We start from the raw sequence: 144,179 nt of genomic DNA, 5'->3' as shown, positions 1-144,179 counted from the left end.
AAATCAATTACGATCATCAGCAGAAGAGCTTCAGGTTAAATCCTTCATGACGGACACTTTAAAGAACGCTTAACAACTCTATTGTTCATCATTTAAGATATTATAATCTTCTAAATAATCAGATGTGAAATATATGCATCACACCACTTTTGTATTCACGATGATTATTTTGCACGTTTGTATTTCAGAGTACGCCACAGCTCCTGCATACAAATCTGTGGAACAGCCAATCAGAGCAGAGCTCAACTTTATTATTCATGACCCTTCCAAATAAGGAAATAACAGCCCATTTCATGCAGGGACAAATCCTAGAGTTATAAATGAACATGTAAAACATGTAAAAGCTCATCTGGGGGATCTTTGCCTTTACTTAAGCCACACACCTTCATGTATCTATCAGAGGACAATTAAAATATTCCATCAATGCATTCTATGGCGCCATTAACACAACATCATCTAACATTCGGAATGCATATTTTGTAATGGTTTGTAAATCTTTAACAGAAATGGCCATTTCTTGTGTGGAGACAGTTCCTTTACTTTATATTTACTACTACATAAAGTGTTAATAACTAGAGTCAGACTCAGATCAGTGGAGCATCAGTGCCAGAGCTGCAGGAATGTTTCGCCTGGGCCATTGATGAGGCCTTGGAGAACTGCCCTGTAGACAGTGTTACAACGTGATGGGAGTACATCCGTGACACCGTATACAAAGTCGCCTCAGACACCTTTGGGAAAAAGGTGAAGATTGGTTTATGGCAGGGATCGAGGTGCTGGAGCCTGTCATTACTGCAAATCGTACCATTCTCCTCGAGCACAAGAGACAGCCTTCTGCAACAACGTTGGCTGCCCTCAGAGAGGCTCGTATTAACACAAAGAGGAATGTGCGAACGACTACTGGCTGAAGTTGTGTCGCGATATCCATACTTCGGCAGACTGCGGTAATATCCGAGCCATGTATGAAGGCATGAAGAAAGTGTTTGGTCCCAATGCCATCAAGACTGCTCCCCTAAAATCTAATTCCGGCGAGATCATCACAGATCGCCGAAAGCAGTTGGAGAGATGAGTTGAGCACTACCAGGAACTGTACTCAAGAGAGAACATTGTTGCTGACACAGCTATTCGAAATGCCATGCCTCTGCCCATCATTGGAGGAGCTTGACTCGCCACCCACCATCGAGGAACTTGGGAAGGCCATCGATTCACTGGCCTGTGGGAAAGCACCAGGCAGTGATGGAATTCCACCAGAGATTATCAAGGCAGAGAAGGGGAGCTCTCTTCTTGGCCATCTTCACAACCTCCTGCTTAAATGCTGGGAAGAAGGGCATCATACCCCAAGACATGCGAGACGCTAAGATCCTGACGCTTTATAAGAACAAGGGCGATTGCAGTGACTGCAATAACTATCGTGGGATCTCCCTCCTCAGTGTTGTGGGGAAAGCCTTTGCACGTGTCATCCTTAACCGCCTACAACTGCTCGCCGATCGTGTGTACCCGGAGTCGCAATGCGGGTTCTGAGCAAATCGGTCAACAATTGACATGGTGTTCACCCTTAGGCAGCTACAGGAGAAGTGCCGTGAGCAGAATCGTCCTCTGTTCCATGCCTTCATAGACCTGACCAAGGCGTTCTTCATGGTCAGTCGGGCTGGCCTCTCCACTCTCCTACACAGGATTGGATGCCCCCCCCCTCCAAGCTCTTGAAATTGATTATATAATTTCATGAGAATATGATGGGCACAGTCCAGTATGGCGAGTCATCCTCAGACCCTTTTCTAATCAAGTGCAGTGTGAAGCTGGGGTGTGTTCAACCCTTTTTTGGCGTGTTCTTCTCCCGGCTCCTGCACTATGCCTTCTACAAATCTGAAGAGGGGATCTTCCTCCATACTAGGAGTGACGGGAACCTTTTCAACCTTGCCCGCCTCAGAGTAAAGACTAAGGTCCGCAGGGTACTCTTACGGGAGATGCTGTTTGCAGATGATGTTGCTCTTGCTGCACACACTGAGGGTGCCCTCCAGAGACTTATCACCCGTTTTGCAGACGCATTCACAGAGTTTGGCCTTGCCATCAGTATCAAGAAAAACAAAATAATGGTGCAAGATGTCAACACCACTCCTGAAATCACTATCAGCGACCACACCCTGGAGGTAGTGGAGAATTTCACATACCTTGGCTCCACCATCTGCAGTAATCTATCCGTGGATAGTTAGCTCAATATAAGGATAGAGCAGCCACCGCCATGGCGCGACTAGCAAAGAGGGCTTGGGATAACACTCTATTGACACTCAAAACAAAACTGAAGGTGTACCAAGCATGCGTCTTGAGCACCCTACTCTATGGCAGTGAAGCTTGAACTCTATATTCTCGCCAAGAGCAAAGACTGAATGCCTTCCATATGCGCTGCCTCAGACGTCTCCTGAGCATCACCTGGCAGGATCGTATCACAAACATAGCCATCCTGGCCCAGGCAGGTATGCCAAGTATGTTCACCATCCTTACACAGAGGCGACTGCGCTGGCTTGGTCACCTGTGCAGGATGGATGACGGTCGTATCCCAAAGGACGTTCTGTACGGGGAGCTTGCCAAAGGAATACGACCATCTGGACAGCAAATCCTGTGCTATAAGGACGCCTGCAAGCGAGACTTGAAAACGTTCAGCATCTGTCCGAGAAGCAGTGACATTGGGCCGTGAAAATTGGCGACCCACCATTAAGACTGGTGTCCTTTTATCCGAAGAAAAAAGAGCAATGCAGTGGGAGGAGAAGAGGACTCGCCGGCAGCAAAGCGTTCAGCCTGTTCCCATTGACATCACCACTGCTTATACCTGTAGCAAGTGTCAGCAGTGCTGTCGCTCCCGTATCGGACTCTACAGTCATAGTAGAGTCTGCAACTAAACCACAGACTGACCTGGGTGCAGATTCTAAACCATTGTCTCTCAAAGACAGAAGGATGCCAACAACCAACTAGAAATACATTTCTACTCGGCTTGACTTGGAATGAAACTGCAAATAAAGATGTAGCGAGTTTGTTTTCAGTAGAAAAACTTGCTATAATATTTTGTCTTTATTTTACCCTTAAAACATAATCATAATATGATAAACTTACAGTATGACAACATTTTAATATTGTTTTACACTGTATTAATGGCTATTTACATTCTCCTCTGTATAACACTTGTGCTTTTGTTAATGGTTGTATATTGTGTAGTGTGGTTTGCTGATTGCTGATGCGGTTGTGTGTGCATTAACTGTAAATGATGTTTAATGCATCTTTTTTTGGTGTTTCTGGAGTTAATAAAAGAAGCAGAGCAGCTCATAAACACCATCATCTCCTGACGAGCAGCGTCTTCAGTCTTCAGTCTGATTCCCGGTAAGATCATGTCGTCTCATGTGGGAATTATTGTGTTCTTGTGTTTCTGCCTTTACTCAAACGTTAGCACATGTTGTTCAGCTTGTTGACTCGCTAGTGTGCTTGATTATGTGGAGAAGAAACTAAAGAAATAAGGTGGAATTGTTTAATGCAGGTTTGGAAGTTTTCTTTAAGGTTCTGCCGGATCCAGTTTCCATTTCAGGTTCTTGATATTCATTTGATGATGATTGTAAACTTCATCATCTGTCTTCCCAGATGTCTTTTCTGGACATACTTAATATATTTAAATGATACTGTACTGAGTGTGTATTAAATGTATTATTTTGAAACAACTTTTACAATTGTAAGCTATTTGCAATATATTTTATTTAATATATTAAATTGTGCTAAAATGGAACCACTTCTAGTACATTTAGTGTATTTAAGTGTATTTATTTACAGTTCACTTAAAATGTACTTTCATATTTCAGCTCATTAGATTTTTTTTTATTATAAAGCTGTTTTATTCAGTTTTCAAAATAGTATATTAAAAGTGCAAAAATAATTAAATATAAATGTTAAGACACACTCTGAAATCAAGAACACTTTAATATACTATCTGTGTACACTGCAAAATAAATACAAAGTAAATTAAAAAGTACAGCAGGATATATAATCTCTTGAACATAAAATATTATAATAAAGATCAGTGAAATGCTATAACAGAGCTATATTTATTAAATAATTGTAGAATATTTCAGTTACACCTGTATTAGTAAAAAGTGCACTATGAATATTACATCACTTAATAAATAAGCATCACAATGATTTAGTGCTAAACTAGATATAAGTTAGGGGTCGCAGGAATGTGTGTTTCATGACAGTGTGTCAGTCATCATGTGATACTGTAAATAACCTTCATCCCGAGGGCCGTCCAGCTTATGAACTTGAACTTTAATAGGAGTTAATGATTTCTTCAGGTTTTAGTTTTTTAATGATATGTGCTGTGTAGTGTTGGTTGTGCAATGTGCTTATGTAAGCTACTGTAATGTGCCTTCAAATTTCCCCCTGGGGACAAATAAAGTTGAATGAATGAATGAATGAATATGACTAGCCTAGACTACTTGTTCTGAGCAGGTGTTGTCAGTGAACAGGCTGTAAAACTGTTGGCTAATTTACACACACTCGTGATAAACTGATGATAATTATCTGGGAATCATTCTCTAACCGCAGTCAAGTTGTGATTGTTTGTGTCAGTCAAGTTGTGAGTTAGTTGTAAGATTAAAACAGGAGATGATGAGAGACTCAGGACATGCTTTATTTTCATTGGTTGTTGCGTTAAATCTTACCCAGATACAATAGTGCTGTTTTCTGATTGGCTGTTTTGCAGCCCTTTCTTTCTTTGATTGGCTGATCGGGTTCGAGTAAGAACTCCAGGGGAGACGCGCTTGATATGAGATTAAAACTGAGATATTTTAATGAAACGAGAGATTTATTTCCCTCCGATGAACGATTCACCAAATCTGTTCACGTTTCAAAAGGTTAATGTTGATTATGAAACTAGTTTCCTTTAATGAACATTGTGTGTGATTTCAGTCAGTCAGCAACACAGATTTACATTTCTGACAGAAAACAGGCTTGCAGAGCAGCAGAAGAACCAATATTTTAGAGAGATCAGAGTATTTGTGCTTTCTCTCGCCATCATTCATGGGTTTCTTCTTTTCCTGAGGATATGAATAAACGCTAGTGAACTTTAAGAGTGAAAGCGTCAGATATAAAGCATTTTCACATTACTTCAGTCGTCGTAGTTGAGCCCAACCATTAGTGAAAGTTAGACTGGTTTTTCACTCTATCATTGTTGGTTCATCGTGTGTTTAAGGTCATTCCAGTTTCACACGTTGGGTCAAATAGTGTGTGTGTAATCTCAGGCATTTCCTCCGTTAGATCAACAAGCTTTAAGATGTGTGTTTCTCCAGTGTGTGCAGTGAATGAAGAGCTCTTATTTGGTAACACTTACAATGGGGTTGTATTAGTAAACATTAGCAAATTCATTAAATAACGTGAATTATATGTTATTTATGTATATGTTACATATATATATAATTTTTCAACATTTATTAATGTTTAAGTATTATTTATTAATATTTAATGTACTCTTATCAATTAAATCATAAATATTTAATCAATTAAATATTTGTTACCAAATATGAGAAAACGTTACAGTTATTTCTGTGTTATTACAAATAAGAACTATAATATATATATATATATATATATATATATATATATAAAGAAAATAATTAAAAAAGCACAACACCAACAATAACAATTGAACAGAGTCTGTTTAATAATATTTAATTACAACCAAAAAATCACTATTTTATTAAAGGACAAAATTACTTCAAAAATTAAAGTTTAAACTGTTTACACAGTTTACACTTATAAAAGAATCAACATTTTTAATTATATAAAAGTTTAATAACATCCAACATTACAAAAATAACTGAACACAAAATGACCACTCTCTCTTTTTTAGTTGTCTTTAAAATCATATATATATATACTTTTTTAATATCATGAATTAAGCGACCAATGGGTCCATGTCTGTGGTTCTTACCAAGCCAGTAGTTCCACTCAATTAAACAAAGATTTGTTTTCAGTGACTGTTTGGTGAGGTTTCCCCTGAATCTGTATATGTTCTCTTTATATGTGCGCCATGCACGTTCCATGTGCTGGGTGTGGGCACCTGACTGTGGATGGATGAAGTATCGTTGGTGGTTAACCTGATAATGAATGTATCCATGCTGTGGCAAGCTGTTGTATGCCCTCCAGCAATCACTCAGAATTTTACTCCCAGGTACTACATACTTTCATATGATGGGTAGCAGATTATTTGTTCAGCGATGTTTGACCAACTTCAGTACTGGTTTTCTAGATGTTCCTTGCACCTCCAGCATTCCAAAGACCCAGGAATGTTTCCTTCGCCATGTTCTTCCGAAGCGTCCACGGTTGTACTACACATAGTAAAATAAAAATAATACAGCGATATTACATATATAATTATATTATTTTTACTTGAATATCTTAACATATTTTCAACCTTGATAGTAATCTCAACAGCATCTGCCATTCAATGTTGTACCTTTCTTTTGTGGCGGAATTTACTTTCGTCAATGACAACAAAGGCATGTGTTCCACCAATTCTCATCTTCTTTCTTCTCTGAAGTCTTTTAATTGCAGTGACACAGCATTGGCGAAGAGTTTTATACACTCTTGTGATTGATGTACTACTTCTAGCAGTCCCTTCCTCAATCAAGTCAACATGTCTTTTCCTGAGACCTTGAGAGAAAGTGAAAATTAAAAAAAGAGTGTTAAAATTCATTAACAAAACAGATCTCATTTCATGTTGATTCACATAGTATTTGTTTTACCTACTATTTCTGTAAATGTGGGATTGGATCTGTTTGGTTACTGAAAATACTCCAAATAATGTCATCTTTGTGTTCAGCAGAAGAAAGAAATTTATACAGGTTTGAAACAAGGTGAGTAAATAATGACAGAATTTTCTTTTTGGGGTGTAATTTACGTTTGACTTCATGAAAATTAATGAAACACAAATAAAATGATGCTACATTACACAATATATCCATTGATTGTAGTTGCATGTTTGTTTATTTTTAATGTTATCCCAACATCTATGGCTCATGCAGAATGCATGGCGAGAACCGGTTAAACCATACACAAGTAATCCACACAAGTTGATTGATACAAATGTTGCGTGAGGGGAAATTTGGTATCTCTACTTTACCCAACCTGCATTTTTTTTTCCTGTGTGAGAAAACCAGAGTAAACCCTGACACAGGGAGAACATGCAAACTTCATACAGAAAGTTAATCCGACCTATAGGCATCTTATTGATCTGAGGAAACAGTGCTACCCACTGAGCCACCCCTAGTTGTGTGTCTTATGTTTCTGGGATACAATAACTGAAATGAACTTAAATTAAAATGAGAAACCAATGACAAATAATACACTCAATATTTTCACATTTGCACACAATATATAATTATTTATACAAACAAACAAACTTACTTTAGCATTATCTTCAGCCATTCTGAAATTTCCATGTGCGATCCCTCAAAGATGGAACCTGTCCTAATAGATTTGGAAATTTCCTTATGGCATCTTCTTCTACATCTCCTGTGGAAAGTTTAAACAAATTGTCAACTAAACCATGAAATTTCTTAATGATTAAAAGGAACAAAAATAGAAATGACACACTAATTGCAATAAAGTATGTTTATTTGAGATATCATTTGCATATAATCCTTTTAAATTATGTGCATGTCATCCAGTACTATGTAGTATGTAACTATAATCTACATCTTCTCTGTGAAGTCTGTTAAAAAAAATTAAACTGGAAATGCATTCTGTTCCTTTATATATAAATAACTGCACAGCACATTCCTTTGTGAATGTCACAAAGAAATTTCCCCAAGTTGGCGTGCTTGTAGTGTTGTGGGAATTTTTGTTTCTACATGTGTTTCTAATGGGACCTCTCTCTCTCTCTCTCTCTCTCTCTCTCTCTCTCTCTCTCTCTCTCTCTCTCTCTCTCTCTCTCTCTCTCTCTATATATATATATATATATATATATATACTGTATATATAATTTTTTCTTTCAATAGAATGGTGAAGGAATGTCATTTGGTTTTGTCATCTGTGAAGGAATAAGAAAGAGGAGACTTGTCTTTCTTTCATGCATGCCTAGGAAGGTATGGAGCGAAGCACCAGAAGACTGACCAGGTCAGAGGTCATCTAGGCAAGAGGGGCTAAAGGGGTTAGTTAGGGATAAATCTAAACTAGTATTTGTCTCATTTTGTTTGTGGAAAATTACTAAGAGGCAAGGCCTATAGAAAATAGCTTTGGAAAGAACAGTATAAAGATTGCACTGGTATGTATGTCTTCTGTGTGTCACTCATTTGCAAGGATAACTCTGTGTACTGGATTGAACCCTTTATTCTTGCATCATTAAATACTTCTATTTTTACTGATTTGACACCGAGTATCTCTTGCGCAGTGATGGTTAAAATGAATATTTGCCACAAGAGTAGCTAAGGAAGTATAAAAGATATCTCAAAGTGATTTTAATTTCATATCCTTAGCAAACGTAGCAATCATGCATAGTTGATAGTTTACGCTAGTTAATTGTAAACCCAGGGGTCCCGAGTTATCTTATTTTATGCTTCACACTGCTCATTTTTTAACCAGTGTAACCAATTCGTCCTTGTTATGTCTGATCTGTATACTTTACAAAAACACTGGGTTACTATTATGATTTGCTTATTTTGGCTTTCATCTTAATTCAGACTTGCCACAAAATGACCCATTCAAAAACAAACACGAAAAATGACTAAAAATAAACTTGCAAATTATTTACAGATACATTTACACTTACCACCTATAACGAATTTTTGTAGAGCCTGTTTTTGACATTTTCATATGGGTCCTACAAACAGGGCACTTCATCTTTGGTGCAAGCAGCCTATGTTTCTGCAAGCACTTGATCAACTTTCTTCCCCCTTTCCATGTCATATATTGTAGTTCTCTCATGAATTTGCCCATGACTGTGGAAGATAAAGAGAAAACAAAGATAACTTCATTTTTATAATAAAACACCACAACCCATTATTTTAGATAAAACTAGAAATAATTGGACTGCGCGTTGTCTGCTGGACCATAGTAGTGGAAACTTCTCCATTACTCTCATAGCAACTGGAGGTAAAAATGTGTCCGTCGTGTGCGGGATACAATTTAAAACCATCAAGCCAAAAATGTATTTCACTTCATTTACACTAACCTATATTACATTATGGAGGCCTCCGCTAGCCAAATTAATAGACATGACAAGTGTATACAATCATAATTCCTTATACAAATACTATTTTTCGTATTAAAGGTACAGATTCAAAGCAATTGTAAGAAAATCTAAGACATTTATATACTCCACACAGATAGAAACTGTTAGAATCGGTGGAGAGATGTAACATAAGAGTTAAAATAAGTTGCAGCTTTCCCATTTACTCTCATTTCTGTGCAGGCTAACGTTACTATTTCCACAGCTAATATGGCGGCAACAGCTGACCCAATACGCGGTCAAGTTATTTCGTATTCACATGACATTTTCTTCTTTGTAAATTCAATATATCTTTACATTAAGGTCTGTGAAGACCTTATAGCTATATCCCTGCTATAAAAAATGAATAGACTAGCAGAATTACCATGCTGGTCTATTTTGCTGTTTTTTCCAGCAGGGTAGTACACCACACAACTAAAAGCATTACAAAAAACTATTGATTTCTTACTCCAAATGTATATTTTTAGGAATAATTATAAAAACATAAAAACTAATTTAGTGATGAAACATGAATCGAAAGGACAACAATCGAAAGGCGAATGAAACTTACCTAATAATTGTATCCACGAGTGTAATACAGTAAATTACGAAGATTGCGTAACTTACACTGTACTGGGCCTAAAATCCAAAAATGAAAGATACGAAAGTTAATACAATTAAAACGTTAGTAGAATTAGACAGTAGGTCACCATTAATGGGCTTTATGCCCAGCTACTTCCTGAACTTCAGCCAGCTCCTTGTTTCCTGTCTGCCATTATTGGCCAAATTGATTAATTCAGGTGTACCTGACCTCAGTAGTCATGGCAACAATAATCAGACACACCTGAATTAATCAATTTGGCCAATAATGGCAGACAGGAAACAAGAGCCGTTTCTCAATATGCGTACTTGTCTGTACTTGTGTTCTTGTGGACTTGTGAAACGTCATCAGTCGCTGCCGAAGTACTGTTCCAATTCAAAGTTCGCATCTAGCCAAGTTCACTTCAAATCCCCGGATGTGTTCTTGATCCGCCCCGTTTACCGAGGATGCATCGAGAGGTGACTTGTGTGGACTTGAGATAGCCAGGTAACCCAGAATGCACCTCGCACCAACCAGCAAGCGTAAATGGGAGAGGAGAAAATCCGCGAAATATCAAAATACTACTGTTATTGCGTCATGAAATGTAATTTTAAGAGTGTTTCAGGCGAGAATGTGGTTGTTTAAATCTCAAATCTGTAGTTTATTTATAAAGATAGCGCTTATATTGTAAAATGCATCTGACGTTTTCGGAGTTCTGACATCCAAGCCTTCAGCGGACACTCAGCGAGATCAACCCCGACTGAAACAGCTTATCCTCGGCTAGTGCTTCTGACGTTTGCCGCCGGCTCTGATCTGTCTAGTCTAGTCTCAAGGTTTCATGGCTATTTTTTTTATATTGTCTTCACTATATGAACAATAAAATAAAATGACATAACCCTGTCTCTGTTTGATAAATGTCAATAAAATTCCAATGTTTCATATTTTTAAAATGAAAACAAAAAGATCATGTTCATTTTGTTAAAATGCAGTGAAGAGAATCGCGTTGCCTGAACCACATGGCCATTAGGCTATTAGGCTATGTTGTTTTTTGTTAATGAAGAGTCAGAGGGGTGTTTTATAACATATTTCGTCTTATTGTTGACGAAAAGATGCAGAGTTGTAGCAAATTTCGTTTTATTGTTGCCTAAAATATAGAGTAGAGCGTGCTGAGTGACGCGATCAAGTACGCTCTGTTCCATTTGCAGAAGAACCGGACTTGCGTCCTCGCATCCTCGGGAGTTCGTTCTCCGGAGTCGAACTTGCAAGTCTGAACTACCAAGGACGCAAGTCCGAAGTCTGCGTACTTGGTATTGAGAAACGGCCAAGGAGCTGGCTGAAGTTCAGGAAGTAGTGCAGCTGGGCATAAAGCCAATTAAACATTTGCGACTATGAGTTTGCTGTGATTCGGACATAGAAAAAAAATTTATATTGTTTACATGTTTAATCATTACATTTCTTTAAAGATAAAAAATATATAAGTTAAATGTTAAAATCAACTTCGATCTTTAGATAGGCTTTTTGATTTCTGAATCGGAGAATGTTCGAGTGTAGAGTGTCGAAGTTATGATGTCACTTTGTAGTACAACTCGGATGTTAGCGGCACATGGGTTCCCTCGTTCGAAAAGCTATGAGTGTTTTTTTAATGTTGAATCTTCAGTGATGCTGAACTTGCTCAGCCAGCTACCCATTGAGTTGAGTGTTATCATCTTACCCACACATTGGAGTGTCAACTAGGGCAGAGGGCATCTAGGTGAAGAAACAATAGTGTAACGATTCAGTTCTCCCAAAAAAAGATTATGCTCCTCCTACTGGCCAATAGGAACGTGGCCCCGCCCATGCCATGACACAACTTTCACAGCTAAAGCAAAATCCTGACACTAGAGCAAGAATAGAGCAAATAAAAGCGTTTTGCGAGAAAAAATTTTTTAAGAGAGAAATTTTTTCACAATGATATCAAAAATATATATATATATTTGAGTTTTTCTTTTTCAAAGTACTTTTTCGAAATAATTTCTTCAAATTTAAAAAAATTCAAATTTATATATTTTATTTTATATGAGAAAATACTTTTTATAAAAATATTATTAAATATTAAAATATTATTCTTTTTTGATATTGGTATGATTTTTTTCTCTCATTTTTTTTTTTGCTATGTGATAACTTTTTCTCTCAAACTTTTTTCTCTCATATTATTTATTTTCTCGCATGTCATAAAGACACAATTCTTGCTAACGTTACTAACCCTATATGCTCGGCCATTATGGAGGCACTCGGATGTAAACAACATCATGGATTGCACTGTTTTTGTTAACGTTACTTAACAGATTGTTACACTAATAGCAGCTAAACCACATAGAAAACACATGGAAGCTGCGAAATCATATAACGTTAGAGAAGGACTTAGTAAGCAGGAAAGGGCGTGAAATTTTGGCAAACTAAAGTTAATATATGTGGTAAAGATCCGAAAGAGCTAGCTTCTCTAGCCCCTACTTTGATTCGTCCTTCTATTTATTATCCCGACATAGGCTAACGTTAATTTCAGTTAACAAACACGGAAATCAAAATGGACGAACGGCTAGTACTGTGTGTGTCGGAATTTCCCCAGCTTTATGATACAAGTTTGAGGTCGTATAGGGACATCACCAGAAAAGCTGTGTCATGGAGAAATATCTCCATTCAAGTTGGCATGTCAGGTGTGTTTAAAATATATTTATATATATAATTTGTTCCTTTGTGTCAGCTTTAGTGTTCGAAAAAATGTTTTATTCTAAAAAGAACTGAGCTCATGATTTGTCATTGTGTGTTGATTTCGATGTTTATATATATATATATATATATATATAATATATATAATATTCATATCAAGTCAGATCAAGTCATGCTCAAATCACGTTGTATCTGAAGGGCAACGCTGAACAGAGCGGCAAGCGCAGCGCATTCCGCGTCCTGTGTGAAAGGCCCTTAACACTTCAAACTGTCACTAGTTGGGCTCCGCCCACAAAACGTCATCTCTGTATGCAAACATGCAGAAGGCATATAAGCCTTTTTATTTTTGGACTCGATCCCCAGAAAGCCAGGTAGGATATATATAATAGAATAACTTCTTTTATTTATTAAATTAATTTATTTACCTTTTATAAGTACGCGAAGCCATGAGGTTGCATTTTACGGTACAGTAGGTGGCGGTATGCACCTGATGCGATCCACCAAATACCAAGAGAGTGAGAGATAGTGAGTTCGTTGAGTGTCCGTCCTTCAGTTTATATCTGATGTTCCTTTTTCGTCTTTAATCAAAGATGAACCGACCCAAAAGAAAGATTATGAAACCATCGAAGTACAGGACGGTGGGTGAAAACACCACATCCACTGAAGTCGCGTGTGGGAGCAGCATGACCACCACTGTGTCGGGAAAACATGACGAAGTATTTAAGTGTAAGATTGGGGAGTAACGTTACCTTTCACAATAGCTGCATCACAGTCTTTACAAATTGAATATTTTCACCACATATTCTAAACTAGTTACCTGCAATGGCTAACTTGTAGATCTCTTTCAGTTCTTTAGTGAAACTATCAACCTTATTTTTGACGTAAATGTCTAACTGCTGGTTTGTTAGGTTATTTTATTTATTTTTTTATTTACTGAACAAAAAATACAGGGGATACATCAAGCACAATAAAATAAAATACAAATAACAGTAAACTGAAAGTAATAAAAGCAGTAGATTAGGTGTAGTCTAATAAAATCAATTCACAAAACAAACTACAAATACACAACATGAATAGAAGTAATTATTAATAAATAACTGGAAATACGTAAATAAATAATAATGTTCAGACAATCAGGAGGTAATTTACAATGAAACTATAATTTCTTTTGAGTAACAAAGTAGTTTTAGCAGCTTTCTTATTGGGAGATAAACCAAGAGAGTCATACATTAATTTTAAATCAACACAAAAAGTCTAAAATTGGGCTTATAATCAGTTACTTTACATTTATAATATATAATTTCATTAATAATATAATTTCATTAAAAATGTCAGATGACATCAATAAAGTTAAATGTACGTCGCATTATTTCATAACATTGGCTGTTATGGTTTCATTTGACATAATGAAACGCGGTCCGATTCTCTTTTCCTTTTTCTGGACATTTCTGAGTCTGACCGAGTTTTCGTGGATGCGTGCAAGTGGCTTCATATGTTGTTGTTGATGTGTGTGACGTTGTTACCGTAAAGCATTTTGTGATTCTCGCGAGATTTGTCAGGGGCGCCGCTCTCAAACTTTTTTTTGCGGCGCTGTCCCAACCAAGCTTTACTACCAGGATGATTCGCACAATTATGACTTTGTTTACCACTGAAACAACTTTGAAGCTGTTATATTATGGTACAAATCTTGCATGGTGTGCCTTTAAGGCTTCCGGTGAGCCACTAAAGCGGATGGTAGTTGAATTTCTTTTACCGTCTATGGTTGTATTGCGAGGGACGAGTGTGCTGGTTTGACTGGCTTTTTAATGTTTATCATGAAATCCAGGAAGACCGGCATAATTTGTGCAGTAAGGGGTTGCCATAACGCATTAAATCTTTACAAAACATTTACTGTAACCATAATACACCCACACGAGCTAAATGTGTATGTGGCGCACTTGCACCGATGATCTGTATCCACACATCCATCCAGTAAAACCTTTCATACACTGCTAGTAAACAAATTGTCACAGTCTGCGTCTGGACCATCCTGTCTGCGTCTCCTGCACTATGTCACGGGTGACAAAATCGCTCAGTAAACGGAACCTTCTTGATAGTCCTGAGTTTCCTAAGGGAACATATTGGGTGCAACACTCCACTACGGTTCCGGGTGTGATGGAAACATGCCCGTACTGATTAGCGCTAATGCATTGCAGGTGTGAGAGAGAGAGGAGCGGCACTCACACAGACTCCCTGTTTCATAAGCCACAATATAAAAGGAGCATTTAGAGAGTGTTTGGAGCGCGGTTGGTGGGTGTACAGTGTGTCAAGATTCCAAAGGGTTGACTCTGGGCAGTGCTGGATACAGGCTTCCTTGGAAAAATCGTTGGAGTGTGGAGATCGCCCATTCGAGTTTGCTGGGTCAGATTGATCGTTTGTGGGAAGACTGCTGGACCGAGCTAGGGCTGGATCTGTGCTGTGGAAGGAGAGAGGAAAGATAAGTGAATTGTTTTCATCTTATGAACATTTGAACCACTTGAAGAGGATACAGTGAATGTGGATCTGACTGTTGGAGGAGCTATGTGTTTCAGAGTGTGATGAGGAGGAATTAAAAGTGAAAACCCTGTAAACGAGCGCAACGGCCGGAGTGGGGCCTCTGTCCAACCCTATCGTGTGAGTGAATTGCAGTGCTTTTGCCTTATTGATACACATTGATTTATTGCTGTGGAATTGAAGTGAACACAAGTGTGCTGTGTCTTTGTTGAGAAGTGGCCCCCATCCATGCTTACACGTTCGTGGAAGGTTATTATATCTGCCCCCGTCAGAAGCCCAGAGTGATACAGTGAACTGAAGAGAGAGTACTTTGTACTGTGAAGATCCCCACCTGTTCTACTTGCTGTTTGAGCCTAGAAGTATACAGCACCACTGGTAAAGTAACCTTATGACTCACTGTCTCCCCATTGTGAACTGAAGAGAGAGTACTGTGTACTGTGACTATCCTCACCTGTTCTACTTGCTGTTTGAGCCCAGAAGTATACAGCAACGCTGATAAAGTAATCGTTTAACCCACTGTCGCCCTACTGTGAACTGAGGAGAGAATACTTTGTACTGTGAAGATCTCCACCTGTTCTACTTGCTGTTTGAGCCCAGAAGCATACAGCACCACTGGTAAAGTAACTTTATGACTCACTGTCCCCCTATTGTGAACTGAAGAGAGAGTACTGTGTACTGTGACTATCCTCACCTGTTCTACTTACTGTTTGAGCCCAGAAGTATACAGCAACGCTGATAAAGTAATCGTTTAACCCACTGTCGCCCTACTGTGAACTGAGGAGAGAGTACTTTGTACTGTGAAGATCCACACCTGTTCTACTTGCTGTTTGAGCCCAGAAGCATACAGCACCACTGGTAAAGTAACCTTATGACTCACTGTCTCCCTATTGTGAACTGAAGAGAGAGTACTGTGTACTGTGAATATCCTCACCTGTTCTACTTACTGTTTGAGCCCAGAAGTATACAGCAACGCTGATAAAGTAATCGTTTAACCCACTGTTGCCCTACTGTGAACTGAGGAGAGAGTACTTTGTACTGTGAAGATCCACACCTGTTCTACTTGCTGTTTGAGCCCAGAAGCATACAGCACCACTGGTAAAGTAACTTTATGACTCACTGTCCCCCTATTGTGAACTGAAGAGAGAGTACTGTGAATATCCTCACCTGTTCTACTTACTGTTTGAGCCCAGAAGTATACAGCAACGCTGATAAAGTAATCGTTTAATCCACTGCTTCATTACCGTGCACCCACGAGAGTACCCTGTACTGTGAAGAATCCTTACCTGCCATACTTACCGTCTGAGTCTGGAAGTCTGCAGCACCGCTGGGGAAAAAGTAAGCTTTTAATCCACTGCTTTATTATCGTGCACCAACGAGAGTACTCTGTACTGTGAAGAATCCTTACCCGCCATACTTACTGTCTGAGTCTGGAAGTCTGCAGCACCGCTGGGGGAAAAGGAAGCTTTTAATCCACTGTTTTATTATCGTGCACCAACGAGAGTACTCTGTACTGTGAAGAATCCTTACCCGCCATACTTACTGTCCGAGTCTGGAAGTCTGCAGCACCGCTGGGGGAAAAGTAAGCTTTTAATCCACTGCTTTATTATCGTGCACCAACGAGAGTACTCTGTACTGTGAAGAATCCTTACCTGCCATACTTACTGTCTGAGTCTGGAAGTCTGCAGCACCGCTGGGGGAAAAGTAAGCTTTTAATCCACTGCTTTATTATCGTGCACCAACGAGAGTACTCTGTACTGTGAAGAATCCTTACCCGCCATACTTACTGTCTGAGTCTGGAAGTCTGCAGCACCGCTGGGGAAGAGTAAGCTTCTAATCCACTGCTTCATTACTGTGCACCAACGAGAGTACTTTGTACCGTGAAGAATCCTTACCCGACATACTTTCTCTTGGGTCTGGAAGTCTGCAGCACCGCTGGGGAGAAGTAAGCTTCAACCCCCCTGCTCCATCATCATACATCGACGAGAGTCTCTTGAACTGTGAGAAACCTTTGGCTTAATAAAGATTGTTACTCCTTTGAAATTTATCTCTGTCTCCGGGTCCTCTGTTGTGTGCCTGTGGTGTCGGCTCCTCACGGTGGTGACTCAGTTAGAGGGGGGGTGGTTGGTCACCCGAGCGTTCCTCCCCTCGACCTGTGACATCAAAAGTGGCGTAGTCGGCAGGGTACACACCGTGAGTTGTAGCGGCCACAGGTACGCGATGGCGGACGAAGAGGCACCTGCGGCTCGTCCTCAAGTCATGCCGATCTTCATGGGAGCTCCCTGGGCGCAGCGCTATGGAGGACCGGGATCGGAGTTAAGCTTACAGGATTGGAAGGCGCAGACGGAGTATCTGGCTGGACTACAGGGACTGAGTGCAGCACAGAGAGTCCAGTTTGTGTTGGGGTCGCTGGAAGGAGAAGCCAAAAGGGAAGTTCTGGCCGCATCGGAAGCCACACGTGCTACCGCAAAAACTATCTTCGATTTCTTGTTCGGATTATATGGAGACTCCACCCCAGTGGCCACTCTTCGTGCCCAGTTCTTTAACTATAAACAGGGGCCTACGCAGACACTGCGAGCATATTCCTTGAAGTTGCGGGAGCAGTTTGGCTGGCTGAAGGGGCGACCGGATCATGGACTGGGTGAAGGGGATGACTTGTTACGAGATCAATTCGTCTTGGGGCTGCGTGAAGGGCCAGTACGTCAGGGCATACGACTCCAGCTTCGACGAGACCCCACTATGACCTTTGAGGCTCTGCGACAAGAGGCCTTGGCGTTAGAACTGGACCAGGGAGAGGTAACTCGCACACCAGTCTGTGTGGCAGCAAGTAGTTCCAGTGGACCTGCGCCTGTCGAACCGAGCGATTGGAAGCAGAAACTGAGGGCCGAACTGTTGGAGGATGTCAAGGGACAGATGGCGGAATTATCCCGGAACTTGCTGGGTGAGCTTCGTCGAGGACGAGTTGAAGGCGGAGCAGTGGGGCGAGAGAGGTCGTATTCAGAGGAAGGGCGAGGTCCTCTGCGCCGCCCCCTACGTCCTGTGGGCCCCCGGTTCCAGTGGGACGACCAAGGAAGGCCCATTTGTATAAATTGTGGAGATCCTGGACATATCAGTCGCCAGTGTGGGCTTCGTCGGGGTTCTCAAGGGGGTTTTTAGTCCCACCGGCCACTGTGGGTCAAGTGGCCGGGACCCCTTTGTGTGACCCTCTTTCTGTTCCTGTTGCACGAGATGACTGGGTGGGTCATTGCCCTACCGTGGAGGTTCAAGCTAATGGAGTCACGATAGACTGTTTGGTTGACACAGGGTCTCAAGTTACGCTATTCTCGGAGAGCCTGGCCCAGGAGTTGTTCGCAGATCATCGGCTCCAAGCAACTGAAGCTTCCAGGCTGACCCTACGGGGGGCCAATGGTTTGGACATCCCCTACACAGGGTACATCGTGGTAGACTTTCTTGTCCAAGGGGTCCCCGTCCAACAAAAAGGGGTAGTTATTGTCCGAGATCATTGCTTGGGAAATCATCGAGCACTTTTAGGGATGAACGTTATACTGGATTGCTGGGAAGAATTGTTTCGGGGGCCGCCGGCTCGGATGTCTCCGTCACCGGCAAAACAGGAATGGGACCGAATTCTGGCCGATTGTAAAAGAGTGCACGCAGCTAATCGCATAGAAGAGAGGGAAGACATCGGTCGAGTTGCCTGTAGGTATGCTCTGTCCATCCCAGCTCAGAGTGAGACCGTTCTTTGGGTCCGAGTACCCGCAAGACCCCGTGGGTCAGGCACCTGTGTCCTGGTAGAGCCTCACGAAGATTGTCAGCCAGTTGAGGTGGCTCACGGACTGGCGGTTGTCCATCGGGGGCGAGTCTCAGTAAAAGTACGGAACACAAATCCTTACCCAGTGCTCCTTCGTCGACACCAACGTCTGGCCCGAGTTTCCTCGGTACGTCCTGCCCAGGTGCACGAGCACCAAGCTGTCTGCTTCAGACAGGTGAGCCCTGCGGTGGTGGAAGTTGCCGTCCGCCCTGTCGAGGTAGAACTGGGTTCGGTTGGAGGAGGGATGCCGACCCATCTGATGGGAGAGTCCCTGAAGGGTGAGAATCTGGAAGAGGAGCAAGTGGTACAGCTTCAGGAGCTTTTGAGGAAGTGGCAACATGTGTTTTCAAAACATGAAGAGGACTATGGCTGCACAGGGGTGGTGAAGCATCAAATACCCACTGGTGAGGCGACGCCTAGTCGAGAGCGGTACCGTCCGGTGCCCCCCACTCTTTATACCGAGGTCCGCACCCTGTTGAAAGGTATGCTGGAGGGAGGGATCATCCGAGAAAGCAGTAGTCCTTGGGCTGCGCCCATCGTTCTGGTGCAGAAGAAGACGGGAGCCTGGAGGTTTTGCGTCGACTATCGCAAACTTAACAGTGTAACGAAGAAAGATGCATTCCCGTTGCCACGGATTGAAGACTCACTCACCAGTCTTACCCAAGCGGCATGGTACTCCACATTGGACCTGGCAAGTGGATACTGGCAGGTGCAGGTGGATGACCGAGATAGGGAGAAGACAGCTTTCACCACCCCGTTTGGGTTATTTGAATGGGACCGTATGCCGTTCGGTCTGTGCAACGCTCCTGCGACTTTCCAACGCCTGATGCAGCGCTGCCTAGGAGGACAATTAGTCGACTCAACGCTGGTCTACCTAGACGATGTGATCGTCTTCTCCCCTGATTTCCACACTCACCTGCATCATCTGGAAGGAGTTTTCAGGGCCATGGAGAAATATGGGCTGAAGCTTAGGCCGGAAAAATGCCAGTTACTGCGGAAAGAGGTGCAGTTCTTGGGACATCGTGTCAGTGCTGTAGGGATCTCCCCGGACCCAGAGAAGGTGGCGGCGGTCCAAGGATGGGAGCCACCCCGGACAGTAAGACAGGTGCGGTCGTTCCTGGGCTTTGTGGGATATTATCGTCGCTTTATAAAGGGATTCTCTGGGCTTGCTAAGCCACTGAACCAACTCTTGGCTGGCACTGGACGTGCCCGTGGTAAAGGCTCCCCCTCAGTACACTGGGATTCCACCTGTGAGACCGCTTTCCAGAACCTTAAACAGGAACTCCTGAAGGCCCCAATCTTAGCCTATGCAGATTTCACCCAGCCGTTTCTCCTGTACACTGACGCCAGCAATGCAGGATTGGGGGCCGTGCTGGCCCAAGAGCATCAAGGAGTGGAGAGAGTGATAGCTTACGCAAGTCGAAGTTTACATCCCGCCGAACGAAACGCTGCAAACTATAGCTCCTTTAAAATCGAACTACTGGCGATGAAGTGGGCCATGACGGAGAAGTTTAAAGACTACTTGTGGGGAGCCAAGGTAACGGTGATTACAGACAACAATCCCTTAGTACACTTGCAATCCGCTAAATTGGGGGCAGTGGAGCAGCGCTGGGTGGCACAGCTAGCAAATTATGATTACCAGCTAAAATATCGTCCCGGCAGAGAGCACGTAAATGCAGATGCCCTGTCCAGACTCCCAGCCACCCAGAGAGACGATCAAGCACCCCTCGGTGCCCTTGGTACCGAAGATGAGTTGCTGGTGGCCGTGGTGGAAGCTCCCGGGGCCCCGGAGTCTGTTCCATCTAGTTGGGGGTGGGACCCCGGACGGTGGAGAGAGCTGCAGCAGAGAGATGCAGATTTGGGTCAGCTCCTGTTGTACCTCCGACAGGGAAACATGCCGAGGGCAGAGGAAAGACGGTCTCAGACGGTGGGGGTACGACAGCTTCTGAGACAGTGGAAGAGGCTGCAACTCCGAGAAGGAGTAATTTGTCGTTCAAGGCGGGATCCCCGCACACAGGAGACTGTACACCAAGTTGTTGTACCAGAGGGCCAAGTTTCGGAGCTGTTGAATGCCTATCACACCCATACTGGCCATCAGGGCCAAGAGAGGACACTGTCCCTGCTGAGGAGGTATTTCCACTGGCCTAGGATGGAAAAGAAAGTTGAGGAATTTGTTCAGAGCTGCCCACGGTGTACATTGTTCAAACGCAGGAAGGAAGTCCGGGCCCCATTGGTCCCCCTGCGACCGAAAGCACCTCTGCATATCGTAGGAATAGATTTCCTGACTCTGGGTCGACCAACAGACCGATTCCAGAATATTTTGGTCATGACCGACCTATTTACTAAATATGCCTGGGCTGTCCCCACCGTCGATCAAACGGCAGTGACCACAGCCAATGCCCTTTGGAGAACAGTGATACAACCTTTTGGCTGCCCAGAAACCCTACACTCGGACCAAGGTTCAAATTTCGAGTCCCGGGTCATCCAAGAGCTGAGCCGCCTCTATGGCTGCCGAAAGACCCATACGACCTCATACCACCCTCAGGGTAACGGAGGGTGCGAAAGATTCAACCAGACCTTGCTGGGGTTGCTGGGGACCCTAGAGAGTGAACAACAGGGCCAATGGGCCGAGAGTCTTCCCTCGCTGTTACAAGCATACAACAACAGTGTGCACAGTGTCACCGGTTATGCTCCTTCCTACCTTATGTTTGGGCGCCATCTCCGCTTGCCTGTGGACTTGCTCATGGGGACCGAGGCTGTGGAAAGAGGGTATAGTACCACTGACTGGGTAAATCGGCACCACCACCAACTGCTCAATGCCTACCGACGAGTCTCAGACCATCTGAGTGCAGCAGCCACCAAGAATAAGAGACTATACGACCGGACTGCCCGAGAGGCCCCTTTGTTACCTGGGGAGCGAGTGCTGGTATGGGACAACCGGCGCCCAGGGAAAGGGAAGCTCAGTGCCCGCTGGGAGTCGACGCCATATGTGGTGGAACAACGACAAGGCCCTGATGCCCCCGTCTACTCTTTACGGCCCGAAGGGAAGCCCGGACCAATACGGGTGCTCCATCGAAACCTGCTCCGTCCCTGTCCGAACTACCCGCAACTAGCGGCTGAGGCCCCAAGCGCACCACCCGCCTTAGATGCACCTATGATAGGGTGGGCTGTGGTCCCGAGGGACCCTGAGGTTGAAGCCAGAGCGGCTCTGCCCTCGCCACCCCGACGATCTCAACGGAACACCCGAGGACAACCACCTGAGAGGTACGGCGAATGGAATTGAGGGACGCCAGTTCCAGGGACTGGAACCGATTGGCAAGGGGGGATGTCACGGGTGACAAAATCGCTCAGTAAACGGAACCTTCTTGATAGTCCTGAGTTTCCTAAGGGAACATATTGGGTGCAACACTCCACTACGGTTCCGGGTGTGATGGAAACATGCCCGTACTGATTAGCGCTAATGCATTGCAGGTGTGAGAGAGAGAGGAGCGGCACTCACACAGACTCCCTGTTTCATAAGCCACAATATAAAAGGAGCATTTAGAGAGTGTTTGGAGCGCGGTTGGTGGGTGTACAGTGTGTCAAGATTCCAAAGGGTTGACTCTGGGCAGTGCTGGATACAGGCTTCCTTGGAAAAATCGTTGGAGTGTGGAGATCGCCCATTCGAGTTTGCTGGGTCAGATTGATCGTTTGTGGGAAGACTGCTGGACCGAGCTAGGGCTGGATCTGTGCTGTGGAAGGAGAGAGGAAAGATAAGTGAATTGTTTTCATCTTATGAACATTTGAACCACTTGAAGAGGATACAGTGAATGTGGATCTGACTGTTGGAGGAGCTATGTGTTTCAGAGTGTGATGAGGAGGAATTAAAAGTGAAAACCCTGTAAACGAGCGCAACGGCCGGAGTGGGGCCTCTGTCCAACCCTATCGTGTGAGTGAATTGCAGTGCTTTTGCCTTATTGATACACATTGATTTATTGCTGTGGAATTGAAGTGAACACAAGTGTGCTGTGTCTTTGTTGAGAAGTGGCCCCCATCCATGCTTACACGTTCGTGGAAGGTTATTATATCTGCCCCCGTCAGAAGCCCAGAGTGATACAGTGAACTGAAGAGAGAGTACTTTGTACTGTGAAGATCCCCACCTGTTCTACTTGCTGTTTGAGCCTAGAAGTATACAGCACCACTGGTAAAGTAACCTTATGACTCACTGTCTCCCCATTGTGAACTGAAGAGAGAGTACTGTGTACTGTGACTATCCTCACCTGTTCTACTTGCTGTTTGAGCCCAGAAGTATACAGCAACGCTGATAAAGTAATCGTTTAACCCACTGTCGCCCTACTGTGAACTGAGGAGAGAATACTTTGTACTGTGAAGATCTCCACCTGTTCTACTTGCTGTTTGAGCCCAGAAGCATACAGCACCACTGGTAAAGTAACTTTATGACTCACTGTCCCCCTATTGTGAACTGAAGAGAGAGTACTGTGTACTGTGACTATCCTCACCTGTTCTACTTACTGTTTGAGCCCAGAAGTATACAGCAACGCTGATAAAGTAATCGTTTAACCCACTGTCGCCCTACTGTGAACTGAGGAGAGAGTACTTTGTACTGTGAAGATCCACACCTGTTCTACTTGCTGTTTGAGCCCAGAAGCATACAGCACCACTGGTAAAGTAACCTTATGACTCACTGTCTCCCTATTGTGAACTGAAGAGAGAGTACTGTGTACTGTGAATATCCTCACCTGTTCTACTTACTGTTTGAGCCCAGAAGTATACAGCAACGCTGATAAAGTAATCGTTTAACCCACTGTTGCCCTACTGTGAACTGAGGAGAGAGTACTTTGTACTGTGAAGATCCACACCTGTTCTACTTGCTGTTTGAGCCCAGAAGCATACAGCACCACTGGTAAAGTAACTTTATGACTCACTGTCCCCCTATTGTGAACTGAAGAGAGAGTACTGTGAATATCCTCACCTGTTCTACTTACTGTTTGAGCCCAGAAGTATACAGCAACGCTGATAAAGTAATCGTTTAATCCACTGCTTCATTACCGTGCACCCACGAGAGTACCCTGTACTGTGAAGAATCCTTACCTGCCATACTTACCGTCTGAGTCTGGAAGTCTGCAGCACCGCTGGGGAAAAAGTAAGCTTTTAATCCACTGCTTTATTATCGTGCACCAACGAGAGTACTCTGTACTGTGAAGAATCCTTACCCGCCATACTTACTGTCTGAGTCTGGAAGTCTGCAGCACCGCTGGGGGAAAAGGAAGCTTTTAATCCACTGTTTTATTATCGTGCACCAACGAGAGTACTCTGTACTGTGAAGAATCCTTACCCGCCATACTTACTGTCCGAGTCTGGAAGTCTGCAGCACCGCTGGGGGAAAAGTAAGCTTTTAATCCACTGCTTTATTATCGTGCACCAACGAGAGTACTCTGTACTGTGAAGAATCCTTACCTGCCATACTTACTGTCTGAGTCTGGAAGTCTGCAGCACCGCTGGGGGAAAAGTAAGCTTTTAATCCACTGCTTTATTATCGTGCACCAACGAGAGTACTCTGTACTGTGAAGAATCCTTACCCGCCATACTTACTGTCTGAGTCTGGAAGTCTGCAGCACCGCTGGGGAAGAGTAAGCTTCTAATCCACTGCTTCATTACTGTGCACCAACGAGAGTACTTTGTACCGTGAAGAATCCTTACCCGACATACTTTCTCTTGGGTCTGGAAGTCTGCAGCACCGCTGGGGAGAAGTAAGCTTCAACCCCCCTGCTCCATCATCATACATCGACGAGAGTCTCTTGAACTGTGAGAAACCTTTGGCTTAATAAAGATTGTTACTCCTTTGAAATTTATCTCTGTCTCCGGGTCCTCTGTTGTGTGCCTGTGGTGTCGGCTCCTCACGGTGGTGACTCAGTTAGAGGGGGGGTGGTTGGTCACCCGAGCGTTCCTCCCCTCGACCTGTGACAACTACACTTCCCATGATCCTCTCGTCTGCACACCTGAACTCACTCCCTCATCAGCCTCCCGTTCAGCGTCCTGTTTCATCTGTTTCACCTGTTTTCACCCCATTAGGTCTGATTCCTCTGTGTATTTAGTTCCCTCAGTTTCATTCTGTCTTTGTCGGTCGTTGTCTATGGATGTTTGTTGTTATGTTGTTTTTATGTGTATGTTTCCCGGTAAAACCCTGTCTTTCTGCCTGTATTTGGAAATAAATCCAATATCTTCGTGTTTATCCAGACTCCTTCTGCCTGCACTCCTGAACTCCTTCACCACACCCCGTGACAGATCGACCGACCACCAAACCATGGATTCCTTCGTGGCGGTTCGACTGCTTTGCCTGGAGCAGGAGGACCGGTCCCTGGAGGACCATTTGACGGATTTCCTCTCCCTCATTCCAGCCACAACCTTCCCGGACGACAGCCTCTGCAGCTTTCTTTATGCTGGCCTCAACACCGCCACCAGAGCGCAGTTGTCCGGGAACGGTCCCCCGGGGAGTTTTGCAGCATATGTGGAGTGGGTGCTGGTGTCCTGCGGATCTCCCTTCACCATCGATGACGGCACCAGCCCCACTCCAACGCTCGAGACTTTCTCTTCGCTGGTTCCGTCCAGCCCTCCCGAGCCCGAGATCTCCTCTCCACTGGTTCCGTCCAGCCCCGCCGAGCCCAAGCTCTCCTCTTCGCTGGTTCCGTCCAGCCCCGTCCAGCCAGCGCCTGAGACCGTCCAGCCAGAGCCCGAGACCGTCCAGCCTGCGCCTGAGACCGTCCAGCCAGAGCCCGAGACCGTCCAGCCTGCGCCCGAGACCGTCCAGCCAGAGCCCTAGACCGTCCAGCCAGCGCCCGAGACCGTCCAGCCTGCGCCCGAGACCGTCCAGCCAGCGCCCGAGACCGTCCAGCCAGAGCCCGAGACCGTCCAGCCAGCGCCCGAGACCGTCCAGCCTGCGCCAGAGACCGTCCAGCCACCGCCCGAGACCGTCCAGCCACCGCCCGAGACCGTCCAGCCTGCGCCCGAGACCGTCCAGCCAGCGCCCGAGACCGTCCAGCCAGCGCCCGAGACCGTCCAGCCAGCGCCCGAGACCGTCCAGCCAGCGCCCGAGACCGTCCAGCCTGCGCCTGAGACCGTCCAGCCTGCGCCCGAGACCGTCCAGCCTGCGCCCGAGACCGTCCAGCCTGCGCCCGAGACCGTCCAGCCTGCGCCAGAGACCGTCCAGCCTGCGCCCGAGACCGTCCAGCCTGCGCCAGAGACCGTCCGGCCAGCGCCAGAGACCGTCCGGCCTGCGCCCGAGACCGTCCGGCCTGCGCCCGAGACCGTCCGGCCAGAGCCCGAGACCGTCCGGCCAGAGCCCGAGACCGTCCGGCCTGCGCCCGAGACCGTCCGGCCTGCGCCAGAGACCGTCCGGCCTGCGCCAGAGACCGTCCGGCCACCGCCCGAGACCGTCCGGCCACCGCCCGAGACCGTCCTGCCAGCGCCCGAGACCGTCCGGCCTGCGCCCGAGACCGTCCGGCCAGCGCCCGAGACCGTCCGGCCAGCGCCCGAGACCGTCCAGCCTGCGCCCGAGACCGTCCAGCCTGCGCCAGAGACCGTCCAGCCTGCGCCAGAGACCGTCCAGCCTGAGCCCGAGACCGTCCAGCCTGCGCCAGAGACCGTCCAGCCTGCGCCAGAGACCGTCCAGCCTGCGCCAGAGACCGTCCAGCCTGAGCCCGAGACCGTCCAGCATGCGCCCGAGACCGTCCAGCCTGCGCCAGAGACCGTCCAGCCAGAGCCCGAGACCAGGATCCCACCCAGCCTCCCTCTCCCACCTCCTCCCGTCACGCAGCCATCAGCCCTTCCGTCTGCCAGCTCCCCTGACCCAGCCTGGTCGTGGGATCCCCGGTTTTCGCCTCCCAACTCCTCCACATGGACACTTCCTCGGCCCCCGGTCCCAGTGGCTCCTCCGTGGCTCATACCTCCCTCAGCTCCTCCATGGTCCCACAGTCCACCAGCTCGGCCAGGCTTCCTCTGTCCTCCGAATTCCCCTCGCTCCCTCGTCATCCTCCCTTCACCTTTGGATTTCCTTCCCTTGGCTCCGCCCCGTCATGTCACTCCTCACTCTCTCCAGTCACCCGTCAGCCCTCACTCCCTCTGGCCTCACCGTGTTCCTCTGTGCCCCTGTCATCACTTTGGTCACCTGAGCCTGTGTTATCACCACGGTCCCTGGGTCCCTCGTCAGCACCTTGTCTCGTCAGTCGCTCTGCTTCACCCTGGTCTCCTCTCGCACTTGCTCCGCACCTGTCAGTCAGCCCCCTGGTGTTGTCAGCCCCGTCTCCTTCGGCTCCACCAGGGGTCCTCCCTCCATCTGCTCCGCCCTGGTCTCGCCCTCAGCCTGCTCCGCCCTGGTCTCGCCCTCAGCCTGCTCCGCCCTGGTCTCGCCATCAGCCTGCTCCACCCTGGTCTCGCCCTCAGCCTGCTCTGCCCTGGTCTCGCCCTCAGCCTGCTCCGCCCTGGTCTCGCCCTCAGCCTGCTCCACCCTGGTCTCGCCATCAGCCTGCTCCACCCTGGTCTCGCCCTCAGCCCGCTCCACCCTGGCCACGCCCTCAGCCCGCTCCGCCCTGGCCACGCCCTCAGCCCGCTCCGCCCTGGCCACGCCCTCAGCCCGCTCCGCCCTGGCCACGCCCTCAGCCTGCTCCGCCCTGGCCACGCCCCGCCCAGCCCTCAGATCGTCCCCCCTCCTTCCTCTGTTCTGCGGCGTGAGGTCACGCCTCCCGGGAGGGGGGAGTTCTGTCACAGTCTGCGTCTGGACCATCCTGTCTGCGTCTCCTGCACTACACTTCCCATGATCCTCTCGTCTGCACACCTGAACTCACTCCCTCATCAGCCTCCCGTTCAGCGTCCTGTTTCATCTGTTTCACCTGTTTTCACCCCATTAGGTCTGATTCCTCTGTGTATTTAGTTCCCTCAGTTTCATTCTGTCTTTGTCGGTCGTTGTCTATGGATGTTTGTTGTTATGTTGTTCTTATGTGTATGTTACCCGGTAAAACCCTGTCTTTCTGCCTGTATTTGGAAATAAATCCAATATCTTCGTGTTTATCCAGACTCCTCCTAGTCCTTCTGCCTGCACTCCTGAACTCCTTCACCACACCCCGTGACACAAATACAATAATTGTTAAAAAAACAACTAAAATGATGCTGATAAAAATATGCTGATATGCCTGGTTTATTTTTTCTACTATATATTATTACAAAAATGTCATTACATTACAGAATATATACAACATAAACTGCTTAGTTAATGTTTATAACTGTTCTTAATGTGTTCACAGTTTATATGTACTTTTGTTATGTTTTAAATAGGGGGAAAAAAAAATATTAAGCAAATAATTTCAATAGCACCTCATTGCAGTACACGAGATCCAGGGGACGGAGTTGGAGCAGAGATAGGTAGGATTAGGGGTGGGGTTAGGGGTCAGGGGGTGGAGATGGGTAGGATTAGGTATAAGTAAGGTTGGAGGAGTTGGATCTGGGTCCAACTCCTCACCCTGGATTTCGTGTTCTGCAGTGAGAACCACCTCAATAATTTCATAAAACAAAAACAATACTGATTATTTTTGTGACATTTCAAACATATGCCTGAAAAGGTAAAAAAAAAGTCTTGTTATATTTAATCTAAAAACACTCAACAGACGTTCTAATAGTAAAGATATTGGTATTCTATTATAATTGCGCATTGAAAACCCATGACCCCCGAGCAACAACGCACAATGATTAAATATATCTTCTTCTTATGATATATCAGGCCACTTGTTAATTTCATCCAACCATTGGTTAACACATGGCAAATTTTTTACCATAACTGTTTAAAACGTGTTTGCATGATCACTTGAATATTGATACGGATGTCAAGGGAAATACATCACATTCACTTACTTCCACGTTAAAAAAATAAGGTGGATAGATGTGCAATATTTATTTTTATGAAGTCTATGATGCTATGTATTTTGTCATTCCAACAATAATTTGAAATCAATATTAATTTGTTTTCTAGGCCGATTCCGATTTTTCATTGATTGACCTGCCGATTCAGACTTTAGCTGATTTTAGCCAATTTACAGCACACACAAATATTTATTATTTTCGAATTTTGATCTTTTCTTTAATAGAACATTTTACAATTTGCATAAAACATAATTTAATTTAACAGATAATCCTATCAAATAAAACTATATAAATTACTCCTGGTGTGGAAAATAAATTCCCACATATCTAAAAAGTGCAGTGTTATGGAAGAACCATTTCCTTTTCACAACCAGTATTCAATATATATTTAGCAAACTAAACGTCTGTATGAAAAAAGGTAATGGCAATAAAATAATATAAATAAAAAATAAGATAAATATAGCAAGCGGTGCATCTCTATTTGTAATGCAATAGGTTTGTTTATAAATTAGTGGTGAATTTTGTTTGGACATTAACAAGTGCATTTTTAATGACAATGTACAGTACCAGTGATGTTTAGTTTTTCAATTTGATGTTTTTAAAAATAGGAAAGTGGTGGAGTAGAGCCCTGGAGTAGAGCAGAGGTAAAATTAAATCATCTAACCTTTCTTTCTTTCTTTCTTTCTTTCTTTCTTTCTTTCTTTTTTCAAAGATAAGATTATCACTCTTAAGGCAGAGATCAACTTGCTCAAAGATGAGTGTGATTTTTTGAAAAAGGAAGTTGAAAAGATGAAGTCTGCTGTCCCATCTGCAATGGCTCAAAGATATTCTGTTGCTATAGTGCCACAGCCCTCAGGTTTGTGTTTCATGCTTTTTAGTTAGTGGTGCTTGCAAACCAACACTATTGTTATTATCCATACTTAGTCCATAATTAGTGTGAATGCTTCAAGCATTCAAAAAAAAAAAAAAAAACCTTTGTGCTGCACTGCAGTCTTTATCACTATAAAATATCACAGCCCCTCCAAATGATCTGCCTCACCAAAATGTGGTTTCTTTAAGTTACTACACTAATAAAAGCAGGCACAAAGTGTTTTAGAGTAAGGATTGTTTGACAAATTAAAATTGAACGTGTAGTTTGCTAAGAGCATGTGTGTGTATATATATGTGTGTGTGTATATATATATATATATATATATAATATTGTATTATATTTCTTTATTTTATTTATTATAAAAATATTATTATTATTATTATTATTATTTTGGTCATATTTTTGCAGTGCACCAAGACCAATGGGACTCCAACTCCTCAACTTCGGAGTCCCCTGTGGAATTTTAGAAAAAGAAGAGCAAGAAAAGGAAGAAGAAGAAAAGCAAGAGAAGCAAATAAGGGGCTGGGTTTGGGGGGGGGGTAATAAATTGTTACTTTGTTGTTTGAGTATACTGTAGAAAAGACAATGTTTTAAGATGAAAAAGTGTTTTGAATTTTTTTTTTTTTACAATAAAAGTCAGAAATTAAATGGGGTCCTTTATTGTATATTCACTCCACTTACCCTGTAACTACACAGAACAAGGGGGTAACAAGCATCACTTTAATTTACAGCCCACAGGAGTTACACTTACCCTGTAACTACGCAGAACAAGGGGGTAACAAACGCTACTTACTATGTAGCAATACGGAACAACACTATTTGCACTGTAATTGCAGAGAACGGTACTGTTATCAAGAAAAGAAAAAAAAAAGTTCATTACACAGTATATTTGCCCTGACATTCAAGTGTCATTGCAATTCAATGGGATATGGTAAGTTTGACTTAACATTAAGTTATCTAGTAAGAAAAGCCAATAAATTTAATTTTCAATACACAGATGTCAAAATTACCCTGTAACATTGCACAAGAACATATTTAGCCAGAAATGTGATAGATTTTATTAACAACACACGTACAATTTTTGCCTGGAATATAATAAAAGAATAGGTACCTGTTATTTTTAATTAATTAAATAATTTGTTGGTATATCTGCTTGTTACCCCCTTATTACCCCAAACTTAACATATTGTTCCCTTATACCTACACGGAAGTACACTATAATTACAGAAACATACATCGTAATTTCAGTGCACTTACGAAGTTATTTGCAGGTTGTATATCTGCTTGTTACCCCCTTTTTACCCCATATTGTTCCCTTATACCTACACGGAAGTACACTATAATTACAGAAACGTACATCGTAATTTCAGTGTCCTTACGAAGTTATTTGCAGGTTGTATATCTGCTTGTTACCCCTTTATTACCCCAAACTTAACATATTGTTCCCTCATAATTACACGGAAGTACACTATAATTACAGAAACGTACACCGTAATTATTGTGTACTTACCCAGTTGTTTGCGGGTCGTAAAATAAAGTGTTACCAAAGGATCTACCACCAGCAGTCGATTTTGATATTCTAGGTATTATCAACTGGCCGTAGTTTTGAGATCGCAAAAGACGTGAAGGACTATAATGCGTTTAGAGCTCGCTCAAGTACTGCGGAGCTAAACCATTCAGTGCTTTATAAGTAATCAGCAATATTTTAAAATTTATATGATGATTAATAGGCAGCCAATGCAGGGTTGACAGAACCAGGCTAATATGGTCATACTTCTTGGTTCTGGTAAGAACTCGAGCGGCTGCGTTTTGGACTAGCTGGAGTTTGTTTATTAAACGTGCAGGGCAACCACCCAGTAGAGCATTACAATAATCTAGCTTTGACGTCATTAACGCATTAACCAATTGTTCCGCATTTGTCAATGAGAGCATATGATGTAATTTAGATATATTTTTAAGATGGAAAAATGGGGTTCTACAGATACTAGACTAGACTTTCAAATGAGAGATTAGTATCAAAGAGCACACCCAGGTTCTTAACCGACGACGAAAACTTAACAGAGCAGCCATCAAGTGTTGGAGAGTATTCTAGGCTCTTACGTGTGGAAGTTTTGTATCCAATAACTAGAATCTCTGTTTTTTCAGAATTTAGTAGTAGGAAATTACTAGTCATCCAATTGTTTATATCAGCATTGCATTCCGTTAATTTTGTTAGTTGGTAAGTTTCGTTAGGTTTTGAAGAAATATACAGCTGGGTATCATCAGCATAACAGTGAAAGCTAAACCAGGTCTGGGTGGGCCAGTATGACGCAACAAAAAGAACCTGCTCCTCGCCCTCCTTGACCTTGCGCAAGGTCTGCACAAGACGGCTCACTGGGAGAAATGCATACTTGCTGTCCCGCAGCCAGCTGTGCGCCAGTGCATCCGTTCCGAGCGTGCCCTCGGTCAGGGAATAATATAGGTCGTAATGGGTCAAGTCGTTAGAGGCAAACAGATCTATCTGTGCGTCCCCGAACTGGTCCCAAATCAGCTGAACCGACTGGGGATGGAGTCGCTATTCTCCAGGGAGGGGCTGAAGCCGTGAGAGCTCGTAGGCTGCACAGTTCAGGGCTCCGGGAATATAAATGGCTCGAAGCAACCTCAGATGCTTCTGACTCCATATGAGGAGGTGGCGAGCGAGTTGCGACATATGGTGAGAGCGTAGACCACCTTGATGGTTGATGTACGCTACAGTGGCGGAATTGTCTGAACGGACTAATACGTGTTGACCCTTGTGCACGGTCCGGAAGCGGCGCAGAGCAAGACGTACAGCCAGCAACTCGAGGCAATTGACGTGCCATAGGCGGCGAGGTCCTGTCCAGGAGCCCGCTGCAGCAAGTGTTGGAGTACACATGGCGCCCCAGCCCATGGTGGAGGCATCTGTCGTTACAACAACATGCCGGGAAGCTTGTTCCAGGGGCACTCCAGCCCGTAGAAAACTGAGGTTCGCCCACGGGGTGAAGGACTGACGGCAGGTCGGACTAACTGCTACTCGGAGCACGCCATGTTCCCATGCCCACCCTGGGACTCGGTCACGAAGCCAAAGCTGAAGCGGTCTCATATGAGCAATCCGAGCGGCGATGTTGCGGCTATGGACGCCCTATGCCCCAGGAGCTTCTGAAAAAACTTCAGTGGAACCGCACTCTTGCGCTTGATAGTCTCAGGCAAGTCAGCAAGTCTGTTGTGACATGTCCTGAGGGCGCCTCTCAGCAGCTGCAGCACTGCTTTGATGCAACTAACTGGGACATCTTTCAACATCAGGACCTGGAGGTGTTCACAGACAGTGTATTATGCTACATTAGGGATTGCATGAACACTGTCACAGTGGACAAACGGATCCGGGTCTATTCCAACCAGAAGCCATCGATGACCCGGGAAGTCCAGCAGCTGGTAAAGGATAGGAACATCGCCTTCAGATCCAGAGACAGGGCTCTCTATAGCACGGCCCGATCTAACCTAAAGAGAGGCATCAGAGAGGCCAAATCAAACTACAGGAAGAGGACTGAGGAACACCTGGGCAGTAACAACAGCAGGCAGGTGTGGCAGGGAGTCCAGCATTTGACCAACTACAGGGCCAAGCTTGGAGCTGCTGAAGGTGACATCCCGTTGGCAGAAGAGTTGAACCTCTTTTTTGCCTGTTTTGAGGTGACATCACCAGAGACAGCCAGACCACAGCTCACAGCAGCTTAAGTTGCACGGTGGAGGAGCATGTGGTGAGGCGCACACTGAGGGCCATCAACCCAAGGAAGGCTGTGCCTGATGGCGTTCCGAGACGAGTGCTGAGGGACTGCGCTGACCAGCTGGCTGGAGTCTTTACCAGGATTTTCAACCAGTCCCTGGCCCAATCCACTGTTCCACCCTGTTTGAAGTCCTCCACCATACTCCCCCTACCCAAGAAACCCCATATTTCCAGTCCCAACGACTATCGGCCAGTTGCACTCACACCTGTGGTGATGAAGTGCTTCGAAAAACTGGTCCGGAGGCACATCACAGCACTCCTGCCCCGAGGCCTTGACCCCAACCAGTTTGGCTACAGAGCGAACAGATCCACAGAGGACGCCGTAACTACAGCCCTCCATACTGCACTGTCCCATCTGAAGCAGCAGGGGAGCTATGTGCGGATGCTCTTTGTGGATTATAGCTCAGCATTTAATACCATCCTCCCACACAAACTAGTGGCCAAATTGAGGGACCTGGGGCTGCCACACAGCACCTGCACATGGATCCACAGCTTCCTCTCTGGGCGTAGACAGAGGGTCAGAGTGGGTAATCACACATCTACGGCCTTAAGCCTCAGCACCTGCTCCCCCCAGGGCTATGTGCTGAGCCCCTTGCTCTATTCCCTATATACATATGACTGTACCCCAACCCACCACAGCAACACCATGGTGAAATTTGCTGATGACACCACAGTGGTGGGGCTCATTTCTGGGGGGAACGAGTCTGCCTACGGGAATGAGGTGGAGCGGCTGACAGTGTGGTGCAGCGATAACAATCTGCTTCTGAACACCGCAAAGACCAAGGAGCTCATTATAGACTACAGGAAAAAGAAAACAACCATTCAAATACTTATTATCAATGGGGACTGTATGGAGCGGGTGGTAGACTTCAGCCTCCTGGGAGTCCACATTGAGGAGGGTTTAACCTGGAGCAAGAATACCTCTCCTCTAAGCTAAAAAAGGCCCAGCAGAGACTTTATTTCCTGAGAGTACTTAGGAGGAACAACATCACAAAGAGGTTGCTGGTGTCCTTCTTTCAAGCCTCTATAGAGAGCTTGTTGACATACTGTATGTGCGTGTGGTACACCGGCTGCACAGTGGCTCACAGGAAAGCGCACCAGAGGGTCATCGACACTGCGCAGAAGATCACTGGCTGCTCTCTTCTCACACTGGCAGAATTATACAGTTCCCGCTGCTTCAAAAAAAATCCAGAACATTTTAAAAGACACCTCTCACCCAGGCTACCCACTGTTTGAACTGTTACCGTCAGGCAGACGGTACAGCTCCATCAGGGCAAAAACTAACAGACTCAAAAACAGTTTTTACCCATCTGCAATAACTGTAATTAACGCTGCTAATGTGAACTGATTTCAGGATTGGTGCAATACGTGTGACTGTGTATGTATATTAGATGCCTGTTCAGGCTGTTTTGCTTTTAGACACTACTTATTTACTATTTGTTTTTTAAATTGTATTAGGAATGATGCACTGGCTGGATAGCACTTTAAAATCTTTTCGTTGTACCCGTGACAATGACAATAAGTCTTCTATCTATTCTATCTATCAATGGCTGAGTGGAGAAGGTGACCAAGTCAATACAGAGGAAAGAGATCTTCTGCACGGGGCAAAATTTACTCTTTTCCCAGTTGACCCGACGGCCCAGATGAGCTAGGTGCCGGAGCACTGGGTCCCTGTATTCGCAAACCTGGTCTTGAGAATGAGCCAGGACATCCAGTCGCTGAGATAGTTCATGATGCAAACCGTGTTCCCATGGAGGAACAAGGGCTGTCTTGACAACCTTTGTGAAGGCGTGAGGAGACAGGGCTAGCCCGAATGGGAGAACAGCGTACTGATGAGTGCCCCCTGACAGCAAACCTTAGGTACGGTCTGAGTCGAAGGAGAGCGGAGACATAAAAGTAGGTGTCCTTCAGGTCGATCACTGCAAACCAATCCTGTGGCCGCACACATTCGGGAATGAATTTGGCCAGGAGCATCTTGAACGGCAGCCTTGAAGGGGGCGGTTCAAATGCGCAGGTCCAGGATTGGCCGTAACCCACCGGATTTCTCCGGGACAATGAGGTAGGGGCTGTAAACCCAGACCTCATTTTGGCTGGAGGGACGGTCTCAATCATACCCTTCACCAGTAGGGTAGCAAACTCCGCTTTGATAGGGGCGTGATAGGGGATAGGGGCGTAGCCACCGACCATAGTGGAGCGGACTCCCCTGAAGCAGGGAGGAGACCATGCGAACTGAATCGCATAGCCGAGCAGATGGTTCGTACGACCCAGTGGAACAGATTGGGAAGCTCTAGCCAGGCTCCTAAGAACTGTGCCAGCGGAGTCAACGAACCGCAGACGTCCCCTCGGTGGTGGCATAGCGGCCCGGTGTGGGGGCACGGTCATAACTGCACCCTGATAGAGGAGGCCAGGGAAGGACCAGCGTTCCGCGACAGAGGGGTATGAGAGCGGTACGGTCCGGGGACCGCACACACTGTCACACTGCTCTGAGACAGAGGGGGATGAGGGGTGCACGGCTCGGGGGCAGCGCACCGTGTTGTCCATGAACTCTGTGGCCTCAGAGATGGAAGAGTCAGTTCTTTCTTAGAATAAGGATTCTTCCCCAGCCCTCCACCGGGAAAGGAGTGGCCCTGCTACCAGCTCCTGGAAAGAACTGAGTCCCATCTCTGAGCAGCCCGTCTCAAGAGTGCCGCTTAACCCGGCGTATAGCGGGGGTGGGGCTGGAGAGCGCTGTGGTGTCCCCCTGTGGCTTCCAGAGGCAGCCCGGGTGTACGGGCGGGGTTGGAACCGTGGGAGGGCGTTTTCGGCGGTGGGCAGACTGAGGGATCTGAGCGGATGGCGGGGCTGTAGGGCAGAATAAACCTCAATCTGCTCATGGGCGGTTGAGAACTGTTGGGCAAAAGCGCTCAACCGCACCATGAAGAGGCCGACCTGGGATATGTGGGTGTCGAGCAGACGGGTTCGCCCGACATCCTGCACATCAGACCGGTCAGCCCCAGAATGGTGAGCATCACCTGACCCAGAGAGCGTACAGCCACTTTCATCGCTCGGAGAGCAAGGTCAGTGGCGGTGTACAGCTCATTGAAGAGCCTTGGGTCAGTCCCGCCCTTGTGCATGTCCGTTAGCATTTGGGTGTGGTAGACCAGCAGAATGGCCATGGCATGCAGTGAGGCGGCTGCCTGTCCTATAGGATTTCGCCACAGTTTAGTGTAGATGAAAAAAAGGCTTCAGACGGGTGCTTAGGATCGAGCCGGGAAGCACTCTGAGGACACAGTAGCATCGCAACAGAGCGTTCAATCGGGGGGACCCCAGTGTACCCATGGGCAGCAGCCCCGTTGAGGGAAGGAAGGGCGGAGAAGATCAACAAGGGATCACTGGAAGACATGGGGGTCTTCAAGGATTTCGAGATCTCCTGATGCACATCCGGGATGGCCCGGGAAAGCATGGCCGTCATCTCAGGATCTGACACGACAAATGCCATATGCACACCCGAAAGTGGCAGCACTGTTGAATCTTCACTTCCCGAAGATTCTAGCCCACCCTGTGATGCTGCGATGGACCACAGATCCGATTCTGGAGCGTCAAGGGAAACCCGCGGGGCATTTGAAAATAGAACCGGGGAATCCCCCGAACACTTGTGGGTTGCGTCACTGAAGAGGGGGGCGTGGTCCACGGACAAACAGTCAGCGGTTTGTTGTGCCCATCAAAGAGAATGTGCCTATCAAAATCGGAAATGAGTCGACCGCAACCAGAAATGCACGGGCGAGCCATCTTTAAAAAGACGTCTCGTGTGTGAGCTCTTTTTTGAGAGCAGAAAAAACTCTGCAATGTTGAAGCGAGCAAGGAGACACACACTCACTGGTAGATCACTGCACAGATCAGCAGGCAATGTGAACTCGCTGCAGATCGCCGTCACACCAACACCGGAGAGAGTGGCTCGTCTCGGAGAGCGAAGTCAGAAATGGCTGTGGAGCGAAAACATATCTGCATGTTGCCGGCGTCCTCCTTTTATACCCACGAGGTAAGGCGGAGATACGCTATGCAAATTCCGCATACCCATGGCATTTCTTTGCCATTGGCTCGTTTTGTATACTCGAAGTCAATAGGGGTTCTAAGCGAAACCCCATTCGTCGTCATCCGATGTAACTTGGAGTGACAACGAAAGGGAACTGCATTTTTTACATTAAACAGGTGATTACAACAGGATCCTGCTTGGAGACAGGTGTTTTATGACCCCATTCCCTGACCCAAACCCCAGACAAGTTACAATGCAGCTCTAGCAGGACAAGGGCACACATTGAAATGAACTTTGGCCAACTAAAGGGAAGATTTCAGTGTCTGAAAAAACGTCTCTGGTTACGTATGTAACCTTAGTTCCCTGAAGGGAACGAGACGCTGCGTGTAATCGCAATGGGAACGCCCCTGCGTGAGTGCGTATGAAGCACGTATGAAATCAGTCCAATGGCGAGAAGGAACGTCATAGACGGGGTGACGTATCGACCAGGAAACTATAAAGCACACCACAAACACAAGCGCGACAGCTTCTGAAAAGACTGAAGCAAGTGCTCACGGGCATGCTGGGAGTATGGCGTGGACACGCAGCGTCTCGTTCCCTTCAGGGAACTAAGGTTACATACGTAACCAGAGACGTTCCCGTTCAGGGAACTTCGAGCTGCGTGTAATCGCAATGGGAACGCTAATACCAACGCCGCCATGCGAGCAGGTGCCCGTAGTGTGAGATCACGAAGCACATACTGAAGAAAGCACCTGAGCTCCCGGGGTGGAGCTAAAATCAAGATGGTAAAATTTCACAAATGTGTGCGGGGAGGACCACCCCGCTGCATCACAAATGTCACCAATAGGAACTCCTGACACAAGTGCCTTAGAGGCAGCCATACCCCGCGTAGAATGGGCACGGACAGCCAAGGGGGAAGGCTGACCTGCCGACTCGTAAGCAAGTGAGATGGCCTCGACCACCCACTTACTCAACCTCTGCTTCGATGCCGGACAACCTCTATTAGGAGGTCCAAAGCAGACGAACAGCTGCTCAGACTTTCTCCACAGGGCAGATCTGTGGACATAGGCATCCAGGGCCCTCACAGGGCAGAGCAGATTTAACCTCTCCTGGTCTGAAGTCTGGAACGGAGGAGGACAGAAGGCCTGCAGGATGACAGGCCTGACAACGTTTGTCGGGACCTTAGGGACGTACCCCGGTTTAGGGAGGAGAAAGGCCTTCGCCATACCGGGAGCAAACTGAAGGCACGAGGGAGAAACCGACAGAGCCTGAATATCTCCTATCCTCTTCAGGGAGGAGATGGCTAGGAGGAAAATGGTCTTTAAGGTGACAAATTTCTCCGGGACATCTTCAATGGGCTCAAACGGTGCCTGGCAGAGCCCCTCCAGAACAACCGCCAGGTCCCATGTCGGTACCCTTGTGCGCACTGCTGGCCTCAGCCTCAAAATACCACGCAGGAAACGGCTTACCAGTGGGTGTCTCCCGAGAGAAACTCCACTCAAAGGGATGTGGTAAGCTGACAACGCCGCCACATACACCTTCAGTGTGGAGTGGGATAACCCTGTGGAGAAACGCTCCTGAAGGAATTCCAGCACCGCCGACACCGGGCCATTAACTGGATCCAACTGGCGCTCTCTACACCAAGAGGTGAACATTTTCCACCTCAAGGCATATAATTTCCTCGTGGACGGAGCTCTGGACTGGAGAATGGTCTCTACGACCTCAGCCGAGAGGCCTGACCCTATGAGCTGGGCCCCCTCAGAGGCCAGGCCCATAGTTTCCAGAGATCTGGGCGGGGGTGCAGTATCGACCCGCATGCCTGGGAGAGAAGGTCCCTCCTGACCGGAATCTCCAGGGGAGACCCGTCCAGGAGAGAGACAAGGTCCGAAAACCACACTCGGGCCGGCCAGTACGGGGCTATTAACAGTAGACTGACCCTGTCCCGGCGAACCCTCTCCAGAACTCCTGGGAGCAGAGCAATCGGGGGAAAAGCGTACAGGGGTGACCTCGGCCACTCCTGCACCATCGCATCCACCCCCAACGGGGCTGGTGGACTTAGAGCGAACCACAGCGGACACTGTGAATTCTCGCTGGAAGCAAAGAGGTCTACCTCGGCACGACCGAAATGATTCCAAAGGAGCTCCACCACCTCGGGGTGGAGTCTCCACTCCCCGGGCCTCGGCCCCTGCCTCGACAGGAAGTCTGCTCCCTGATTCAGATAACCTGGAATATACATAGCTCTTAAAGAGAGAAGTTTCCCCTGGGACCACAAAAGGATCTGGCGAGCCAGTTTGTACAGAGGGCGAGAGCGCAGGCCCCCCTGATGATTTATATAAGAGACCACCGATGTGTTGTCTGACCGGACGAGCACATGGTGGCCCCTTAGGTCTGACAGGAAGTGTTTCAGAGCCTGAAACACTGCCAACATCTCCAAGCAATTTATGTGCAGATGACGAAGATGGTCCTGCCACAGACCCCGGGCTGAGCGACCACTCATGATCGCCCCCCAGCCTGTGAGGGAGGCATCCGTTGTTAAAGTCACACGACGACACGGAGCTCCCAGCACCGGTCCCAGGGATAGGAACCAAGACTCTTTCCACACAGCCAGGGCACGGAGGCAACGTCTCGTGACCCTGATCGTGCGAAACGGGTTTCCCCTCGGGGAAAACCCTTTGGTTCTGAGCCACCACTGTAGCGGTCTCATATGCAGCAGGCCACGGGGAATAACGTTGGACGCTGCCGCTAATAGACCCAGGATTCTCTGATAATCCTTGACCGTAAGTGACTGGCCTAGCTTCGCTTGCCTGACAGCTGCGAGAATCGCTGCTATACGGGCAGAAGACAGATGAGCCTGCATTGTCGTTGAATCCCAAACGACGCCCAAAAAAGTGGTCCTCTGAACCGGAGAAAGCACACTTTTCTTGGCGTTGAGTCTCAACCCCAACCTTCTTATATGGGCGAGGACGACATCTCGATGCCGAATCGCCTGATGCTCCGATTGAGCTAGAATCAACCAATCGTCGATATAATTCAAAATGCGAATGCCCTGGAGCCGCAGCGGAGCCAGAGCCGCGTCCATGCATTTCGTGAAGGTTCGAGGAGACAGAGCTAGGCCGAACGGAAGAACCCGATATTGGTACGCTTCGCCCCCAAAAGCGAACCTCAGGAACTTCCGGTGTTGCGGAAGGATGGAAATATGGAAGTAAGCGTCTTTTAGATCTATCGTGACAAACCAGTCCTCGGATCTGATTTGTGACACGATTTGTTTGAGAGTAAGCATTTTGAACTTGAGCTTCCCCACGGAGCGATTCAACAGGCGCAGATCTAAAATCGGACGTAACCCCCCATCCTTCTTTGGAACGATGAAATATCGGCTGTAATAACCTGACTCTCTGTCGGGAGGAAGAACTCGTTCTATCGCCCCCTTCAGTAATAACGTTTTCACCTCCTGTTCCATAACCAGAGCCTGCTCGGGGACCACCACTGTGGGTAGAACCCCCCGAAAGCGAGGCGGGCGCGACCTGAACTGGATCGCGTACCCTAGCTCGATATTCTGCAGGACCCATTGAGACACATTTGGAAGACTTTTCCATTCCGCCAAAAATTCTACTAAGGGTACCAGTCTCTCGAGACTGGCCTCTGGATGTTGTAAACTGCTCCTCTGTGTCGGCGAGCGTCCCTCTGGAAAACACTCGCCGGGACCGACCACGCCCCCACCCGCGGGCTGGGTTAGTAGACCGGTCCGCTGAGGGCGCCGCGAAAGAGCGGGCACCGTATACAGCGGTGAACACCTCTCTTCCACGGTGGGGACCACCCTCAGCACCCTGACAGCACCCTTGACGTCAGGGCTTCTTCGACGAGGCCTTCCTGGCAACAATAACTGTCCTCAGATCAGTTTTGTCCCGGGAAGACCTCGCCTGAGAGCGCCGCGTCTCAACCCAGTTTTGCTGAGGCGGAGCGCGAGACGCGACGCTCTTCTTTTGTTGCGCTCTATGCGAGGAGCTAGGCGGCGGGCGGGGCTGCTCGCGCCCAGCAGCCCCGGAGACATGCACCCGGAGGGGAATACATTTCTGGAGCGCCGCTACCTGCTTTTTTGCCTCCTGAAACCTTTCGATGACTGAATTTACAGAGTCACCGAAGAGGCCAACAGCAGACAGCGGCGCATCCAGAAGGAAAGCTTTGTCTTTCTCTTTCATATTTGACAAATTGAGCCAAAGATGCCTCTCCGTGGCCACCAAGGCTGCCATAGAGCGGCCGATTGATCTTGCCGTCTCCTTGGTGGCCCGGAGAGAAATATCAGCTGCTTTACGTAGCTCTCCCATGGTTTGCGGGCTAATAACTTCCCCCTCACTAACTTCCTTCAGTAAATCTGCCTGGTAAGCCTGAAGAATAGCCATAGTGTGAAGACATGAGGCTGCCTGTCCCGCCGCCGAATAAGCTTTGCCCACCAGCGCCGAGGTGTTTCGAAGCGGCTTGGTGGGCAACGCCGGCACTTTAAAAGACGATGCCGTATCAGGAGAAAGGTGGCTCGCCAACACTTCCTCCATCCTCGGCACCGTCCCATACCCCTTACTCTTTACCCCAGAGACGTTAGAGTATAATGATGTTTGCTGGGTGAAAATCCTAGCAGAAACAGGTCTATTCCAAGATCTCGACACCTCAGTGTGTAGATCTGGAAAGAACGGTAACTGCCGGCGTGGAAGAACTGAATGAGATGAGAGAAAACGCTCGTCTAATTTACTCTTTACTTTCGATTCACGTTTCTCTGCTGGCCACTCAATGCTTAACTTCTGCACCGCACGAGTTAGAACATCCATAAGCTCCTCATTTGCTGGAGACTGGGATGGCGAGTCCCCTGTCTCCATAGTGTCCACACTCACAACATCCAGCTCCTCGGAGCTGGATAGCTGCAGCGACGGCGCCTCGTCCCGAGCGGGAGAAACCGCAACGCGGACCCCCGCTCGATCCGAGGCGCCGGATCTGTCAGGTAAGGGCAGAGATAGAGTCCCTTCGGAACTCGTCTCCATCCCCGCTGACAGATCCATCTGCGAACCCCACGATGCGAGCCTTCGCTGTGCCTCGGCAGCAGCGGGACCCGAACCGCGGAGAGCGCGAACCGAGCCACTCTCCTCAAAGAGAGCCCGGCGGGAGCGGAGCGTCCTCATGGGCAGACGCTCGCAATGCTCACAGCCAGCCCCCTCGAGAGCTGACTGGGCATGATGCACTCCCAGACAAGCAACACACAGGTCGTGTGTATCCCCACCCGTGATGTATCGTGGGCAGGGAGGAACACACTTCCCAAACTGCTGCTCGCTCGCCATAATATGCCTTTTTAGTTTTTTTTTTTTTTTTTTTTTTTGTGTGAAAAACTCCTGCCTAGCAATCACTAAGGACAGACAAAAACACCAAATGGACACAGACTGATATAGAGATCACACAGAGAGCGCTTGCTGAAGACTTCAGAAGCTGTCGCGCTTGTGTTTGTGGTGTGCTTTATAGTTTCCTGGTCGATACGTCACCCCGTCTATGACGTTCCTTCTCGCCATTGGACTGATTTCATACGTGCTTCATACGCACTCACGCAGGGGCGTTCCCATTGCGATTACACGCAGCTCGAAGTTCCCTGAACGGGAACTTTTGTTATATGTTTAATAAATGACAAGACGAAAATGCTTAGTTCCTTGAGTTTTATTTAAATTGTTCTTTGTAAAGAAAAGCTAGTGATCAAGTCATATTTTGCAAGGTCAGCAATAATACTCTGTGTGAAATAGTGTATTTGCACTTACGCTGAGGTTTCCTTTGAAGCAACTCTATCTCTAGTGCCATTTTTTTCTTTAAGTAGACAAGTTCTATTTCTCCCCCTTATTTTAGTTTTTTCAAAATATTCAATTTTCTGTGGAAGACTCCTATTATATATGGAATGAATATCACCCTGTGTCATTTGTGAGATGTTTGTGTCACACATGCCTCATGCAACAAATAAAAACGAAAGGTTGTCTATACACTGCCCACCTCTGTCTCCTCTGTGCAGACTCTTCTGTAGGCCTTTCTGTAGATGTGGACTCCTGCAACTCATATTGCAGTCAGAAATAATAGGGACACAAGAATAAATTAAGTAAAGTTATTTAAGTACTTTTAGGTAGTCTACTTCCTCCAAAAGACAGTCACCTAAGAGGGTTCCTTCACTGTCCAGTGCAATGGAAACAAATGGGTATTACAAAGTGTTGCATTTTTTTTCTCTTTTGATGTAAAGTTGCAAAAAGTCAATAACTCATGGCAAAATAGTTTAACATTAACATAAGTTCAAAAGTTTTCACTTTCACAAGTCAAAGCAATTTATCATTACTCAAGATTTACTGTAACAGTTAAAATGACTATACCAGCCTATACTTAATTTAATACAGCAACAAATTCTTTTACAGTGTACTAAGAGAATTTAAAGTTAATTTACCAGTAATAAAGGAGTTGCTGCTACTGGTCCTGCATGTGGGTCTGGAAGAACTGAACGCAGGGAGTATATTAAAGTTCACCAAAAATCTCAAACGCTTGCACAAATCATGACTAGATCATGTAGTAACACTTGAGTAATTACTAGTTAGTTCCAATGATCTTCACTTTATAATACGGATGCCAATAATTAGTAATTCCCACAGAAGTATCTAGTAACACTTTCATCTGTGAGCTATTACTTACTAATTATTTGGATCCATATTATAAAGTGAAGATCATTGGAACTAACTAGTAATTACTCAAGTGTTACTACATGATCTAGTCATGATTTGTGCAACCGTTTGAGATTTTTGGTGAACTTTAGTATACTTTTAGAAAATGTCTTTAGTAACACTTGAGTAATTACTAGTTAGTTCCAATGATCTTCACTTTATAATACGAATCCAAATAATTAGTAATTCCCACAGAAGTATCTAGTAACGCTTTCATCTGTGAGCTATTACTTACTAATTCGTTAATAAGAGTTTATTTTAGTTAATAGTAGTTACTAGATTGTTAATAAACTTTTTCAGTAGTTCTCTGGGAAGTATTAAAAAAATAGTAGTTATTGATTACTTAATAGTGAACTACCACTTTCGTCTGTGCGCTATTACTTACTAGTTCGTTAATCAGAGTTTCTTGTTAGTTAATAATAGTTACTAGATTGTTAATGTTGTGTTACTCATTAGTTCTTGTGTAGTTATTCATTAACGAAGGAACCGTATTCTAAAGTGTTACCGAATATTCTTGTACTGTACTTCACTTTCACCATGTTCTAGTGTGGAGACTCTGACAATGAACAAAGTAATTATGAAATTAATTAAATATAAAAATATATACTGTAATAACAAGTTATAAAAACATATAACATGGCCACCACAAACGCATTACATTTGCCTGCTACTTTTCCCCAGCCCTCTCTCCTGGCTTTTACACAATTTGAGGTGTTCCCTGCCATTTTAATTAAACATTAAAATTCAGCATGACTATTTCTTGCTCTGCTGCAGAGAAAAACTGAGTGCGCTCTTTGTCCACGGTGAGCAGCCAATAGCAGAGTTGCTGATCAATGTTTCTACTATCGATACATAGCCTATCCCCTTTTAACCCAACGCGAGAACGCGCAATTATCTCAGATAACTCAATCCAGCTATACTAATCATAACCGGCAGGAGTGTTCGAAGAACCCAATAAGCCGCATCATGATGAGCACGATGATATTATCTTGGATGTCTCATTTGATCTCGGATGTTTTATGCAACGTACGAAGAACGGGCCCCAGGTGTGCATCAAAACCTAAACAGAACACACACACACACACACACTGCTTTTTTTAATCATTTTTTATTGTATTTTTAATATTTGATTTAGCCATTTTTATGTTTTGATCTTTTTGTAAGTTTGTTAATGTTCTTTTTCGAAATAAAACCTTTATATTTAATTTGTTCGGATGGATTGTCATCATAGGCAGCGCTAGGGAGGGGCTTGCAGGTGCTTCAGCACCCCCAAGAAAGACCAAAGCACCTCATTAGCACCCCCAACCCCAAAAATAATATCTGGAAGCAATTATATTTTGGCTGTATAGAAAACAGTTTACTAATAAAAATCAATGTTTTCGTATATTCTAATTATTAAATGATAAAATAATTCAAGACAAACATTTTACTCATTACACATATGCGACGTCCGACGTCAGGTCACGTAAATTGCAATGTATTAGAATTATTTGGAAAGATGGAGCGTTTCCTTCAGCCAAGTAAGCAAACTCGTAATTCTAATTTAGTTTGCGAAAATGTACATAAATTTACCTCAGCCCGAGGTTGACAACGTTTCAGAATCGGATTTTAACTGTACGGTTAATGCGTTTGCCTCAGATGCAGAAATGGCAAAAGTTACAAGGCGTTTCAAATGCACCTCCTTTGCATAGGTCTGTGCTCTTTAAATGCTGTAAAAATGTAAGATCATTTTAGATGATGTTTTGTATGCTTTATTTTAGCAGCTTGCAAATTATTTATGCTATCTATGAACGTTGGGGGAAAGTAGGCTTTTGCGGCTCGCGATTCAATTTATCGCCGTAGCGATTGCATGTGTACAGGACGCCGGATAGTGTTGCCATGAACTTGCAATGTATAAATATCAGCCTGGCCCTCGCGGCCTCGAAACACTCGCGGGTCACCGGGAAAAGTCCCGACTTGGATTGCCACTCCGCTACTGACCGGCGGCCACAGTATCATTTGTGCTCGCGCATGTCTCATGAAGCTGCCGCTTCTTTGCTGCGTGCGTGAGGAGAAACACAGACCTCGAGGGACCCATTTGTCTCTTACAAATCTGGAATGCGGTTATTCATAAAAGTATCAATTCTAATAAATTCAGGTATCGTTAGATTTTTAATTTCCAAGTATCGCGATACTTTTGAAGTAGGCTTATCACTGCACCGTGCAACACTAATATTGCGCAGCTCCCCCCTGTCAATCATCTAGCACCCCCTCAGCACCTGCGTTAAAAATTTTCTGGCGCCGCCCCTGATTGTCATTTATGAGAACCTGTTATATTTGTGAAAAGAATCCTTTAGCCATCATTTTGTTGTCTATTACATGTATATGTAGTCGTTTAATAGATTGATGATGTCACGAACAGAAGAGGGACACAGAAGAATGGCAGGTGAGAAGCTTTATTTAATAAGCAGATGGTGGAAGTGCACAAGCCTGAGGTAGATATTGATGATTTCCAGACGATGGAAGAAACCAGGATCTTTCAGGAGTGACAGGGAGTCTAAGGCCTTGTCCACACGGACACGGGTATTTTTATAACCGGAGTTTTTCCCTCCTGCGTTTAAAAAAAAAACCTCTGTCCAGATGAAAACGCAAAAACACGCTATCATGTGCTGTCAAGAGCATGCAACACCAGCAGGCGGCGATATAAACCTAACTGTAAAGCAACGTTAGCCAATCAGAAGCCGTCAGCGCTGCAAAAACTCCGGTTTCACTGTCTACACGACAACACAGCAACCGGCATTTCAGAAAATACTCACCCTGGCAGGGGTTTTTTAAAAAATGTTCGGTTTCAGTGTCCTGATACTGCGTTTCCGTGTGGACGAACGGCCGAACCGCGTAAAAAAAAGTCACGGTTATAAAAATACCCGTGTCCGTGTGGACATGGCCTAACATTCTCTGAGGAGACCAGACAATAAATGAAGGGACGTGAGGGTTTTTAAGTGCTGGAAGTGATGAGCGGTTGCAGGTGTGGTGAATTAGTATTCAGGAGATAATGAGCGAATGAGTGAATTTGGGTTATTAGAGCCTGATGGTGTGGCAGGTGTTACAGATGACTAGTCTATTCTTGGGCTATGCTTAGACGTCTATTAGATTTTCAGTGACAGTCCAAATTTAGCCTTGTTTTAGCCTAGACATCTGGGCTATGTTTTGAAGGCTATTAGACGTCTTTTAGATGCAAAATTACTTGCTAGCAAAATGTCTTTGAACGAAATAATTCAAAACGAAAAAAAAAAAGGCTACTCTCTGATTATGTAATCCATTATGTGCATTTCTCTCTATAGGCGTGTTTACTATATGGCGATCGTCAACTTCATCTTTACAATGACACTGTAATAACAAATCAATGGACTCGTCACCGGATTTACAAATGCACATCTTGCTTGTTGGACGCACACATATTATGTTGAAATAACGAGATATTATGTGGAAATAACATTATTATTAATAATACATCTTTTAGAATATTTGATTGAATGCTGCATGTTGTGATTGTTCAATTTACTAAATTAAAACTTTAATTGTGATCATTAAAATAATTGAATATTAAATATTTAGTGGCCAAGTTTTGCTAATTTATTAACAGTATATGTATATAAAGGCCAATAATTATAATTGCGCAGCTCCCCGTCAATGATCTAGCACCCCCTCAGCACTTGTGTTAAAATTATCTGGTGCCGTCCCTGGCACTTTCCCATTGTTCTCTCTCTCTCACAGACTCACACGATTTAGCTATTACATTTGTGTTGTGGTTATGAAGGGGTCCTTGGATTTTTTCTGCCCTATGAGGTGTCCCTATCTCCAGATAGTTTGAGAACCCCTGCTCTTCCATCACCTGCAATCAAGATATCAAGATTAACATTCAGCTAAGTTCACCATCCAGTTCTGATTCTCTGATACATACTCACCAGTCTCCTCTGCTGTTCACTCCGTGCCTCTGTTCAATAAACCATATTGGAATTTACGACCTTTCTGCTTCTCTCTGTATCGTGACCGGAGCATTCTATCATTTACTTCTTTGAGACTGACTTGAACATAAATAATTATAATATTAAAAGAAGTTTCATGAAGCCTGAAGACTACAGATTTTATTGAAAGAAGTGTTCATTTTATGGTAAACATTAATTAATAATGCTGTGGCTGTATCTTTATAACATCCTGTCCAGCTTTGGGATAATATTAAGATTTTAAATGCCTGTTATTGATAGCAATTATTAATATAATCAACAAGTAAAATACATTTTGTTCCCTTCATCCCGTCATTATATATTTAGAACAATAATATCTGTATATTGTAATATTGACAAACTATATATTATTTTAAAGCTTACAATCTCTAGTTTTCATATTTGGTTAAATATTTTCATTTTTTTTTTTTAAATTAAAATACAGAGTAGTAATTTATCAATTTGCAACAAGAATATTTCATACTCATTAGTGTGTTTAGGCCTTTATTTTAAAATAGCAATAAGCATGAACAATCATGAAAGATTGGTTGAAACCACCCATACTACTTCTGAATCTACTTCATAAATTGCATAAAAATGATGGGAATACATGGTTCAGATCAATTAAAAGATTTATGAAAATGGAGGTGCCCTTATATGGTCAGTAAGGAAGCTTGATTGTCCGTCTAGTGAAAAGGTTTGGTACTGCGCCCAAATAAAATCTTACTGAGAGCTTTTTTTTTTACATTGTACAGTTTCATAAACTCAAACTTACATAACTTTTTTTTTCTGTTTCACTTTCATAATTTATTTCACTTCTACAATAATCTGGCAAATGTCTTTAAAACAAGACCAAAGGTCTAATTCCAAAAGCATTCTTGAATTACAACCACTTAAGTTTGGATAGTGTTTTGCATGTCTATGTGGAAAAAAAAGCGATGTAATATAACAATTAGGTAATAACATGAAAACTCAGAAGTGGTTTGTTATAATAATCAACATCTATTAACTTTTTTTAAATTTATGTTGATAACAATGTCTATTAAAAACCTTAAATGTGAACTCTGACCAACAGGTTATACAGGTTATTCAACAGGTTATACAACAGGTTATACAGGTTATTCAACAGGTTATACAACAGGTTATACAGAACAGAACTTATCTTTAGATAAGAGTTTTGGTAACATTTTACAATGAGGTTTCATTCATTGATGTTGGTTAATTTATTAACTAACAATGAGCAATACATTTGTTACAGTATTTAATAATCTTTGTTAATGATAGTTCATAACAATTATATTGTAAGCTCGGAACCATTAAACAATATTAACAACTTTTGGTAACTTTTGATTTTAATAATGTATTAGGGTAAGAGATGTATTATGAAAAATGTAAATGTAATAATGTAACAAGTATTTTATAATGTAAAATGTAAAAATTTAACTAGTAAATGAAATCAACTGAGAATAATAGATTTACCAGTAGATTTTATTGTTAGTAATGTTGACAACTAAAACTGTTGTAAGGTATTACCAATTTCTTTAAATCATGGTAAGTTATTAGGAAGCGGCACAAATTGGCAAGCATAAAAGTCCATTATATGTAATTAAAATCAATTGGATCAACAAAAATCAACAAAAGACAATATCAGAACAAACGCACTTAAAGCAGAACTATAACAGCTGTTTGTTGCTTTCCATTAATATTTGCATAGAGTACTTGTCTAAATAGAAACACACTATGGAAAAGTAAAAAGAAGTTCCACTAAAACCCAAAAAGAAATGCATAAGCAAACACTATAAGTAATATTCCACTAAATGCGGATCCTCGAAAAGATGTTCTCCCGTTCCCCACACTAAACAAAACTTCAGATTTTGAGGGATAACAGGAATTGTTGTTGTGTTTGTCTTCTCATTTATTTTCTAAAAAGCAAGAGAGATACACAGTTGTTTAAATCCTGATATCCTAAACTATTTAAATAAAGGTTGAAATCAAATTAAGGTGAAATGTGATTTCAGTATAACAAATATTTAGTTTAAATATTACAAAATTGTAACATTTTCTTTAGTGAAATTTCTGAATTCATGACGCTTTAAAAATACTCTGACAATCCCGATTGAAGAAAAAATGTCAAATAATAGAATTAATAAAATTACCCATTATTTCTACATGTTAAAGAAAAACAAATCTTCAATCTGAAATATATATTATTCAATGCTTACCAATGTAAAACTGGAAATACACATTTCTTCAGTATATTCTCTCAATAGTATGATGCTTCTTCTGCCTCACTGAATCCAGCTTTTACAGAATCTTCAATCATCTTGATTTTCTCTGGAGGAACATCGGGCAGAATGGCAAGCAAATCTCGATCAATCTTTTTTATTCTTGCAGTGCTTTTCTCTTCAAACTCCTCTTTATTCTTCCGGACAAGGTCTAAGATGCCTTTCTGTGCCTCATCACAGGCATCCTGGAGCTTTAGTCGCTCTCTCAAAAATCCTTCGTTATTCTTATCCATGGTCATCAGTTTGCTCAGTGAACTGACACGGTCCATCAGGTACTTGTCGGAAATCTCTGTGTATGTTCCAGAGATCATATGGACGAGACTAGCAACGTTACAGGCTTTGGAGGCTTGAGTGTACAGCAGATCTTTTGAGAAGAGTTTGACATTGTAGGAGCATTTTTGTGTGTCCTTGGATGTTGTGACAAAGTCTGTGAGTGTTGTGCTCAGGCTGGCACTCACAATGTTGGAAACCATCTGAAAGAAGCGTACCATCTTCGCCCACTGCTCACTCACTCTCCCCATGGCCTCCATTCCTTTGAACAGCATATCTATGGTATCTTTGAAGTTGATCTCTTTCACTTTACAATTTCTCATAGTGACCAGAATATCAGTTAGCTCCTTCTGGTTATTCTCAAAGCTCTGCACATAATTCTTATAGGTCTCTGTTGTGTTGTCCAACTGAGCTCGGGTCTGCTCAATGACGAGTCGTGCATTCTCTGATGCTCTCTGAGAAGGACGCATATTCTCTGACTTGTTTTCTTCTTTTTGCATCATTGGTGGCTTTGGAGAAATGGCTGGAGAATGTGTGTTTTTTTTGCTTTTGCAATCAAAATCACGAGCTGACTTGATCAGATTCGAGACTTTAACTTTTATCTCATTGCTTTCATCTTTGTCACATTTGCCATATGGTGCATATTTTGCCAGCTGGTTGCATATTTCCATGCCATTGTTGCATAACTTCTGAGCTTCTGTCTTTGCTGGGCATTCAGCGATTTTCTGTAATTCGTCTTGGATTCTTTTGAACTGTAGTTTAATGTAATCAGTTTTTGTACAGTTTTTCTTCTGATCAAACAAATTTGTCCAATCAATTTCATCATCCTCACAATTCACGTTCATTTGCTCCTCAATGTTCTGCACATATTGTACGATTTCACCAGACTTACTATATGGAATTATTTCAGCAGCCGAATCTATTGCATTTTCCTGATATTCAAAGTTGCCCACAGTATTATCATTAGTTGCATAATACGCATTTCTCCCCACTTTATGAGCCATAACAGTTAACATTCCATCAATCAGGCGTGTCATGTTCTCTGTAATCCCACTCACAAAATCCATGCCAATCATATCCCATCCACTAGGGAGAGAATCCAGAGCTTTATTGTATTTGTCACGAGCCCCTTCCATTTCCTTCTTCATGTCACTCATTGCCTTCTCAGTCCTTTTCTTGGCTTCTTCAGATGACTTCTTTCTCAGTTCGGCCTCCACTAGTTTCTTCTTGATTTCTTCCATCTCTTCCCCATAAAAGTTCTGTGCATTCACACACACTTCTAACAGCTCGTGGATGGTTCCGATGACATCAGAAAAACGCTTTTGAGTCTCTTCAGACAACTTTAGACATTCATCTGAAATGACTTGGATAGTTTTCAGCTGATTAGGAAGAAGTGCTTGAACATATTCATCATCATCCTGGAACAGAATCTTCACAGCTGTCTTCATGCAATCTGGAACACGGGCAGTGTGAAGGCGAATCTGATCCATGTTCTTGTGGGCCTCATTAAATGCCCCCCAACCAGAGTTACACACTTGCATGAGGCAAGCGCGAAAGGAATCAGGGTATTTGATGAATTTGTATCCTCCTATGGGGGGGTTGTTATTGATGGAGAAATCTGTTGAGGACGAGATGAACACCAGCTCTCCCAGGATGGCTATTGAAAGCGGTGCTGGAGTCAGATACTCTTCCCAGTTGGCATAGGGCTGCATCATGAGTTTGGTTTGGTTCCTCATGTCCTCAGCAGTGGTAAGGCTTTGGATTCTCTTTGCAATGCTACTCATGGCTTCTATTTCTGCAGAACAAACACATAAATGAATAAATAAATAAATAAACAAAACAACGGAGCTCAATACGACTCTGGGTAAAAGGTGCGTTTGATTTGATTTTCCTCTTGATCACTAATCTAATATTTAGGCTAATGTTTTCTTTTTCATTTTGTAGATTTAAGTAGCAAATTTAAAGGGCACCTATTATGGCATTTAAAATGTTCCTAATATTGTTCTGGGAGTCCACAACAACAGTTGTACATGCATACAATGACAAAAAACACTTTTGTTGTCTTGTAATATGCATTTATTTTTACCTGATTTGCTCACCGACTCCCTAATGATTCGTGCAACGACTGCGGTGATTGGTCCGATGACCCAGTCAGTTATTGTTTGCGTTAGCCCAACGCATAAACATATTGATAAAGCACTGCAGTACTACAATATGCTCTATTCTTGGCTCGTTTCCACTGAGCAGTCAACCCGGTCTCATCCTAAGACGTCATGTAACTGAAGTTTTGGGACGTCTTTTGACCATACGTCAATATTCGCCTTTTTAGGGCCCCCTTAAACATCGGTAGATGAGGTTATGGGATCCTAACTCTACCCCAGACCTAAACCTAACCCGTCACCTAACTGACGTTAAAGGTAAAGCGTCAGTTGTATGACGGCCCGGGATCGCCATCTAGCGACGTTTAAGGGGGCCCTAAAAAGGCGGATATTGACGTATGGTCAAAAGACGTCCCAAGACGTCAGTTATATGACTTTTTGGGATGAGACTGTGTTGGAGCAGTACGGTACGGTACAGTACGGTTCGGGTCAGTAAACCATGATCCGGCAAGTTTCCACCGCCAACAGTACCCTACAAGATAGGCGTGGTGTTTGCCGGAAAGAAGCGATCAACGTCATTTTCGCGCGAAGAAGAAAGCGACAAAGTAAACACCAATGGATGGCATACAGCAGATCTTGTCCTTGCTTCTCGGCCTGTTTGTCACAAGAAGACAAGCAATATTAGACATTTCTCAATACCAAGTACGCAAAGTTCTCAGCTGAAGCACTCCCGAGGACGCGAGTCAGTATGGTACTGAACCTTCCTTCAGTATCAGCCGGCTCGCGAAACCACACTTGAAAGCATTTACAGGTCCTTCTAAAAAAATTAGCATATTGTGATAAAGTTCATTATTTTCCATAATGTAATGATAAAAATTAAACTTTCATATATTTTAGATTCATTGCACACCAACTGAAATATTTCAGCTGTTTTATTGTTTGATGATTTTGGCAAACAGCTCATGAAAACCCAAAATTCCTGTCTCAAAAAATTAGCATATTTCATCCAACCAATAAAAGAAGTGTTTTTAATACAAAAAAAGTCAACCTTCAAATAATTATGTTCAGTTATGCACTCAATACTTGGTTGGGAATCCTTTTGCAGAAATGACCGCTTCAATGCGGCGTGGCATGGAGGCAATCAGCCTGTGGCACTGCTGAGGTGTTCTGGAGGCCCAGGATGCTTCGATAGCGGCCTTAAGCTCATCCAGAGTGTTAGGTCTTGCGTCTCTCAACTTTCTCTTCACAATATCCCACAGATTCTCTATGGGGTTCAGGTCAGGAGAGTTGGCAGGCCAATTGAGCACTGTAATACCATGGTCAGTACATCATTTGGTTTTGGCACTGTGAGCAGGTACCAGGTTGTGCTGAAAAATGAATCCTTCATCTCCATAAAGCTTTTCAGCAGATGGAAGCATGAAGTGCTCCAAAATCTCCTGATAGCTAGCTGCATTGACCCTGCCCTTAATAAAACACAGTGGACCAACATCAGCAGCTGACATGGCACCCCAGACCATCACTGACTGTGGGTACTTGACCCTGGACTTCAGGCATTTTGGCATTTCCTTCTCCGCAGTCTTCCTCCAGACTCTGGCACCTTGATTTCCGAATGACATGCAACCACTGAGCAACAGTCCAGTGCTGCTTCTCTGTAGCCCAGGTCAGGCGCTTCTGCCGCTGTTTCTGGTTCAAAAGTGTCTTGACTTGGGGGAATGCGGCACCTGTAGCCCATTTCCTGCACACGCCTGTGCACGGTGGCTCTGGATGTTTCTACTCCAGACTCAGTCCACTGTTTCCGCAAGTCCCCCAAAGTCTGGAATCGGTCCTTCTCCACAATCTTCCTCAGGGTCCGATCACCTCTTCTCGTTGGGCAGCGTTTTTTGCCACACTTTTTCCTTCCCACAGACTTCCCATTGAGATGCCTTGATACAGCACTCTGGGAACAGCCTATTTGTTCAGAAATGTCTTTCTGTGTCTTACCCTCTTGCTTGAGGGTGTCAATGATGGCCTTGTGAACAGCAGTCAGGTCGGCAGTCTTACCCATGATCGCGGTTTTGAGTAATGAAACAGGCTGTGAGTTTTTAAAAGCCTCAGGAATCTTTTGCAGGTGTTTAGAGTTAATTAGTTGATTCAGATAATTAGGTTAATAGTTCGTTTAGAGAACCTTTTCATGATATGCTAATTTTTTGAGATAGGAATTTTGGGTTTTCATGAGCTGTATGCCAAAATCATCAGTTTTAAAACAATAAAAGACCTGAAATATTTCAGTTGGTGTGCAATGAATCTAAAATATATGAAAGTTTAATTTTTATCATTACATTATGGAAAACAATGAACTTTATCACAATATGCTAAGTCTTTGAGAAGGACCTGTATGTTTGTAAAGCAATCGTCATTAAAATGACGCGAACACAGCACAAGGTTCGGGCTATACTTGTGTGGTATTGTTGTAAATATAAACTCTAGCCACTGGTATGCTCGTCCCTGGGCAGTGAAAAAAAGTTTGCTTTTGATTCGCACTTCAGAACACAGCGTCTCGTCGACATGATGTTTTCAAGTTTTCCCTGGCGTCTGAGGCGAGCGCAATAAGTGGGCGTATCTTATTCAAATAACTTGTCAAGTTGATGTCATCTAGATAGAGAAAATGCATCGTTCGTCTATCGATTCATATCAGCAACTCAGAGTCGACTCTTACTTTTGAGAGACAATAACTTTGTATATGGTGAACTTTCATATTTAAAACTTTGCAGGATGTTTTCGTTCACTTAGATCTATGTTACACACTATATGAAAGGTAATTTTCAAGATTTTGAGACAAAGGTTTTGCTAATGAATTTCTGTTCTGTGAAAGGTTTTTTAATAGCGGAAAATATTTAAAAGTCTGGTATTTGGGGTAAACTGGCCTTGCTGTTGTGGCGAAAGACACAATAATTAACAATGAACTAATCCTGACTAATCCATTTGTTGGCATGACAGGGTTAGATCCAGATGGTAAGTATCATATATAAAGTTAGAGGTCCAACGTAGAGATAATCACTGTATTTGCAATAATTGTAGGGACTCCTTCGATGCTTTCAGAATATTTACTAAAAATAATCTTGTTTCTGTGTTTTTTATATATATATAATATTTTTGATGTTTTTGCCTTTTATTTTGATAGGACATTTAGTTGACAGGAAGCAAAGTTGGAAAAAGAGAATGGGACCGGATTGGGAAGGTCCACAAGTCAGGACTCGAACTAGGGATGCCCGAAGCACAACTGCTCTATATGTCGGCGCACTGCCCCTGAGGCTTTACATACATTTTATTTAAAAGGAGCCTTTCTCTGCACTCAAGGACACCGTACAGGGATACATAAAACATTTAAAAGCAACAACATATCAAGAATAAAACAACATTCAATTGACATCAAGTGGAGTATGCAGTTTTCAATTTAATGGGGGAATAATAAAAATAATAATGACACTCAATGCAACATTGAAACAGCGAAATCGAACAATATAATACCATGAAATACTATTAAAAAAACAAGAGGAAGGATAGGATCCTTACAGTCAAAACAATATTAAAAGTTAAAGAGAGTATGCCTGTCTAAAAAGATACGTTTTTAAGTAAGTTTTAAAAGTAGTTATGGATGTGGAGTGTTGAATGTAGTGGGGCAGAGAGTTCCAGAGATATAGGGCTGAATGACTGAAATCTCTAAACCCCGTGGTAACCAGACGAGCGCAAGTGGAAGGATGAGCTGAATGAAAGAAGAGGACCTGAGAGAACGGGTGGGTATCTTTATATGAAGGAGCTCAGTGAGATACTTAGGGGCAAGATTATTGATAGCTTTAAATGTAAGGAGAAGAATTTTATACATTATGCAATATTTAAAGGGAAGCCAATGAAGTTGGCACGGGCAGCAGCGTTTTGGACTAGTTGTAATTTATGAATTGATTTGTCAGGTAGCCCATATGGGAGAGAGTTGCAATAATCTAAGCGGGAGGTAACCATTGTGTGAACCAGAATTTCAGCGCTGTTGGCCGAGAGAGTTGGACGTAAGTGAGAGATGTTACGTAAATGGAAATATGCTGACCGAGTGATATTATTAATGTGGGACTGAAATGACAGAGTGCTATCTAGGATGACACCCAGACTCTTAACATGAGGGGAGGGAAACACAGATGAATTATCGATGGAGAAGTCGTTTATTTTAGAGAGGATGTATTTGGTGCCAATAAAGAGGATATCAGTTTTGTCACTATTAAAGAGCAACGTGCAGGTTGGACACCCCTATATAGCATAGTGTATGTTGATGATAAAACAACTAGATTTTCTGAACTGGAGAAATATACGTATATTTAGCCATTACCGGTATTTTGAGATAAATTGTGATAAAATAACTTCCGCGTCTATAAAGCACTAACCGGAAGTGACGATGGGCGAGGGAGTCTGGTCAAGTTCAAGCTCAGGTTACAATGGATGTGAGAAATGAAGAAACAGAGTTCTCCGATGTTGACGAGCATGCCTATGATTGCCTGAATTGTTTCTTGATATTTAAGCTTTACTGTATAACTTTTTGTACCTTTTACTTATACTTTTATAATGGCTATTATTGATAAAACTGAAATTCAACAAAAAGAGATAGTTTTGTCATTTTTTTATTTTATTACAAGATCATCTGTAATGTTTATTGCAACATTTGTACTTGTACCAATGCGATATGCAATACATTACATTACATATTGCCTGGAATATGTTTAATATTTTTAAATTTAAATGAAAAGAGGCAGGGTTGTTTTATATTTAGTTTTGTTATAAATATATAACGTTACATAGCCTATACAGAATATAATCAATAGGCTATGCGTTGCCTGAACCACATTTGTGTGATTTAGAATGTTTAAAATGTATTGAAATGAAATCGAAAAGAAGCAGAGTGGTGTTTTATAACATATTTCGTTTTATTGTTGCCTAAAATGAACATACAGAGATAACCGGAGTCGCAGAGCGAGCAGAGTGCCGCTTTCAAGAACGCACTGTTCCATTAGCAGAATTACTGGACTCGCGTCGGGATCATTCTCCTGCGTTGACTTTGCGTTGGCTTCTTGGAAACCAGACTGATCTCACGAAGAAGCGTGTGTATGACACGCCAATTCGTATTTCCATTTTTGGCGTGCTATCAAGACGCATAATCGCTTTTCAGCGTGTTTATGAACGCCGTTGACTTAACGTTATTACTGTATAAATATATGACTTACCTCAACCCCGTCCCTAAACCTAACCGTCACTGGAGTTAATGACATTTATGACTGTTCCCTTACCATCCTAGGAAAGAAAAACATAGCTCCCCAGATGTAGATCTACATTTTGCTTTGTTTTGGTCGGCGTGTACAGACACGCGGAATGACGCGGACGTTAATGGCGTAGACAAACACGCATACACGCGGATACACGCGGATAGCTCAAAATGCGTCGAGATAACACACCACTTGACTCGAAATTGGCATGTATGTTTACACAAAAGTCATGATGTCATGTTGTGGAAACACCTAATGCCAGCGCTTGTTTCTAGTGACAAACATGCCGAGAAGCAAGAACAAGATCTGCTGTCTGTCATCCATTGTTGTTTACTATGTCGCTTTCTTTGCGCGAAAAATGACGTCGATCGCTTCTTTCCAGCATACCACGCCTATCATGAAGGGTACTGTTGGCGGTGGAAACGCAAGCCTGATCACGGTGTACCCGACCCGACTTGTACTGTACTGTACCGTACCGTACCCCTCAGTGGAAACAAGCCATAAAACTCGATCTAAAACTTCCTCTCACTACTGCTCTAACTATAGCTGAACGCGAGCTCTTATTTGCCTCGGCCATTCATTAGTAATTTCTACATATGTGTTTTTAAAAGACCTCTTCAGATAATCTCAAGAATTAATTCAGTTATAAATTCAACCTGCACGTTGCTCTTTAATTTTATCTTTCTTTCTAAATAATATTTCTTTCAAAATAATCTTTCTTTCTAATATATTTTTCTTTCTTACTTTTCTAACTAATCATTCTTTCTTCCTTTCTTTTCAAACTAATCTTTCTTTCTAACTAATCTTTCTTTCTTTCTTTCTTTCTTTCTTTCTTTCTAACCAATCTTCTTTTTTTTTCTTTCTTTCTAACTAAAATATTTTTCTTTCTTTCTTTTCTAACTAATCATTCTTCCTTTTTTTCAAACTAATCTTTCTTTCTATAAGCTTTACCATTCTATCTATTTATCTATCTGTAGTGTTGTGGGTACGAGAAAGAGTCTCAAGAGAACTAACAAGGATTTTACCACACTTCTAACAGTTTTGACAATATAATACGATCGACTAGGCCAGTGGTTCCCAAAGTGGGGGCTGCGGCACCCTGGGGTGCCGTGACAACTGGCTGGGGGTGCAGCAGAGACCCAGCTTTATTTTCCATGTAAACAGCCTAAACTAACTATCGTACCATTTAATAACCTTTTACAGCATATTTTAAATCAATATTTAAACACCAACACATGCATGTCCAATCGAAAATGAATAAACTAAAAAAAATCCTATTATTTCATACATTTAAAGTTGAAATGTTTATTTACCGCTAATTGGACTGTTGTCAGGAGGGAATCGTCCCGCTCGCTCTGCCCTTTGTAATGGGCTCAATTTTATATTTCACGCAGATTGACAGAACAGGACAAATTGATATATTTACAGGTTTAAACAAAAGAAAAGCAGAAATGTCAAAGCTCGGAAGACCGACGGTCTTTTTTAATAAAAAATAAAAACTTCACTTAACATCTCTTCACTTCGTCCCTCTTTACTTCACTTGAAATAAATAGGCTACTTGTTTTTCTAAAACATAAAACAAAAGACAAGTCTTTCTTGACCTGACTCGCGATCACTTAATGAAAGCGCCAGAGAGAGATGCACATTTCATACGGATTACATTAGCAGAGAATAGTCTGTTTTCTTTCTTTTTGAATTGTTCTGTTTAAAAGTGCACATTTCAAACTTTCTATAGAGTTATTTAGGGCTGTAATCAACCAAAGAAATAGTCGACCAAAGTCTTGTCCTGCGCAACGATAGTCGACCAAAAAAATAAAGACGGAATGTTTTGATTGAACTTTTTTATTGCCATAGAGCATTTATAAAACAACAATGAAAAACATCAAAAATACATAAAACTATAATACTAATACAACTCTTTGCAAATTAAGCAGTGATCGGGCCGATATTTGCGGTTTTTACGTGTATCGGAATCGGCCGATACTCGGCTGCTGCGTTCGCCGATAGTTTTTTTCCCCCGGCATTATTTATAGACAGGTGTCCACAGGCAGCTCTGTGCTGCTGGAGACGCTGCAGTTCCGGTGCAGTTCTTTTAATTGTTTGACTGCTGAAATATTGCCAAACACTTTGAAAATGAAAACACGTTGCTCTATAACTGTTATTTGCTTGCAAATGTATAGCTAATCAAGTTTGTGGGTCCAAATGGAAAACACGAATGCCTCGTCTATGAAACTTAACTGCTTGCCATTGTATTAGGAAGCTGCAAATAGCTAAGGTGTAGGATATCCGTTCAGTATGCATTAAGGCTGTCAATGAATACTAAATCTGCATCTAAATTCGAATATATATTAATTTTGAAGGTGAAAATTAATATTTGAATGTGGAAAAACATGCCAGTGGTAGCAGACTAATAACTTTACCACAGCACAGCTCGTTCGGAACGCTCAATGTCGGTTCTATACTGTGAAACTTCAATCACTGAATGAAGCCTGCTATATTTGGGACAAGAGTCGCAACCTGATCAGCACTCAAAATTTGTTTGTAGTTGTTCATTTAACCGCCATTAGTCTTGGCCATTAGTTGATTAGGGCCTGAGCACTAACAGTGCGAGGACCCTCTTGAAACTGTTAGGGTTATTTTTAGGACCCGAGCACTAACAGTGCGAGTCCCTATTGAAACTGTTAAAGGAACACTCCGACTTTTTGGGACTTTAGCCTATTCACCTTACCCCCCAGAGTTAGATAAGTCCATACATACCTTTTTCATCTCCGTGCGTGCTATAAGTCTGACGCACCCACCGCTAGCCTAGCTTAGCACAAAGACTGGATGTGAATGGTTGCAGCTTTCATACTAATCCAAATGAGTGACAAAATAACGCAAATGTTGTGGTTTGTATAGTCACAGAGTGTACAAATATCAAGGCCATATGAGACACATACATCTTTAACCATATAAATAATTCTGAAGGCGAAGCACTGCTACTTGGGCAGAGTGATAACAATCACCTGAGACGCACCGTGACGAGGAGCAGAGTTCGCTCAGTGTTTGGGTAACAGAGTCAGCAATTACTAACGTTAGATAGAAAAGCATAGTTTATCATGGGTGTTTGCTTTATTCTATGAGCTGTGACAATAAGCAGGGGAGACCAGGTACCATGTTTCATTGATTTCCAACCAAAAACGCACCCAGATTTATAAATATCACATGAATAAATAATTATTATTACAGGAATCAATATATTTTAAATGCAATTTATTAGCTGAACCAAATGTATTCAACAGTATATAATATACAGTATAATTGCATTACTATAGGATAGAATAAGGGGAAAATTGTTTTTGCACAATGAACTCACAGCCTATCGTACCCTTTTGCACGCTCAAGTTCGTTATTTCCATGGTTATTTCAAATTTAGGCTACTAGGCGCGCCGCGCGCAGGGTGCAAGTTCAACGCAGTGAACGCGCTCGTTTTTTTTCCAAGCGCGTCCGCACCGCATCAAGATAAAAACATATTCATACCCTAATCATATAATAGTGTCACTAACGTTACATTAGATCTGGCTAATGGCACTGTTACAGTAGGTCATCTAAAAACACTTACCTCAGCCGCAGGTGATCCACTTGCCCTGTCTGTGCTATCGATGGGATAGCCGTATCCTTCAGCACATTATGGTCCTTGTGGCAAATTCCATTTTTTCAAAATAGTCGTCCTCATTGAAATGTACCGAGCAAACATAATGTCCCTTGATAATCTTAGGTGTGTTTGGATAAATATCCAGAGTAAGTTAGCCATTTCTTCATCCAGTCAGCGTTTTTAGTTGGAATTCTGTGAAACATGGTATTACCTCCCCTGTTTACAGTCGCAGCTATTTACAATAGAGCGAAAACCCATGACTCTAAACTACGCTTTTACTATTTATAAATTGCTGACTCTATTACCCAAACACTGAGCGAACTCTCCGCTCCTCACCACGGCGTGTCTCAGGTGATGCGGTTATTACTCCGTCAAAGTAGCAGTGCTTCGCCTTCAGAGAATAGTTCCCAGGTTTTATACGGTTAAAAGATGTCTGTGTCTCATTTGACTTTGTTATTTGTACATTCTGTGACTATACAAATCACAACATGTAAATAGGAAAACGTTTGCGTTATTTTGCCACTCATTTGGATTAGTATGAAAGCTGCAACCATTCACATCCAGTCTTTGTGCTAAGCTAGGCTAGCGGTGGGTGCGTCAAACAGACTTATAGCACGCACAGAGATGAAAAAGGTATGTATGGACTTATCTAACTCTGGGGGGTAAGGTGAATAGGCTAAAGTCCCAAAAAGTCGGAGTGTTCCTTTAAGATTATTAGGGCCCGAGCACTAACAGTGCGAGGACCCTATTGAAACTGTTAGGGTTATTAGGGCCCGAGCACTAACAGTGCGAGGACCCTATTGAAACTGTTAGGGTTATTTTTTTTTTTTTTTTTTTTTTTTTCTTTTTTCTGCAAAGTAAGCGCCATTTTCGGGGCCGCAACATGCTCAAAAACTCACCAAATTTGGCACGCATGTCAGGACTGGTGAAAAATTTCGTATTTTGTGGGTTTCGCAGATGGGCGGGGCAAAATGGCACGTTAGCGCCACCTAGAAAATTGGAAAAAATTAGCCCCTCGTCCACGTTCAACCTACATGCACGAAATTTGGTGGGGACGTGTATCATATCAAGACGCACAAAAAAGCCTCAAGAACCCATACCCTAAACTCGACAGGAGGTCCGCCATTTTGAATTTGGCGGCCATTTTTGGACGATTTACAGACTCCGTACTTTAACGAACTCCTCCTAGGGATTTAGTCGGATCGACTTAAAATTTCTGCTGTGCCTTCTAAAGGCATTGACGATGTAAAGTTGTGCTATCTGCGCGTTTTCGTCGATGGGCGTGTCCGTGGCGTCGAAGATTCGCCATGAAACAGGAAGTTGTACTAACTTGGCTGTAAATGCCCAGATCTGCACGAAATTTTACACATTTGACAAGAGTCACGCCCTGAACAAATCTACATGCCGACATTCACCCACAGTCATAGCGCCACCTGCTGGCAACAGGAAGTGACCTTTAACGAAGCAGCCCCCGCTGCTTGTTTGACCGACATGTACGAAATTTCTGTGGTACATCTACCATGACCAGACGCACAAAAAAGCCTCAAGAACCCATACCCTAAACTCGACAGGAAGTCCGCCATTTTGAATTCGGCGACCGATTTGGGACGATTTACACACTCCGTACTTTAACGAACTCCTCCTAGGGAATTAGTCAGATCAACTTCAAATTTCTGCTGTACCTTCTAAAGGCATTGACGATGTAAAGTTGTGCTATCTGCGCGTTTTCGTCGATGGGCGTGTCCGTGGCGTCGATGATTCGCCATGAAACAGGAAGTTGTAGTAACTTGGCTGTAAATGCCCAGATCTACACGAAATTTTACACATTTGACAAGAGTCCCGTCCTGAACAAATCTACATGCCGACATTCACCCACATTCATAGCGCCACCTAGTGGCAAGAGGAAGTGACATTTAACGAAGCAGCCCCCGTCGCATGTTTGACCGACATGTACGAAATTTCTGTGGTACATCTACCATGTCCAGACGCACAGAAAAGTCTCTTGGAGCGATGCCCTAAACTCAACAGGAAGTCGGCCATTTCTAATTTTACCGCCATTTTTGGATGATTTACTCATTACGTACTTTAACTAACTCCTCCTAGGGATTTAGTCGGATCGACTTAAAATTTCTGCTGTGCCTTCTAAAGGCATTGACGATGAAAAGTTGTGCTATCTGCGCGTTTTCGTCGATGGGCGTGTCCGTGGCGTCGATGATTCGCCATGAAACAGGAAGTTGTAGTAACTTGGCTGTAAATGCCCAGATCTGCACGAAATTTAACACATTTGACAAGAGTCCCGCCCTGATCAAATCTACATGCCGACATTCACCCACAGTCATAGCGCCACCTGCTGGCAACAGGAAGTGGCCTTTAACGAAGCAGTGTGGCAAATGCACAGCCGCACTGGCTGAGCTGCAGAAAATGAAACGCGGCCGCCTCACACCCCGACATGCTACAGGTGCGAGGGCCCGCCCATCGCTGCTTGCAGCTTTAATTATTATTATTTTTTTTTTCTTTTTTCTGCAAAGTAAGTGCCATTTTCGGGGCCGCAACATGCTCAAAAACTCACCAAATTTGGCACGCATGTCAGGACTGGTGAAAAATTTCGTATTTTGTGGGTTTCGCAGATGGGCGGGGCAAAATGGCACGCTAGCGCCACCTAGAAAATTGGAAAAAATTAGCCCCTCTTCCACGTTCAACCTACATGCACGAAATTTGGTGGGGACGTGTATCATATCAAGATGCACAAAAAAGCCTCAAGAACCCATACCCTAAACTCGACAGGAGGTCCGCCATTTTGAATTTGGCGGCCATTTTTGGACGATTTACAGACTCCGTACTTTAACGAACTCCTCCTAGGGATTTAGTCGGATCGACTTAAAATTTCTGCTGTGCCTTCTAAAGGCATTGACGATGTAAAGTTGTGCTATCTGCGCGTTTTCGTCGATGGGCGTGTCCGTGGCGTCGAAGATTCGCCATGAAACAGGAAGTTGTACTAACTTGGCTGTAAATGCCCAGATCTGCACGAAATTTTACACATTTGACAAGAGTCCCGCCGTGAACAAATCTACATGCCGACATTCACCCACAGTCATAGCGCCACCTGCTGGCAACAGGAAGTGACCTTTAACGAAGCAGCCCCCGCCGCTTGTTTGACCGACATGTACGAAATTTCTGTGGTACATCTACCATGACCAGACGCACAAAAAAGCCTCAAGAACCCATACCCTAAACTCGACAGGAAGTCCGCCATTTTGAATTCGGCGACCGATTTGGGACGATTTACACACTCCGTACTTTAACGTACTCCTCCTAGGGATTTAGTCGGATCAACTTCAAATTTCTGCTGTACCTTCTAAAGGCATTGACGATGTAAAGTTGTGCTATCTGCGCGTTTTCGTCGATGGGCGTGTCCGTGGCGTCGATAATTCACCATGAAACAGGAAGTTGTAGTAACTTGGCTGTAAATGCCCAGATCTACACGAAATTTTACACATTTGACAAGAGTCCCGTCCTGAACAAATCTACATGCCGACATTCACCCACATTCATAGCGCCACCTAGTGGCAAGAGGAAGTGACATTTAACGAAGCAGCCCCCGTCGCATGTTTGACCGACATGTACGAAATTTCTGTGGTACATCTACCATGTCCAGACGCACAGAAAAGTCTCTTGGAGCGATGCCCTAAACTCAACAGGAAGTCAGCCATTTCTAATATTACCGACATTTTTGGATGATTTACTCATTACGTACTTTAACGAACTCCTCCTAGGGCTTTAGTCGGATCGACATCACATTTCTGCTGTGCCTTCTAAAGGCATTGACGATGTAAAGTTGTGCTATCTGTGCGTTTTCGTCCATGGGCGTGTCCGTGGCGTCGATGATTCGCCATGAAACAGGAAGTTGTTGTAACTTGGCTGTAAATGCCCAGATCTGCACGAAATTTTACACATTTGACAAGAGTCCCACCCTGAACAAATCTACATGCCGACATTCACCCACAGTCATAGCGCCACCTAGTGGCAACAGGAAGTGACCTTTAACGAAGCAGCCCCCGCCGCATGTTTGACCGACATGTAGGAAATTTCTGTGGTACATCTACCATGTTCAGACGCACAAAAAAGTCTCTTGGAGCAATGCCCTAAACTCAACAGGAAGTCGGCCATTTCTAATTTTACCGCCATTTTTGGATGATTTACTCATTACGTACTTTAACTAACTCCTCCTAGGGATTTAGTCAGATCGACTTCAAATTTCTGCTGTGCCTTCTAAAGGCATTGACAATGTAAAGTTGTGCTCTCTGCGCGTTTTCATCGATGGGCGTGTCCGTGGCGTCGATGATTCGCCATGAAACAGGAAGTTGTAGTAACTTGGATGTAAATGCCCAGATCTGCACAAAATTTTACACATTTGACAAGAGTCCCACCCTGAACAAATCTACATGTCCACATTCACCCACAGTCATAGCGCCACCTAGTGACAGCAGGAAGTGACCTTTAACGAAGCAGTACCCGTTGCATGTTTGACCGACATGTACGAAATTTCTGTGGTACATCTACCATGTTCAGACGCACAAAAAAGTCTCTTGGAGCAATGCCCTAAACTCAACAGGAAGTCGGCCATTTCTAATTTTACCGCCATTTTTGGATGATTTACTCATTACATACTTTAACAAACTCCTCCTAGGGATTTAGTCGGATCGACTTTACATTTCTGCTGTGGCTTCTAAAGGCATTGATGATGTAAAGTTGTGCTATCTGCGCATTTTCGTCGATGGGCGTGTCCGTGGCGTCGATGATTCGCCATGAAACAGGAAGTTGTAGTAACTTGGATGTAAATGCCCAGATCTCCACAAAATTTTACACATTTGACAAGAGTCCCACCCTGAACAAATCTACATGCCGACATTCACCCACAGTCACAGCGCCACCTAGTGGCAACAGGAAGTGACCTTTAACGAAGCAGCCCCCACCGCATGTTTGACGGACATGTACGAAATATTTGTGGTACATCTACCATGTCCAAACCCACAGAAAAGTCTCTTGAAGTGATGCCCTAAACTCAACAGGAAATCGGCCATTTCTAATTTCCCGGCATTTTTGGATGATTTACTCATTACGTACTTAACTAACTCCACCTAGGGATTTAGTCGGATAGACTTCAAATTTCTGCTGTGCCTTCTAAAGGCACTGACGATGAAAAGTTGTGCTATCTGCGCGTTTTCGTCGATGGGCGTGTCCGTGGCGTCGAAGATTCGCCATGAAACAGGAAGTTGTAGTAACTTGGCTGTAAATGCCCAGATCTGCACAAAATTTTACACATTTGACAAGAGTCCCGCCCTAAACAAATCTACATGCCGACATTCACCAACAGTCATAGCGCCACCTGCTGGCAACAGGAAGTGACCTTTAATGAAGCAGCGTAGCAAATTCACAGCCGCACCGGCTGAGCTCCAGAATATGCAACGCGGCCGCCTCACAACCCGACGCGCTACAGGTGCGAGGGCCCGCCCATCGCTGCTTGCAGCTTTAATTTTTTTTTTTTTTTTTTCTTTTTTCTGCAAAGTAAGTGCCATTTTCGGGGCCGCAACATGCTCAAAAACTCACCAAATTTGGCACGCATGTCAGGATTGGTGAAAAATTTCGTATTTTGTGGGTTTCGCAGATGGGCGGGGCAAAATGGCACGCTAGCGCCACCTAGAAAATTGGAAAAAATTAGCCCCTCGTCCACGTTCAACCTACATGCACGAAATTTGGTGGGGACGTGTATCATATCAAGACGCACAAAAAAGCCTCAAGAACCCATACCCTAAACTCGACAGGAGGTCCGCCATTTTGAATTTGGCGGCCATTTTTGGACGATTTACAGACTCCGTACTTTAACGAACTCCTCCTAGGGATTTAGTCGGATCGACTTAAAATTTCTGCTGTGCCTTCTAAAGGCATTGATGATGTAAAGTTGTGCTATCTGCGCGTTTTCGTCGATGGGCGTGTCCGTGGCGTCGAAGATTCGCCATGAAACAGGAAGTTGTACTAACTTGGCTGTAAATGCCCAGATCTGCACGAAATTTTACACATTTGACAAGAGTCACGCCCTGAACAAATCTACATGCCGACATTCACCCACAGTCATAGCGCCACCTGCTGGCAACAGGAAGTGACCTTTAACGAAGCAGCCCCCGCCGCTTGTTTGACCGACATGTACGAAATTTCTGTGGTACATCTACCATGACCAGACGCACAAAAAAGCCTCAAGAACCCATACCCTAAACTCGACAGGAAGTCCGCCATTTTGAATTCGGCGACCGATTTGGGGCGATTTACACACTCCGTACTTTAACGAACTCCTCCTAGGGATTTAGTCGAATCAACTTCAAATTTCTGCTGTACCTTCTAAAGGCATTGACGATGTAAAGTTGTGCTATCTGCGCGTTTTCGTCGATGGGCGTGTCCGTGGCGTCGATGATTCGCCATGAAACAGGAAGTTGTAGTAACTTGGCTGTAAATGCCCAGATCTACACGAAATTTTACACATTTGACAAGAGTCCCGTCCTGAACAAATCTACATGCCGACATTCACCCACATTCATAGCGCCACCTAGTGGCAAGAGGAAGTGACATTTAACGAAGCAGCCCCCGTCGCATGTTTGACCGACATGTACGAAATTTCTGTGGTACATCTACCATGTCCAGACGCACAGAAAAGTCTCTTGGAGCGATGCCCTAAACTCAACAGGAAGTCAGCCATTTCTAATTTTACCGCCATTTTTGGATGATTTACTCATTACGTACTTTAACTAACTCCTCCTAGGGCTTTAGTCGGATCGCCTTCAAATTTCTGCTGTGCCTTCTAAAGGCATTGACGATGAAAAGTTGTGCTATCTGCGCGTTTTCGTCGATGGGCGTGTCCGTGGCGTCGATGATTCGCCATGAAACACGAAGTTGTAGTAACTTGGCTGTAAATGCCCAGATCTGCACGAAATTTAACACATTTGACAAGAGTCCCGCCCTGATCAAATCTACATGCCGACATTCACCCACAGTCATAGCGCCACCTGCTGGCAACAGGAAGTGGCCTTTAACGAAGCAGTGTGGCAAATGCACAGCCGCACTGGCTGAGCTGCAGAAAATGAAACGCGGCCGCCTCAGACCCCGACGTGCTACAGGTGCGAGGGCCCGCCCATCGCTGCTTGCAGCTTTAATTAGGGCCCGAGCACTAACAGTGCGAGGACCCTATTGAAACTGTTAGGGTTATTTTTTTTTTTTTCTTTTTTCTGCAAAGTAAGTGCCATTTTCGGGGCCGCAACATGCTCAAAAACTCACCAAATTTGGCACGCATGTCAGGACTGGTGAAAAATTTCGTATTTTGTGGGTTTCGCGGATGGGCGGGGCAAAATGGCTCGCTAGCGCCACCTAGAAAATTGGAAAAAATTAGCCCCTCGTCCACGTTCAACCTACATGCACAAAATTTGGTGGGGACGTGTATCATATCAAGACGCACAAAAAAGCCTCAATAACCCATACCCTAAACTCGACAGGAGGTCTGCCATTTTGAATTTGGCGGCCATTTTTGGACGATTTACAGACTCCGTACTTTAACGAACTCCTCCTAGGGATTTAGTCGGATCGACTTAAAATTTCTGCTGTGCCTTCTAAAGGCATTGACGATGTAAAGTTGTGCTATCTGCGCATTTTCGTCGATGGGCGTGTCCGTGGTGTCGAAGATTCGCCATGAAACAGGAAGTTGTAGTAACTTGGCTGTAAATGCCCAGATCTGCACGAAATTTTACACATTTGACAAGAGTCCCGCCCTGAACAAATCTACATGCCGACATTCACCCACAGTCATAGCGCCACCTGCTGGCAACAGGAAGTGTCCTTTAACGAAGCAGCCCCCGCCGCTTGTTGGACCGACATGTACGAAATTTCTGTGGTACTTCTACCATGACCAGACGCACAAAAAAGCCTCAAGAACCCATACCCTAAACTCGACAGGAAGTCCGCCATTTTGAATTTGGCGACCGATTTGGGACGATTTACACACTCCGTACTTTAACGAACTCCTCCTAGGGATTTAGTCGGATCAACTTAAAATTTCTGCTGTGCCTTCTAAAGGCATTGACGATGTAAAGTTGTGCTATCTGCGCATTTTCGTCGATGGGCGTGGCCCTGGCGTCGATGATTCGCCATGAAAAAGGAAGTTGTAGTAACTTGGCTGTAAATGCCCAGATCTGCACAAAATTTAACACATTTGACAAGAGTCCCGCCCTGAACAAATCTACATGCCGACATTCACCCACAGTCATAGCGCCACCTGCTGGCAATAGGAAGTGACCTTTAATGAAGCAGCGTAGCAAATTCACAGCCGCACCGGCTGAGCTGCAAAATATGCAACGCGGCCGCCTCACTTCCCGACGCGCTACAGGTGCGAGGGCCCGCCCATCGCTGCTTGCAGCTTTAATTATTATTTTTTTTCTTTTTTCTGCAAAGTAAGTGCCATTTTCGGGGCCGCAACATGCTCAAAAACTCACCAAATTTGGCACGCATGTCAGGACTGGTGAAAAATTTCGTATTTTGTGGGTTTCGCGGATGGGCGGGGCAAAATGGCACGCTAGCGCCACCTAGAAAATTGGAAAAAATTAGCCCCTCGTCCACGTTCAACCTACATGCACAAAATTTGGTGGGGACGTGTATCATATCAAGACGCACAAAAAAGCCTCAAGAACCCATACCCTAAACTCGACAGGAGGTCCGCCATTTTGAATTTGGCGGCCATTTTTGGACGATTTACAGACTCTGTACTTTAACGAACTCCTCCTAGGGATTTAGTTGGATTGACTTAAAATTTCTGCTGTGCCTTCTAAAGGCATTGACGATGTAAAGTTGTGCTATCTGCGCGTTTTAGTCGATGGGCGTGTCCGTGGCGTTGAAGATTCGCCATGAAACAGGAAGTTGTAGTAACTTGGCTGTAAATGCCCAGATCTGCACGAAATTTTACACATTTGACAAGAGTCCCGCCCTGAACAAATCTACATGCCGACATTCACCCACAGTCATAGCGCCACCTGCTGGCAACAGGAAGTGACCTTTAACGAAGCAGCCCCCGCCGCTTGTTTGACCGACATGTACGAAATTTCTGTGGTACATCTACCATGACCAGACGCACAAAAAAGCCTCAAGAACCCATACCCTAAACTCGACAGGAAGTCCGCCATTTTGAATTCGGCGACCGATTTGGGACAATTTACACACTCCGTACTTTAACGAACTCCTCCTAGGGATTTAGTCGGATCAACTTCAAATTTCTGCTGTACCTTCTAAAGGCATTGACGATGTAAAGTTGTGCTATCTGCGCGTTTTCGTCGATGGGCGTGTCCGTGGCGTCGATGATTCGCCATGAAACAGGAAGTTGTAGTAACTTGGCTGTAAATGCCCAGATCTACACGAAATTTTACACATTTGACAAGAGTCCCGCCCTGAACAAATCTACATGCCGACATTCACCCACATTCATAGCGCCACCTAGTGGCAAGAGAAAGTGACATTTAACGAAGCAGCCCCCGTCGCATGTTTGACCGACATGTACGAAATTTCTGTGGTACATCTACCATGTCCAGACGCACAGAAAAGTCTCTTGGAGCGATGCCCTAAACTCAACAGGAAGTCAGCCATTTCTCATTTTACCGCCATTTTTGGATGATTTACTCATTACGTACTTTAACTAACTCCTCCTAGGGCTTTAGTCGGATCGACATCACATTTCTGCTGTGCCTTCTAAAGGCATTGACGATGTAAAGTTGTGCTATCTGCGCGTTTTCGTCGATGGGCGTATCCGTGGCGTCGAAGATTCGCCATGAAACAGGAAGTTGTAGTAACTTGGCTGTAAATGCCCAGATCTGCACGAAATTTTACACAGTTGACAAGAGTCCCGCCCTGAACAAATCTACATGCCGACATTCACCCACAGCCATAGCGCCACCTGCTGGCAACAGGAAGTGGCCTTTAACGAAGCAGCCCCCACCGCTTGTTTGACCGACATGTACGAAATTTCTGTGGTACATCTACCATGACCAGACGTACAAAAAAGCCTCAAGAACCCATAGCCTAAGCTCGACAGGAAGTCCGCCATTTTGAATTTGGCGACCGATTTGGGACGATTTACACACTCCGTACTTTAACGAACTCCTCCTAGGGATTTTGTAGGATCAACTTCAAATTTCTGCTGTATCTTCTAAGGGCATTGACGATGTAAAGTTGTGCTATCTGCTTGTTTTTGTCGATGGGCGTGTCCGTGGCGTCGATGATTCGCCATGAAACAGGAAGTTGTAGTAACTTGGCTGTAAATGCCGAGATCCGCACGAAATTTAACACATTTGACAAGACTCCCGCCCTGAACAAATCTACATAACAATATTCACCCACAGTCATAGCGCCACCTATTGGCAACAGGAAGTGACCTTTAACGAAGCAGCCCCGGCCGCATGTTTGACCGACCTGTACGAAATTTCTTTGGTACATCTACCATGTCTGGACGGACAAAAAAGCATCCTGGAGCGATGCCCTAAACTCAACAGGAAGTCGGCCATTTCTAATTTTTCCGCCATTTTTGGATGATTTACTCATTACGTACTTTAACGAACTCCTCCTAGGGATTTAGTCAGATCGACTTCAAATTTCTGCTGTGCCTTCTAAAGGCATTGACGATGAAAAGTTGTGCTATCTGCGCGTTTTCGTCGATGGGCGTGTCCGTGGCGTCGATGATTCGCCATGAAACAGGAAGTTGTAGTAACTTGGCTGTAAATGCCCAGATCTGCACGAAATTTTACACATTTGACAAGAGTCACGCCCTGAACAAATCTACATGCCGACATTCACCCTAAGTCATAGTGCCACCTTCTGGCAACAGGAAGTGACCTTTAACGAAGCAGCGAACCAAATTCACAGCCGCACTGGCTGAGCCGCAGAATATGCAACGCGGCCGCCTCACACCCCAACGCGCTACAGGTGCGAGGGCCCGCCCATCGCTGCTTGCAGCTTTAATTTTTTTCTTTTTTCTGCAAAGTAAGTGCCATTTTCGGGGCCGCAACATGCTCAAAAACTCACCAAATTTGGCATGCATGTCAGGACTGGTGAAAAATTTCGTATTTTGTGGGTTTCGCGGATGGGCGGGGCAAAATGGCACGCTAGCGCCACCTAGAAAATTGGAAAAAATTAGCCCCTCGTCCACGTTCAACCTTCATGCACGAAATTTGGTGGGGACGTGTATCATATCAAGACGCACACAAAAGCCTCAAGAACCCATACCCTAAACTCGACAGGAGGTCCGCCATTTTGAATTTGGCGGCCATTTTTGGACGATATACAGACTCCGTACTTTAACGAACTCCTCCTAGGGATTTTGTCGGATCGACTTAAAATTTCTGCTGTGCCTTCTAAAGGCATTGACGATGTAAAGTTGTGCTATCTGCGCGTTTTTGTCGATGGCCGTGTCCGTGGCGTCAAAGATTCGCCATGAAACAGGAAGTTGTAGTAACTTGGCTGCAAATGCCCAGATCTGCACAAAATTTTACACATTTGACAAGAGTCCCGCCCTGTACAAATCTACATGCCGACATTCACCCACAGTCATAGCGCCACCTGCTGGCAACAGGAAGTGACCTTTAACGAAGCAGCCCCCGCCACTTGTTTGACCGAAATGTACGAAATTTCTGTGGTACATCTACCATGACCAGACGCACAAAAAAGCCTCAAGAACCCATACCCTAAACTCGACAGGAAGTCCGCCATTTTGAATTTGGCGACCGATTTGGGACGATTTACACACTCCGTACTTTAACGAACTCCTCCTAGGGATTTAGTCGGATCAACTTCAAATTTCTGCTGTACCTTCTAAAGGCATTGACGATGTAAAGTTGTGCTATCTGCGCGTTTTCGTCAATGGGCGTGTCCGTGGCGTCGATGATTCGCCATGAAACAGGAAGTTGTAGTAACTTGGCTGTAAATGCCCAGATCTGCACGAAATTTTACACATTTGACAAGAGTCCCGCCCTGAACAAATCTACATGCCGACATTCACCCACATTCATAGCGCCACCTAGTGGCAAGAGGAAGTGACTTTTAACGAAGCAGCCCCCGTCGCATGTTTGACCGACATGTGCGAAATTTCTGTGGTACATCTACCATGGCCAGACGCACAGAAAAGTCTCTTGGAGCGATGCCTTAAACTCAACAGGAAGTCGGCCATTTCTTTTTTTTTTTTTGTAAGTATATTTATTGAACATTTTCCAAATTAAACAAAACACAACACGGATTACAACCAAGAGAAGAAGAAAAAAAAAAAAAAAAAAAAAAAAAAGGCATAAATGACACCAATCACATTTAACATAGGCCACTTTAAAGTTAAAAAACAAATAAAGGTACAAACAATCTCAGACACAATAAGTACTCACTCAAAAGGCATTTGTGTGGGGAAACCTTTCTGCAGAATAGTTGACAACTCAACCCCGAGATTATTTATATAGGGTTTCCAGATATTATAAAACTGGTCTGGCTGACCATTAACTACACAAGTTAAATATTCCAACGGAATAAGTTCCATTAAAATCTTGTGCCAACCCGATATAGTAGGAGTCTTGTCATTTATCCACCTCAGTAATATGTTTTTCCTAGCAGCAAAAGTAAGAAGATTATATAATCTTTTTTCTTTTGAAAGAATCAAAGCTTTATCAGGCAGACCCAGTATCAAAAATAAAGGATCCAATGTCAACTCCATATTAAAGACACTACTCATTTCAGAAACTATCTTGGCCCAATATATTTGTAACTGATTACAAGACCAAAGACAGTGAGTGAGTGTACCAACTTGTGTCTTACACTTAAGACATAAAGGTGAAAGGGAATTGTTGAATGCATGTATACGATTTGGTGAGATATGCATCCTATGTAGAATTTTGAATTGTATAGCCTTGGCTCGATTACATACCGAAATAGACTTAGCATATTTCCAAATATTAATCCAATCATCTTCACTTATGGAGACAGAAAGTTCCCCCTCCCAAGTCAATCTAGAATTAAAAGTTACATTTCCTTCAGAGGACGCCTTGAGAATTTTGTATAACTGACTCACTGACTTCTCCCCAGGTATCTGAAATAATACTTTTTCAATAGGAGAAAGACTTCTGTTATGACACAATGAGGTATCTTTCAGGATATAATTTCTGATCTGTAAAAAACGAAAAAAGTCCTGCTTTAATAATTGAAACCGTTGACTTAACTTCTCAAAAGACATCAACCTTTCCTCATCAAACAAATCCGTAAGCCGAATAATACCTTGGCTCGCCCAAAATTTAAACCTCCCATCAGATCTGCCCGGAGGAAAGTCCGGATTGTTCAAAATTGGAGTGAGAGCAGAAGTAAGCTTAGTTCTTCCCTCGTAACGACAAACAGCTCTCCAAGCCCTAAGTGAATTAACAGTTAGAGGGTTATTACAATTCTCAAATATAATTTTAAGTTTTTTGAGAAACAGCAAATCCACAAGAGGCAGATTAGATAAAGATTGTTCAAGATCTAACCACGTAGAAGAGTTATCAAGTGTAACCCAATCGGACACATATCTTAAGTGTGCAGACCACTGATATAGCCTAATATTGGGCAAATCCAGGCCACCCATCGACCCTGGCAGTTGTAACACAGAGAATTTCAGCCTTGGTTTGCGCTTACTCCAGATAAAAGAACTGAGCCAGCTGTTCAGATCTTTTAAAATCTTTTTAGAGAATAGGATAGGGATCATTTGAATAGGATATAAAAGCTTAGGGAGGATAGTCATTTTTACAAGAGCCAATCTACCCAACCAGGAGATAGGTAACGTATCCCATCGATTCAAATCTTCTCTTATTTTACTGAACAAGGGGGCAAAGTTGTCTTTGTATAAATTTTTGAAGACGGGGCTTACAAAGATACCCAAGTATATAAATCCTCCAGGGGACCACTTAAATGGAAAATAATTAACCTTAGGCCACGTCTTCATGGTACCAACAGGCATGGCCTCCGATTTATTTAGATTAATTTTATATCCCGAGAAAGTACTGAAATTATTAATAACATCCAGAAGAGATGGTACTGAAGATGCAGGATTTGAAATGAAAATGAGCACATCATCTGCATAAAGGGCTATTTTATGATGCTTATCATTAGTTTGCAAGCCTTCAATTGAAGGGACTGTTCTGATCATCTCGGCAAGGGGTTCAATAGCGAGCGCAAAAAGCAGGGGTGACAATGGGCACCCCTGCCTAGTCCCTCTATGTAAAGAGAAGCTAGTTGATCTGGAGCTATTTGTAAGAACAGACGCTTTAGGCTCTTCGTATAACACTCTAACCCATCTGATAAAGGAATCACCAAAATTAAACTTCTCCAAAACAAAGAATAAATATGACCATTCAATACGGTCGAATGCTTTCTCCGCATCAAGAGACAGCACTAGCCCATCAATCTTACGTTGTTGAAAAGTTTGTATAATATTAAGAAGACGTCTCATATTGTTACAAGATGAACGACCTCTTATGAAACCAACTTGATCGTCTCTAATAACATCAGCTACTACCTTCTCCAAACGAGAAGCTAGAATTTTGGCTAGTAATTTCCTATCGGTATTTAATAGCGATATGGGTCTATATGAAGAGCAGACTTCAGGAGGTTTATCTTTTTTTAAAATAAGAGAAATATTAGCTTCTCTCAGAGATTCCGGAAGCATCCCATTGTTAAATGAATAATTAAACATATTGAGCATGGGTTCAAGTAACAAAGAGTGCCAATCCTTATAAAATTCACAGCCTATACCATCGGGACCTGGCACTTTTCCACTTTGCATCTTCGCAATAGCCTCTAGTAACTCTTCCTTAGAGATAGGCGCATTTAAGTTCACTTTCTGCTCTTCTGAAATAGTTGGTAAACTGATTCTGGAGAAAAAGGCTTCTAACAGGGTATTATCACTGCTGGATACTTCGGTGTTGTATAGGTTCATATAGTAATTTCTAAATGTGCTGTTAATTGATCTACAATCATAATGTAAATGATCATTTTCATCTAAAATTGACACAATAGAACGTGAATCACTTTTCTTTTTAGTAAGATAGGCCAGAAGTCTACCTGGCTTATCTCCATGCTCATAGAATTTCTGTTTCACAAACCTCATTTTATATTCAGCATCTTGAGTAAGCAGCGAATCTACAGCACACCTCAGTGCAGATATCTCTCCAAGTAAAGTCTTGTCAGCAGTCTTAATATAATTTACTTCTTTTTCCTTCAAGGCCTTTTCTAATTGTCTTTGGGTCTCGTTTTTTTTTTACGTTTCTTAGATGCAGAAAAGGACATAATTAACCCCCTTATATAAGCTTTACTAGTCTCCCATAAAAGCGAGAAATCTTTAGTAGTTTGAGCATTAATGTTATAGAATGCTGTAAATTCCGTAGAAAAGAAAGGCTTAAATAGTTTATCTTTAAGTATATTAGTGTTTAGTCTCCATTGCCGGAAATTATCCCTACAAGACGTTTTCAACTCAAGAATAACCATAGCATGATCTGAAATAACAATATTGTTGATACAACATGAGATTGCAAGGTGTAATGAACTTCTGGGCATAAAAAAATAATCGATCCTAGTATAACATTGATGTGGAGGGGAAAAGAAACTGTATTCCCTACCAGATGGGTGCAGAGCTCTCCAAACATCTATAAGTTCTAAGTCCTCACAAATACCATTAATTTGCTTCGCTAGCTTAGATGGAATTGCTATTTTATGGGGAAATCGATCAATGAGAGGATTTAACAAACAATTGAAATCACCTGCAGCAATCATATAATCCGATCTCAAATCATTGAAGTCTGCAAATGCCTTGATAAGGAAATCAGAAGGGTGCCCTGGAGGAAAATATACATTAAACAAGGAAATAGAACTACCAAATAAGGTGCCCTTTATAATAACAAAACGGCCTCTGACATCATCTATCAGTTTGATAACATTCAGTGGGACATCTTTACTTATCATGACAGCCACCCCTCTACTTTTTGATGAAAATGATGAGAAGTATACTTGATTATATCCTCCCTGTTTTAGTTTTAAATGTTCCTGTTTGTCTAAATGTGTTTCTTGCAAAAAAGCCACACCAATCTTATTTTTCCTCATATATGACACAATCTTCTTCCTTTTTATAGGGTTGTGAATTCCCTTAACATTCCAGGTACAAATACGAAGTGTATTATCCATTGTCCTTAACTTCAAGTGGGAAACCGCTGTACCTAAGCATATTTAAGTGGCATTTGAAGTGGCCTAAAACAAAACTATGCAGAGAAAAACAAAAACAAAAAATCTTTTCTAAAACTATAGTACAAATTAAACAAACAAAGCAAAACATAAAAAATGGGGGAATCACCCTTCCAAGCATCTCACCAGGGTTTCCAAACCAACCTAATAGTGAAGATAGGCACACACTTGTTTCAACACACCATTCTTCATCTTCACCAAAAATCAGCGCGGCATGAATTGAACGAATGCAGAACTGCGCAGCAAGTCTCTTTTGGTGGGAATGTAACACACAGGGATTCTAACTCAAAGTCCGAGCAAAAGTTCGCAGGGAAATAACATCGCATCAAAGAGTATAGAAGTGCCTTGAGGTACTCTTTGCATACACCTAACGTTAAGCAGGCGCTTGATGGGAGTCGAGAAAATCCGCCACCTCCTTCGGAGAAGCGAACTTCTTGCGCGTCTGTCCGACCTTCACGCTAAGTGTGGCAGGATAGAGCAACGCGTAATCCATCTGCAGCTCTCGAAGACGAATTTTAACCTCATTAAACGCTTTTCTCTTCTGTACCACAGCCGCTGAGAAATCGTTGTAGAATGAAATTCGCAAATTGCCTGCGTCAGATGTTTGTGTGCTGTTGTTGAGGGCGAAGCGTTTACTAGCAGCAGCCATCACTCTTTGCTTGTCTTGAAAATTGTGAAATCGGACGATGACAGGTCGCGGACGGCGGGTTAGAGCGGGCTTTGGAGCGAGAGAGCGGTGTGCTCTTTCCAGTTTCAATTTACCCGCCTTTGTGTCCAGGCTGAGGTGTTCAGGTATCCATTTCTCGAAGAATTTGAGTGGATTAGTTCCTTCCGTATCCTCCGGTAAGCCGATAATGCGTACATTACATCTTCTTCCACGATTTTCCAAATCGTCTACCTGCTCAGTCAGATCACATATTCTTTTCTCCAGGGCCTGAATCTTGGTTTCATTAGCAGTGCAGGATGTTTCAGTCCCCACGATTCTGTCCTCTGCTTCTTGAACTCGCTGTACGATGCTTTGAATTTTAGACGACTGACTATCTATCGCCTCGAGCACTGTGGAGATCTTAGCGTCAATCACCGCGACAATGTCGTCCGCCATACTTTTCATAGCTTGTATAAGGTTAGGATCGGTGACAGGCTTGTTAGCAGGACCGTCAGAGCTAGCTTTTGCGACCTCTTCATCGGGGATTTGGTGAGCTGTAGTGACTGATAAGCTGTCCGACTCCGAGGACATGACTGCTGCCTTCTGCGAGATCCTCGTTTTTTTTCCACTTCTCAGTGAAGCACCCGAAGGTTTAGTAAAGTAATTGTTCAGACTCATCTTATTAAAACAAAGCCAGCCACAGAACCAATCCTCTGATTAAATGAAAGATAAATTTTTGATAGATAACCGAGACTCGCCACACAGCTCGCAAAAACGCGTGCTCACTCTACGGCGCCATTTTGCATCCCCCAAGTCGGCCATTTCTAATTTTACCGCCATTTTTGGATGATTTACTCATTACGTACTTTAACTAACTCCTCCTAGGGATTTAGTCGGATCCACTTCAAATTTCTGCTGTGCCTTCTAAAGGCATTGACGATGTAAAGTTGTGCTATCTGCGCGTTTTCGTCGATGGGCGTGTCCGTGGCGTCGATGTTTCGCCATGAAACAGGAAGTTGTAGTAACTTGGCTATAAATGCCCAGATCTGCAGGAAATTTTACACATTTGACAAGAGTCCCGCCCTGAACAAATCTACATGCCGACATTCACCTACAGTCATAGCGCCACCTAGTGGCAAGAGGAAGTGACCTTTAAAGACGCAGCCCTCGCCACATGCTTGACCAACATGTACGAAATTTCTGTGGTACATCCACCATGTCCAGACGCACAGAAAAGTCTCTTGGAGCAATGCCCTAAAAGCAACAGGAAGTCGGCCATTTCGAATTTTACCGCCATTTTTTGGATGATTTACTCATTACGTACTTTAACGAACTCCTCCTAGGGATTTAGTCGGATCGACTTCATATTTCTGCTGTGCCTTCTAAAGGCACTGACGATGTAAAGTTGTGCTCTCTGCGCGTTTTCATCGATGGGCATGTCTGTGGCGTCGATGATTCGCAATGAAACAGGAAGTTGTAGTAACTTGGCTGTAAAAGCCAAGATATGCATGAAATTTTACACCTTTGACAAGAGTCCCGCCCTGAACAAATCTACATGCCGACATTCACCCACAGTCATAGCGCCACCTAGTGGCAAGAGGAAGTGACCTTTAAAGACGCAGGCCTCGCCACATGCTTGACCAACATGTACGAAATTTCTGTGGTACATCCACCATGTCCAGACGCACAGAAAAGTCTCTTGGAGCAATGCCCTAAAAGCAACAGGAAGTCGGCCATTTCGAATTTTACCGCCATTTTTTGGATGATTTACTCATTACGTACTTTAACGAACTCCTCCTAGGGATTTAGTCGGATCGACTTCATATTTCTGCTGTGCCTTCTAAAGGCACTGACGATGTAAAGTTGTGCTCTCTGCGCGTTTTCATCGATGGGCATGTCTGTGGCGTCGATGATTCGCAATGAAACAGGAAGTTGTAGTAACTTGGCTGTAAAAGCCAAGATCTGCATGAAATTTTACACCTTTGACAAGAGTCCCGCCCTGAACAAATCTACATGCCGACATTCACCCACAGTCATAGCGCCACCTGCTGGAAACAGGAAGTGACCTTTAACGAAGCAGCATAGCAAATGCACATCAACACCGGCTGAGCTGCAGAAAATGCAACGTGGCTGCCTCAGACCCCGACATGCAACAGGTGCGAGGGCCCGCCCATCGCTGCTTGCAGCTTTAATTTTTCTTTTTTCTGCAAAGTAAGCGCCATTTTTGGGGCCGCAACATGCTCAAAAACTCACCAAATTTGGCACGCATGTCAGGACTGGTGAAAAATTTCGTATTTTGTGGGTTTCGCGGATGGGTGGGGCAAATTGGCTCCCTAGCGCCACCTAGAATATTGCAAAAAATTAGCCCCTCGTCCACGTTCAACCTACAAGCACGAAATTTGGTGGGAACGTGTATCATATCAAGACGCACAAAAAAGCCTCAAGAACCCATACCCTAAACTCAACAGGAAGTCTGCCATTTCTAATTTTACCACCATTTTTGGATGATTTACTCATTACGTACTTTAACTAACTCCTCCTAGGGCTTTAGTCGGATCGACTTAAAATTTCTGCTCTGCCTCCTAAAGGCATTGACGATGTAAAGTTGTGCTATCTGCGCGTTTTCGTCGATGGGCGTGCCCGTGGCATCGATGATTCGCCATGAAACAGGAAGTTGTAGTAACTTGGCTGTAAATGCCCAGATCTGCACCAAATTTTACACATTTGACAAGAGTCCCACCCTGAACAAATCTACATGCCGACATTCACCCACAGTCATAGCGCCACCTGCTGGCAACAGGAAGTGACCTTTAACGAAGCAGCCCCCGCCGCATGTTTGACCGGCATGTTCTGTGGTACATCTACCATGTCCAGACGCACAGAAAAGTCTCTTGGAGCGATGCCCTAAACTCAACAGGAAGTCGGCCATTTCTAATTTTACCGCCATTTTTGGATGATTTACTCATTACCTACTTTAAAGAACTCCTCCTAGGGATTTTGTCGTATCGACTTCAAATTTCTGCTGTGCCTTCTAAAGGTATTGACGATGTAAAGTTGTGCTATCTGCGCGTTTTCATCAATGGGCGTGTCCGTGGCGTCGATGATTCGCCATGAAACAGGAAGTTGTAATAACTTGGCTGTAAATGCCCAGATCTGCACGAAATTTTACACATTTGACAAGAGTCCCGTCCTGAACAAATCTACATGCCAACATTCACCCACAGTCATAGCGCCACCTAGTGGCAACAGGAAGTGACTGTTAACGAAGCAACCCCCGCAACATGTTTGACCGACATGTAAGCAATTTCTGTGGTACATCTACCATGTCCGGACGCACAGAAAAGTCTCTTGGAGCGATGCCCTAAACTCGACAGGAAGTCGGCCATTTCTAATTTTACTGCAATTTTTAGATGATTTACACACTCTGTACTTTAACGAACTCCTCCTAGGGATTTAGTCAGATCGACTTCAAATTTCTGCTGTGCCTTCTAAAGGCATTGATGATGGAAAGTTGTGCTATCTGCGCATTTTCGTCGATGGCCGTGTCTGTGTCGATGATTCGCCATGAAACAGGAAGTTGTAGTAACTTGTCTGTAAATGCCCAGATCTGCACGAAATTTTACACATTTGACAAGAGTCCCGCCCTAAACAAATCTACATGCCGACATTCACCAACAGTCATAGCGCCACCTGCTGGCAACAGGAAGTGACCTTTAATGAAGCAGCGTAGCAAATTCACAGCCGCACCGGCTGTGCTCCAGAATATGCAACGCGGCCGCCTCACAACCCGACGCGCTACAGGTGCGAGGGCCCGCCCATCGCTGCTTGCAGCTTTAATTAGGGCCCGAGCACTAACAGTGCGAGGACCCTATTGAAACTGTTAGGATTATTTTTTTTTAGGGCCCGAGCACTAACAGTGCGAGGACCCTATTGAAACTGTTAGGGTTATTTTTTTTTTTTTTTTTTTTTTTTTTTCTGCAAAGTAAGTGCCATTTTCGGGGCCGCAACATGCTCAAAAACTCACCAAATTTGGCACGCATGTCAGGACTGGTGAAAAATTTCGTATTTTGTGGGTTTCGCAGATGGGCGGGGCAAAATGGCACGCTAGCGCCACCTAGAAAATTGGAAAAAATTAGCCCCTCGTCCACGTTCAACCTACATGCACGAAATTTGGTGGGGACGTGTATCCTTTGAAGACGCACAAAAAAGCCTCAAGAACCCATACCCTAAACTCGACAGGAGGTCCGCCATTTTGAATTTGGCGGCCATTTTTGGACGATTTACAGACTCCGTACTTTAACGAACTCCTCCTAGGGATTTAGTCGGATCGACTTAAAATTTCTGCTGTGCCTTCTAAAGGCATTGACGATGTAAAGTTGTGCTATCTGCGCGTTTTCGTCGATGGGCGTGTCTGTGGCGTCGAAGATTCGCCATGAAACAGGAAGTTGTACTAACTTGGCTGTAAATGCCCAGATCTGCACGAAATTTTACACATTTGACAAGAGTCACGCCCTGAACAAATCTACATGCCGACATTCACCCACAGTCATAGCGCCACCTGCTGGCAACAGGAAGTGACCTTTAACGAAGCAGCCCCCGCCGCTTGTTTGACCGACATGTATGAAATTTCTGTGGTACATCTACCATGACCAGACGCACAAAAAAGCCTCAAGAACCCATACCCTAAACTCGACAGGAAGTCCGCCATTTTGAATTTGGCGACCGATTTTGGGACGATTTACACACTCCGTACTTTAACGAACTCCTCCTAGGGATTTAGTCGGATCAACTTAAAATTTCTGCTGTACCTTCTAAAGGCATTGACGATGTAAAGTTGTGCTATCTGCGCGTTTTCGTCGATGGGCGTGTCCGTGGCGTTGAAGATTCGCCATGAAACAGGAAGTTGTAGTAACTCGGCTGTAAATGCCCAGATCTGCACAAAATTTTACACATTTGACAAGAGTCCCGCCCTGAACAAATCTACATGCCGACATTCACCCACAGTCATAGCGCCACCTAGTAGCGAGAGGAAGTGACCTTTAAAGACGCAGCCCCCGCCATATGTTTGACCGACAGGTACGAAATTTCTGTGGTACATCTACCATGTCCAGACGCACAGAAAGTCTCTTGGAGCGATGCCCTGAACTCAACAGGAAGTCGGCCATTTCTAATTTTACCGCCATTTTTGGATGATTTACTCATTACGTACTTTAACTAACTCCTCCTAAGGATTTTGTCGGATTGACTTCAAATTTCTGCTGAGCCTTCTAAAGGCATTGATGATGTAAAGTTGTGCTATCTGCGCGTTTTCATCGATGGGCGTGTCCGTGGCGTCGATGATTCGCCATGAAACAGGAAGTTGTTGTAACTTCAGTGTACATCCTCAGACCAGTGCGAAATTTTATACATTATACAACAGTCCCGCCCTGAACACATATACATGCCGAAATTAGACCACTGTCATAGCGCCAACTGCTGGCAACAGGAAGTGACCTTTAATGAAGCGTAGCAAATTCACAGCCGCACCGGCTGAGCTCCAGAATTTCTGCTGTGCCTTCCAAAGGCATTGGTGATGTAATGTTGTGCTATCTGCGCGTTTTCTTCGATGGGCGTGCTCCAGGAAGTGACCTTTAATGAAACGTAGCAAATTCACAGCCGCACCGGCTGAGCTCCAGAATATGCAACGCGACCGCCTCACACCCCGACGTGCTACAGGTGCGAGGGCCCGCCCATCGCTGCTTGCAGCTTTAATTTTTTTTTTTTTTTTTCTTTTTTCTGCAAAGTAAGTGCCATTTTCGGGGCCGCAACATGCTCAAAAACTCACCAAATTTGGCGCGCATGTCAGGACTGGTGAAAAATTTCGTATTTTGTGGGTTTCGCGGATGGGCGGGGCAAAATGGCACGATAGCGCCACCTAGAAAATTGAAAAAAATTAGCCCCTCGTCCACGTTCAACCTACATGCACGAAATTTGGTGGGGACGTGTATCATATCAAGACGCACAAAAAAGCCTCAAGAACCCATACCCTAAACTCGACAGGATGTCCGCCATTTTGAATTTGGCGGCCATTTTTGGACGATTTACAGACTCCGTACTTTAACGAACTCCTCCTAGGGATTTAGTCGGATGGACTTAAAATTTCTGCTGTGCCTTCTAAAGGCATTGACGATGTAAAGTTGTGCTATCTGCGCGTTTTCGTCGATGGGCGTGTCCGTGGCGTCGAAGATTCGCCATGAAACAGGAAGTTGTAATAACTTGGCTGTAAATGCCCAGACCTGCACGGAATTTTACACATTTGACAAGAGTCACGCCCTGAACAAATCTACATGCCGACATTCACCCTAAGTCATAGCGCCACCTGCTGGCAACAGGAAGTGACCTTTAACGTAGCAGCCCCCGCCATATGTTTGACCGACATGTACGAAATTTCTGTGGTACATCTAGCATGACCAGACGTACAAAAAAGCCTCAAGAACCCATACCCTAAACTCGACAGGAAGTCCGCCATTTTGAATTTGGCGACCGATTTGGGACGATTTACACACTCCGTACTTTAACGAACTCCTCCTAGGGAATTAGTCGGATCAAATTCACATTTCTGCTGTACCTTCTAAAGGCATTGACGATGTAAAGTTGTGCTATCTGCGTGTTTTCGTCGATGGGCGTGTCCGTGGCGTCGATGATTCGCCATGAAACAGGAAGTTGTAGTAACTTGGCTGTAAATGCCCAGATCTGCACGAAATTTTACACATTTGACAAGAGTCCCGCCCTGAACAAATCTACATGCTGTCATTCACCCACAGTAATAGCGCCACCTGCTGGCAACAGGAAGTGACCTTTAACGAAGCAGCCCCCTGTCGCATGTTTGACCGACATGTACGAAATTTCTGTGGCACATCTACCATGTCCAGACGCACTGAAAAGTCTCTTGGAGCGATGCCCTAAACTCAACAGGAAGTCGGCCATTTCGAATTTTACCGCCATTTTTGGATGATTTACTCATTACGTACTTTAACGAACTCCTCCTAGGGCTTTCGTCGGATTGACTTCACATTTCTGCTGTGCCTTCCAAAGGCATTGACGATGTAAAGTTGTGCTATCTGCGCGTTTTCGTCAATGGGTGTGTGTGTGGCGTCGATGATTCGCCATGAAACAGGAAGTTGTAGTAACTTGGCTGTAAATGCCTAGATCTGCACAAAATTTTACACATTTGACAAGAGTCCCGCCCTGAAAAAATCTACATTCAGAAATTCACCCACAGTCATAGCGCCACCTGCTGGCAACAGGAAGTGGCCTTTAACGAAGCAGCCCCCGTCGCATGTTTGACCGACCTGTATGAAATTTCAGTGGTACATCTACCATGTCCAGCCGCACAGAAAAGTCTCTTGGAGCGATGCCCTAAACTCAACAGGAAGTCGGCCATTTCTAATTTCACCGCCATTTTTGGATGATTTACTCATTACGTACTTTAACTAACTCCTCCTAGGAAGTTAGTCGGATCGACTTCAAATTTCTGCTGTGCCTTCTAAAGGCATTGACGATGAAAAGTTGTGCTATCTGCGTGTTTTCCTCAATGGGCGTGTCCGTGGCATCGATGATTCGCCATGAAACAGGAAGTTGTAGTAACTTGGCTGTAAATGCCCAGATCTGCACCAAATTGTACACATTTGACAAGAGTCCCGCCCTGAACAAATCTACATGCCGACATTCACCCAGTCATAGCGCCACCTGCTGGCAACAGGAAGTGACCTTTAATGAAGCAGCGTAGCAAATTTACAGCCGCACCGGCTGAGCTGCAAAATATGCGACGCGGCCGCCTCACACCCCGACGCGCTACAGGTGCGAGGGCCCGCCCATCGCTGCTTGCAGCTTTAATTTTTTTTTTTTTTTTTTTTTTCTTTTTTCTGCAAAGTAAGTGCCATTTTCGGGGCCGCAACATGCTCAAAAACTCACCAAATTTGGCACGCATGTCAGGACTGGTGAAAAATTTCGTATTTTGTGGGTTTCGCGGATGGGCGGGGCAAAATGGCACGATAGCGCCACCTAGAAAATTGAAAAAAATTAGCCCCTCGTCCACGTTCAACCTACATGCACGAAATTTGGTGGGGACGTGCATCATATCAAGACGCACAAAAAAGCCTCAAGAACCCATACCCTAAACTCGACAGGAGGTCCGCCATTTTGAATTTGGCGGCCATTTTTGGACGATTTACAGACTCCGTACTTTAACGAACTCCTCCTAGGGATTTAGTCGGATGGACTTAAAATTTCTGCTGTGCCTTCTAAAGGCATTGACGATGTAAAGTTGTGCTATCTGCGCGTTTTCGTCGATGGGCGTGTCCGTGGCGTCGAAGATTCGCCATGAAACAGGAAGTTGTAATAACTTGGCTGTAAATGCCCAGATCTGCACGAAATTTTACACATTTGACAAGAGTCCCGCCCTGAACAAATCTACATGCCGACATTCACCCTAAGTCATAGCGCCACCTGCTGGCAACAGGAAGTGACCTTTAACGTAGCAGCCCCCGCCATATGTTTGACCGACATGTACGAAATTTCTGTGGTACATCTAGCATGACCAGACGTACAAAAAAGCCTCAAGAACCCATACCCTAAACTCGACAGGAAGTCCGCCATTTTGAATTTGGCGACCGATTTGGGACGATTTACACACTCCGTACTTTAACGAACTCCTCCTAGGGAATTAGTCGGATCAAATTCACATTTCTGCTGTACCTTCTAAAGGCATTGACGATGTAAAGTTGTGCTATCTGCGTGTTTTCGTCGATGGGCGTGTCCGTGGCGTCGATGATTCGCCATGAAACAGGAAGTTGTAGTAACTTGGCTGTAAATGCCCAGATCTGCACGAAATTTTACACATTTGACAAGAGTCCCGCCCTGAACAAATCTACATGCCGACATTCACCCAGTCATAGCGCCACCTGCTGGCAACAGGAAGTGACCTTTAATGAAGCAGCTTAGCAAATTTACAGCCGCACCGGCTGAGCTGCAAAATATGCGACGCGGCCGCCTCACACCCCGACGCGCTACAGGTGCGAGGGCCCGCCCATCGCTGCTTGCAGCTTTAATTTATTTTTTTTTTCTGCAAAGTAAGCGCCATTTTCGGGGCCTCAACATGCTCAAAAACTCACCAAATTTGGCACGCATGTCAGGACTGGTGAAAAATTTTCGTATTTTGTGGGTTTCGCGGATGGGCGTGGCAAAATGGCTCCCTAGCGCCACCTAGAAAATTGGAAAAAATTAGCCCCTCGTCCACGTTCAACCTACAAATACGAAATTTGGTGGGGACGTGTATCATATCAAGACGCACAAAAAAGCCTCAAGAACCCATACCCTAAACTCAACAGGAAGTCGGCCATTTTGAATTTGGCGCCCATTTTGGGACGATTTACACACTCCGTACTTTAACGAACTCCTCCTAGGAATTTAGTCGGATCGACTTCAAATTTCTGCTGTACCTTCTAAAGGCATTGACGATGTAAAGTTGTGCTATCTGCGCGTTTTCGTCGATGGGCGTGTCCGTGGCGTTGAAGATTCGCCATGAAACAGGAAGTTGTAGTAACTTGGCTGTAAATGCCCAGATCTGCACGAAATTTTACACATTTGACAAGAGTCCCACCCTGAACAAATCTACATGTCCACATTCACCCACAGTCATAGCGCCACCTAGTGACAGCAGGAAGTGACCTTTAACGAAGCAGTACCCGTTGCATGTTTGACCGACATGTACGAAATTTCTGTGGTACATCTACCATGTCCAGACACACAGAAAAGTCTCTTGGAGCGTTGTCCTAAACTCAACAGGAAGTAAGCCATTTCTAATTTTACCGCCATTTTGGGATGATTCACTCATTACGTACTTTAACAAACTCCTCCTAGGGATTTAGTCAGATCAACTTCAAATTTCTGCTGTGCCTTCTAAACGCATTGATGATGTAAAGTTGTGCTATCTGCGCATTTTCGTCGATGGGCGTGTCCGTGGCGTCGATGATTCGCCATGAAACAGGAAGTTGTAGTAACTTGGCTGTAAATGCCCAGATCTGCACCAAATTTTACACATTTGACAAGAGTCCCGCCCTGAACAAATCTACACGCCGACATTCACCCACAGTCATAGCGCCATCTGCTGGCAACAGGAAGTGACTTTTAACGAAGCAGCCCCCGCCGCTTGTTTGACCGGCATGTACGAAATTTCTGTGGTACATCTACCATGACCAGACGCACAAAAAAGCCTCAAGAACCCATACCCTAAACTTGACAGGAAGTCCGGCATTTTGAATGTGGCGACCGATTTGGGACGATTTACACACTCCGTACTTTAACGAACTCCTCCTAGGAATTTAGTTGGATCGACTTCAAATTTCGGCTTTGCCTTCTAAAGGCATTGACGATGTAAAGTTGTGCTATCTGCGCGTTTTCGTCAATGGGCGTGTCCGTAGTGTCGATGATTCGCCATGAAACAGGAAGTTGTAGTAACTTGGCTGTAAATGCCCAGATCTGCAGGAAATTTTACACATTTGACAAGAGTCCCGCCCTGAACAAATCTACATGTCCACATTCACCCACAGTCATAGCGCCACCTAGTGGCAACAGGAAGTGACTTTTAACGAAACAGCCCCCGCTGCATGTTTGACCGACATGTACGAAATTTCTGTGGTACATCTACCATGTCCAGACGCACAGAAACGTCTCTTGGAGCGATGCCTTAAACTCAACAGGAAGTCGGGCATTTCTAACTTTACCGCCATTTTTGGAAGATTTACTCATTACGTACTTTAACAAACTCCTCCTAGGGATTTAGTCAGATCGACTTCAAATTTCTGCTGTGCCTTCTAAAGGCATTGACGATGTAAAGTTGTGCTATCTGCGCGTTTTGGTCGATGGACGTGTCCGTGGCGTCGATGATTCGCCATGAAACAGGAAGTTGTAGTAACTTGGCTATAAATGCCCAGATCTGCATGAAATTTTACACAGTTGACAAGAGTCCCACCCTGAACAAATCTACATGCCGACATTCACCCACAGTCATAGCGCCACCTGCTGGCACCAGGAAGTTACCTTTAACGAAGCAGCCCCCGCCGCATGTTTGACCGGCATGTACGAAATTTCTGTGGTACATCTACCATGTCCAGACGCACAGAAAAGTCTCTTGGAGCGATGCCTTAAACTCAACAGGAAGTTGGCCATTTCTAATTTTACCGACATTTTTGGATGATTTACTCATTACGTACTTTAACAAACTCCTCCTAGGGATTTAGTCGGATCGACTTCACATTTCTGCTGTGCCTTCTAAAGGCATTGACGATGTAAAGTTGTGCTATCTGCGCGTTTTCGTCGATGGGCGTGTCCGTGGCGTCGATGATTCGCCATGAAAGAGAAAGTTGTAGTAACTTGGCTGTAAATGCCCAGATCTGCACGAAATTTTACACATTTGACACCTTTTACCTTTTGGCACAAAGGTTCTTTATAGGCTATTATTCATTCATATATTACATTATTCTGCAACATTTTGCAGTTGTAATTAAATTATTGTTTATTAAACTGTTGTAGTAACTTAATATCCCATTTTAATCATGCTGATTTTTGGAGGATAAAAACTGAAATGGCACTCTTCGGGTGATATTGATTAATTAAATTTTTTAACCCCCATATCTTGAATTGTGTGATCATTCATGCATTGCATTTTAGGGTTCCAAATAGCCTACGTAGTGCTTTAGAACCTTTTAAGGTTCTATATAGAACCTTTTCTTCTAAGAGGCGAGCTGTTGAACAATTAATATATTGCCCATCGTATACATTATTATTGATGCAGTCAAAAACTCTACAACTACTTTGCAACCAGGCCAGAAGCTTTGGCTCAGTTTGGGTTACATTACCTGAATAGCCTATATAAGGAAAATCTTTGTGGGTAGGTATGGGATGTAAGGAATGAAGATGTATTTCTTCATTTTAAATTATATATTATACTGTATTAATAGTTCTTGTTACATTAAGGCTTGAAGCAGAGTGCTCTGGGTAATATTTTATATCCGGTCAAAACATACATTAATTATTGCCATTGCATTTGTAATTTTCAAAGATGTCAGGGAAAAAGCAAAAAGATATTTGTGTACACACACAGAGACACATACACACACTTTAATATACTAATATGCCCATTTGTTCACAATGTCCCACCACACAATAAATCATTATACCATTTCGACCAGACACATTCAAAATGCAAAAAGATTTGTTTTTCCAAACTGTTTGGAGCAAATTGTTATATTTTTGTAATTTTTTAAAAAATATTTTGTATTAATATAACATTAAAGAGTAGGCTATTTTTGATGTGATGCATTGCTCTGTCATTTATGAGATTTACCAATTGTTATAATTTCAGTTTGTGCTAGTTAATTATGAACAATGGGTAAAATTGGGGGGCGGTGATGGGGGGCGGGGCTTCATTTGGGCTCCTCCTCTAACCGCATGTGATCTCACTCCAAGCTTTTGATAAAACTTGAGAACCCTGCGCACTTAACAGTGCATTACTGCCACCATCACGTAGCTTGGATCAGAAACACTTCCTATATTTCTTAACATTTGATTTCTACCCTTCCCCACCCCTAAAGAGAGGAGGAAGAGAGAAAAAATAAATAAATAATAATGAAACCCACTGGCGTTCAGCTCCTCCAGTTTCCACCCCACCTCCCTTTAACTCCCGCTTCTCACCATAACCTTGTTAAACCTTCAAATTAACTTTCCTTACTTAAGCCTATATATTAATCCTACAATCTCTTCATTAAACCTGTATTGTTCAGAAACTGAAACAACACATTAACTGTACTATTTCCTATATTTGACTCACATGTTCCACAGTTTCATTCTGTCCACACTTATCACATAATCCTGTTGGATGCTTAGATATTAAATGCAATGTTTTATTCAAACCTGTGTACCACTCTTAGTCTTGTAATTACTTTCCTCCCTTCTAGTTCTCCCTTTTTTTCCTACCTTCTCCCACTTTCTTTTGTATTGCATATAAATGTCTCCCTTTCCTCTCATTATGAAAATGAATGGGGTTCAATGCTGGAACTATCAGTGTTTGGAACTATTGGCGGCTCCACGACACGCGTTACTTCCACATTCCAAAGTTCCCATGGCGTTCTATGGGAGTGTCGGAACTATGTTTTTCAACGGCTCTGGTTGCAACCATCCCCTGTTGCAACTGTCCCCGCCCACTAAACATTGGACGTCGGATAGACGTGCAGATCATGTCTATATTGGGTCCGTCGGTCCATGACCAATTGTGGACGTCTATTCGACGTCCAAACTAGGTCTGTTATTTGGACGTCCAACCATGACCCAACTTGGACGTCATCTTGACGTCCAACATTTGACCTTAAACTGGGTAACTTTTTTTGGACGGCATTTGGACGTCTTTTGACAGTTGCTGGAAATTATTGATTTGTAATATTTGTTTTATTTTTATTTTTTTATTTATATATAAATAGGCCCCCCTACAATAAAAATAAAATCAAAAGCAAATATGGTATACAATTAAAGCTGCAAGCAGCGATGGGCGGGCCCTCGCACCTGTAGCGCGTTTGGGGTGTGAGGCGGCCGCGTTGCATATTCTGCGGCTCAGCCGGTGCAGCTGTGAAATTTTTCGCTGCTTCGTTAAAGGTCACTTCCTGTTGCCAGCAGGTGGCGCTATTACTGTGGGTGAATGTCGGCATGTAGATTTGTTCAGGGCGGGACTCTTGTCAAAAGTGTAAAATTTTGTGCAGATCTGGGCATTTACAGCCAAGTTACTACAACTTCCTGTTTCATGGCGAATCATCGACGCCACGGACACACCCATCGACAAAAACACGCACATAGCACAACTTTACATCGTCAATGACTTTAGAAGGTACAGCAGAAATTTGAAGTTGATCCTACTAAATCCCTAGGAGGAGTTCGTTAAAGTACGGAGTGTGTAAATCGTCCCAAATCGGTCGCCAAATTCAAAATGGCGGACTTCCTGTCGAGTTTAGGGTATGGGTTCTTGAGGCTTTTTTGTACGTCTGTTCATGGTAGATGTACCACAGAAATTTCGTACATGTCGGTCAAACAAGCGACGGGGGCTGCTTCGTTAAAGGTCACTTCCTGTTGCCAGCAGGTGGTGCTATGACTGTGGGTGAATGTCGGCATGTAGATTTGTTCAGGGCGGGACTCTTGTCAAATGTGTAAAATTTCGTGCAGATCTGGGCATTTACAGCCAAGTTACTACAACTTCCTGTTTCATGGCGAATCATCGACGCCACGGACACGCCCATCGACGAAAACACGCAGATAGCACAACTTTACATCGTCAATGCCTTTAGAAGGCACAGCAGAAATTTGAAGTTGATCCTACTAAATCTCTAGGAGGAGTTCGTTAAAGTACGGAGTGTGTAAATCGTCCCAAATCGGTTGCCAACTTCAAAATGGCAGACTTCCTGTCGAGTTTAGGGTATGGGTTCTTGGGGCTTTTTTGTACGTCTGGTCATGGTAGATGTACCACAGAAATTTCGTACATGTCGGTCAAACATATGGCGGGGGCTGCTACGTTAAAGGTCACTTCCTGTTGCCAGCAGGTGGTGCTATGACTTAGGGTGAATGTCGGCATGTAGATTTGTTCAGGGCGGGACTCTAGTCAAATGTGTAAAATTTCGTGCAGGTCTGGGCATTTACAGCCAAGTTATTACAACTTCCTGTTTCATGGCGAATATTCGACGCCACGGACACGCCCATCGACGAAAACGCGCAGATAGCACAACTTTACATCGTCAATGCCTTTAGAAGGCACAGCAGAAATTTTAAGTCCATCCGACTAAATCCCTAGGAGGAGTTCGTTAAAGTACGGAGTCTGTAAATCGTCCAAAAATGGCCGCCAAATTCAAAATGGCGGACATCCTGTCGAGTTTAGGGTATGGGTTCTTGAGGCTTTTTTGTGCGTCTTGATATGATACACTTCCCCACCAAATTTCGTGCATGTAGGCTGAACGTGGACGAGGGGCTAATTTTTTCCAATTTTCTAGGTGGCGCTATCGTGCCATTTTGCCCCGCCCATCCGCGAAACCCACAAAATACGAAATTTTTCACCAGTCCTGACATGCGTGCCAAATTTGGTGAGTTTTTGAGCATGTTGCGGCCCCGAAAATGGCACTTACTTTGCAGAAAAAAGAAAAAAAAAAAAAAAAAAAAAAATAATAATCCTAACAGTTTCAATAGGGACCTCGCACTGTTAGTGCTCGGGCCCTAATTAAAGCTGCAAGCAGCGATGGGCGGGCCCTCGCACCTGTAGCACGTCGGGGTCTGAGGCGGCCGTGTTGCATTTTCTGCAGCTCAGCCAGTGCGGATGTGCATTTGCTACGCTGCTTTGTTAAAGGTCACTTCCTGTTGCCAGCAGGTGGCGCTATGACTGTGGGTGAATGTCGGCATGTAGATTTGTTCAGGGCGGGACTCTTGTCAAACGTGTTAAATTTCGTGCGGATCTGGGCATTTACAGCCAAGTTACTACAACTTCCTGTTTCATGGCGAATCATCGACGCCACGGACACGCCCATCGACGAAAACGCGCAGATAGCACAACTTTACATCGTCAATGCCTTTAGAAGGTACAGCAGAAATTTGAAGTTGATCCGACTAAATCCCTAGGAGGAGTTTGTTAAAGTACGGAGTGTGTAAATCTTCCCAAATGGGTGGCCAAATTCAAAATGGCGGACTTCCTGTCGAGTTTAGGGTATGGGTTCTAGAGGCTTTTTTGTACGTCTGGTCATGGTAGATGTACCACAGAAATTTCGTACATGTCGGTCAAACAAGCGGCGGGGGCTGCTTCATTAAATGTCACTTCCTGTTGCCAGCAGATGGCGCTATGACTGTGGGTGAATATCGGCATGTAGATTTGATCAGGGCGGGACTCTTGTCAAATGTGTAAAATTTCGTGCAGATCTGAGCATTTACAGCCAAGTTACTACAACTTCCTGTTTCATGGCGAATCATTGACGCCACGGACACGCCCATCGACGAAAACGCGCAGATAGCACAACTTTACATCGTCAATGCCTTTAGAAGGTACAGCAGAAATTTGAAGTTGATCCGACTAAATCCCTAGGAGGAGTTCGTTAAAGTACGGAGTGTGTAAATCGTCCCAAATCGGTCGCCAAATTCAAAATGGCGGACTTCCTGTCGAGTTTAGGGTATGGGTTCTTGAGGCTTTTTTGTGCGTCTGGTCATGGTAGATGTACCACAGAAATTTCGTACATGTCGGTCAAACAAGCGGCGGGGGCTGCTTCGTTAAAGGACACTTCCTGTTACCAGAAGGTGGCGCTATGACTGTGGGTGAATGTCGGCATGTAGATTTGTTCAGGGTGGGACTCTTGTCAAATGTGTAAAATTTTGTGCAGATCTGGGCATTTACAGCCAAGTTACTACAACTTCCTGTTTCATGGCGAATCTTCGACGCCACGGACACGCCCATCGACGAAAACGCGCAGATAGCACAACTTTACATCGTCAATGCCTTTAGAATGCAGAGCAGAAATTTTAAGTCGATCCGACTAAATCCCTAGGAGGAGTTCGTTAAAGTACGGAGTCTGTAAATCGTCCAAAAATGGCCGCCAAATTCAAAATGGCGGACCTCCTGTCGAGTTTAGGGTATGGGTTCTTGAGGCTTTTTTGTGCGTCTTGATATGATACACGTCCCCACCAAATTTCGTGCATGTAGGTTGAACGTGGACGAGGGGCTAATTTTTTCCAATTTTCTAGGTGGCGCTAGCGAGCCATTTTGCCCCGCCCATCCGCGAAACCCACAAAATACTAAATTTTTCACCAGTCCTGACATGCGTGGCAAATTTGGTGAGTTTTTGAGCATGTTGCGGCCCCGAAAATGGCACTTACTTTGCAGAAAAAAAAAAAAATAATAATAATTAAAGCTGCAAGCAGCAATGGGCGGGCCCTCGCACCTGTAGCACGTCGGGGTCTGAGGCGGCCGCGTTACATTTTCTGCAGCTCAGCCAGTGCGGCTGTGCATTTGCTACTTTGCTTCATTAAAGGTCACTTCCTGTTGCCAGCAGGTGGCGCTATGACTGGTGGGTGAATGTCGGCATGTAGATTTGTTCAGGGCGGGACTCTTGTGAAAGGTGTGAAATTTCATGCATATCTGGGCTTTTACAGCCAAGTTACAACAACTTCCTGTTTCATGGCGAATCATCGACGCCATGGACACGCCCATGGACGAAAACGCGCAGAGAGCACAACTTTACATCGTCAATGCCTTTAGAAGGCACAGCAGAAATGTGATGTCGATCCGACTAAAGCCCTAGGAGGAGTTAGTTAAAGTACGTAATGAGTAAATCATGCAAAAATGGCGGTAAAATTAGAAATGGCTGACTTCCTGTTGAGTTTAGGGCATCGCTCCAAGAGACTTTTCTGTGCGTCTGGACATGGTAGATGTACCACAGAAATTTCGTACATGTCGGTCAAACATGCGACGGGGGCTGCTTCGTTAAAACTCACTTCCTCTTGCCACTAGGTGGTGCTATGAATGTGGGTGAATGTCGGCATGCAGATTTGTTCAGGGCGGGACTCTTGTCAAATGTGTAAAATTTCGTGTAGATCTGGGCATTTACAGCCAAGTTACTACAACTTCCTGTTTCATGGCGAATCATTGACGCCACGGACACGCCCATCGACGAAAACGCGTAGATAGCACAACTTTACATGGTCAATGCCTTTAGAAGGTACAGCAGAAATTTGAAGTTGATCCGACTAAATCCCTAGGAGGAGTTCGTTAAAGTACGGAGTGTGTAAATCGTCCCAAATCGGTCGCCAAATTCAAAATGGCGGACTTCCTCTTGAGTTTAGGGTATGGGTTCTTGAGGCTTTTTTGTGCGTCTTCAAAGGATACACGTCCCCAACAAATTTCGTGCATGTAGGTTGAACGTGGACGAGGGGCTAATTTTTTCCAATTTTCTAGGTGGCGCTAGCGAGCCATTTTGCACCGCCCATCCGCGAAACCCACAAAATACGAAATTTTTCACCAGTCCTGACATGAGTGCCAAATTTGGTGAGTTTTTGAGCATGTTGTGGCCCCGAAAATGGCACTTACTTTGCAGAAAAAAGAAAAAAAAAAATAATCCCAACAGTTTCAATAGGGTCCTCGCACTGTTAGTGCTCGGGCCCTAAATATCATAGAACTAAAAAATTAGTTTTAACTTCATGATTTAATATTAATGACATTATACATTATAAGATGTTTTTCTTAATGCTGCGTGCGTGCCTTTGATGCGCGTGCGCGTGAACATTCAAATCACAGGAGCGCGCGAGCAGTTTGAATTGAAACAGGAAGCGTCGTGCCGTCGTCAACTGACAAACACCAACTAGCGTCTCTCGCTGTTGTCACTGCGTTCAGGTAAGTTAAGTTAACAAAATCACACAAATACTACATAAAAATGTTCCTGACACCTTTATTGCGTGTAATTGATACGATTCTGTTGAATATTTACTTTATAGAAATGATTTTGGGTCTTCGAAAAAGTCCGTTAGCATCTCAATCGTTTTCAGAAGAGGCTAGCAGCTAAGTTAGCTAAGGTAAGTTACTCTGAAGCTGTTTTGTATAAGTTTGGGGTTTTATCTTTGTGTAGATAATAATTTTTGATAGTTTTTTTGCTGGTAATTTACAATGGGTGATTGGAAGTAACGTTAAGCTAATTTATTTAGCCTAAAATAATGCGATGTATTATTAATCAGTGACGTCACTTAACGTTACAAAGATTGATTAAAAAAAGTTATTTCATGAGGAAAAAACGTCCACAATAAAAGGGGGATTTATTGTTTATTCATGATAGTAATGTCATATGCATTTATTTAATAATATTTATGTATATACTTTCTCTTTTCTTAGCTAGAGGAGAGGTGAAATGCAGAAAAGAGAAATTATATATGCTTGCTTCCTTGTAAAGGCCAATTTATACTTCTGCGTAGGGTTCGCGCAGTAGTAACGGCGTAGCATACGCACAGACGCGTCACATACCGCGTACCCTTCCGCGTTGCCTGACGCGCACCTCTTCAAAAATGTAACTACACGTCGCGACGACGCGGACCGCAAGATCGGTGATTGGTCGGCTTGGTAGCGCATCGTATTTCCTCATACGCATTTCCGCACGTACCTTTTAACGCATTTCCACACGTACCATCTCCTCCGACGTCTTCTCTCATTTCTGCCTTTCAGTTTTAGTAATTTCACTAAAATTAACTGTTTTTCCACCCCAATAAGCTCCAACTCCAACATGATCCACTCTCTTTCAGTCGCTATTGCTTGTAGTAACCTAGCCGCGAGGAATCTAAACACAGTGGAACATTAAAACCCTCCGCCGCCTCCTAGCGTTTCGGAGCAGTACTGCAGCGCAACCAATACCTGAACGCAGAAGTATAAATGCTCACAACGGCGTCGCCTACGTGCGAAGCCAACGCCGTACACTACGGCGTACCCTCGACGCAGAAGTATAAATTGGCCTTAATAAACCCTATGTTCTAATCCTATGTAACATTGTTGGCTGTGACACATTGCATGTTATTTTCTAAGATCATGTTGATGTCCTAAGTTACTGCACCCCCTGTCCAAGACAATCTCCACGGCTATGAACTCGACTAGTAAGCAAAACCTCAAACATACTGTACTCTACTGTTCAAAAGTTGTAGGTCTGTAGGATTTATGCTTTTGAAAGAAGTCTTAACCCCAGTTTTTTTTTTTTTTTTTTTTTGTGAGGTTGTCCTTAAGAAGCCTTTAGGCTAAATAATCAGCTAAATAATATATGGCAAATATCATGTTATAAAGGTCATAGTTATAATAATGAATTTAACTATTATGATAACAGAATATCATGGTCATTGGTATTTTTATTTTATTTCTCTAGGTGTGTTTTGAAATAAGTTGTCCAACGAGACATCGTACTGTCCAACTCAAAGGTATTTATTTATTTTTATGTATTTTTTTACTGATAAATACTGAAATTCTTTTTACTTTTAAATGCTGAATTCAGGGGGTCGACAACTTTAGGTACGCAAGTTATTTTTCACAGATATCTGGCCAGTTTACTCATGGCTCATACTCTTAGCCTTTAAAATGTTTGAATTTATATCTGCAATAGAATATTTGCAATATTAACCCTATCAGGGGGTAAAGATATCATTAGAGTTCTTTAAGGAGTAGTTCACTTTTGAAAGCTTTTGCTGATAATTTACTCACCCCCATGCCATCCAAGATGTCCATGTCTTTCTTTTTTCAGTCAAAAAGAAATTAAGGTTTTTGATGAAAACATTCCAGGATTATTCCAGTATTTTCTCCGTATAATGGAGTTCAATGGGAACGGTTCAAGGTCCAAATGAGAGTTTCAGTTCAGCTTCAAAGGGCTTTAAAAACACCAGACAATGAATAAGGGACTTATCTAGCGAAACGATCGCTCATTAATAAATAAATAAAAAAGTTTAAGTTTTATGAGCACAAATGCTTGCCTTGCTCTGTTCTGTGATGAGCGTTCGTGACTCTCCTGTTTGAACTCGTTCATCAAAATGAACTAATCTTTTTTCGAGTCATGACTCAAAGGGTCCTTGATAAGACCCTTATTCATCATCTGGAATCGTTTAAAGCCCTTTGAAGCTGCACTGAAACTGTCTTTTAGACCTTGAACCGTTTGGTTCCCAGTAAAGTCCATTATATGAAGAAAAATCCTGGAATGTTTTCATCAAAAACCTTAATTTCTTTTCGACTGAAGAAAGAATGATATGGATTTCTTAGATGACATGGGGCTAGTAAATTATCAGCAAAAGCTTTTTTTTTTTTTTTTTTTTTTTTTAATTTGAACTACTCCTTTAACCCTTCAAAGTCTGACTGATTAAATCATATTTGAAAGCAAAGTTAAAAGTAACAGATCTCAATATTATTCTCCTCTCATGGCATAAAGGTGAGTCAGTACAAACTGTTATACCTCTGGGTATGAATGACTTCCTGTGGTGGTCCTTATTACTTTGAAGTTGAAGTAGCCTTCAACTGAAAACAGTCTGCTCTGACAAATAGTTGATGTGTTGTATTATCAGGGATACTCCACTTTGTCTGGAAATTGGCTAATTTTACAAATCCCTCAGAGTTAAACAGTTGAGTTTTACTATTTACGATTTTCTGATATTTAGAAGAGTATCAGTAACCAGACAGTTTCTGGTCCCATTGACTTCCATAACATATGTTTTTCCCACTATGGAAGTCAATGAGAACAGAAACTATCTGGTTACTGATATACTCTTCTAAATATCAGAAAATTTGCTGAATGATTTAGAAAATGGTAAAACCCAGCTGTTTAACTTTAGGGGAGTTGTACAATGAGCCTATTTCATAAAAAGTGGAGTATCCCTTTAATCCCTTTTATTTTTTTTTTTGTGCAAAATTATTCTCAATAGTAATTTTTATTGAGTCCAATGTGTTTCCAAGTAGAGCCCTGCGCAGGACTATTTTCCTCACCCCGCCGAATCTCTGACCATTACCGCCCGCTCCCGCAACGGATGTTATACTCCCGTGGGACCCGGCGGTACTCAATCCCAATGCAGCCCTCTACCAAGCACAAAGCTAACTTTTGTAAATTGCACAAAGCACAACAGGTTGATACAACTGAACGTTATTACAAACTGTTATTTCAGTGTTTTAAGTAATTTATAAGTGGTTGATGATGAACTAATCATATACAAAACATTCTTAAATGTTTAGCAAGTGATATGCTAACACTTCATGTATGTTTTGTAAATTATTACAAGTCATTTATTAATCATTACGTTTCATAAATGTCAGGTGCCTAGTGGTTAGACTCCTTGTGTTTTAGAGAAGACAGCTGTCTACAACCTCACTAGTCAGCAATTACACTGCAGTACACACTACAGTGTTCAACACCTGTTATAGATGTGTAAAGGCATGAATTAATCATTTACACTTTCTGCATAAAGTGTGAACTATTCATCACTTGTAAATGTCTTCCACTTCATTCGTAGATTACCACTTCAAGAATCAATAAGGCATAAGATCTACGCATGCTTTGTAACACATTTACTAGCGATTACTATACACTTTAGATTAGGGGATACAGAAAGTGTTGTAAATGACTTATTCATGCATTTACACACTGTTAAAAACTGTTACTTACCTGTTTCAAATGATATGTACATGAATACAAGACATTTACAACACTTTCCCCCTCTAATTGCTAGATGCATACATTATTATTTTTTTCATGTATGAAACGTATATTCATGTTTTATACATTAATAATTTACTAATAACTTGTAAATGACTTGTAACGGAATTGACAAAACATTCATAAATGATTAGCAAATGATACTAATATTTTCAAAGTAGTTCATTAACTAACCACTTACAGACTTACAGACTTACAACTGAACGTTATTATAAGGTGTTGACAATGGTCAACATTCTAATGCACACATTAAAGAATGCAAGCTTTCTAAAAAAAAGTGCAGTCTGCTTAGTGCCTCTTTGTAGACAGCCTAAGTGTTAGTTAACAGTTGCTGAGATGGCTTAGTATTTATCCAGTAATGGATGCAAGGAAACATATTTTTGCTTACAAATGTGGGGCCTTTGGTGAATGATTTCAGATTGCCGTTGCATATATCTAAATCATATATTTTTCTGCTTGTGTAGGAGGGATCATGAAATTTGATTCTGCAGCCACAGAGAAGTAAATCAAGATGCATGTTTCTGAGCACCTCAAGCACGCGCCGCAAAGATTGGAGGTACAGGATTCACAACTCCCTGATGAGCCAAGACGAGAGGACTTGAATTATAAATTAAATTACAATCTAGTTATTTGTTCATAATTGTGCTTTACTGTGGCCCTTCAATGACAATCTAATTATTTGTTCATAATTACAATTTTACACTACAGTGTTCAACACATGTTATAGATGTGTAAAGGCATGAATTAATCATTTGCACTTTCTGCATAAAGTGTGAACTATTCATCACTTGTAAATGTCTTACACTACATTCATAGAGATCTACTAACTAATTATTTGTTCATAATTGTGCTAGATATATTTGGTGTTATATCTGGCGTTACAAAACAACCCCTTCATTGGACCGAATTTGGACGTCCAAAAATGACACGAAAAAGACGTCACATCGACGTCACGTTGCGCAGTGGGCGGTCTCCCCTACTATGCTTGAATTATTAAATGACCCCTTTCAGAGAGAGACCATGTAAGGGTTGCAATTAAATATGTTTTTTGATCAAAATGTCATTACATCCTTCAGTTTACAAGCAAATGTATTTATTTATGGCCCCAAAAATGAACAGGAAATATCACATTCAGAAAAAAGGGCATTTTGTGACAAAGACAAAAACAGCGCAGTACTACGGTAAGAAGTAATGAAACATTAATCTGATAAATAGTTCAAGTTCAATTGTAGCTATTTATGCAGCACATTTCCAACAGACCAAATTTCTATACAGAAGAACATTAAAAGATATAGCATGCATTAAAAAATAAAACAAGGGCATGCATGCATTATAAAAATGCCATTTTCGTTGGAATACAAAAATGATATTTGCCGTCGTCTCCCATTCGCGTGCCCAACTACTAACTTCCGCTTCTTTGCGCCTTTTTTGACTTTGATTCATACAAGGTTATATATTAATTTAGATTTTTTTTTACCTGCAATATGCTCTTTAACTGTCTGCTTTTCGAGCGCCTTGGAGTCAATGGCCGTTTCTCAATATGCGTTCTTGTCTGTACTTGTGGACTTGTGAAACGTCTTCAGTCGCTGCCTAAGTAGCTACTGTTTCAAGTCAATGTTCACATCTAGCCAAGTCCAGTTCAAATCCTGGATGTGTTCTTGATCCGCCCCTTTTACAGAGAATACATCGAGAGGTGACTTGTCCGGATGTATTTGACATGAGAACATCCTGTGATGCATCCTGTGGTAGAAGCCTATGGCAAGCCATTTTAACATTTAACAGCTAGACTGGATATTTGTTGCAGATATCTGTAATTCAGTTTTGCCTAGTCAAAAAGAACATTTCAGATATGCACAACTCATGGGCGTCAGTTTGGTTTGAAATGTGCTGGGGACAGAGATGTATTCGGAAGGGCATTTTCAAAAGTGCTGGGTACAATGACGCATTCATTCTTTTTTTTCTTTTGAGTAGGTCATGTTTTGAAAGACGATGTCCTGTAGCTTCCTGATGTACATAAATAAAAATGAGCACAAGTCCAAGTATAGTGAGTGTATATAGTATATACGCCCTTTATTGCATATGTACAGTGATGGTCCAGAGGTTGAACTCGGGAGGTTCGGGGTTCTAATCCGCACTCATATAGTTTTTTTTTTCCTCATCAAAACCAATAATGTTTATCAGTGGTTGAATTGATATAATGTTTATCAGTGGTTGAATTGATATAATGTTTATCAGTGGTTGTATATGTTTTGATGAGGGGAAAAAATATACGAGAGCGGATTAGAACCCATGAGAAACAGGGACACGTTTGTGTGCATTTTGAAGTGATTTCACCGGAAAAAAATCTCTGCAACAGATTGAGGCGCGTTTCCGAGAGAAGACAACACATTTCAGTGCTAAATCACCTGTTATTTAACAAACAAATGAAAGGAATGCTGTTAACTGGAGATGTTTTATTTGTATTGGTACAGCTGTACCGCAAGATGTTTCAAAAGTGGTGGTGACAAAATCGACCATTGCAAAAAGTGGTGGGGACATGTCCCACCCGTCCCCCCCTGTAAATGACGCCTATTTTCTAGGACAAATGACATCACTTTTGCCATTCATTTGTATGGGGTTTATCATTACAGATATCTACAATTCAGTTGCAGATATCCACTATGTGAATTACGGATATTTGCAACTAAAGATCTACAATTTGATTCTGACTAATCATAACTCCAGTTCAAGATATCTTTAATTCACTTAAATTCAAGATATCTACATGTTCCTTTCAGATATCTTAAAGGGTTAGTTCACCCAAAAATGAAAATTCTGTCAGTATTTACTCACCCTCATGTTGTTCCAAACCTCTATGTGTTTATTTGTTCTGCTGAACACAAAGGAAGATATTTGGAAGAATGTTTTAATCAAACAGATCTCATTCCCCATTGACTGCAATAGTAGGAACATAATATACGATAATAAACAGCTATTTTCCTGAATGTAAATTTCTCACGGTACCAATTTAACATAAAAAGCAAAATATTACTTATATACTGAATAAAAATGCATGTTATATTGCTCAATTGATAAATTTATTGTAACAGTTGGGATACAGTACAGATAATGGCATTAATGCACTGGCGTAGGAACCGGGGGGGACGTGTCCCCCTCAATATTGAAAAATGCGGCATGTGTCCCACCCAAAAAATTGCATACTTACCTAACCTACCACAGGAACAAAAACGTCTCGGTTATGGATGTAACCCTCGTTCCCTGAGTAGGGAACGGAGACGTTACGTCGGAATGACGGAGAATGGGGGTTTCGCATAGAAAGCCAATCCTCTTCGAGTATTTAATAACAAGCCAATGGCATGAAAATGCCTTGGGGCTGCGGAATTTGCATAGCGTAACTCCGCCCCACCCCGTGGGTATAAAAGGAGGAAGTGAACGCAACCGCAGTATGTCTTCGCTGAGGAGCCGAGACTCAACTCAGGCGTCTACCCAGCGGTACAGCAGAAGTGGCAAGGAGACGTAACGAGTAACATCTGTAACCGAGACGTTCCCTTTCGTAGTCACTCCGAATTACGTCGAAATGACGGAGAATGGGGGTCTGTGCCATCATGCCATCTTCATAGCTGTCTTCCAGTGCCCTGTGAAAGTCTGGACTCCTAGCTTAGCTTATAACAGGAGTTACCTACTTATAACAGGAGTGACACAGGAATACCAAGGTACAATGGGAAACATATCCCGGGAGGGACATGCTACCAAATGCCTACCGTAGGGAGGACTTACGAATACACATATGGCCGTGTTAGGGACTACATATATGGAGATCACTGGAGCACCAACCTAAGGGTGGCTAGAAACTTAACTCCAGGAGTGGCAGATGGCTTGCCAAGGGAAGACACATGCTCAGAGAGGCTTACAGTGGATAATACACATGAGACAGTTACCATAGGGAACCGTGCACACGGAGGCACCTAGCCGGCATCCAGAGCAAGAGCAGTGGTGCCCGCATCAGAAGTGCTGGAGGACTCAAGGCTTCAACGGAAGACACTGAGGAAATATCGCACTTATCCAGTCCGAGGAGTGGAATGGCGAGCGAGCGAAGACACCTAAGCGGGTCCAGTACTGGCGGAAGTGAGTACGCGAGAGGACACCGGCTCTATTCGCAGATTATAGAATCTTGCGAAGGTGTTTGGTGTCGCCCAGCCTGCAGCTCTGCATATGTCTGTCAGCGAGGCGCCATGCGCTAGAGCCCAAGAGGAAGCCACACTCCAAGTGGAGTGGGCCGTCACACCAAGGGGGCACGGTCGACCTTGCTGTTGGTAAGCCAAAGCGATGGCGTCCACTATCCAGTGAGACAGCCGCTACTTTGAGAGAGCCCTTCCCTTCTGGGAACTGGTCTGAGGTCCTGAAACACCACGTTCTGTCAACGTAGGCGCGCAGCGCACGTACCGGACAGAGCAGTGCCAAGGCTGGGTCTGCCTCCTCCAGGGGCAGCGCTTGCAGGTTCACCACCTGGTCCCGGAAGGGAGTGGTAGGAACCTTGGGCACATATCCAGGCCGGAGTCTCAAGATCACGTGAGAGTAAGCCGGCCCGAACTCCAGGCTCGTCAACGGAGAATGCGTGCAGGTCCCCTACCCTCTTGATGGAGGCCAATGCAACCAGGAGTGCTGTCTTCATGGACAGAAACTTTAACTCTACCGATTGCAAGGGCTCAAAGGGAGGCCTCTGCAGAGCACTTAGAACTACTGAGAGGTCCCAAGAGGGCACGACGGGAGGGCGAGGCGGATTTAACCTCCGCGCTCCCCTCAGGAACCTGATGACCAGGTCGTGCTTTCCCACAGACTTACCTTCTACTGCATCATGAGACGCGGCAATGACAGTGATGTAAACCTTAAGGGTGGAGGGCGACAGCCTACGCTCCAACCCTTCCTGCAGGAAGGAAAGCACGACACTGATCGAACATCTCCGGGGGTCTTCTCCGCGGGAAAGAGCACCAATTGACGAGGAGGTTCCACTTCAACACATAGAGGTGTCTCGTGGATGACGCTCTAGCGGAAGTGTTGGTTGCCGCCACCGCAGGTGGCAGCAAACTCAAACCTGCCTTGTCCCATCCAGGAGCCACACGTGTAGCCTCCAGAGATCGGGACGAGGGTGCCACAGGGTGCCCCATCTCTGAGTGAGTAGGTCTTGCCTCAGAGGAATAGGCCAAGGAGGTGCTGTCGCGAAGAACATCAGTTCGGAGAACCACGTCTTGGGGGGCCAATAGGGGGCTACCAGCAAGACCTGCTCCTCGTCCTCCTTGATCTTGCACAACACCCGTGCAAGAAGGCTCACTGGGGGAAACGCATACTTGCGTGGGCCCCGTGGCCAGCTGTGCGCCAGTGCGTCTGTGCCGAGCGTGCCCTCAGACAGGGAATAAAACTGGGCGCAGTGGGATGAGTCCCGAGAGGCGAACAGGTCTATCCTTGCCTCCCCGAACTGGTCCCTAATCAGCTTGACCGTCTGGGGATGGAGTCGCCAATTCGCCGGAGATAGGGCGGACCCATGACAGCTCGTCGGCCGCCAGGTTCCGGTCTCCTGGAATATACACAGTGGTGGAAAGAGTACTGAAAAAACATACTCAAGTAAAAGTACCATTACATTCTAAAAAATGTAGTGTGAGTAGAGTAAAAAGTACTTGTCCAAAAAACTACTTGAGTAAGAGTAAAAAAGTAGCTTATTTAAAAGTACTCAAGAGTAGTGAGTACTGAGGTGCGGATTCTTACCCTTATAATAAACACTGTGCACTACAATTTATAAATTAAAAAAAATGCACATACTGGAATTCACGGTGTAATCCTACTGAAATATATTCATATATGTTCATTTGAATAATACTGTTGAAATATATTCATATATGTTCATTTGAAATACAGTGTTGTGTGTATCCAATCACAGTTGAGGTCAAAGGGGAAGTAAAAAAAAAAGAAGAGAGCGTTGAGGAAGAGAGAGAGAACCGCGTGTGTTTTTGGGGCGGGGAGAGTAACTCGGAAAAAAGTTACTGAAATTGACCAGTTTAGTCAAAGTGTTCGATAAGGACTCTTAAAAGACTTTAATGGTGATAATTCGGTCTGTGTAAGTGGCTTACTCTGCACACAAAGACTGAAGTAAGTAATTTAGCCGCTGATATAGTGGTTAGTGTTTTTGCATGGACTTTTCTATAAGCTAGCGACCAGCGACCTCGATTAGTCAAGCCCGTGTGGAGTTGTGAAATCGACGACGAGGATCAAAGACCTGACGGAGCCGGATAGCGTTACTGTCTGGTGGACTTTGCCCAGATCATCGACCATGTGACTCTTCTCCTCATCTTCTCTGCCCCGCGAATCTGTCTTCTGCTGCGGAATCTGTCTTCTCCCGCTGACGCTTTGATCCAGTGTGCGTGAGATTACATTCACATAAAGGTACCATTATATTTTGTTTGGCCCGTGTGGTGAAGCAGCCAGTTGATTTTAGGCTACAACGTACCCAAGCTACATTCAGGCCTGCATCAATGAACATTTAAGGGGTATTTATAATTCAAGTGTTGCCGGCTATTTTATTTTCTTGGGCCCTTTTTGGTTGAGTGTGAATGTGAATACCTTTGTGATCTAGTAACGTGATTACAATTGAGATTTAATTACTATTCCTTACTATTTCTATATTTTCTAAGTAAATCTGTTACACTTTTATATAACAGTTGTGGTTACTTGACTCTTTTGATATTTTAAGTTAAGACAAAAATAGTTTTTTGGTTTAAATACTCAGGTGTTTACAGGATAATAATTACATTACATTTAATTTCCAGTTAAAGGGTGTAACTATTACGGTTTATCTAGAGATTCAAACAGAAAGAGCATTTAATTCACAAAAGTTAAACACTAATTAGTTTATTAGTGAAACCTCACTTATGTTATTTTGTAGAGTTTAAAGAACTCAGGATAGTCACCTCTCATTATAGTTCAACACGCTAGAGAGGCGCTACAACATTATATTTTGTTCTTTGTAAGAAAGATTGAAGAATATCTATCATCCATCTTTTTAAAATGCATCAAATCAGTACACTCATCACCATTTAAAGACGCGGCAGATCGTGATCACGTCTCTCTATAATGTGATTGTGAAGTAAATGGGAGCGGGAATTCACCGCATTATGAACTCTTCTCGCAATTCCCCCACCCTCAGACCAAATGTTAGGCCCTGTAGACAGGCCAGCCTATATAAATATCATATTAAGCAGAAATGTGAAATGTACCTTTGCATATTAGAGGAAGACGCTGATATCTGGATTGAATTGATGCGTGATGAATGCACTTCCACAGCAGTCACGAGTAACAGCAGGAATAGGCGGTAAGTTTACTATGCTTAATTTGAATTGATGACAGTCACGAGACCGATTACTCGATCCAATCACGTTGATGGATAAAAATAAAATTAAAACAAGCATAACGCCACACGAGTAACGAGTAACGCCACAAACAGAAGGAAAATAGCGGAGAAAAAGTACCGATACATCACTTAAAATGTACTCAAGTAAAAGTAAAATTAGACAATTTTAAACTTATTTTATCTACGACATTTTCTCCCCTTTCGGGTGCGAATAAATCGATAGTAAATAAACACTGGCACATTTTATCTAGCGATACGCAGATTGGTCAATTGTTCCAAAACCCTCCACTCTTTGCCTATAAGAGGTCACAGAATCTGAGAGATGTTTTGGTTAGAGCTGATTCCTACACTCCGCCAACTAATTGGCTTACAGCCCTTGATCCGGGCAATTTCCCTTGTAGAAGTTGCGCGAATTGTAATGTGATGATTACAGTTAATTCTTTCCTTCATCCACGGACTGGCAAGAAATTCTCTGTGAGAGGGAGAATTACTTGCCGTACGTCCTTTGTTGTGTATCTACTTAAATGTCCATGTGGGCTTTGTTATGTAGGTAAAACAAAAAGAGAGTTAAGGATAAGAATACACGAACATAAAAGTAACATACGGAATCACGACATTAAATCACCTGTGGCTAAACATTTTAACGAATTTGGGCATGATATTTGTACTTTGAAATTTGAAGGCATTGAACATGTTAAAGTTTTACAACGGGGTGGAGATAGGGAACGATATCTCCTTCAACGAGAAGCCTTTTGGATTTATACGCTTCAAACTGTACACCCAAATGGTCTAAATGAAGAACTAATGTTGAATTGTTTTTTGTAAACAATTTAATTTGTAATTGGGTTTATTTAAATACTACCTTTGTTTTTTGTTTTTTTTTTGTTTTTTTGTGTGTGTATGTATATATATATGTATGTATATATATGTGTACATGGTTACATGTGAGCATTGTCTGTTTTTGATGTTACTTTTTGCGTGTCTTGATGTTGGTAATTTGACGCACCTGATGTTGCTGATTGGGGTCCACCTGTGATGTTTAAAAACAATCTCTTTGTTTCACACCACACACTCACTGATGATGGCTTAGGCCGAAACGCGTCTGTGTGGACATGGTGAATGAATAAATCTTCATGAGATTTAACTAGAGAGTGCGGTTCTTTATCTTTACAATTTTAAACTTACTCAAAAAGTACAATTTCTGAAAAAAAAACCCTACTTAATTACAGTAATGTGAGTATTTGTAATTCTTTACTTTACACCCCTGAATATACACTGCACGAAGGGACCTCAGGTGCTTCTGACTCCATAACAGGAAGTTGCGAGCGAGCTGCGACAACCGACGTGAGCGTAGACCACCCTGATGGTTGATGTACGCTACCGTAGCGGTATTGTCCGAACGGACATGTACGTGTTGACCCCTGAGCAGTGCTCGAAAGCGGTGCAGGGCCAGGCGTACTGCCAGCAGCTCGAGGCAATTGACGTGCATGAGGCGCTGGGGTCCTGTCCAGGAACCCGCGGCTGCATGCCCATTGCACATGGCACCCCAACCCGTGGTAGAGGCATCCGTGGAGACAACAGGGACTTTAAGCAACAGCTGCTGATAGAACGGCGACGGCAGCCGAAAATAAACCGTTAACTGCCGTAGTTAAAGAGCGCAAAAATCACTAAGCAACAGTAAAGAGGACGGCATAGGGAATAATTTAATCATCAGACAAAATACAAAAAGAAAGTGGTTTTAAAAAGAAAGAGAAGGGTTGATTTTAGCACTTAATGATATACAGAAACGATTTCAATGCCACATAACCTAAAACATAACATTAACTGTCTTAATCTGTCACGTAGTAACGACTACGGCAAATCAGCTGTTCTCCCGTAGTAGACGGTTACAGTAGAACGTCAAGAAGTAGCAGTTAATGTCGCGCATGCGCAATAGAACGCCAGAATGCCGTTGCCGTTCCACCAGAGGCTGTTGCTTAAAGTCCCTAATGACATGCCTGAAAACTCGCTGAAGAGGGACTCCGGCCCGTAAAAAGCTGAGGTTCGACCACGGGAAGAAGGTCTGGCGGCACGCTGGAGTCACTGGAACTCGGAGCGAGCCGCGATGCCATGCCCACCTCGGGACTCGATCGCAAAGCCACAGCTGAAGCGGTCTCATATGAAGCAATCCGAGCGGTGTTGCCGCGGCTGCGGATGCCATATGCCCCAGGAGCCTCTGAAAATGTTTCAGTGGAACCGCACTCTTGCCCTCGAACTGTCGAAGACAAGTCAGCAGTGAGTGCACGCGCTCGTTCGTGAGCTGCGCGGACATGGCGACGTCTATCTCCATACCGAGAAAAGAGATCCTCTGCACGGGGCAAAGTTTGCTCTTCTCCCGGTTGACCCGAAGGCCCAGACGGGCTAGGTGCTGGAGCACCAGGTCTCTGTGTTCGCAAACATGTTTTCGAGAGTGTGCTTGGATCAGCCAATCGTTGAGATAGTTCAGGATGCGAACCCCGTGTTCGCGAAGGGGAACAAGAGTTGCCTCGACGATCTTCGTGAAGACGCAAGGTGACAGAGCTAACCCAAATGGGAGAACCGTGTACTGATATGCCTGGCCCTCGAAAGCAAACCGCAGAAACGGTCTGTGTCGAGGCAAAATGGAGACATGAAAGTACGCGTCCTTCAGGTCTATCGCTGCAAACCAATCCTGAAGCCAGACGCATTCGAAAATGCTTTTGGCTGTGAGCGTCTTGAACGGCAATCGATGATGTGTACGGTTCAAAATGCGCAGATCCAGGATCGGTCGTAACCCACCGGCTTCTTGGGGACGATGAAGTAGGGGCTGTAAAACCCTGACCTCGACTCGGCTGGAGGGACCGTCTCAATTGCACCCTTCGCCAGCAGGGTCGCAATTTCCGCTCTCATGACCGGGCCATTGCCACCGATCACCGTGAAGCGAACTCCGATGAAATGGGGAGGAGACCGTGCAAACTGAATCACGTAGCCAAATCTGATCGTTCTGATGACCCAGCGGGACAGGCCGGGGAGCTCTAGCCAAGCTCCCAGGAACTGATCCAGCGGGGTCATGCGAACCACAGACGTCCCCCCCGGAGGGGCAGCGAGGCGGGGAGACCGGCATGCACACAGGAGTTACCCCGTGCGGGTGCACAGTCGAGCCCCGTTCCCCGACAGAAGAGACCTGGGAAGGACCAGCGTTCCACGGGGGTCTGTTCTGCCGGGGGTCTGGCGATAGAGGGGGAAGGGAGTGGTGTAGTCGAGGGACGACACACGCTCCCTTCCGCACCCTCAGAGACAGAGAGGAATGAGCGGGGCGACGCACTGGGACGTCGTGCGCGCTCATTCCTGTCTGTGTGCTCAGTGATGATGTCAAGTCTTTCTTTAACCAACTCAGGGTGCTGCCCACCCGTGGGTGAGCAGCGGGGAGCTGAGAACAAAAGATTCTCCCCTGGCCCTCCACCGGGGGAAGGAGGGGGCCTGCTACCACCTCCTGTGAAAAACTCGACCTCATCACTGAGCAGCCCGTCTCAGGAACGCCGCTTCGCCTGGCGTTTAGCGGGGCGCGCGGCCTGAGTGGGCTGTGACGCTGTCCTGCGGCCTCCTCCGCGACGCGACCCGGGTGAAGGCTGCTGCTGGGGCCGCGTGGGAGGAAGGGGAGCCGCAGGAGGGAGTCCTCGGCGGCGAGCAGGTGGAGGCGTCTGAGCCGACGGCTGGGTGGAGGCGGCAGCTGGCCGTCGGGGGAGAATGTGTTTAATCGCCTCCGTCTGCTTCTGGGCAGTCGAGAACTGCTGGGCAAAGTCCTCAACTGCACCGCCGAAAAGGCCAACCTGGGAGGGGGGGGGGGGTCGAGCAGACGAGTCCACTCGGCATCCCGTGTGTCTACCAGGTTGAGCCAAAGATGACGCTCCTGGACCACACTAGTGGCCATCACCTGACCAATGGAGCGAGCGCCCACTTTCGTCGCCCAGAGAGCGAGGTCGGTGGCAGCTCGCAGCTCGTTAAAAGCGGCTTGGTCAGTCCCCCCCTCGTGCATATCCCTGAGCAGTTTGGCTTGAAAAACCTGCAAAGTGCTCATTGCATGCAGGGCGGAGGCTGCCTGTCCCGCCGCTCTATAGGATCGCGCCGCCATAGACGACGAGAACCTACAGGCTTTGGATGGGTGCTTGGGAGTACCGCGGGAGGACGCGCTCTGTGGACACAGTTGCATCGCAACGGAGCGCTCCACCGGGGGAATCCCAGCGTACCCACGGCCAACCGCGCCGTCAAGGGGAGGAAAGGCGGGGGAAACTGGAGCACGCTCTCGGGAGGTCAAAGGAGCCTTCCAAGTGCGCGACAGTTCCGCATGCCGCATGGGGTCGGCTGTGGCCGTGAACCAATTATCCATCCGCGAGAGATCGGGACAGGGCGGAGGGTTCCACTCTAACCCGATACTCACGGCGGCCCGAGATAGCATGGCCGTCATCTCGGGATCAGACACAGGCTACGCTGGCGCTCCCGGAGGAGGCAACGCAGCCACATCCTCACTTCCCGAGGAATCAAGCCCGCCTTGTGATGCTGCAATTGACATCGCATCATCCTCTGGAGCGCTGAACGAAACAGACGGTACCTGCAAAGAGGCAGACGCCTGATTTGGCGCTCGCTGGCTCTAACACTGGAGCAGTGGGTGTGGCCCGAGGAGCTAACGTCGGGGGTTTGTTCCACACAGTCACCGACAAATCACCCTGTCCGCGAATCGAAGAGCTTCTAGAAGAAGAAGCAGAACGAGTAGCGGACACGGGGACTCTCACTTTTGTCAGATCATTGAGTCTAGATCGCAGTGTAGAGATGGTCATGTTCCCACAGAAGGAACATGAGTCATCCACGAACGCTGCTGCTGCGTGCTGAATACCCAGACACACAAAGCAGTGATCGTGACCATCAGAAGATGACATGAATCGACCGCACCCAGAAGAACACGGGCGAACCGTCTTTAAAAAGACGTGCCACGTGCAGCTCTTTCAAAGGAGAGGAGGAAATTCACTCTTTCAGCGCTGAGGCGTCCAGGGAGAAGCGCAAAGTCTGGCAGACCACTGCTCAGATCGCAGGCAATGCAGAATCTCGCTGGGTACCGCCGTCACACCAACACTGAAGAGGACGCTCGTCTCGAAGAGTTGTACTCAGTGAAAATGGCTTTAGGAGTGAAGAAGTCTCTTGGCTCCGAAGCGAAAACATACTGCGGTTGCGTTCACTTCCTCCTTTTATACCCACCGGGTGGGGCGGAGTTACGCTATGCAAATTCCGCAGCCCCAAGGCATTTTCATGCCATTGGCTCGTTATTAAATACTCGAAGAGGATTGGCTTTCTATGCGAAACCCCCATTCTCCGTCATTCCGACGTAACTCGGAGTGACTACGAAAGGGAACTGTACATTTGGAACTTTTACTTTTAAAGCGCGACAAAGAAGAGATCCGGTTTTGTCAGCAAGTCAAACCCAGAGTGATAGTTAGGTTAAACCCTTAAACCTGGTTAAACCTTCCCATTTCATGTTTGAATAATCACGATTCGCTTTATATATTTCACTCACCGGAGCATCTGATAGGTAGAGAGAAGTTAGCATTAAACTAGAAATGCACCAGCTTTGAACTGGAACCTACATGATTTATCTAATCTGACAATGTTATTTTTGTTAGCTCCATGGGCCTAACTCCAAAAAACGCGACCGTACCAAGTGCGCACGACCCATCTACGGCAAGCCCCGAGGGGAAAAATACATTGCATACACGCATTCAACGAGCGCTAGTACATTATTACTGGTTTTATAGTAACAGACTTTGTTGGATTATATCATTTACAATCCAAAAAAGTCTGTTACAATAATAATAATAATAAAAAAAGATGGGGGGCGCTATGGAGCCGTGAACCAAGATGGCAGCTTAAAGTGAATGCTCCGTGTAGCCTGAATCAAAATTCTAAAAAACCCAGCCTTTGAAGTGCAAACTGAATCGGAAGATGTCAAAATCTGCTACTCCCAAGGATTGTGATATTTTCACACGAAAATGCGGTTCCCAAAAACCAGCTGAAACTGACATTTCAGCAGCAAGTCAAGACAACATGGGGACTGCTGCTAGCACGGATAGCATGTGTGACCTCACCACAGTGTTAACTGAACTTCGGTCGTTGCACTCGGAGTTAGCTGGATTTGGAACCAAGCTGAGTAGCATAGATAATCGTATGGGTGAAATGACTAAGTCCGTCGCTGCCTTGGAGAAAAACATGACGGAGGTGAAGCAAAATGTAGCCACTAATGCTACTCGACTGGAGGAAACTGAGAATAGAATCATGTCGACGGAGGAGCTCCTGGAAAAGAGCACGGCCGACCTTAACAACGCCATGAAGCGAATATCCTACCTGGAGGCAAAGACTGACGACCTGGAGAACCGGGGTCGCAGGAAGACCCTTCGCTTGTTTGGCCTCCGGGAGGGCTCCGAGGGTCAGCGGCCGCTGCTGGAGTACATTCGGGAGGCGCTGCCGCGTTGGCTGGAGACCGACAAATCATTTGTCATTGAGAGGGCTCATCGCATCTCCAAGACCAAACCAGCACAGAGCAGTCCTTATCCGATTCCTGAATTTCCAAGACCGGAAGTTTGTTTTCCGTTCCACGAAACAACGTAATATCGAACATGAAGGAAACAAACTTTTTTTCGCCCAGGACCTTTCAGCGGAGACCGTCCGACTACGAGCCGAGTTCAGCACCGTCAGGAAAGTGTTCGTTGAAAAAGGCATTTTCTGCGGGTTCCAATAGAATCCATGTAAGATGAGGATCCTCCACAATGGGAAGCTACAGTTGTTTTCATCCCCAAAGGAGCCTGGGGATTTTCTCCACAGACACGCCGGACAGGACTGATTATGATGGTGAGCGATTCGGTTCCCGAACTAGAAAATCAGCTGTTCAGACCTAATAACTGCACTTTAAGGTATTTTCTATAATATGTTCATAACGCCACTATGGGCACATGTATGCATATGTATATGTGTGTATACTCTTTTTTTTCTCTCTTTTTCTAAACACATTACATACTTTGGTTAAACTTTATTCTTGAAAAGGAGACAATGTGAGCAGATAAGTAACATTGCTGTTGAATAATTTCATGGAGGAATTACGTTAACATTTTCATATGGGTTTGCGGTGTTTGTCTCTTAATTTGGTGTATGCATGGTTCACGGACACCACTGCTGCTTTTTGAAGTTGGGTTTTATAGTTTAGCTACTCCCCTTATTAGTGGATTAGCACAAACCCCCATTTGTTAATCTGAGTAAGGGAGGGGCGGGGGGATTTAAGGGTTAAGTGTTATGCGTGATGTTCAGGACTTTTTTTTATTTAGTTATTTGTTTTTGTTTTTTTTATTCAAAAGTTATCTGTATTTCATACCAACTCGGCACAATGTATTGCTATATTAATACTCCTGAAAAAACTAGTATGGAGCAAGTGAATACTCATAATGTCTGATATAAAAATCACAAGTTGGAATGTCAGAGGACTCAGGAAAAGAATTAAACTAAAACAGGTTATCAACAGGATTAAGCACCTCAAATCGAAAATAGTTTTTCTTCAAGAAACACATCTTACAGATTGTGAATTAAAGTTTGTAAAAACAGATGGCCTGGCCAGGTGATACTAGCCTGGTTCAACCAGACTCTAGTTCATTTCATTTCCACATAGAGTCTGGAACCGCTCCATTGAGAAACGTTTCCTTCCTTGTAGGCGGGTTCACTATTAAAGTTCAAATCTATTGGATCTGCCCAAAGTCACTCACGATCTGCCATAGCCAATCGCTAACGGGGTGTCGTGAGTGACGTATGTCACGCGGCGAAATGGCTGGAAACAACAAGTCCGAATGATCAGAGGATTATGTTTACAATAGGATTTCAACGAGCACCTCAGGTTTTGTTAATCTAGGAACAATTATTAATTCGAAATGTATATTTTACACGAAGGACAGTGATATATTCATTCAACGGTGGAAGCTGTGTCTAATCATTACAAATACGCCGCTGTGGTCGTTTTCTGATCTGCCGCAAATGCTTTAGCAGCTACAGTGAATGATCAGTCTTGTCTCTATCTGCAGATGTGTAATAAACAACAATTTTTCATATTACGTCTTATTGTTTCTTAATTACCTTAATTATGGTCTTCAAAGTATGTGTTTTGTACATTTTTATGTGGCATTTATTTATTTTTTTAGTAAAACAAATCAACCATTGCCATCTAAAACTGAAATCAAATATCTTCAAAGTATGGTTTTTCACATTTTTATTTATGACAATTATTTTTAAAAAATCACAACCAATTTGTATGATTTCCAACATGTAAAACTGACACACCAACCTCCTGCATGAGTGCACAAAGGGGCTCAAAATGTTCTACTCATCACAAGAATCAGTAAATATACAGTTGGGAATATGAGTGACTGACATGACTCCTGAGCGGATCTTCAAAAATAGTTTAACAGCCAGGACTCGGGGCTTCTGAACACCGCGAACACCAGGCTAAACAGTCCGTCCAAAATGTCACGGTCATCGGCTGCCCAGCACAAACCTCCAACCTTTCTGCCTCCTTCACTTGGTCCTCAGTTGTGCAACAAGAGGTGAGACGATAACAATCCGGCTTTAAATTCTGTATATTCGGCAGTTTCTTTTCCAACAACGGACCGAATAGCTTTTCTCACGTCTTTCTCCGCTGCCATTACTGAACTCAAACTGACGCGCTTACATCAACGTCATCTTTCTAAGCCACTCCCTCTATTCGCTGATTGGTCCTACAAAAAATTGATTTCTGGAAACCTAAGGATATGGAGCGATCCCAGACGTAGTACAGAAGTAAAATGAAATTGAGCGGAAGTGCGTAGGAGGGCGCAGCCAGGCTAAGGTGATACACTCATCATACAATAATTATGCAAGAGGCGTAATTATTTTGATTCATAGTAGTATACCATTCCAAATGCTACAAATAAAAAAAGACCCGGCTGGTAGATACGTAATCGTCCAGGGTAACATTCTCTCAATTACTTTGAATTTAGTTAGTTTGTTTGGCCCAAATGAAAATAAACCAAAGTTTTTTGAAGATCTATTTCTTACCGTATCCACTCTGCAAGGACTCTATATAATTGGAGGAGACTTTAATTGTACCTTGAATCCAAGTATAGATCGCTCAACAGGCTCAGATATCTATAAGGCTCAAACTAGACATTTAATAAATCAATATATATTGGATTTGAACTTGGTGGAAGTGTGGAGGGAACAAAATCCTGATAAAATAGAATTTTCCTGTCACTCAGGTATACATAAATCCCGATCGCGTATATATTATTTTCTTATCTCAAGGGAACTTTTATCAAGGATCAAACAATGTCAGTATGATAGTATAGTGATCGGTGATCATGCAGCTATCTCACTGAATGTTTACATAGACAACTTTACCCACAAACAGTTCCGTTGGCGGTTTCAAGCAAGATGGCTACAGAACTCAAACTTTGTTAAATTTATAGGGGAGAAAATAGATAATTACTTTGAGTTCAATACAGATCAAACTTGTGCCGCAATGAGATGGGAAGGATTTAAAGCATATATTTGAGATGAAATCCTTCGCTATACGAGTACGAAGAATAAACAACAACAAAAGCAAATGGAAATCTTGGATAGGCAAATTAAATCTTTGGAATTAGACTTAAATGCTATTGATGACTCAATAAAACAAAGTGAACTATTACGTTTGAGAACTGAATATAATAAATTGTCTTCTGATGAAGCAGCAAAAAGTTTAATGTGGTTAAAGCAATCTTATTATGACCAGGGTGAGAAAGCGGGGAAGCTCTTGGCATGGATAATAAAGAAAACACAGAGCGAAAGAGCAATTAATAGTATAAAGACCTCCTCGGGTGAGGTAACAGTAGACCCATCTGAAATTAACGATAGTTTTAGACAATTTTATGAAAATTTGTATAGATCTGATAGTTGCCATACCTCGGAAGAACAAGACCTATTCTTGGACCAACTTCAGTTCCAGACATGATCACTTTGATATTAAAACCAGGTAAACCCCCTGCAGAATGCTCATCATTTAGACAAAAATAAGTTTGATGGGGGTTGACACTAAAATACTTTGTAAAGTTTTGGCAAAAAGATTAGACCCCTTTATCCAGTGATGGAGTGCTCGAGTCCTGGACTCGGACTCGTGAACTGATGATTTGGACTTGGACTCGGACTAGCATTACAAACCGAACCATTACAGTTGGACCAGTTTGCAACATCAAATGGCAAACGTAATGAAAGCGGAACAAAACTCATTTTGTGCTTCACGGACCTTTATCAGTTTGAACCATCAACAACAGTGCAGTGCGAGCCGATCTTGATCAAGCGATTCAGGGCTGCCAATTCTCACGCTCTCACGCCACCACACCCCCGATTTCTCACGCTGAAGTGTCAACCTGGCCGGTCAAATGCCCGAAAGATGAGTTTATCTAGTAGATCTACCTGTCTAGCCACTCGTGATCGACTAGTTTTACCGCAAATTAGTTAAAATATCCTCTAATCTAGAGTGAGCGTGCATGCGAGTCAGATGTTGAGCTCCTAACGGCGCGGACACAAAGCCAGGACTGGAGCAAAAGCCTGTTCCTCTCTGGACTCCACGCGTTCTGTTATCACTCCGCTGTAGTCCACTATGGGTTTTCAGTCTCACTCACCAGAAAAACTGCTCTGTGTTCAATCGATTTTAAAAGATAATCTTATGTTTTATTCTTTTAATATATCACAACATCTGAATTTATAATACTATGTAATGGTTTGGAAAGTATTCTACACGTTTAATAAATGTTCCAGCTGCCTTTGCTTACACAAGTAAACAGGAAAGCGCAGGTAAAAATAAGAATTTCACAAATTCTACAAACAATTTTAGTTTGCCAACAGTTAATAATAATAAATATACATAATATAATGAGAAAAGTGAGAAGCACTAACATTTCTCCATTATTAACTGATCAAACAGCTCAAAATCAAAATTTCCTTGAGCTTTTGACATCTAAGAGGTCATCATGTTATAAGAATATCCTGTAAGTTTCAAAACTGAAAACGTCCTTGTTAATCCAATAAAAGCTTTTATTGACACCAGCCTCTGAAAACGTCTCGTTTTTAAAAGTGGGAAACTATGACGTCGAAGGAGTTAAAACCCCACCCCCGCAGAAGAAGATCAACACCTCTTCACCACGGCCAGTTTATCCCCGCCCACCGATTCGCGCATTACACTCATAGCTAAGTAGCCTAACATAGATGCCTACCTCTGATGAAAAACCAGATCGTTCTACCTAGCAATACAGAATATTGTGCCGTGCTGGTTGTGGAAGACAGTCGCTGCATAAGCTTCCTGTGGATTCCAATAGGACTGCATGGATAAACTTTATTTTTAATGACGTTCCAGCTGATGAGGTAAAACATCGTCGTCTGTTCGCTTCATTTCACTGAGGATTGTTTTGTAAAAAAGACTGGATTTGCAGACCGATTAAGAGTAAAGACCGGTGCTGTGCCATCTATATTGGATCTGACCAGAATTGTGCAACACACGGACTCTTGGTCGAACATGTATGGGCGAATCGTTCCGGTTGCCATTTTACAACATTGGACGTTTTCCCCCACGTGCACCGACGGGTGAGTTAAACTCATTATAATATGCAAAACTGTTCTCCACTCACAGCAGTGGGCGTTTATTTCCAAGTCTTCAGTGCGACACGCCCATAAAAACAGACCATTTTTCAGGAAGGCTCACAACTTGGGTACAAAATAGCCTATTACTTATTCATTTTGATGTTTTTGAATGCAAAAACCAAGCGAACGTCATAAATTGACCTCAGACAACAAATTAATAAAATTTAAAAAGCCAGTTCATGACCCCTTTAATGTAGTAACACTAACTTGTAACCATGGAAGTTTGGCAAAAAAAGTAGCCTACATCACATATCTTTTTTTCCAGCTCTTCAAAACTCAGTACTTCAAAACATAGTATTATATCTAAAAAGATATTTTTTAATGTGATAACCAAAACATTGTTTGTTCATCCTTCAAAGATTACCCCCATTTATAAAACTAAAAGTTTCAAGATGTAGGAAAACTCTTTAAAGGTGCTAGAGTGGAGACATGTAGGCACTGGGGGCTCGAGACTCGACTCGGACTCGAACACGGGACTCGAGACTCGACCTCAGGTAATGGTGACTCGACTCGGACTCGACTCTGACTCTTCTTTGGTGACTCGGACTCGGACTCGAAAACTGGGACTCGAGACTTGACTCGGACTCGACAGTTGGTGACTCGACTACAACACTGCCTTTATCTCACATCTAGTTCATAACGATCAAAATGGCTTTGTACCAAAATGTCAAGGGTTTCATAATATAAGAAGAGTTTTGAATATAATTCATGAGAAATTTGATGCTAAAGATACGGCTTTATTATCACTTGATGCCCGTCAGGCCTTTGATAGAATAGAGTGGTCATACTTGTTTAATGTTCTTCCGAGGTATGGATTTGGATTTAACTTTCTCAAATGGGTTAAACTTTTGTATACAAATCGTAAAGCCAGTGTTTTGACAAACAACATAGTCTCTAAGCCTTTCACATTGGAACGTTCCACTCGCCAGGGATGCCCGTTATCTCCAATGTTATTTATTTTGGCAATTACGATAAGAATGCGAACTGATATATTTGGCATCCAGTTAGGAGATCAGGAGCATAAATTGGCCCTATATGCTGATGAGCTGTTTTTTTTTTTGACGAGGATGTCCATCAGCGTCCCAAATTTAATGCAACAAATTGAGCTATTTGGTCGATTTTCTGGTTATGAAATAAATGATTCAAAATCTTCTATTCTATTTTTGAACAGGGACGAGAGGCTAAACCCAGTCATACACACCCCGTTTATCAATGCAAAAGAGGGATTTGTGTATCTTGGTGTTAAAATTACTCCAGACATTAAAACTATTGTACCAATGAATTATGACCCTTTGGTTAGTGAAGTAAAGGAGTCTTTAAATAAATGGATAGTAATGCCCGTGTCAATGATTGGCAGAATAAACATGATCAAAATGAGCATATTACCAAAATTTTTATATCTGTTTCAGGCACTCCCTTTGCCTCTCTCAAAACAATATTTTGATGAATTAAACACTGTCTTTAGTAGATTCCTTTGGAATAATAAAAAAACTAGATTAAGGCTTTGGCTGCTGTACATGCCATATGAGAGAGGGGAGTTACAACTCCCTAATTTTAAATTATATTATTGGTCTGCACAGCTGCGCTCAGCGATATTTTACTTTGTAACTGAGACAACCCCAGCATGGATAAAAATTGAACAATTAGAAACAAAACTTAAATTGAATTTGTATTTATATTCAGCATGCCACCCTTTTTAAAAAAAACACAATTGATAGTTGATATAAGGCCCATCAGTATATGGAAGGTATCCCTCCCATCTCTCCTTTTTTACCTATTTGGGGCAACACAGGTTTTAAGCCAGGAAGAGCTGATGGAGGTTTCAGAATTTGGGCGGATAAAGGTGTACAGAAGCTGGCAGACCTCTATAAGGATGGCAACTTGCTTACATTTGAGCAGCTATGCCAAACATATAACATTCCAAAGAAACATTTTTACAAACATTTAAAAAAAAAAATATTACATTTTGTCGAAATATAAACAGATTGAATCTGAACCAACACTGTCAAAATTAGAGAATATTATATTGCAAAATCTCGAGGGGAGAGGTCATATTTCTTTATTTTATGCAGCTTTACTATCACATGATGAGGAATCCACCGCTGATAAGCTAGATGGATGGAGATCTGACCAAGAGGAGATAAATGTGGCAGACTGGGAAGCTGCATGTCTAAAAGCCCAAAAACAGTCAATTAGTACCAGGATGAAACTTCTCCAATATAAATGGTCGATGAGAACCTACATAACTCCGGTCAAGCTGAACCGTTGGTCACCTAATATCCCAGATAGCTGTAGTAAATGTTTTGATGGAAAGAGTACTCTTTTTCACTGTGTATGGGACTGTCCAAAATTACATAAATATTGGAAGTCAGTCATGCAGACTTTGTCAAAAATTGTTGGAGTAAATATACTCCAAATAAATATAAATTTGCTGAGGCAAAAATATGTGTGTTGGGTATACAGTATATCCAGAGAACCGTTTTTAGCTCCAGACAAATAAAACTGATTGACTTTGGACTCAAGCCAGGCGGTTAATATCTCTGTACTGGAAGAAAATGGAGGTACCCTCAAATCTTACGTGGGTGAAGTAGATGGCATCATGTATTGTTTTGGAACGACTCACTTATATTTTTAGAGGAAAGGGAAGAAACTTTGAAGAAATATGGTCACCATTAACTGAGTTTCTAAGACATTATGAAGGAAATTAATAAAGTAAAGCTGACTGTCGAGTTTTTTTTTTTTTTTCCTTTCATAATCATTGTTTTTGTTACTGTGTTATGTGATGTTTTTTACTTTTTACTTTGGGGATTAAGTTGTGAAATATTAAGCTTATGTCAATGCATCACTTTCTTATTTTGTTAAAATTCAATAAATATAATGTTCAATAATAAAAAAAGATTTTGAGGACAGTTACACTGTATTGAGACAGTTGAGAAATAATAATATTTGTACAGTTGTCATTATTGAACCCTTGCTCTTATTTTGTTTCTGATTTCTCAGTTTTGTCATTATTTTAGCAAATCATTTATTTTTATATATTTTGAGACGGTTTGTTTTAAGAAGTTTCAAAGAGTTAGTAAAAGAGTAAAGTAAAAGTTAAAACTTTTATTTAAGTAGGCATCAATTTTTTATTAACACTGTATTCATTTATAATGCATCATCATTGCGTGACATTTGTGTCAATAATCGTCAAGCACAGGTGACTTTGCGTGGTGGGAGGGGGCCCCCAAATCCAATTCAGCTTAGGGCCCCTAAAAGGCTCAGACCGCCGCTGCATGTACCACATCACCAAACTGTATGTTACTATTATGGTGGTGGGATTGACATTGATTCATAGTTGCCAATCGCAGACAGGTGAGTATGCAAGTACGTACTTCTCTTCACTGGCGGGGGTCAGCAGGCACAGAGCGGCTGGCGTTTTACTGCAAAGCAGACAGGTTAGACAGGTTGCAGTAAAACGCCAAACGCTTTGGCGTTTTACTGCAAAGCAGACGGGTGAGCATGCAAGTACGTACTTCTCTTCACTGTGGGCTGCCAGACAAACACACTCAATGGTCTGTGGGATGTCAATCAATGGTCTGTGGGATGTCAATCAGTCTGTCAATGGTCACTTCAGCACTCAGTGGGAAAATACACAATGTATGGCCGTTGCCCATCTTCTGACCTGGCTCTCACATCAAAGGTCTCACTGTCACCAGAGAGGAAGATGGAAATTGATTTAGATCACTCACTAGCTCTCACAACGTTCTTCTGTCCCGTGGTTACCTCCTTCCCATTGAATCAGCCTGTTAGTTTCTCCATTCACCGTACCGTGCCCATTTGCCAGCCCCCCCTTCCTCCTCACCATGGCTCACTCTTCCCACAGGACCACTGTTCCCCAGAGCACCGCCCTGTTTAGTCTCTACTTCCTCCTTTTATATTCCCTTTATGATGACGTGTCCCAATCACGAGGCTTGTTTTTCCCCCCATGCACAGCTGCCCGCGATCTTCTGCTGATTACGCTCGTTCGCGGGGTTTTTTGCGCTAACCCAGAACTAGCCCGGTGTCCCGTTGTTATGGGTCCGGCGCGAATCAATACTCTGAGAACTTTGGTTCCGCCTGCACTCTTTAAAAAAAAATAAAATTTGTCAACCCATGACATACCCCCCCACCAAACCGTTCTAGTCCCTAAAACGGGGCGACTCCATTGGTACGACTTCCGCCTGTACTCTTTAAAAAAAATACAATTTGTCACCCCGTGACACTTAGCCTACCAACACTATATTAAACTACTTTAAACTACAAAACTACTTATATGAAAAACTTATAAAAACATTAGCAGCAGCACTTATAATATAGGCTGAAGGTGTCATGGTGCAAGAAGAAACAGTCAAGGATTCAATAGCGAGTCAAACAGAGTTTATTAACAAACAAGTGATGAGTAGGACAGAATGGATGCAGGCAGGACTCGGACTCGGAAACGCAGGGACCCAGGCCCTGTCCACACTACTGCGTTTTAGTTTAAAAACGGAGACCTTTTGCTACGTTTGCACCTCCCGTCCACACTAAAACGGGAAAAACGAAGACCTAAAACGTCCCAGACAGCAAACTGACATTGAACGTGGAAACGACGTCTCTCATGACATTGAAACAACGTTGATTTTGCTCATCGAATTAACGTTGAACCAACGTCAGACGCGGCATTCTTCAAAGCTAAATGAAAATCGAAAATTGGTTTGCTTTCATAACGTTGAAACAACGTTGATTCAAGTTGATTTTCCATTAGTTTTGAAAGAATGACACGTCTGACGTTGGTTCAACGTTAATTCGATGAGCAAAACAATGTCAGATCAACGTTGTTTCGATGTCATATTTCCACGTTGATTCAATGTCAGTTTGCTATCTGGGGTAGAAGTTTAGAAACGCTGCAGCTGCGTTTTGAATATCCGGAGGGCGTTTTAGTGTGGACGACACAAAACGGAGGAGTTTACAAATGATGACGCAGAGGCTCACGCTCGGCTCTATGATTGGGTGTTATCAGTCATGACGTATCCTTCCCTGATTCGTCATTCACTGTTTACACCGGCACGCGCATGCCCAGTGTTGGTGAATGGTCACATGACCCGCGTTTTCAGTCGTTTTAATGTGGATGGAGATCATTTCTAATACGCAGATAAAACGCTGGTGTGGACGGAGATCGTATTCGTTTTAATTCTCTGTTTTTAAACGAAAACGCAGTAGTGTGGACGAGGCCCCAGTGGGCAGACGCAGAATCCAGGAACAGACAGAAATCCTCTTCAACACGAAAGTCCAGAGTAAGTGCACAGGAATGGGAACTAGAACTGCAGGAGAAACAGGTGAGTAGTCCAGAGAAACCACAACCATCCAACACGAAATGACAAACAATATATAGGACATCCTCATTCAGAACAGCTGGCGCTGATCGGCTCATCAGCTGATAACGAGCTGTGCTGATATGCCGCGCCCATTCATTCAACACACACATGGACACACAAAGCGAGGGCGAATCAATGAATCCATGAACCGTGACAGAGGGTGGTGTTTTTAATATTTTTGCCAGTTTTTGGTATCATTTTTTTCAGCACAACATCACCTATATGATAAGACAATTAGTTTATCACTTTGATGTACTGTATCAACATACTGGACCCAAAATCACACAAAAAAAAACACAAAATCTGAATAGAAATATTATAGTCTTTCTACTACAAAAAAACACAAACATGCTCAATGAAGCATTTTAAAAGGTTTAAAATGTAAACACAAGTTATAAATGTCAAAATATACAGGTAAAATTAAGATATAATCAAGCTATATACAAAAAAATATGATTTACAAAAAAAGCGAGTGTAGGCAAAGGCTTTTTTTTTTTCCTTTTAGCTTTGCCACTTAAAAAAAAAAAAAAAAAAATTGTGCACACAAATATACAGAGAGCTATATTTAAGGCCTTGCATTCCCAGAGTATGAGGGTTCCCAAATAGTGCAAATACAACATAAAAAAAGGTAAAATTGAGATAAAATGAAACTATATACAGCAAAAACCAGGTGTGGCAATAGGCATTTTTTCTTTTCTTTTTTGCTTAGAAACTACAAAACCCTTCATGTACAATTACACAGCTAGCTACATTACAGGGCTTTCATTCCTTGAGTAAGAGGGGTTCCTCAATAGTGCAAATCTACCACACAAAAGGTAAAATTAACACAAAATCAAACCATACATTCAACTATTTACAACAAATATTGAATTGAATTGAATTGAATTGAATTGAATTGTTTATTGATCCAACAATCAGCTATCTCATATTCATATGAGTGCTGTTCTTCCTGTGGTCAAAAGTCACTATTACATATCAATTTTTTACAAAATAAACATACATTCATACAACAAACTAACCATACAACAAACATCCATAAACAAAAACATTTAATAGAAGATGAACTGAAAAATATTCCTTAATTTAAGTTGGTTAAATTTTAAATCAACAGAAAAAATAATTAAAAAATAAAAAATCATATACAAACTTGAGTAAATAAATACAATTTCAGTTTAATTTTAAAGACCCTCTTACTAGCTTCATTCACCAAAAAACTAGGTAATGAATTCCATGCTACCATGGCCCTATAGTGTAATGTTCTCTGACCAGCTCCTGTTCTATAACCAGGCAACTACAGATTTGAGATTTAAACAACCACGTTCTCGCCTGAAACACTCTTAAAATTACAGGTGTCAGGTGTGTTTATTTGTTGTTGTTTTTTTATCTGTGCCACTCCTCAAAACAGTTTATCTAATTACTCCTAAACTACTCCTCAACTATCTACACTACTCCTAAACTACCTAAACTACTCCTAAACTACTCTCAAAATCTACTCAAACTAGCAATCATTTATCTCTCTCTATATATAACGTATATATGTCTCTCTTTGTCTACTCCGTAAATCTTCTGCCTTTCACTTTTGCGTCTTTGCTCAGTTGGCTCCTCTGGCATTCCGTAAAATGTGCAGCCTGAAGAGCAGAGACAGCAGATTCACACATTTTCTCAGTTTTGTTTTATGACACATTTTTTTACGAACATTTTTTTAATATAAAGTTTAAATGATCATATCTCCGTTTTTACTTGGTCTATCAAAACAAAACAAAAAGTAAAATAGAATTTCAAGCCAGCACTTTCGACAGAAGAGGACGGCAGCGCTCAACGTGACTTTAGCCGTTTCTCAATATGCGTACTTGTCTGTACTTTTGTTCTTGTGGACTTGTGAAACGTCATCAGTCGCTGCCCAAGTACTTTTCCAATTCAAGTTCACATCTAGCCAAGTTCACTTCAAATCCCCGGATGTGTTCTTGATCCGTCTTGTTTACCGAGGATGCATCGAGAGGTGACTAGTGTGGACTTGAGATAGCCAGGTATCCCAGAATGCATCTCGCGTCAACCAGCAAGCGTTAATGGGAGAGGAGAAAATCCACAAAATATCAAAATACTACTGTTATTGTGTCATGAAATGTAATTTTAAGAGTGTTTCAGGCGAGAATGTGGTTGTTTAAATCTCAAATCTGTAGTTTATTTATAAAGATAGCGCCTATCTGAAAAATGCATCTGACGTTTTCGGAGTTCTGACATCCAAGCCTTCAGCAAACACTCAGCGAGATCAACCCCGACTGGAACAGCTTTTCCTCGGCTAGTGCTTCTGACGTTTGCTGCCGGCTCTGATCTCTCAAGTCTAGTGGATAAACTTGACGTATAATTCGTCTTGTGTCTATCTTTGGTCTCATTAAACAATAGTTTGTTCCATGGCTAAAAAAAAAAACCAAACAAACATTTTTTGAAGTTTTTTAACTTTAAATATTTTAGGCTATTTAACTTTAACAACATTTTTACATTATCTTCACTATATGAACAATAAACAGTGGTGGAGGAAGTACTGAATCTCAGTACTTAAGTAAAAGTACAAATAACCAGATAAATATTTACTTTAGTAAAAGTAGAAGTAACACAATGACAAACATACTTAAGTAAAAAGTAAAAAGTACCTGATTTTAAATGTACTTTAAGTATTAAAAGTAAAAGTACGTGCATAATTTATTTTCTTAATTTCTATTTTCTAATGATTAATAAAACATTTAATTCTAACTCATTCAACCTAATACTCCTATAATGATGTTCAATAATGATGGAAAAAAAATGTTGTCACCATTTCTGAAACAAGCTTGCAATTAGGCAATATACACATCATGCTTATCCTTACTAGCAGCTATATGTTAATAACTATGGCAGTAAACATATTAATTTATGGTGTAATTCTGAACCTCTTGGCTTGCCATAATCCTAACCAAACGTATATTACACACGGTGTGTTTCCTATGCAAGTAAAAACAAATTTTCGCGTATAAATTGCACGATAAACACACTGCGTGCGAGACGCATTTAGTGTGACCGGGTTGCTATGGCGACCAAACGTCACTGGTGAGACAAACGTGCAACGGACAGACGGTCAAATTACGTTTTGGCAGGGGAAAAACTGATCAGAAAATGTAATGAAAATGTAACAGAAGTTGTAGAAAAGTAGTGGAGTAGAAAGTATAATAATTGCTGCAAAATGTAACGAAGTAAAAGTAAAAAGTATGCACTATTTATTCTACTTAAGTAAAGTAAAGATACGTGAAAAATGTACTTAAGTAAAGTAACAAAGTTACATAACACCACTGACAATAAATAAAATGACTCAACCCTGTTTCTTGTTTGATAAATGTAAATAAAAAGCAATGTTTCATATTTTTTAAAATGAAAACAAAAAGATCGTGTTCATTTATTTAATGCAGTGAAGAGAATCGCGTTGCCTGCACCACATGGCCATTAGGCTAATATGTTGATTTTTTTTTTTTTTTATGAAAAGAGGCAGAGTGGTGTTTTATAGAATATTTCGTTTTATTGTTAACGAAAAGAGGCAGATTTGTAGCATATTTCGTTTTATTGTTGCCTAAAATATATACAGAGATAACAGGAGCAGCCAGAGCGTGCTGAGTGACGATGAAGTACGCTCCGTTCCATTTGCAGAAGAACCGGACTTGCGTCCTCTCGTCCTCGGAAGTTCGTTCTTCGGAGTCGAACTTGGCAAGTCCGAACTATACCAAGGACACAAGTCCGAAGTTTGCATACTTGGTATTGAGAAACGGCTTTTGTTTTTATGCTTCGACGTCTTAAACTGGACATGTGACTTCATCACGCCGGTGTGATCGGCGACCCCGAAGGGTTAAGAGCATAGACAGTAAAAGAAATGGACAGAGCGATCTCATTGGAACTCCATTGAGCGCAGACTCAAACAGAGCTTGACTACGTAGATGTGACGTGAGCAAGCCGTCTTCTGCTAGGTATTCTGATTAATTATTTTGTCATTTTGCCTCCATGTTTCCCCGATTGCGTGCGAGCTTCTTCTCATGTCTATACGGTAATCTCTCTACTGTGCGACAGAGAGTCGCGTGGGTATGACGCTTGACACAATCGTTAGGGCCGTTACATAGTCAACGCGAGCAAGCAACGCGAGTGACGCAAGCGTCGCGCTCCCTTTCATAGTGTAAAAGCAGACGCAAGCGTCACGGGCGATGCGTAAAATGCAATACACCGGTCACGCAACAGGGGGTAGTAGATTTTTCACTGCAAACCTGAAAAAGCGGTGAAGCTCGTGAAGGCGTTCGTGGCTCTCCACAACTTTCTGGCATCCACTGAACGTGCCAGATACATGCCTGCCACCTTTGTGGATGCGACGTCTGACACCGGAGAGGTCCAGCCTGGAGAGTGGAGGCAGCACGTTGTGGGGGACCAGAACATGGTCGACGGACCACGGTTTTCGGACGGCAGCAGCAGACCCTCCCGGAGAGCGGCACTTGTAAGGGAGCAGCTGGCTGATTACTTTTTATCAGATGCTGGCGTGTTTCCCCACCAGTACAGTGTGCTACGATTGGGTGGCACTGACAAATAAATTGATAAAAGTTTGATTTGAAGCATGAGTTTTTTATTATTATTTAACACTTTACACATTTTAACTTATTTGGTATTATGTGAAAACCATTACACATTTTTTTATAATTTGGTATTATTTAACTTTGTAAAAACCATTACACATTTTATCTAATTTGGTATTTTAATTCATTAATTCATATCCATAAACCATTAATTCATATAACCAGGCTGGTAAATTTGTCACGGGCACTTTTCCAGTCCATTTTCACCTGTCTTTCCCATCGCGATTGCAACCTCTCTCCAGGCATTTTCCAACGCAATTTTATTTGAGTGTACTAATTGTGATGAACTGTCGTATAAATGCGGAGGAACGCGTATAAGCTTGTATAATTTTTCCTCCTCGCCCGCCATTGTATTCAAACCTTCTTCTTCTGTTAACATGATATATTTGAATTAATGTACAATTCTTGCAATGTCGCCCCCACCGATAACGCATAGTATTGCGCGCATCAGTGCGTCGCGTATCAAAAACTAGGACGACACATTTGGCTACGCATCGACGCATAATGACGGCCAAAGCGTAGCGATGCATAGCCTTGCGGACGCGTATGCGTACCGATGCGTTGACTATGTAACGGCCCTTAGCCTACTTTCACTAAAACTGCTTCTACGGGGCCATAACATAAGCTACAAGGTAATGGAGCCTTTTATACATTGTCGTGTTTCTTTAGAAATAAATAAAGGACAAATGGGGTCTTCAAACGCCTCAGATGTAAAGTTATTCGCTGTCAAAGTGACGCCAAAATGAATTGGGAGTCAATGGGAATGCTAACATAAGTGAAGTTCTGCTACAAGATGGCAGCTCCCGCGAGGCTTCAACTTCCGATCGATGGATTACCCCCTTGGTCAAGAGCTGTGCGCGCCCTGTTGAGATGGTAAGTCCCGCCCATCCGTAAAACTCCAACTGGACCTCTAGGTTTAAAAAGCGTCAATGCAAGTGAATGAGAGAAAATAATTATATTCTGATCCCATTTGAATTGTGCCATGAATGTGAACATACGTTGTCTGTGAATTTTTTATATAATTTCTCATGTAACGAGTTTGACAGCATAGTGTATGATTCTTTGGCTAGCAGTTGTGGAATAGACATAACGAGACACGTCGCAAACCCTTCCACATGCCCAGACCTGAAGTGGTTTTCACCACACTCAAATAGTTTGTCCTCTCCCTGAAAGAAGGCGGTGAAATGCACCAGAGATATGGAGCTATTAATGTTAATTACATGGAGAAAATAAATGATCTGAGAGAAAAAAAAAAGGTTGAGTGAAAAGGTTATCACACTGATAGCAAAAAAGCATTTCATGAGAGAAAAAAGAATATTTGAGAGAAAAAGTTTTCATATCAATAGCAAAAAAATAATATTTGAGACTAAAAAAAGTTGAGTGAAAGTATTCTCATAGAACATAAAAAATTATTTCTGAGAAAAAAATCTCTCTCAAAATACTATATATATATATATATATATATATATATATATATATATATATATATATATATTTAAGATTTTTTATATATATTGCTATCACTGTGAAAACATTTTCTCTACCAAAAAAGTGTTTCTCTCAAACTGCTTTTCTTTTGCTCTCAATGCAATTTTTTGCTCTCGTGTCAGGATCATAGACAGTAAAAGAAATGGAGGAAAAATGTGTTGCTCATCTGTTGTTCAATCTCATCTCTTGAGATCAATTTGAGCTTCTCATATTCATATCATTCTGTGATCATTTGTTTCTGAGTTACTTCTCCTAAGGGTCCCTTAGGAGCAAGACATAAGCTAGAAAGAGACAAGACACCAGTAAGACAAAGGAGGTTAAATTGAGAAAACCAATTGAGCAATATTTGAGAAGTGGGATAAACGGAGGAGATCTCATAATTGTATACCCCTGATCTCAATTTTGTCTTGGTTATTTGAAGGAGATGAGACAAATCTGAGAATTATGAGCCTTAAAAGAGATCTTATTATTGTGTGTCCAACGTCTCGATTATTTCTTTTTAATGTCTTACTGAAGCTATATATGAGAATGATATCTGAGGTATATTTGAGAAATACAAGAACAAATTGAGAATGCAATTTAAAGATGAATTATCTTTATTAACACTGCAGCAACCGGAACGTGGGATACATGGAACAATGTTAGGCTCACAGATTAAAGGGATACTCCACTTTTTTTTGGAAATATGCTCATTTTCCAACTCCCCCAGAGTTAAAATGTTGAGTTTTACCTTTTTTGAATCCATTCAGCCGATCTCCGGTTCTGGCGGCACCACTTTTAGCATAGCTTAGCATACGTCACTGAAGTGCACAAGACCAGGAGCATTTCTCTCAAAAAAATTACCAAAGTGTTTCGATATTTTTCCTATTTAAAACTTGACTCTTGATGAAAGATGAATTGCCTCTATTGTATTATCAGGGTGCTTGAATGAATTGAATTAAAACAGCATGTGCTCTATTATGACACTCTTTTACTGCTCTATACAATAAAGCTTCGCTGTGAATTCTGTCAGCACAATGTCAACATTTAGAAAGTTCACGAAGCTGTCTTTTGAGCGGCTTATGTTTTGATGGGTTACGTTTTGGAACTCAAAATTGTAATTAATGAATTGTATGGCTGTCAGAAATCACAGCCCATTCTCACCCCCAAGGCGTCACCTAACTGACGCCTTGGGAAGCATTTGGACATGCTTCAATATCTGACGCTTTAGGCGCCCTTTAGCGTCAGTTAGATGACGCCCTAGGATCGCGTGTACCCTACCCCCACCCCACACCTAAACCTAACCGCGTCCTCTAACAGACGCTTTCCTTTAGCGTCAGTTAGATGACGCCGTAGGATCGCGTCATGTAAGTGACGCTAAAGGGCTCCTAAAACGTCAAATATTGAAGCATGGTCAAAGGTGACGCCTTGGGGTGAGAATGCGTTGGAAATCAATACATTTTGTACGTTGAACATTAGTAAACCATCTCAAATTATTTGCCTGAATTGACTTCTTTTCTTAAATTTTGCGCTGAGATAAACTGAGATATGATTGAGCTATAATATTAAATAATGTCTCATATTGAGACTAATTTGAGAGGTTGCACTGCTCTATTTTTTCTTTTTGCTGAAAGAGACAACGTTAAGAGAATCCGAGAACTCAAATAATGAGCAGTAAGAGACATATTTCTCACTGAGATATAACTGAGATCAAATTGAGACATATTTGATAGCGGCACAGTATGTCTCATTTTTCTCTTAGTTGAGATCTGGAAAAGAGACAGCTGTGAGAGAATTTAGAGAACTTGCACTGTGCTCAATGTGAGACTTAATTCTCAGGAGAGACATTTGAGAAGAATGAGAAAACCACTTTGGTCTCAATTAGTGCTCATTTATGTCTAGGAGATGTAAATGTGACATAAAGGAGATCTCATCTTCAATTTTGCTTTGCTATGACCCTGTTGATTTCAACGGAGAGAGTTGAAGCTCAACATGGGCACTCACTTCCTGATAGCCAAGTGTTCTGCGCAGGCTCAAACTGAGCTTGATGACATTTTGCTTCTATCTATGCCATGGGCTGGCTTTAGACAGTAAAATATTGCCTGCGAGGCTGTGCGAGCTTCTCCTCCTATCTATACGGTAACTTCTCTACTGTGCGACGGACAGTCGAGTGGTTATGACACAATTGTTAGCCTATTTTTACAAAAACGGCTTCTACGTGGCCATAACGTAACATTCAAAGTAATGAAGCCTTTTATACATTGTCGTGTTTCTTTAGAAATAAATAATGGATAAATGTAGTCTTTGGACGCCTCAGATGTAAAGTTATTTGCTGTCAAAGTGACGCCAAAATGAATGGGAGCCAATGGGATGCTAACAGCAGGTGATAGCCCGCTACAATAGCGGCCCCCGGAGGCAGCTTCAACTTCCGGCTGATGGATTACCCCCTTGGTCAGGATTTTGCTTTCGCTGTGAAAATTGTGTCATGGGCGGGGTCACGTTCTTTTTTTCCTATTGGAACGTTCCTATTGGCCAGTCGGGTGAGCATTGTCTTGTCTTGGGAGTCGAACTGAATGAATCATTACATCATTGTTCGCGTCCCTTCGCGTTCGGTTCAGATAGATGCCGCAGTTCTGTTGATCTGTCCTACCTTGTCAGTTTTTCCTACCGTAGCGCAAAATTATAGCCATATATATATCGGTTCATCCCACCACATCGTAAAATCCTACTGCGCGTTTCTGCTTCGCGTCTGTGACTACATAAAATATTTCCATGTAACTTTGCTGAATATTCTTGGTAGGATGATTTTACGCTGCAAAATACCTCATCAGATTGACCTGGAAAAATAAACAGATGATTTGACAGTCTAAGTTCCCTTTCGTAGTCACTTCGAGTTACGTCATGACGTGACGGAGAATGGGGGTTTTGCATAGAAAGCCAATCCTCTTCGAGTATTTAAAAACGAGCCAATGGCATGAAAATGCCTTGGGGCTGCGGAATTTGCATAGCGTATCTCCGCCCCACGCAGTGGGTATAAAAGGAGGAAGTGAACGCAAGCGCAGTATGTTTTCGCTTCGGAGCCAAGAGATCTCTTCACTCCTAAAGCCTTTCTCACTGATTCAAGACTCTTCGAGACAAGCGTCCTCTTCAGTGTTGGTGTGACGGCGGTACCCAGCGAGACTCTGCATTGCCTGCGATCTGAGCAGTGGTCTGCCAGACTTTGCGCTTCTCCCTGGTCGCCTCAGCGCTGAAAGAGTGAATTTCCTCCTCTCTAAGTGAAAGAGCTGCACGTGGCACGTCTTTTTAAAGACGACTCGCCCGTGTTCTTCTGGGTGCCAGTGGCGGTTCTAAATTGAATTACACCCAGGGCGAGACCCCCTTCGAGAACGCTTGCTGTAGCTCTGCTAAAATATTTATTTACGGAGAAGAGAAAAACACCCAAGTGTTTGGGTGCACGTTCTGAAAAGTTTATGAGCACGCTTCCCGTGAGCGCATAATGAGCGCGCTTCCCGTGCGCCTATTTGAAACAGAGGATTTGAAATGACGACCTCGAGCGCGCAAAAGACGTGATACGTGAACTAATCAGGAGATCCCCTTGACATCGCTTCTGCGCACGGTACCTTCTCAGCAAGCAGGGGCGCCATTGCCAATAATTGAATCGAAATGATAAAAAATAGAAAAACTTCGCGGCACAGAGTATTTTTTTAACTGCTCGTGCCGCCCCCCATGTGACATGAAGAAATGCCGCCCCGGGCGACTGCCCGGTTCGCCCGTGCCTAGAACCGCTACTGCTGGGTGCGATCGTTTCATGTCGTTTTCTGATGGTCGCGATCGCTGCTCTGTGTGCCGGGGCTTTCAGCATGCAGTAGCAGCGTTCGTGGATGACTCGTGTTCCTTTTGAATGGGAACATGAGCATCTCTACACTGTGATCTAGACTCAATGATCTGATAAAGTGAGAGTCCCCGTGTCCGTTACTCGTTCTGCTTCTTAAAATAGAAGCTCTTCGACTCGCGGATAGGGTGATATGACGGTGTATGTGTGGCACAACCCCCGACGCTAGTTCCTCGGGCCACACCCACCGCTCCAGTGTTAGAGCCAGTGAGTGCTGTATCGCTTCAGACGTCTGCCTCTTTGCAGGTACCGTCTGTTTCGTTCAGCGCTCCAGAGGATGATGCGATGACGATCGCAGCATCACAAGGCGGCTCGACTCCTCGGGAAATGAGGATACAGCGGCGTTGCCTCCCTCGGGAGCGTCAACGTCGCTGTGTCTGATCCCGCGATGACGGCCATGCTATTTCGGGCTTCCGTGAGCATCGGGTGGGGGTGGAACTCCGCCCTGTCCCGTTCTCTCGCGGATGGATAATTGGTTTTTGGGTAACGCTGCCGCCTTACGGCCACGGCCAACCCCAATTTCCTTTTTCCCCGAATTGCATGCGGAACTGACACGCACTTGGGTAAAAAAAAAACAAAAAAAACCCGAGAGCGTGCTTCAGTTTCCCCGCCTTTCCTCCCCTCGGCGACGCGGTTGCCTGTGGGTACGCTGGGACTCCCCCGGTGGAGCGCTCTGTTGCGATGCAGCTGCGTCCGCAGGGCGCGTCTTCCCGCGGTGCTCCCAGATGCCCATCCAAAGCCTATGGGTTCTCGTCGTCTATGGCGGCGCGATCCTGTAGAGCGGCGGGACAGGTGGCCTCCGCCCTGCATATGATGAGCACCTGCTAGCTGCTCAGGAATGTGCACGAGGAGGGGACGGACCAAGCGAGCTGTGAGCCTGCCGCCGACCTCGCTCTCAAACGGGTGACGGAAGCGGCCGCTCGCTCCCTTGGTCAGGTGATGTTCACCACTGTGGTCCAGGAGCATCATAACTAAATGTTTCAGCGGTGCGGTCCGGGACTTTGCCCAGCAGTTCTCGACCGCCTAGGAGCAGACGGAGGCGGGTTTACACTTCTGCCCCGACGGCCAGCTGCTGCCTCCACCCAGCCGTCGGCTCAGACGCCTCCGCTTGCTCGCCGCCGAGGACGCCCCCCTGCGGCTCCCTTCCCTCCCACTCGGCCCCAGCAGCAGCCTTCAGCCGGTTCACGTCGTGGAGGAAGCCACAGGTAAGCGTCACAGCCCCTCAGGCCGCGTGCCCCGCTAACGCCAGGCGAAGCGATGTTCCTGAGACGGGCTGCTCAGTGATAGTGTCACGGTTTTTCACAGGAGGTGGTAGCAGGGCCCCTCCTTCCCCCGGTGGAGGGCCGGAGGAGAATCTTTTACTAGCTAGCTCCTTGAGCTGGTTGAAGAAAAACTGACACTATCATTGAGCACACAGACTGGAAGGAGCGCGCACGACGTCCAGTGTGTCGCCCCGCTCATTCCTCTCTGTCTCTGAGGGTGCGGATGGGAGCGTGTGTCGTCCCTCGACTACACCACTCCCCTCCCCCTCTATCGCCAGACCCCCGGCAGAACAGACCCCCGTGGAACGCTGGTCCTTCCCTGGTCTCTTCTGTCGGGGAACGGGGCTCGACTGTGCATCCGCACAGAGTAACTCCTGTGTGCATGCCGGTCTCCCTGTACCGCTGCCCCTCCGGGGGGACGTCTGTGGTTCGCATGACTCCGCTGGTTCAGTTTCTGGGAGCCTGGCTAGAGCCCCTCGACCTGTCCCGCTGCGTCATCAGAACGATCAGATTCGGCTACGCGACTCAGTGCGCGAGGTCTCCTCCCCGTTTCAGGGGAGTTCGCTCCATGGTGGTCGGTGGCTATGCCCCGATCATGAGAGCGGAGATTGCGACCCTGCTGGCGAAGGGTGCAATCGAGACGGTCCCTCCAGCCGAGGTGAGGTCCGGGTTTACAGCCCATACTTCACTGTCCCCAAGAAGACCGGTGGGTTATACCGATCCTGGATCTGCGCATTTTGGACTCGAAATGCTCACAGCCAGACACATTTTCGAATGTGTCCGGCCTCAGGATTGGGTTGCAGCGATCGACCTGAAGGACGCGTACTTTCATGTCTCCTTTTTGCCTCAACATAGACCGTTCTCGGTTTGCCTCGAGGCCAGGCATCAGTACACGGTTCTCCCTTTCGGGTTAGCTCTGTCACCTCGCGTCTTCACGAAGATCGTCGAGGCAGCCCTTGTTCCCCTTCGCGAACACGGGGTTCGCATCCTGAACTATCTCGACGACTGGCTGATACTGGCACACTCTCGAGAACAGGTTTGCGAACACAGAGACCTGGTGCTCCAGCACCTAGCCCGTCTGAGCCTTCGGGTCAACCGGGAAAAGAGCAAACTTTGCCCCGTGCAGAGGATCTCTTTTCTCGGCATGGAGAAAGACTCGGTCGCCATACCCGCGCTGCTCACGAACGAGCACGCACACTCACTGCTGACTTGTCTTCGACAGTTCGAGGGCAAGAGTGCGGTTCCACTGAAACTTTTTCAGAGGCTCCTGGGGCACATGGCATCCGCAGCCGCGGCAACGCCGCTCGGATTGCTTCATATGAGACCGCTTCAGCTGTGGCTTCACGATCGAGTCCCGAGGTGGGCATGGCATCGCGGCTCGCTCCGAGTTCCAGTGACTCCAGCGTGCCGCCGAACCTTCTTCCCGTGGTCGAACCTCAGCTTTTACGGGAGCGAGTTTCCAGGCATCTCGTTGTCTCCACGGATGCATCTACCACGGGTTGGGGTGCCATGTGCAATGGGCATGCAGCCGCAGGGTCCTGGACAGGACCCCAGCGCCCCATGCACTTCAATTGCCTCGAGCTGCTGGCAGTACGCCTGGCCCTGCACCGCTTTCGAGCACTGCTCAGAGGTCAACACGTACTTGTCCGTTCAGACAATACCACTGCAGTAGCGTACATCTACCACCAGGGTGGTCTACGCTCACGGCCGCAGCTCGCCCGCCACCTCTTGTTATGGAGTCAGGAGCACCTAAGGTCCCTTCGTGCAGTGTACATTCCAGGAGACCGGAACCTGGCAGCCGACGAGCTGTCACGGGTCCGCGCTATCTCCGGCGAATGGCGACTCCATCCCCAGACGGTCCAGCTGATTTGGGACCAGTTCGGGGAGGCACAGATAGACCTGTTCGCCTCCCGGGACTCATCCCACTGCGCTCAGTTTTATTCCCTGTCCGAGGACACACTCGGCACAGATGCACTGGCACACAGCTGGCCGCGGGGCCCACGCAAGTATGCGTTCCCCCAGTGAGCCTCCTTGCACGGGTGTTGTGCAAGATCAAGGAGGACGAGGAACAGGTCTTGCTGGTAGCCCCTTATTGGCCCACCAAGACGTGGTTCTCTGAACTGATGCTCCTCGTGACAGCACCTCCTTGGCCTATTCCTCTGAGACAAGATCATACTCACTCAGAGACGGGGCACTCTGTGGCACCCTCGTCCCGATCTCTGGAGACCACACGTGTGGCTCCTGGACGGGACGAGGCAGGTTTGAGTTCGCTGCCACCTGTGGTGGCGGCAACCGTCACTTCCGCTAGAGCGTCGTCCACGAGACACCTTACGCGTTGAAGTGGAACCTCTTCGTCAGCTGGTGCTCTTCTCGCGGAGAAGACCCCCGGAGATGTTCGATCAGTGTCGCGCTTTCCTTCCTGCAAGAAGGATTGGAGCGTAGGCTGTCGCCCTCCACCCTTAAAGTTTACGTCGTGGCCATTGTGGCCGGCTGTCTCATAACGCAGTAGAAGGTAAGTCCATTGGAAGGCACGACCTGGTCATCAGGTTCCTGAGGGGAGCGAGGAGGCTAATCTGCCTCCCTCCCCTCGTGCCCTCTGGGATCCTCTCAGTAGATCTAAGTGCTCTGCAGAGGCCTCCCCTGGAGCCTTTGCAATCGGTAGAGTTTTTGCCCTGTCCTATGTAGACAGCACTCCTGGTTGCATTGGCCCCCTTCAAGGGGGTAGGGGACCTGCACGCATTCTCCGTTGACGAAGCGTCCCTGGAGTTCAGGCCGGCTTACTCTCACGTGTTCTTGAGACCCAGGCCTGGATACATGCCCAAGGTTCCCACCACTCCCTTCCGGGACCAGGTGGTGAACCTGCAAGCGCTGCCCCTGGAGGAGGCAGACCCAGCCTTGGCACTGCTCTGTCCGGTACGTGCACTTCGCACCTACGTCGACAGAACGCTGTGTTCAGGACCTCAGACCAGCTCTTTGTCTGTTATGGGGGAGCCAGAAGGGAAGGGCTCTCTCAAAGCAACGGCTGTCTCACTGGATAGTGGACGGCATTGCTTTGTCTTACCAGCAGCAAGGCCGTCCGTGCCCCCTTGGCGTGACGGCCCATTCCACTCGGAGTGTGGCCTCCTCTTGGACTCCAGCGCATGGCGCCTCGCTAACAGACATCTGCAGAGCTGCAGGCTGGGCGACACCAAACACCTTCGCGAGATCTATAATCTACGAATTGAGCCGGTGTCCTCTCATGTACTCGCTTCCGCCAGTACTGGACCCGCTTAGGTGTCTTCGCTTGCTCGCCATTCCACTCCTCGGATTGGATAAGTGCGATATTTCCTCAATGTCTTCCGTTGAAGCCTTGAGTTCTCCAGCACCGACGATGCGGGCACCACTGCTGTTGCTCTGGATGCTGGCTAGGTGCCTCCGTGTGCACGGTTCCCTACGGTAACTGTGTCATGTGTATTATCCACTGTAAGCCTCTCTGAGCATGTGTCTTCCCTTGGCAAGCCATCTGCCACCCCTGGAGTTAAATTCTAGTAGCCACCTGCGGTTGGTGCTCCAGTGATCTCCATATGCGTTCCTTTGCGGCCATATGTGCATTTTCATGCCATTGGCTCGTTTTTAAATACTCGAAGAGGATTGGCTTTCTATGCGAAACCCCCATTCTCCGTCACTTCTGACGTAACGTCTCCATTCCCTACTCAGGGAACGAGGGTTACATCCGTAACCGAGACGTTTTTAATCTGTATAGTCCCTGGACAGATGTTACAAATTTACTCTAAACCAGATGATAATGTAAATTGAAATAAGATTAGTTATTGAGATAATTTATAATCAAGCAGATAGAATATATACAGAAAGGAGATTATTAATCAAATTCATTTCAAAATTCAAAATCATGCAACACAGAGGCACAATACAAAACAAGTAAAACAATAAGTTATTAATAAAAATATGAACTAAGACTGTTAGCAATGCAAATTATAAAGAGACATACACTCAAACTATACTACAAACTTTTTGCACATAAACACATTAAGGCTACTGAAGTTGCAACATTTAAAATGTGCCCATCTATTGCAGCTCTCACACTGTACCTGAAAATAAAAGAGATTAATATACTGTATATGTATATTAGAACATTTAAAACAATATAGAATCTGAAAACATGAAAAGAAAAATTACCTTTACATTTAAATAACAAAATTCTACAAAAAAACATGGCACATAAAGTTAAACTATTGCTTTTTGGGTGTGTGTATTATAAGTTGTAAACCATTTCAATCATGCTTTCATTGGGGTCGTCTTCCAGCATGCTGCAAAGCACACAGTAGTCCTCTGCATTACCTATTCATTTGTTAACATTAAAAAAGATAAATATGAATTCATTGGACAATCATATCATAGTGTATAAATGTCAACATAAACGCCATGAAAAAAAATTCTCAGACCTGTTCTGAAATTACATTTAAATCAAATCATTCTTGCATTACATTTTGCATCCTTCAAGTAATTTTCTACTCGGAAAAATGTATTTAATCAAGTAAGAATATCCAAATATACAGAGGGGATAGAGAAGAAAATTATAGGGGCTGTTTACACCTGGCCACTTCATGCGTTTTCTCAGATCGGATATCTGATTTATCAAAACGATTCCATTTACACCTGGTCACATACATGTGTTTTTGCGAAACGGATATAAATCCGATCTTCAATTCACGCGCTATATGTGGATTTAATGAAGTGCACGTCACCGAAAGCAACAGATATGAGCCGAATTTGATCATCGGCTAATTTCAAAATCAGCAAAGACAGCAATAAGAGAGCGGCAACAGTCCTGGTAAGATCATTTAGTTTCTTTAGGCTATTTTTATGGTAGTGTTAATCGTCTGCGTCTTACTTTCACTTTGATTTGCGATAGATTGCGGTGCGTTGGCTTGATAGGCGTTCAGCTGCTCATCTGAGGTGATGCGTGTCGCAGTAGCGTCGTCATATCTGACTAAAATAACATGACATATAGCCTAAAACAGGGGTTCTCAAACATTTTGGAGCCAGGGAAAAAATTCCAAGGACCCCCCTCATATTTATAACAGTTATTGAGCACAAAGTTAATGTGTGAGCGGATAATGAAATATTTTTGCACAAATGGTCTCCACCCAGGGTCCTACAGTATATGCTGGAATTTCTAAATAGCCTACTGAGGTCCCAAAATTGATCTCGGATCCCCTCCCCAAGGAATTTTTGATGTTCTTGATCTACACATGTGCATTTTAAGGTGTTTTAAGGCCCCACGATTGGATAACTATAGATTTAGAAGCATATCAGTGGGCAATATGGCATACATTTTTTTTTTTGTCAAGATGTCACAAAACACAATCACATATTCCAAACAGGAATGGCCTTAAAGGAGAAATGTTTCAAGGATTAGGCCTATTCTGCTCACAAATATAGCCTATATTTATACAATGATGGCAATATGTTTAATAGGTGCGTGCGTTGTTAATTTGAGCTTATATCCACTGTAATTAGCTAAAAAAAACATACAGTGTTATGTTAAATATGAATCGATAATGTTAATCTCATGGGCACAGTACCCAGACAGCAAACTGACATTGAATCAACGTGGAAACGACGTCTCTCATGACATTGAAACAACGTTGATTTTGCTCATCGAATTAACGTTGAACCAATGTCAGACGCGGCATTCTTCAAAGCTAAATGAAAATCGAAAATTGGTTTGCTTTCATAACGTTGAAACAACGCGTTGATTTCAAGTTGATTTTCCGTTAGTTTTGAAAGAATGCCGCGTCTGACGTTGGTTCAACGTTAATTTGATGAGCAAAACAATGTCAGATCAACGTTGTTTCGATGTCATATTTCCACGTTGATTCAATGTCAGTTTGCTATCTGGGTATGCTTCTCTGCTTTTTCCTTTCCCAAAGTTGAGCTTGATTAATACCTTGCAAACTGATTGTTTCAGTCATTTGTTTAAAACTTCTATCTAAAACAGCTGTTTAGTTTAGCTATTTAGGCCTACATCTTATCTCGAAATTTATGACCGTTGACTGAAGCGTCGTGCGGGGAACTTTGAGTTCACTCCGACTCAAACATTTTGACATTGACGAGCTGTCGTTGTTAGTCTGCTGAAGCAGCTCAGACGAGAAGGTCAAGGCGGGCATACACTGTGCGATTTTCGTCCGATTTTGAGCCGAATTCTGACTCGTGCGACTCATTTTCGTGTCGGACCGATTTTCAGCTTTGTCGTGCGTCGTTTGTCGTACAGTGTTTGTGCAGTGTACAGGGAGAAACGAGAGGCGATTAACCTCTCACGATCGACTAACGGATGGTCGGATGAATTTCTGGCATGTCAGAAATTTTGGTCGCTCCTCGTGACTATATCGCACAGTTGAAGCAAAGCTATGAATCGATTGCCCTAAACTCAGTGTTTTTTCCCTCACTGCACCTGCGCGAAAACAGAAGTTTAACCATTTCATCTGCAGCAAAAATAAAATTAAAATAAAAACGAGCTACAAATTACTGTTGCTTACCTCCAGTTCGTGTTGCAAAATGGATAATATTACCCACCGTCTTCAAGCCACCTGATATGTTTTATTATTTTGTCAAACAATGTTTTTGAAATAAACCTGTTTTTAATTTTCATTGATGATTAATAATGGCAATGTTCGGACATATTATAGATTGTTAATAGTTATTTTATATATAATTCATTGTAATCGACCTAAATGTTTTAGACAATTTTTAATGAGGAGTAAGATTAATATTTTATTATCCTCACAGCACGTTGGTTATGTGCTGTGAAAATATTGCGTGGCAAATTAATTAAAATAGCGGATCAATTTAATAGTAAAATTAGCCTATAGGCCTCCCCTAATAATGATAAAATAATAATAATAATAATTAAATGCATAAATTGAAAATACTAAATCATCTTGATACTGATAGAAGATGCTTGTTTTGACAATATCTCTGGATACATACACGTAAATAGGCGCAATCCAGGGGGTTATCGCAGATATTACACGTATAGTGTGAGCAGTGAAGTCGCAGCTCGACAATCGGACCGTACAGTGTGAGCACATAAATCCTGAACTTTGGCTTTGCATCGCATGCGATTTACTCGTTCAGTGTGAGTAGGTACCTTGCTGAAATCGCACAGACATCGCACAGTGTATGCCCGCCTTCAGTTATCATCACGATGAACCTCACGGTTGCATCCTTGCAACCTCAATTGTGGGTACAGCCCTGTCAATATGCACTTTTATTTTATCTAGCAGTGGTAGAACTGTGTGCGCACGCGAGACGCCGGCGCACGATTACGTGGGAATTTTTACAGTGGAAACAGGAATACTCTTATTTAAGGTCATACAGATAAGACAAAAGTACATTATCCGAAACGGTAAAGTGTCCATTTTTTATTTGTGTATAGGCTACATTATAAATGACTACAAAATGTCATGCCTTTTAA

The 144,179-nt window shown here is 43.7% G+C and overlaps 3 protein-coding genes across 3 annotated transcripts; 1 reads left to right on the top strand and 2 right to left on the bottom strand.

Annotated features, from left to right (window-relative positions):
• Positions 1 to 4,937: 4,937 nt before the first annotated feature.
• On the bottom strand, positions 4,938 to 16,955 carry LOC148964997 (uncharacterized). Its single transcript, XM_089127367.1, is given in 5 exon segments — positions 4,938 to 5,069; positions 5,910 to 6,359; positions 6,488 to 6,706; positions 7,449 to 7,545; positions 16,933 to 16,955. Coding segments are annotated over 5 exon segments (921 nt in total).
• LOC148964996 (uncharacterized) lies at positions 14,586 to 18,209 on the top strand. The gene is made up of 2 exons (XM_089127366.1): positions 14,586 to 15,176; positions 15,273 to 18,209. The coding sequence occupies exon 2, from the start codon at positions 17,274 to 17,276 to the stop codon at positions 18,207 to 18,209; it is 936 nt and encodes a 311-aa protein (XP_088983492.1). The 5' UTR covers positions 14,586 to 15,176; positions 15,273 to 17,273.
• A 32,149-nt stretch (positions 18,210 to 50,358) lies between these two features.
• On the bottom strand, positions 50,359 to 102,596 carry LOC148964995 (uncharacterized). The gene is made up of 2 exons (XM_089127570.1): positions 102,412 to 102,596; positions 50,359 to 52,486 (listed from the first exon to the last, which is right to left on the bottom strand). The coding sequence occupies exon 2, from the start codon at positions 52,473 to 52,475 to the stop codon at positions 50,400 to 50,402; it is 2,076 nt and encodes a 691-aa protein (XP_088983696.1). The 5' UTR covers positions 52,476 to 52,486; positions 102,412 to 102,596; the 3' UTR covers positions 50,359 to 50,399.
• Between the last annotated feature and the right edge of the window lie 41,583 nt (positions 102,597 to 144,179).

The sequence above is a fragment of the Pimephales promelas genome, chromosome 25, assembly GCF_988280905.1.
Source record: "Pimephales promelas chromosome 25, fPimPro1.hap1.1, whole genome shotgun sequence".
In the NCBI taxonomy this organism is placed as follows: Eukaryota; Metazoa; Chordata; class Actinopteri; order Cypriniformes; family Leuciscidae; genus Pimephales; species Pimephales promelas.
Note: the sequence above shows the minus strand (reverse complement) of the source record. Positions and strands in the feature narration are given on the sequence as shown.

What these genes read in the sequence shown, in the direction of transcription:
- LOC148964996 (XM_089127366.1), top strand. Translation starts at nt 17,274, where the DNA reads ATGGCGGACGAAGAGGCACCTGCGGCTCGTCCTCAAGTCATGCCGATC.
- LOC148964995 (XM_089127570.1), bottom strand. Translation starts at nt 52,475, where the DNA reads ATGAGTAGCATTGCAAAGAGAATCCAAAGCCTTACCACTGCTGAGGAC.